Raw genomic sequence first — 119,938 nt, 5'->3', positions numbered from 1 at the left:
TAGCGGAATAGGGTGTGCATGGAGCATATGTATCCACTCCCTCATGAAGGACGAAGTGCTGCACGAGCACTTGTATAAGGGGGTTCTAGTTTACCTGGATGACATTCTCATTTTCACCGAGACAATGGAGGAGCACGTCAAGCTAGTCTGCCAAGTCCTTAAGCTTTTCTGGCAGAGAACCTATACGCTAAGCTGTCCAAATGCGAGTTTCGCTTTAAGTTTACTTTATTGATTAGCCCTTGGGCCATATCAAAGTGCAGAGTTCCAGACACAAATTATTACTAAAATCTGATAAAAACAATTTAAAATGGAATTGGATAAAATACAATTTAAAATGAAATTGGAATAAAATACAGTTTAAAATGAAATTGGGATAAAATACAATAATTTAATATATAGATAAATAAAATATGATAAAATTATATTTCGGTATCACCCCTACAATCTACCCCAATCAATCCCACATATGCTGATCTCAACCAAACCATTTTACTTAAGTACTGTGCTGTGTTAAACGTTATTTTCAGATTCTGGCCACACATAAGGTAAGTTGTTTTGATATGGGGATCCCAATGGGTCATTCGTTTGTATATAGACCAAGGTACAGTACCTGTCTCTTATACAGGCAACAATCAAATAGGATGTGAGCCAGGTCTTCTATCTCTGCTGCTCTGCAAATGCAGGGACATCCATTGTAGGGTATAGAATTGAATCTCCCATATTTGACCATTGTGTCAAGCTGTTTGAAGCTCACTTGCATAAATATCTCCCTAAGATGTTTCGCAGTTGTAACTTTAAATAGCTGTTTATTTGAAAATTATGTTTGTATTTGCTCAGCCATTTCAAGTTACCCACTTACTAAGGATAGCCATATCATTTTGTGCTTCTATATCCTTAATTCTTTGGGCAGCTCTTTAAAAAAAACCATTCTCCTGTTACACAAGAGACAGGAAGGCCACAGGTTCTTACAAAATTTGTTAGTTTGGTGATACAGGAGATCTGTGATTGTGATTTCATCTGCTTTAGTAGACACAACTTGAGTCTATCAGTCTCCATTTCCAGTTATATGCTCTAATTTTGGATAGTGCATGAAAAGAAAACAGCTATAAAATGTTTTATAGGTGGCATTTAGCACCAGCGAGACTGGCAAAAATGTACCCCAATTTATCACCCCAATGTTGGAGATGTAGTCACAAACTAGGGACATACTATCACATGTGGTGGATGTGCCCTAAGGTGAGGAAATTTTGGTATAAAATTAAAGGGTGGTTGGAAGAGATTACACTCCAAAAGATAGATTTTAAACCAGAGATGTTCCTCCTAGGAATGATTGATAGAAAAATGGAAAAAAGTCTCTATTATATTATATTGCATATTCTAACAGCAGCGAGAATTACTTTAGCGCAAATGTGGAAGTCAACCAATACACCATCGGAAGAAATAAGAAAATCCTCGAATGCGCCGAAATGGATAAATTAATGATGGAGATCAAAGAAAGAGAAGACTCGGATTATTATAAAATGTGGAATAGGTTTTATACATGGTTGGAAAACAGAAATCAAATTAAGAATAAGAATATAAAGTGAAATTAGATATTAACATACTGGATATAAATGTAAATAATGATCCTGCTAACAAAACAGTTACCGTATTTTTCGGTGTATAAGACGCACCTTTTTACCACCAAAAAAGGGGTGAAAATCTGGGTGCGTCTTATATGCCGAATGTAGCCCCGCCCACCCGCCGGCCCCCACCCATCGGCCATTTTCGGCCAGTTCCAGGCGGCAGCGATCTGAGTCGGGACACAGCCTGAGGAACAACCCTCCCTCTTCGGGAAGGTCGGGGGGGAGGAATCTGCCCAGCAGCTTTGGGGAACAAAGCGGGTGCCACGATTTGCGGCTGGTCACCCCTCTGGCCGCGCTGACTTCACTCCCCAGCAATGTGAGGAGCTGCCGCACTGCTGCCTAAGCCCTCTCTGCGCCCAAGAGCCAAGCCGAGCTGAATGGGAGCCCCTAAAGGGAAACGTTCCTCCTTTCCAGTCATCGCTGCCCAGATTCCCCAATGCAATTCTCAAGAGTCACGCTTCAGGTGGCGGATCACAGGTTCGGGCGGCAGACCCGCGATCCCCAATTCCAAGCATGGGGTGTGTGCAGAGACAAAAAAAAGTGTAACGTGTTTCAGGCGGTGGATCTGACCAGGAGGAAAGAGAAGTTGAGTCTGCTGAGAAGGAGGACGGGGGCGCGCAGCTCTGCAATGTGCAGAAAAACACTTTCAGGCGGCAACTCTACAATCTCCTCCCCGAATCCAAAGCACTTCCCAGTCCCCAGCTGCACATTGCAGGGGAACTGGCCGCCATTTGAATCGCGACTCTTGAGAATTGCATTGGGGAATCCGGGCAGCGATGGCTGAAAAGGAGGAACGTTTCCGTTTAGGGGCTCCCATTCAGCTCGGCTTAGCTCCTGGGCGCAGAGAGAGCTTAGGCAGCGGCGGCGGCAGCTCCTCACATTGCTGGGGAGTGAAGTCAGCGCAGCCAGAGGGGTGGCCAGCCGCAAATCGTGGCACCCGCCTTGTTCCCCGAAGCTGCAGGGCAGATTCCCCCCCCCAACCATCCCAAAGAGGTTTCTTCCTCAGGCTGTGCTCTGTCCCTCCCCCCAGAGCATGCGAGGGGTCTCTTTGGGGGAAAGCGAGTAGTCCCTGTACCTCTCGCGTGCAGGAGGAGGAGGAGGACGGCGCCACCTTAAATGCTGGTAGGCAGAGGTAAAATACTTTTTTCCTTGTTTTCCTCCCCCAAAATTAAGGTGCGTCTTATACACTGAAAAATACGGTAATTATGAATATTTAAAAATAAAGAAAAGGAGCGGGAGGATAAAAGCTAAGAGTAAAGACAAAAGTTAATACAGAAAGTTGTAAAATTGTATATATCTGTTGTTAGTATTGTAATTTTTTTATTGAAAAGTTTTACAGGAAAAAAAAAGAATTCCCCCCCCCATATTCCCCCCACCCTTTCCCTCCCCTCATCCCACCCTCCCCCCCAGACTTCCCAGAGCAAAATACAAGGTAGTTCAGTTAACAATCATAAGTTAAATTAACCTACCTATCCGCAGACTACTAACTCCCCCCCGAAACCTTAACTCCACTATAGATAACATAATACTTCTAATACTTAATGTTCATTCATAAGCTATTTGATATTTTCTTGTCTGATACTTATTTTGAATATACTCAATCCATCTTCTCCATTCCGATACGTATCTTTCTTGTGTATAGTCCTTCAAATACGCTGTGATTTTCGCCATTTCTGCTAAGTTTGTTACTTTCAGTATCCACTCTTTAATAGTAGGCAAAGAGTCCTTCTTCCAATATTGCGCTACCAACAGCCTAGCTGCTGATATTAAATTCAAAATCAATTTAGTCTCTAATACTGTACAATCCGTTGTTATACCCAGTACGAATAATTGAGGAGTAAATTTCAGCCTTCTTTTCAAAATGTTCTGCATCACCCACCAAATTTTTATCCAAAATGCCTTGATTTTCTTACAGGTCCACCATATATGATAATAGGTTGCATCATTACATTCACATCTCCAACATTTAGCTTGCAAATTCAAATACATATATGATAATTTTTTAGGATCTAAGTGCCATCTGTAAAACATTTTATAAAAATTCTCTCTCAAATTTTGTGCTTGCATAAATTTAACATTTCTGACCCAAATCTTTTCCCACGTTTCCATCATCACTGGTTCCTGAAAGTTTTGTGCCCATTTTATCATACAATCCTTAACCAATTCCGTTTCTGAATCTATTTCCAATAATGCATTATACAACCTTTTAATATGCATTTGACTTTGATCTCTAATCTGTTTCACCAGATTTTCCTCATTTTGCATAACACCAATTTTTTGATCTTCCCTCCATCTAGCTTGAAGCTGACTATACTGAAACCAAATATAAATTATCCCTTCTTCTTTTAATTCATCTAAAGGTTTCAGTTGCAACTTACCCCTTTCCAAAAGAAGAAGCTCTTTATACGTAATCACCTCTGTTTTTTGCTCTATACTTATATTTTCTATTGCATGTCTGGGATTTGCCCATATGGGTATCTTATAATTTAGTTTATATTGGTACTTTTTCCAAACCCTCAACAACGCATTTCTAAGTGTATGACCCTTAAACACTTTATCCACTTTTTTTTCATATAACAGATAAGCATGCCATCCATATAACAAATCATAACCTTCTATGTTTAACATTCTTTCTTCAGTTAAGTTAAACCAATCACTAATTTGAGATAAAGCAGCTGCTTCATAATACAATCTTAAGTTAGGCATTTTAAGACCTCCTCTCTCACGTATATCCTGTATAATTTTCAGTTTCACTCTTGGTTTCTTCCCACCCCAGATGAAAGTATTAACCCCTTTCTGCCGTTCCATCAAATTTCCATCTTTCTTAAGCACTGGTATCATTTGAAACAAGAATAAAAACCTAGGTAGTATATTCATTTTTATTGCTGCTATCCTATCCCAGTAATGATAGTTGTAGCTTTTTCCAATTTTCCATTTCTTTCTGTACTTTTTGCCAAAGAGCTTCATAATTATTTTTAAACAGTTTCGTGTTTGAGGCTACAATATATACTCCTAGATACTTAACGTTTTTAACTATTTCAAACCCCGTTATTCTCCCTAAATCTTCTCTTTGGGTTATGGACATATTTTTAGTTATCATCTTTGTCTTATGTAGATTTACTTTAAATCCAGATACTTTACCATATTGAGCTATTATATCCAACATATAGGGAGCCACTTCTATAGGTTGAGATAAAGTAACAACCAGGTCATCTGCAAACGCTCTTAATCTATAATCCTGCTGTCTAATTACAATTCCTTTTATTTTTGAGTCACGTAACTTATTCAACAAAACTTCTAAAATTAAAATAAACAACAATGACGACAAAGGACAACCCTGCCTAGTACCTTTCTCAATTTTAAACACATCTGTTAAACCTCCATTAACTATTATTTGTGCTGTTTGTTCCTGATATATTGCTCTAATTGAGTGTATAAAATACTCCCCAAAATGCATTTTTTCTATTATCTTAAACAGAAATTGCCAATTCAATCGATCAAATGCTTTCTCTGCATCCAAAAATATGAACGCTGCAGGGACCTGGTTGTTTTTTCCCAAATATTCCAATAAGTTTATTATTTGTCTAACATTATATTTCATTTGCCTCCCTTTTATAAAGCCTGATTGATCATTATGAATTGTTTGTTGCATAACTGGCATTAATCTATTCGCTAATATCTTAGCAAAAAATTTATAATCCGTGTTCAAAAGTGAAATTGGCCTAAAATTTTCAGGCTTAATACAATTTTGATCTTCCTTTGGGATCAGTGAAACAACAGCTGTTCTCCAAGAGGGTGGAACTCCTCGCCCTCATTGAATTTTACAAAATAGAACTCTAAGCGGTTCTACCATTTCAAGCTGTAAATCCTTATAATAAACAGCTGTTAATCCATCTGTTCCCGGAGCCTTCCCTATTTTTAATTGCTTAATTGCATCAATAATCTCCTCAGAAGTTATTGGTTGATTCAATCCTTCCCTCTGTTCCAACGTTAATTCAGGAATATTCCCTTCCTTTAAGTATCTATCTATATCTATACCTTGTATTGAGTCACTAGCGTATAACTTTGTATAAAATTCTAAAAAAGCCTTTTTGATCATATTCTGTTGGTAAAATTGCTTACCTCTAAATTCTATTTTACCAATGACTCGTGATTTCTGTTTTTTCCTCAACATGTAGGCCAACCACCTACCTGGTTTATTGGCATTACAAAATGTATTATGTTTAGCATATTGTAAGCTAGTTGCCACCTGATCAGCCATTAACATATTAAATTGCCCTCGTAGTATATTTATTGCTTCTTTTACTTTCTTGTCTCCTGGATTAAGTATAAGTAATTGTTCTTTCTTTTTTATTTCTTCCTCTATCTCTTTCTGCTTCTTTTGTTGTTTTAGTCTATATTTATTATTCATATGTATTAACATACCCCTCATATAAGCTTTACTAGCATCCCAGACCATTTCCATAGAAGTACCCTTATTCATATTAATAACAAAAAATTCTTTCATTTGTTTTTTAAGCTCTTTCACATTTTCTTCATATCTAAATAAATTTTCATTTAGCCTCCAAGACCTCCTTTCTCCCCTCTCCTGTTCAAATTCCACCCAAACCGGACTATGATCAGTTAAAATTCTTGGACATATCTTCGTCTTCTTCACCCTGGAAATAAAATCATTTGTGGTTAGTATAAAATCAATCCTGGAGAAGGATTGATGTCTATCAGAAAAAAAAGTAAAGTCTCTTTCCTCCACATTACGTTCTCTCCAAATATCTCTCAGTTCTATATCTTCCATCATGTCATAAAAAGATTTAGGTAGTTTTGCACGTGTTGAGATCTTTGATAAACTTTTTTTATCTTTCTGTGTGTCTATTACTCCATTCCAGTCACCCATTAATATAAAAGATTTATAATCCCATTGTATTATTTTAGTATGTAAAAATTTATAAAACTTGTCTTGTTGCTGATTAGGGGCATATATTCCAATTAAAAGCATTTTTCCAGTCTGTGTTAATAATTCAATTACAATATATCTTCCTTGATCATCTGCCTCAATTAAATTAGCTGATAATCCTTTCCTTACATATATGACTAGCCCATTTTTCTTCTCTGGCGCTGATGCCACAAAATGTGTACCTAATCTTGAATTTATCAAATATTTTTCGTCTAATAATCTAATATGTGTTTCTTGCAGACAAATAACATCATTGTTAAATTGTTTCAAGTAGTGAAATACTTTCTTTTTTGTGGTGAATTTAGGCCATTGACATTCCAAGATAGGAATTTAGTTGCCATCTTTAGCCTTTTGAAGCCATATGAGCATCAGCTGAAGCTCCTCCTCCACCTTACTCTTCGGCCTAGCCCCCGCCCCACTGCTTCTGTTTTTTGAACTTCTTGAGATAAATCTTGAGGTTGTTGCCTTTTTGATTGTTGTTCTTGAAGTTTATAAGTTGATTGGGTCAGTCGTTGTGCTTTCGGCTCTCCCTTCTTAGGTGGTTCCAAAGTTGGGGGTAAACCCCCAAGATCCAAATCTTCTTCCATGATAATTCCTCCAGCTGCAACCTCCGCATAAGTTTGTATCTGCTTTCCATCTTTTTCTTGTTGTATCATCTCCATATTCTTCCTCCCCCCCCCCCCCCCGATGAGGGTGGGTATCCAGCCTTTAAAACATTTACATAGAAATCTTTTGCTTTCCAGACTGTGTTTAACCGGTATCTTTCTCCATTATAAGTCACTATTAGACCAATTGGAATGTCCCATCTGTATGCCACTTGTTGATTTCTCAGCTCATTTACCAAAAAGCCAAAGTCTTTTCTACTTCTCAGCATCTTTGGAGGAATCTCTTTCAAAACCACCACCTCTTGCCCAGCCACCTGAACTTTATTCTTGTAGGAAACTTGTAAAATATCATTTCTGATCCTCCTGGTTGTAAAATAAATCACCACATCTCTTGGCAGCTGTCTTTGTCTTGCCAGCCAGGAGTTAACGCTGTAAATTTTATCAATTTGGCTTGCCACATCTTCTGGTCTTTCTTTAAAGACCAGAAGATGTCCACAACTTGGGTGTCCTCCTGGATTCTTGGCTGTCCTTAGATGACCATCTGACGGCCATAACCAGGGGGGCCTTCGCACAGGTCCGTCTTGTGCGCCAGTTGTGCCCGTTCCTAGACCGGGATGCCCTCGCCACGGTCACTCATGCCCTTGTTACCTCTAGGTTGGACTACTGTAACACCCTCTACATGGGGCTGCCCTTGGGATGTGTCCGGAGGCTTCAGCTAATCCAAAATGCAGCCGCGCGGGTAGTTACGGGGGCGTCTAGATACTCCCGTGTAACACCTCTCCTGCGTGAGCTGCACTTTGATTCAGTGGTACACAACAAATTACATTTAGTTGTGTTACATTTAATTACATTAAATTTAGTTCTAAAACTAAAATCCTATGGCATTTCTGGATTCCTACATAAATGGATAGCTGCCTTCCTGTCAAACAGACAAGTGGTCAAAATAGGAAGCGCTCTATCAAATCCTGTACATGTTAATAGTGGTGTTCCCCAAGGCAGTGTCTTAGGTCCAACACTCTTTATACTTAACATAAATGACCTTTGTGATCATATTAAAAGCAACTGTGTTCTCTTCGCTGATGATGTTAAACTATTCAATGCCACCAACAATGCAACTACCCTTCAAAAAGACCTTGACTATGTGTCAGATTGGTCTAACAAGTGGCAACTTCAAATCTCAACCAACAAATGCTCTGTCTTACACATTGGCAAAAAAAATCAAAACATAAAATACAAATTAGATGGACATGACCTTGTAGATGACCCTCACTCTGTCAAGGACCTTGGAGTACTTATTTCTAAAGATCTAAGTGCCCGAGCCCACTGTAACAACATTGCCAAAAAGGCTTTAAGAGTTGTTAACCTAATGTTTTGTAGAGCATACAAAACATTTGCTAGACCAATTCTTGAATACAGCTCATCTGTCTGAAACCCGCACTGCATATCGGACATAAATACAATCGAGAGAGTCCAGAGATATTTTATGAGAAGAGTCCTCCATTCCTCTAACCACAATAAAATACCTTATGCCACCAGAATCCAAATTTTGGGTTTAGAGAACTTAGAACTTCGTCGACTTCAGTCTGACCTAAGCATAGTACATAAAATTATCTGCCACAATGTCCTTCCTGTCAATGACTACTTCAGCTTCAACCACAATACACGAGCAAATAATAGATACAAACTCAAGGTAAACTGTTCCAAACTCGATTGCAGAAAATATGACTTCAGTAACAGAGTGGTCAATGCGTGGAATGCACTACCTGACTCTGTAGTTTCTTCCCCAAACTCCAAAAACTTTAACCTTAAACTGTCTACTGTTGACCTCACCAAATTCCTAAGAGGTCTGTAAGGGGCGTGAATAAGTGCACCAGCGTGCCTACCATCCCTGTCCTAATATTCCTTTTTACTTACTCTTTTCATGTATTCAAATTATGTTTATACTTTTACCTGTTATCTTATATATGCTTGTCAAATAAATAAACTAAACTAAACTAAAACTAAACAAATAGTGGGTCACACAATAACTCTAGCCTCTTGTTTGGAGTATATTTCCCTGAACACATTTATAAACTTTTCACCGAATTCCATATATCTTGTCTCAACATAAAATCCCAATTTACATTATCAAAAGCCTTTTGTGCATCTAAAAATAACAATGCCACTTGTGTCCCACTATGCACTTCATAATATCCAAGTTTATCTGGCAGGGAAAGAAGCCGCGGATTAGACTTAAACCCAAAGAACCCAAAAACAGAGGAGGACTTGGACTCCCAAATTGGGAGCTCTATCACCAAGCAGCGAACTTGATTTGGGTGAAAGAATGGATGATCCTACAAAAGAGACGTTTGACATTTGAGGGAGCCGGTCTTCAACATGGCTGGTACTATTTTCTATGGCCGGGACCGTCCAGCCGCCCCAGACACTTTGATGATCACTATTTATGTAGGACTCTTGGGTACACTTGGGAAAAGATTAGAAGAAGAGTATATTCAAAAGTTCCATGTTGGATTTTGGCGCAGGAAGCTCAGATCTACCTAACATTGTATAAAGCGGGGAAAACTTCGACGTATGAAGTCTTTTTGGATGTTCAGGGTAATCCGAAGTCACGAGAATTATTAACTCTTCAAGGATATAAGATAGACTGGTGGTCTTATTCCCAAGTGCACTCTAGGTATAAAAAAGATTTATATAAAGAAGGAATTTACCATAAAAGACAAGAATTGGATAAGATCTTATTAGAAGGAGGGAAAGGGGTACTATCTAAATGTTACGCATATTTACTGTCTCTGCAGATAGGACAGGATGTAGTGAAGGATTGTAGGATAGCGTGGGGGCGAAATTTTGGATATCCCCTTGACTTCCAGCAATGGGAACAGATTTGGTCGAAAAATATGAAATTAACCATGGCCTCTTCATACAAAGAAAACGTATATAAAATGGTCTACCGTTGGCATCTCCCCCCTGCGAGACTGTTTCTCGGGACATCTTCCTGTTGTTGGAAATGCGGTTACAGTAATGGAACTTATTTTCACCAATGGTGGACCTGCCCACAGGCGGTTAAATATTGGGAAAAATACGGCAATGGATTTTGGAAATTACACAGATCAATTTGGAATTAAGGCCCGAGATTTTCCTGTTGGGGGCAAAATCTTTGAATGTTAAATCAGGTATATGGTTCTTGTTGATTCACATTATTACTGCAGCAAGATTAGCGTATGCGCAGGAGTGGAAAAATCAATACTTACCAATGGATTTGAAAATAATATATATAATTAATGAGTGTGCGGAATCAGATAGATTAACTAGATTGATCAATGGTAAAAAAGATTCAGAATTTTATAACAGTTGGAAATTACGGTACGATTGGGTTCAGAAAAGGTGGGATAGAATAGATATATGATGATGTATATATATGATGGCAAGTATGTATGTATAAAGGAATGACTTTATATTTATGGACAATGTACTCACACCATGATGGCAGGATTGTATATTTTATTTGTGTATTGGTGCATAGAATATATTAATAAAAATTATTTTAAAAAAATAAACATAAGTGATACATAATCACTTATGGACATAGACATTTTGGCAATCATACAAGTAGTGATTTGTCATTGCTGCTTTTTGCACTTTTTAATTACTCAACATAGGTAAAAATAACAGTCTAGTAGTACCTTTTCCAACTAATAATTTTTCTTAAAATATATAAGCCTAAATTGCAGCAGAGTGTGAAAATGCTTTCTCCCTCCAATGTGAGATACAGGTAGTTCTTCACTTAACAACAGTCATTCATTTAGTGAATGTTTGACATTACAATAGCACTGAAAAAAGCAACTTACAATTGTTTAAGGAAAAGAAGGATGAGATTTTGTGTGCACTATGATGGGCTTAACACAGTGTGCATGGAAAATGTTTATAAACTCCCCCTCATGAAGGATATGCTAGCCCATTTGGCCAAGAAGAACGTCTTCACAAAGTTGGATGTGTGGGTGGCGTACTACCAAATGAGAATCAAAGCAGGGAATGAGTTGAAAACAGCTTTCACTTGCCCCTTAGGATGTTTCCATTTTTGGGTCCTCCTTTTTGGAGGATACAAAGAGGCCCCTGCTGTATTCATGCAGCTAATAAATGAAGTTGCATGAACATCTGTGTTAGTTTACTGGATGACATTTTTATCTATAACTGAGACAATGGCAGAACACGTAAAATTAGTCAGAGCTGTGCTTAAGCTTTGCAAATGCGAATTCCAACAGAGTAAATTTGACGATCTGGGCTACCGCATTTCCTACGAGGGGATCAAGATGAATCTTGAAAAGGTATGGGCAGTGCTAGAGTGGGTTCCTCCCCACATCCATAAGCAACTACAAAGCTTTCTGTGATTTGCAAACTTTTACCACCAATTCATTCCCTTGTTTGCACAATCTGTGGGGCGGTGGGGAAGTAGAAGGTTGCACTCCTTTTCACTGAACACCTCTGCCAAGCCTCAGTATTATTGCACTGCACTGCTGGCACCTGTTCAGAGCTGGTTTGCATTTCAAACATGCCAAAATGATGTACTCAATAAAGCAGTTATTTGAGAAAGCCAAAAGTCTCAGAGTTCCTGGATTGGTTGGATTCATTACTTGGAGTCTTTACATTAAACCAACTCTCTTTCTTGATCTTTAATTAGTTACAAAATCCTCTGAGGTCCTAAGCCCCGGCCACCTATCCAATCACCTTCAGGAGGATGTAGAAGACTCAGGGAAGATCGTAGAGATGGAGGTGGAGCTGAAGAGAAGCCAAGAACGGCGTCTGTTGGGATGGAGGTCCGCATATGCTCCGATGGCCGCTCTCCCAGTTGCCCCAGCCCATGGACCCATGCTATGCTACCAGCCTGCAGGGCCGTAGAGCAGCCAAATGCTTGGCACCTGATTCCCCACCCACTCCTGCTGAGCCAAAGAAGCTGCAGCGAGAAGGAAGGGACAAGTTGAGTTTGGCACACCAGGTCATACAGTTCTCCCCATGTAGTGAGGGAGAGGGAACCCTGACTGAGGGGAACCAGCAGCTGACCCCTTATGAGAGTGAAGACAAGGGAGAAGAGAACCTGATAGTAGGTAGAGCCCCTTCTCTATCCCGGTGAAGGTCATAGCATCCAAGTCAGGAGTCCAGGGAGAATTGAAGGCATGCATAGACACAGGCTGCACCCAAAGCTTGATGACCCTGCCAATGGTGCTGAAGCTTGAAATACGAGCGGGAAAACTGCCCCAATCCATGAGGTTCAAACAAGTAAACAATTCACTAATAGGAGGCTCCCTCATGATGCAACACAGAGCCTGTACGAGCATCGAGACCATCTGCTTCGTGATAGCACCGAAGATGATGGAGGCAATAATCCTGGGACTGTCCTTCTGCCCTTCCCTGAGGTTGCCTGTAATAATGCGGTCCACGGGGTTCACCATGTTCAAGATAGCCACAAGTGTAGAATTTGTCCCCATGCCTGAGTACCCTTGGGAACCCCCCCTCCTCAGTGAGTTTGACAGAGTGGGTGGACTCCCTGTAAAATGCATGGGGAAGTGTAAAGTGAGCGTTAGTTAAAGCTGCTGAAACACAGAAAGTGCAAGCAGATAAGAGGCGATCACCCCAGAAGCCATTTCATGTGGGGGAAAAGGTCTACCTCTCCACAATATACCTGAAGCTAAAACTGCCCTGCCGGAAACTGGAAACTGTGTTAGTCATTCCCCTAGAGTCAGGAATGACTAGCACATATGTGCAAGGGGAACCTTTATCTTATAGCATATCCAAAAAATTTTGTCCATACTAATTTCACTTGTTCATCTTCCATTTTAATAGCTACATATTTTCTTTATTAACTTTTCATCTGTTCCTAAGCTTCACAGTTTAGCTTCACAGTCAAAAATTGATATTGCTTCCATAGGTTTCTTACTCTTCTAGGGATCTGCTTCAGGACCACAATTTCTTTCTCTCTGTATTGCAATGGTTCATCTCTTGCTTTTAAATATTTCATATCTTATTGACTTTTTAACAAATCTCACATGCACCTCTCTTGGGAGTTTGTATATTCTCACATAACTCATGTTTATTCTCAATATTTCATCTATCCTGCATCCATCTCTTGTTTCCTTATCTTTAGGGCACCTGCCAATAATTCTATTATCACTTCTGGAAGATCTTCCCCTTTGTCCTCTTCTATGTTCTGAAATCTTAAGAAATGGACTGCCTTCTCCATTTCCAACATTATCACAGTCTCTTCGAGGTCCTTATTGGCTTTTGTTAATTTTTGATTTATTTCATCAACTTTCTTCTCAGCTTCTTCTGATTTCTCCTCTATTTTCTGGATTCTTTGTTCATTTTTTGTTATCATTTCCTGAAAATTCCCCAGTCTTTCATCCATGTGACCTTGAGTACAAGACTTTGCCAAGGATTTTCCATCTTCGCCCCTGGCATGACTCATTGACTGACTGATAGACTGATAAATCTTTCCTCAGACCATGGTCAGCCAAACTGATGCAACTGTTGAGGGGTCCTCTATTACATCATGACTCTTGTCTGTGGGAGAAGTTTTTCAATCTATGGCCCCTTGGGGGTTCCGCCGTGAGAGGGCGGGCCGGAGGTCACCCCCATTGGAGGAGATAATTAGGACCCTCCTACTGTTGTGGGAGGACAGTAGAGATACCAACAACACATTGCTGAACAAATGGCTGTGTTACATCTTTTGTGAAGTCCCCTGTCTGAGCTCTGGGCCTCCATCGCTGCATTTTGGAGATGTATACGACTGCAGATCTTCTTGCGCTGCGAGATTCCCCCTTCTCGCAGATGTGGCCCTCCTCACTATTGAGGGCTCACCTCAAGGATGGGTTTTGGGACCCAGAGAGGTGGCATGTGAAAACTAGGGGATTGAGGGGTTTTCTATCGAAATTTTTAGTCAAATTTTTAAGGGGTCCCAGGGAGGGTCACATTGGAATTCGGGTTGTGGGTATGGGGGATAACCCACAAGGGATGTCCGGATGGTTTTTTGAACATCAGTACTGTAGGTGGGAAGGGTAGATATGGCGGGAGCAGGGGGCCATATCGGGTTAGGGGAGTGCGCACTCGCTGTCTACAAGCGGTGGCGTGCTCCGGCCCCCAAGGCTCTACTCGCTCCTCAGGTTGCATAGACCCTCAGGACCCAGGCCTTCGGCTGATGCTGTGCAATGCCAGGTCCGTAGTAAATAAAGCCCCCCTCATCTGTGATTTTGTTCAGGAGGGGGGTGTGGACCTGGCAGGTATTACGGAGACCTGGTTGGTCCAGGAGGGGGGGGTTCCCCTCATTGAAATGTGCCCGCCAGGTTTCCAAGCATTCCATCAGCCGAGGTCACAGGGGAGGGGCGGGGCGGTAGCGGTTATCATTAAAGAAGGTCTGAGACCGAGGGAGGCCACTTCCTCAGACGGCCGGCTGTGAATCCCTTTTTGTGAAATGGGGTCATGGGGTTCAGATGGGTTTGATGATCACGTACCTGGCTCCCTGCCACGTGGCAACAGCCCTGCCTGAGCTACTCAACGTCATCGCCGCGGTGGTGGTTGATACCCCTAGGCTTATGGTCATGGGGCATTTCAACCTGCCGTCCGTGGGTGAGACGTCGGAGATGTCTCGGGAGTTCATGGCTTCCATGACAGCTATGGACCTGACCCAGTTAATTCATGGCCCTACCCACACGCTGGATCTGGACAAAGATCCTCTGAGGGATCTTGAGATAGGGGATATACTGAACCCTTGTCATGGTCAGATCACTCTCTCCTTCGTCTCGACTTTCGAACCGCTGCACCCCGCCGCAGGGAGGCGGAGCCGGTAAGATGGTTCCGCCCCAGGCGCCTGATGGAATCTGACAGATTCCAGACGGAGCTTGGGCCATTTCCTGAGGTTCTGGCACACGCCTCGACTGGAGACCTGGTGGCTGCCTGGGATAGGGCGGCTGCTGGAGCTCTGGATCGGGTCGTGCCTTTGCGGCCTCTGACCCGGCGCCGATCTCAATTGGCTCCTTGGTTTACCGAGGAGCTGAGGGAGTTGAAGCACCGGAAAAGACGCCTAGAGAGTAGTTGGAGGGCCAGTCTTTCTGAATCTGACCGGACACTAGTAAGATCCCACATTAGCCTAGTGGCGATAAAAGCAGCGAAATGTAGCTATTTTGCTGCTCTTATTGCGTCATCAGATAACCGCCCGGCCGCCCTCTTTAGGGTGACCCGCTCCCTGCTCTTATCAGGAAGCGCGGGAGGACCCCTTGGAGGGTAGAGCCGAGGATTTTGTTCAGTATCTGTATGACAAAATCACTCAGATTTGGGAAGATTTGGACTCCGACTGGGTAGTCTCAGGGGGAGAATGTTATCTGGGATGAGTTTGATCCTGTGACCCCTGAAGACGTGGACAGGATTCTGGGTAGACTGAACGCGACCACTTGTTTATTGGACCCGTGTCCTTCCTGGTTAGTACTGGCTTCCCAGGAAGTGACACGAGGCTGGCTCCAGGGGATTATAAACACTTTGCTGGGTGAGGGTGACTTTCCCGCCGCCTTGAAAGAGGTGATGGTGAGGCCTCTCCTCAAGAAGCCTTCCCTGGACCCGGCAATGTTGGTAAATTATCGTCCGGTCTCCAACCTTCGCTTCGTGGCGAAGGTTGTTGAGAATGTGGTCGCGCAACAGCTCCCCCAGCACCTGGATGAAACGACGTATCTAGATCCGTTCCAGTCAGGCTTCAGGCCCGGGTACAGCACGGAAACGGCATTGGTCGCGTTGGTAGATGATCTCTGGAGGGCTCGGGACAGGGGATGTTCCTCTGTCCTGGTTCTGTTAGATCTCTCAGCGGCTTTTGATACCATCGACCATGGTATCATGCTGCACCGGCTGGAAGAGTTAGGGGTGGGAGGCACTGTGTTGCGGTGGTTCTCCTCCTTTCTCTCTGACCGGTCGCAGTCTGTGTTGACAGGGGGGCAGAGGTAAACCCCGAGGCCCCTCATATGCGGGGTGCTGCAAGGGTCGGTCCTCTCGTCCCTCCTGTTCAACATTTATGTGAAGCCGCTGGGCGAGATCATCCGTTGTTTTGGGGTGAAGTACCACCAGTACGCTGACAACACCCAGCTGTACATCTCCACCCCATACCACCCCAACAATGCCCTTGAAGTTTGGAGGCCGTGCGGATCTGGATGGGGAGGAATAGACTCAGGCTCAACCCATCCAAGACCGAATGGCTGTGGTTTCCGACGTCCTGATACAGTCAGTTGGTGCCATCACTGACTATTGGGGGCGAATCATTGGCCCCCACGGAGAGGGCGCGCAACTTGGGCGTCCTCCTGGATTCACGGCTGTCTTTAGAAGAGCACTTGACGGCCGTGACCGGGAGGATTTTTCATCAGGTTCGCCTGATTCGCCAGTTGCGTCCCTTTCTGGATCGGGACTCGTTACGCACGGTCACTCATGCCCTTGTCACCTCCCGCCTGGACTATTGCAACGCTCTCTACATGGGGCTCCCCTTGAGGAGCACCTGGAGGCTCCAACTGGCACAGAGTGCGGCCGTGCGGGTGGTAATGGGAGCGACATGGCGTTCCCATGTGACACCTCTCCTGCGCGAGCTGCACTGGCTCCCGGTGGTCTTCCGGGTGCGCTTCAAGGTTTTGTTTACCACCTTTAAAGCGCTCCATGGCTTAGGACCGGAGTACTTGTGGGACCGCCTACTACCACCAATAGCCTCCCACCGGCCGGTACGCTCCCATAGAGAGGAGCTCCTCCGGGTGCCATCGGCCAAACAATGCCGACTGGCGGCCCCCAGGGGGAGAGCCTTCTCTGTGGGGGCACCTACTATCTGGAACGAGCTCCCCCCAGAGATACAGAGGATCCCGGATCTGGGCACCTTCCGCCGCGCTTTAAAGACCTTATTATTTCACCAGGCGGGCCTGGCCTAATTTTCTCCCTCTTTTATAAAAGATTTTTAATTTTTAAATATCTTTTAGTATTTTATACATTCAATTTTAAAATTGGTTTTAAAAAGTTTGGGGTTTTAAATTTGTCGGGGCCAAAATTATTTAATTTGATTTTATTCTACTTTTAAATTTGTATGTATGTGTTTTATTGTTTGGTTGTGCACCGTCTTGAGTCCTTCGGGAGTAGGGTGGTATAGAAATCAAATCAAATAAATAAATAAATAAAATAAATAAATGATATCCGGTTGGCGTCACTGCAATACAGGTGTGGGTCAGCAGGGCTCTGCGAAACGCAGCTGATTTCTGTCTGCCAGGAGGTTCTATGGGGCCAAAGTCAGCCTGGAGGGGTGACAAAGATAGGAGGGACCCTTTGTTGATCGTGAGAAGATGGCGGTCCCCTCGCTAGATCCAAAGAAATCCTTCTGACTGACGGAAGAGAAGATGGCCATTATGGCCTGACCAAAGCTGTGACAACTGGGACAGAGAAAGCATGAATCAACAGTCCAAGAGCAGTGTGATCTGGGTGACAACTCTCTAATTTCTACCATGATTATTCCCTTCCCCCCTCCCCCAAAAAAGAACATTTTGAAAATTGGGATTACTTTCTCTCCCCCCAAAAAAGTGGTGAATGAGATTTCAAGCCAATGACAGATCCAAAAAAAAGAAAAAGAAGGAAATTAACTGGGAAGCAAATACACTAAAAGAAAAGGGAAAGACCGGATTGGACATTATCATTGCATAAAAAGTGTATAACAAATGGGGAAAGACTTTCTTTTCTTTTCTTTTTTGTTATTTGGAACAGACAAACTTTTAAGGAATGAATCTTTAAACTTTTAAACCTCACTGTATAAATGGGAAGAGAAGGTGTTAGGGTGACACCTACTGGCTGGAAAAGACATTACACAAGTGAAATAAATGCTGGGAATAAAGAAGAAGGAGACATAACAAACTGACTGATACAGAGAAGAGAAGAGAGACAAAGGAACAGCTATAGAGTTGTTTTGCTGGTTGCTTGGAGACAGACGGTGAATTTATTTAAACTCTTTGAACCTTTGTGGATTACAAATACTCTTGATAGAATAGAACAGTGGAACAATTTGGAATTGTTTTGAGAGCAAGGGAAATTGCTTTCCACCCTTTTGGGGGCGGGCTTGCTGGACCTCTGGATTACTGAACTGGGGAATTTGGTGAGCCATTTGGATTACAGATACTAACTGATAGAAGATAAGGATATAACTTGCTGACTTTAAATTTGCCTCCTTACAGCAAACAGCCTGGTCAGCTTCAGCACAGCCTGATTTAGCACGATCAGCTGCTTGATGGTTGGATCTGCCTCCCAGATCAGCTGTTCCAGGCTGTGGGGATTGCTGCCACCCATCCCTGCCACCTATCACCGCTTCTGCGCACCCCATTTTCTTCCTCCACGCACCCCATTTTCAGCCCACTCCAGGTGGTGGGCATAAGCGGCAGTGGCGGCGATCCACGCCACCTGGAATGGGCCGAAAATGAGGTGTGTGGAGGCTGAAAATGGGGCACACAGAGGCCAAAAAATGGGGCACACAGAGGCTGAAGATGGGGTGCATGGAGGCGGCGATAGGTGGCAGTGGCGATGGGCAACAATGGCGGTGATGATCCCCACACCCTGGAACAGCTAATCGGCGGTATTCTGAGAGGCAGCTCCAACTGCCAATCAGCTGCTTGTTCTAAATCAGGTGTGCTGAAGCTGACCAGGCTTTTTGCTGCAGGGAGGCAAACTGCTGGGGGGCAGAGGCTGAAGGGTGGGGGCCAGCGGGTGGGCAGGGCTTCAGCAACACTTGCTCTTTAAGATGCACAGACATTTCTACCCACTTTTGGGGGGTGGGAGTGCGTCTTATACACCCAAAAATACGGGTGCTAACAAATTGTTTTGGAAACAGTTCCTGTCTTGCAGCTGGCATTCCTTTGATCTTGAAGCAGCCAGTGTTTCTCACAAGACAATGCAAGGCTTGGTTTCATTTCCTCATGGTATCCACTGGCAACCCTCCCTGTCAGCCTCTATGATGCTTGCTTGCTATCGGCTGCCATAGTAATGGGAGGGGGGAAGATTGGCATTTGGGTGGGGAAGTGAGCTGGAAAGAGATGGCCTTTGTGAACGAAAAGGGAGGATTGGTCTCATGATCTACTGCGCAGCTGAATTGACTTGTTTATACCCAGTCAAGGTCAACCGTCCTGGAATACCAGATGAGCAAAAATACCTGAAGATACATCCCACATGACACCATATGGGTTGGGGATTGGACATTCAGCCTGGGTCCTTGGGATGAGGGATTTGAGGATACTTTCAATATGTAACTTTCACACCTTTTGCGTCAGACTTGCTTTTCTTTCGTTGCTATCATTTCAAACTCAGTAAAAGTACCTCTTCTCTACAAAAATGGAGTCAGGGGTTTTCTTTCTTGGGTTTTGAACGAAGGCATGCCTGACACTCCCTCTCATTCCATCCTGCAGCTCCCCCTCCCATTTTTATGATAGGCTGCCAGCAGCAAGCAGGTTGCAGCATAGCTTAATGGCAGACCTGATGTGCTGCCTGTCCTGGAAAGATTAGCCCTGCAGCAAAGAGAAAAGAAAGGATTAGATTTTGGATAGCATGATTATTTAGGTTTTAGAAAACTTAGGCAAAGTTTTCACTCAGTCAGCCAATGAGACATGCTGGGGGTGGGGTATACGAGCAAAGTCCAGACACAGAAGGGTATACAGGTGAAACTCGAAAAATTAGAATATCGTGCAAAAGTTCATTTATTTCAGTAATGCAACTTAAAAGGTGAAACTAATATATGAGATAGACTCATTACATGCAAAGCAAGATAGTTCAAGCCTTGATTTGTCATAATTTTGATAATTATGCTTATAGTTAATGAAAACCCCAAATTCACAATCTCAGAAAATTAGAATATTGTAAAAAGGTTCAATATTCTAGGCTCAAAGTGTCCCACTCTAATCAGCTAATTAAGCCGTAACACCTGCAAAGGGTTCCTGAGCCTTTAAATGGCCTCTCAGTCTGGTTCAGTAGGAATCACAATCATGGTGCAAAAAACCATCATTGACACCCTCCATAAGGAGGGAAAGCCTCAAAAGGTAATTGCAAAAGAAGTTGGATGTTCCCAAAGTGCTGTATCAAAGCACATTAATAGAAAGTTATGTGGAAGGGAAAAGTGTGAAAGAAAAAGGTGCACAAGCAGCAGGGATAACTGCAGCCTGGAGAGGATTGTCAGGAAAAGGCCATTCAAAAGTGTTGGGGACTTTCACAAGGAGTGGACTGAGGCTGGAGTCAGTGCATCAAGAGCCATCACACACAGATGGATCCTGGACATGGGCTTCAAATGTCATATTCCTCTTGTCAAGCCTCTCCTGAACAACAAACGTCAGAAGCAAACCTGGGCTAAAGACAAAAAGAACTGGTTTGTTGCTCAGTGGTCCAAAGTCCTCTTTTCTGATGAGAGCAACTTTTGCATCTCATTTGGAAACCAAGGACCCAGGGTCTGGAGGAAGAATGGAGAGGCACACACTGCAAGATGCTTGAAGTCCAGTGTGAAGTTTCCACAGTCTGTGTTGATTTGGGGAGCCGTGTCATCTGCTGGTGTTGGTCCACTGTGCTTCATTAAGTCTAGGGTCAACGCAGCCGTCTACCAGGAGATTTTGGAGCACTTCATGCTTCTTTCCGCAGACGAGCTTTATGGGGATGCTGACTTCATTTTCCAGCCGGACTTGGCACCTGCCCACACTTCCAAAAGTACCAAAACCTGGTTCAATGACCATGGGATTACTGTGCTTGATTGGCCAGCAAACTCGCCTGACCTGAACCCCATACAGAATCTATGGGGCATTGCCAAGAGAAAGATGAGAGACATGAGACCGAACAATGCAGAAGAGCTGAAGGCCACTATTGAAGCATCCTGGTCTTCCATAACACCTCAGCAATGCCACAGGCTGAGAGCATCCATGCCACACCGCATTGAGGCAGTAATTGATGCAAAAAGGGGCCCAAACCAAGTAATGAGTACATATGCCTGCTTATACTTTTCAGAGGTCCTCAGCCACCCTGAGTCTCCGGAGAGGGGCGGCATATAAATTTAATAAATAAATATAAATTTAATAAATATTGTTCTATGTACAATCCTTGTTTTATTGATTTCATGTAATATTCTAATTTTCTGAGATTGTGAATTTGGAGTTTTCATGAACTGTAAGCCATAATCATCAAAATTATGACAAATCAAGGCTTGAACTATCTCGCTTTGCATGTAATGAGTCTATCTCATATATTAGTTTCACCTTTTAAGTTGCATTACTGAAATAAATGAACTTTTGCACGATATTCTAATTTTTTGAGTTTCACCTGTAAACCCCGTGCTGCTGTGGACAGAGTTATATGTGACTTCTGCAAATGGTAGGAGGTCCACCCGGTCATCTTGTTGATAATTTAAGTAGCAACAGAGGTATTGCTCAGGGGTGAAATCCAGCAGGTTCTGACAGGTTCTGGAGAACCGGTAGCAGAAATTTTGAATAGTTTGGAGAACCGGCAAATACCACGTCTGGCTGCCCCAGAGTGGGGTGGGAATGGAGATTTTGCAATATCCTTCCCCTGCCACGCCCACAAAACTGGTAGTAAAAAAATTTGAATTTCACCACTGGTACTGCTCCAACACACCATTCACATGTTCACAAACTCTGTTAGTTTGCGGGTGGTGCAAGAAACTGCATCCCTGGGAGGTCCCCAACAGTTTCAGGAACTCCTGCCAGAATTTATGATGTAAATAAGGAGGCTGTGAGGGCCTGGATGGGAGTCAACAGGCTCAGACTTAACCCAGACAAGACCGAATGGCTGTGGGTACTGCCTCCTAAAGACTATGTCGATTGTCCATCCTTGGTCCTGGGGGGGGGGAGAAATTGTCTCCCTCAGAACGGGCTCGCAATCTGGGTGTCCTCCTAGACTCACAGCTAAGATTGGAACATCTGACAGCTGTGGCTAGGGGGACCTTTGCACAGGTTCGCCTGATGCACCAATTGCGACCCTACTTGGATCAGGAGGCTCTCCTCAGTCACTCATGCCCTTGTCACCTCATGGTTGGACTATTGCAACGTGCTCTACATGGGGCTACCCTTGAAAAGTGTTCGGAGACTACAGTTGGTCCAGAATGCAGCCGCGCAAGCTGTCATGGGTGCACCTAGATACACCCACATTATACCAATTCTCCGCGAGCTGCACTGGCTCCCTATTGGTCTCTGGACACAATTCAAGGTGTTGGTTATTACCTTTAAAGCCCTACATGGCTCAGGGCCAGGCTATCTTCGAGACCGCCTTCTACCGCATAGCTCCCAGCGACTGGTAAGATCCCACAGAGCTGGTCTCCTCTGGGTCCCGTCAGCTAAACAATGTCGGTTGGCGGGCCCGCGAGAGAGGGCCTTCTCTGTGGCTGCCCCGGCTCTCTGGAACCAATTATCTCCTGAGGTCCGGACCGCCCCCATCCTATTGGCCTTCCGGAAAGCGGTGAAGACCTGGCTTTTCTGGCAGGCCTGGGGCCGTTGATCTCGCTACGGCGATCTTGCGAGACCCGGCCATGGAATGGAATGTGTGGGTTTTTAATGTTTTCTTAGGGCAAGGGGAGTCTCCTTGGAGAATAGGTCGGTTATGAGCAAAATCACTGTGTTCCCTGAACCTTCTGACAGTTCCATAATAAAATTCATAGAAATTTCTTTCCATGAGACAGTGGGGTTGGCTACGGGTTGCAGCAATCCCAGGGTTTTTCCTGTTATTTATTGTGCTCCATTTGGATGTAGTCTTCCTGCCTAGGTTGGCATTCCTCACTTTGTAGGTTGAGTTTCAGAGTAGCTAGAGTTGCCTCTGAATCCTTTTTTTCTCCTTCTAGTAATTCATTTAAATGCAATTAGGATCTTCTATGGGCATAAACTCAAGTTACAACAATGTCAATGTTTTTTCTTTGACTTTTTTTTACTAGTTCAGTAAAGTGTTTTAAAAATTGTAAAAAAAACCTTTTTAAAAAAACAATTTAATTTTTAAAAATAAATTAATAAATTAAAAGTTTACCCTCTTTAGCCCTCAATTCTCTACCTTGAAAATTGATCACTGTTTCCTGTTGTGAAGTACTTATCTCCTTCCTCCCTATTTTGCCTGGCCTTATTTTCCCTGCCTTCTTGCCCTGGGGTCCTCCCTGCCTTCTTGCCCTTTGCCTGCTTGGTCACTGCTAGAATTCTCAATTCAGATTCTTGCTTCTCAGCTGGTTCTCCAGCTTTGCTGCTTCTCATCTACTCTCAGGAACTTGGTTTGCCATGCATCTCTTGCCTTTCACTGCCCCTCATCTCTCACTTGATTCATTGCCTGTCACCTCTGCCAGGGTCCTTGGGCTCGATGCACTCAGCTCCTCACATTTGTCCTTCTGTATCTGCCATGCCCGTCTCCAACTTGGCTCACCTTCTCTCAGCCAGTTTGCTACCTCTCACTGCACATCACTTTGAGCCTGTCTATTGCAGGTTCTTGCAGACTTTTGCATGTTTTTGATACATCTTCTAGGTGTCAATTATGCCTAATATTCAAGTCATCTAGGCAAAGCAGGCATTAGAGGGATATTATCTCAACAGGTGTTGTATAATTTTCACTGAGTCATAAAATCATAGAGTTTAATCACATACTTTTGAGACTTTGGCAAAACAATTAGGAATAGCATGAAGATTACTGGAAGTGATAGTACCACTAAATCATATGATGAAGGGAGTTAGGTATGTTTAACCTAGCAAAGAGAAAGCTTAAGGGAGATGTGATAACAATCTTCCAATACTTGAGGGGCTGTCACGGGGAAGAGGGCATCAATTTATTCTCCATAACATCTGAATGCAGGATAACATGCAGGATAATGGGTGGAAGCTTCCAGGGAGATCCAACCTGGAAATAAGAAGGAATTTCCTGGCAGTGGGAATGACTTACCTCCCAGAGTTATAGGTCCTCCATCATTCAAAAAAGATTGGAGAACCATTTGTCTGGGATGGTATAAGGGCAGTGGATTGGACTAAAAGACATCAAAGTCTCTTCCAGTCCTATGATTCTAACGATATATAAATCAAGTACAATAGACACACCCTGGAAAATACAATGAATGCTGTGTTTGAGACAACTTTGAGTCAGGAAAATTTATTCTGGGATTCTTGCAACAAATCTCAGCATATATATATATATATATATATAGCAAGATACAAAGAGAAATGCTTTTGAAATTGGCAGTTGCAAAGACAATTTCTGTATAAAAACCATCCAAATGTATGAAGGAAAAATTCCAACCATTTGGGAAACAACTTTTCTTGAGAATGATAATGTTTTGGGATGACACCCCTCGTTTCCAGATACTATACTGCTGACCTAATTATACACCTGATCTTTCTAGAGAAATGCTAGTTATTCTTTTACATGAAACTCACTGCAGAAATTGTTATGATAGTTCGTTTAGGACAGTTAGAAGCATAGCTTTTTTCCTTAATGTAAACCAAGGGTGAAATTTGACCAGATTGGACCGGCTTTGGTGAATCGGTAGGGACAATTTGAATCAGTTCGCTGAACCGATAAAAATTACCCCTGGTTGGCTGCACCCATGCCCACCTGTTCACCGCTCACCTCTTCCAGCCGCTCACTCGGCCCTTCCGGCCACTCGATATTCCACAGAATTCAACGTTAAATGCAGCAGAGAAAATCTGAAGTTTTCTCCCTCCATTCACAGCAGAGCTGCTGCTTTAAGATTCTTCAACCCCGGGGAGGTAGGGGGCCGGGGGGGCACCATAAAGGGAGCAGCAGCTCTGCTGTGAATGGAAGGAGAAAAGTTTGGCTTGTCTCTGCCACAGCATTCACTATGAGCCCTTCTTGTGCTCATACACACATTTTTTCCTACCGGGTTCTATGGGTGTGGCTTGGTGGTAGGGTGTCATGTGACCGAGTGGGCGTGAGTGACATTGAGTTGGCCATGCCTACTCAGTCACAGGACACCCCCCAAGCCGTGCTCCACAGAACCGGTAGAGAAAAAATTTGAATGTCACCACTGATGTAAACTACATGTAAACTAAATGCCACCACTAAATTCTAGGCATCCAAAAAATCCTGTTTCTTAGGTTTGAAAACCATATGGTATAGGTGAGATTAGCCCCATAGTTACATTTTTATGGATGTAACACTTTCATGGTTTGATTATAATGAGAATGTTCAGTTCAAACACTGAGTACAAATTTTCTCCAAAACATTTAATGAAGGCTTGGTGACTATTTTTCAAGTTTGTAGAAAAGTTGTCATATAGCATATTAATATTTATACTTTCCTGAGGTTAGTGAGAACAGAAATTTGTAGGATGAAATAGTACATTCAAGCTGGGTTTGGTTATAATATTCAATGATAACAACTTCTTACCTCAGTACCAGGTAAGAAGTTATACATTTATGAGACAATTAAATATAACTTCAAAATGTCTATCTGATTCTAATCTTATAAAAAGTAAGCTAGGATCATAACTATATTTTTTCAAGTTTCTGAAAAGGAAGTTTTCTCATGATCCATGTTAATCAACTACTATTTCTGAACAGCAGGGTAAAGGCTGTAATTTGATGGAGACTTCATCAGATAACCCCAAATAGGATTGCAGTTCACAACTATCTGCCATATCTTCCAGATGTCCTATACTCCATGAGCGAAGCAAGCCAACAGCTGGCTGTCCCAAGTGAGCACTCAGTGGCTGACCAAGGCTCTGAAGGCAAGGGCTGGACAGACAGGTTCTTTCTTTCAGTGGTAATTCATTCTGGTTCTGCATAGCTGAGATAAAGAACACAGACCACAGATATTAAAATTGTGCTTCATATAAATTCAAACTTTGTAAACATGTTGCTGAACAAGCTTAAATGGCAGGGTTTACACCAGAAGCCCAGACAGCATGGTGGTATATCAGAATGTGGGATCCCAGCCTCAATCTTTCACTACCTAATGAGCCTATAGTTGCAAAACAAAACAAAAGCTTTTTATTCTTTTTACTGGTATCTGATCCATCAACTGCTGCCCTGGATTGCTTGACAGTGAGATTTATTTAATAAATAAATAAAGCTGAGTATCTGTTGTTTTCTCCTTTATAGTTTCATTCTACTAATGGAAGAGAATGTTTATTCTCTCTTCAGATTTATAACTTGCTTGCTGGTAATTCATTCTTTCATCTGGTTTAGACGATTCCAAAACCTTACAGTCAATAAGGGCAACCTCTCCAAAATATAAGGTTTCCAAATGAACTGGTTCAGTGTTTTTTTGTGCTAACAATATCTAAAAATGCTTTGTAACTAGCTAACCATAAAGACAGATAAAAAAGTTCTGCTTAATAACCTAAACATGGCATGCATTAATTACTCCAAATTACTTTCAAGAGTGAACACAATGCCCAAATTTTCCTAATAATTCACCAGGGTTCCCCCTAAAATGGTTGCCAGATGAGATGTTTACTTTGCTGTTGTTACCTGCTTTGTACCAGCAACAGAAAAGCCATTTAACATAGCGGTATTGGGCCAAGAAGTGTCCCTGATGAGCTGCCCGCTGATAATAGAGGATTGCCTATAAAGAAATAGCAGTTTTTGAAAAAAAAAACATTACTACTTACTGAGAAAACTGCCATATGCACTGCCATTCAGACCCCCTTCACTTTTCTCACATTTGTTATGCTGCAGCCTGATTCTACAGTTGTTGAAATTCATTTTTCCCCATTAATCTAACTCTCAGTACCTCATAATGACAAAGTGAAAACAGGAATTTTAGAAATGTCTATAAATTTATTAAAAAGAAAAACTGAAACATTGGCATAAGTATTCAGACCCTTTGCAACAACACGGAATTTAGCTCAGGAGCCTCCCATTTCTCTTGGTGACATGTTTCTACATCTTGACTGGAGTTGACCTGTGGTAAATTAAATTGATTGGACATGATTTGGAAAGGCACACACCGGTCTATAGAGAAGGCGTCACAGCTGACAATGCATACTGTAGCAGAGCAAAAGGCATGAGGTCAAAGGAACTACCTGCAGAGCTCAGAGACAGGATTATTGTAAGGCACAGATCCAGGGAAGACTAAAATAAAATAAAATAAATAAATCCTGCTGATTCCTAAAGACACAGTGGCCTCCATAATTCTCAAGTGGGTTTGGCACAACCAGGTCTCTTCCAAGAGCTGGTTGCCTGGTCAAACTGAACAATCGGGCGAGAAGAGCCCGAGTAAGAGAGGTGACCAAGAACCCGATGGTTACTCTGACTGAGCTCCAGTGATCCTGTGTGGAGATGGGACAGAGACAACTGACAGCTTTATGGAAGAGTGGCTAGATGGAAGCCTCTCCTCAATGCAAAACTCATGAAATCCCACTTGGAGTTTGCAAAAAAGCATCTGAAGGACTCTCAGACTGTGAGGAACAAGATTCTCTTGTCTGGTGTGACGAAACCAAGATTGAACTATGGCCCACAGGTTGGGGACCCCTGCCTTATAATATATAAAATCACACTTGGAATACTGCATCCAGTTTTGGTCGCCACAATATAAAAAAGATGCTGAGATTCTAGAAAGAGTGCAAAGAAGAGCAACCAAGATGATTAGGGAACTGGAGGCTAAAACATATAAAGAACAGTTGCTGGAATTGGGTATGTCGAGTTTAATGAAAAGAAGACTAGGGTTGACATGACAGCAGTGTTCCAATATCTAAGGCATTGCCACAAAGAAGATGGAGTCAAGCTATTCTCCAAAGCACCTGAAGGCAGAACAAGAAGCAATGAATGGAAACTAATCAGAGAAGCAACTTAGAACTAAGGAGAAATTTCCTGACAGTTAGAACAATTAATCAGTGGAACAATTTGCCTCCAGAAGTTGTGAATGCTTCAACATTAGAAGTTTTAAGAAGAGGCTGGACAACCATTTGTCTGTTTCCTGCCTGAGCAGGGGTTGGACTAGAAGACCTCCAAGTTCCCTTCCAACTCTGTTATTTTGTTATAGATTTGATAGACAAATGATAGATAAGACATTGAAAAATATTTTGTAGGGCTGCTTTATTGTACAGCTTTATGTTAATGAGAAATTTTAAAAGAAATTTATGATGAAGATTTTGTAAGGTAAAGTTAATTAATCTATAGCAGGAGTATCCAACTCGCGGCATCATGTTGTTGTCACATGACATATTGTAACTTTTTCCATTCACTAAAATGGGGGTGGGCGTGGCCAGCACTTGATGCATCTGGCCCGCGAGTTTGACAGCTCTTATCTTTAACCTTCAAAATACTTTTGCAGTTCTTAAGACTCAATCTGAATACTGAAAAGTATACTATTCATGCACTATTGAATGCATGAAAAGTGCAAGTAAAAACATTGAATTGATATTTCCCGGTCCAATCCACTTTGCGTGTCATTTTAACTTTCCAATGTCATAAAAGCCTAAATCACTGCATTAGGAATGACCCCCCCTTGTTCTGTCTCTCCAGTTCATACTTATTTATTAGATTCATAATCTTACTTTTTGTGCTCTCAGACGTAAAAATAGCGTTTCCCTCTCTTATTTTTCCTCATAACAAAAACTTGTGAAGTAGGTTGGATTGAGAGAGAATGATGGGCCCAAACTCAACCAAGATTATATAACACGTTCCAAAATATTTTCCCTCCTATACATGTTCTTGGGGGAAAAAACTGCTTTCCATTGCCGCCAGTGGAAGCTTTTATAAATATAATTGCAACACAGAATATGTTTTCCTTATCCAGATGTAATTCCACACAATAAAGGTAATTACTGTGTAGCAACTTGTCAAGAGAAGGTGTCTTTTTTAAAAAAAATCCCTACTGGTATTTGAAGGGCAAGGCAAGGTGGACAACACGTGGTAACTCATGCACCCAGAGATTCCCTCCCCTCCTTTAAGCACAAATGAAAACACAGAGGGCCAAGCTTCTACACCAAAAGCAAGGCATCTAAGGAAAAAAAAGGCAAAAAAACGTAGCAGTTGGAAACAGCTTTGGAAGCAGCTATGTGGGTCTTGCAAAACATGTGGCGACTTTAACATATCAAAAGAAAGGTGCTCATTTACTCAAATGCACATTATTAAACACCTCTCTTGAATGCTTTGCACAATCTCAGTTACAAATACTAAGAAACAAAATATTAATAGCTTGTATCTATATTAAAAGGAGAGTCAGTTTGGTAAAGTCGTAAGTAAAAACCCTTGCCAAGAAAATTTCAAGTAGTCCCAGCAGTTGCTAAAAATCAAGACTGATTTGACACATAGCCTACTACTGTCTTCTGACAAGGATAACCCAAAGAAGGAATTTCTTTGATTTCCAACAGGCTTTGAGCTGCTGGCCTCCAAAATTAATATCACAGCATATCCTTTCCTATTATTTATGCTAGGCAGGCTGTCTTCTTCCTAGACTGAAGTCAATAACTCATCAGAAACAAATGCATATGAACTCACACTAATATTTGAGAAGTGGTACCTTTGGCCCTCTTTCCCTTCTTAATATGCAATGTTGTGTACCTCTTTTGCACACTTTCATAACACTTTCCACCAAATATATTTTTTCTGCAGTGAAGAAGCAACAAGATAGGAAAAAGGAAAGGGCAACTATTGAACTTGTCTTTATGTTCCAGGACATACTTAGGCATTTAATAGCTAATAAATGATTTCCTCTCCCTCAATTTTCTACATAGATAACACAGGCTGAATAAAACAAATGGGACTTGAAAACCTTAGTCATGTCCTTTGTGGTGCCTCTTCCACGTTCATAGCATAATCCTAGATTGTATTGGGCTTTGCTATAGTTGTGATCTGCAGCCATTTTGAAACAGGAAAAAGCCATTTTGTACTGTTCAGCTTGCATGTTTTCAAGTCCTGAGAAAATAATATATAACAATAAAAAATTCAGGCAATATTAGTATTCATAGGTTCTTTAAATAAACATACAATCATTCTGTCTCATTTATAAGTAACTTCTGCTCTAATTTGGAAGCTTTTCTGTACTTGTTAATTGTAATTGCACCAAATTCAGCTACACTATCAAATTCAGTCTTATACAGGTAGCCCTCAATTCACTACTACAACCGAGCCCAGAATTTCTATTGTTAAGTAAGACATTTCTTAAGTGACTTTTATGACCTTGCTTGCCACAGTTAAGTGAATCACTGTAGTTGAATAATTAATAAACCAGTTGTTAAGTGAATCTGGTTTCCCCATTGACTTTGCTTGTCAGGTCACAAAAGATACATGATCTTGGGCTGGGTCTACGACTTTTCAGCTCGAGCCCTTGGCCCTGTTTCTCCTCCAGATTTTCTCCTCCACGTTATTATCCAAAAACTTTTCTCCTTGGCTGGCCCTCCCCCATTCTTTCACCCCGGCACATGGGCCACTGCCCCTCCGTCCTAGTCCCTTTGCCGCGGCCCATTCGTCAGTTCATGTCGGGCTTTTGAGCACCCAGGACAGTTCGCAGCCAATCAGTGCAGGGACTTGGGGGCTTTGGGAGTGGACAAGCAGGGGCTGTGGGGGAGTGGACGAGCGGGGGCTGCAGTTCAGAGGGAGGCTCAGGAAGGCCAACAACACCCCCTCCTTTGTCCTGAGTGCCTGACAAGGGCTGGTTCGCATCTCTTTGCCACAAAAGATGGGGGGAGGGAGGCTGCAGAGAGCAAGAGATTCATCAGGTGGGGTTCCCAGGGCCTCTCCCTGTGGAAGAGGGGGCTGGGAGGGGGCAAAGGTATTTCGTCCCCGACCGGGGCTGCCCTAGTTAGTAGCTCTCTGGGTGTGCCAAGCCTCACCCCCTCAGCATTGAAGGATGGGGTGGCATTGCTGAGTACCACCACTCCCTCTGGCAATCTTTGTTTGGCATTCTGGGCTTCAATCCTGCCCGGGTACTGAGCAAGCAGCAAGAAAGGCTGTGGTTGTTCCTTGTTTCTCGTTTGGGAAGTGCTTGGACCTGCCCTCTCCCCATGGCTCTCTGTCTGGACGGAGCAATACCAGGAGAATGGGGGTGCATACCGCAGTCTTCTGCTTCTGGGGGGCACTGCTCCTGATCAGCACTGCAAGTAAGGATTTGGGGAAGAGGGGAGGACGCATTTGCTGGTTCTCTGGAGGAGCCCAGGGGGGGCTGCTGCCCCCTGCCCTGAAGGACAGCCACCCATTAATTCAATCGTTCTGGGGTCTGGCTGTGGGGCTTGTCAGGGCATTTATTAATCCCATGTTTGGCTCTGGGACTAATTACCCTGGTTTAATTAGAGGAGATGAATCGTGGCTCCTCCTTGTTTGAAATATTCCGAAAAAGAAACGCGAAGGAAGGTTTCTAATAAAACTCATTTATTTGGGACTTCCGGTTTGCTCTTCGTAGCCACCAGACGGTCTCTCGGGACCGCCAGCCCCTTCGCCTGTAAAGAGCCGCCTGTACAGCGCAAAGGCGGCTCGAAAAACCCCATTTCCAGGAGGAAATGTGGGATAGAGCAGGTGAGTGTAGGTAGAGCTCTCCGTAGCCCCCAGGGTCTTTTTTTTTACTCTTGGGGGCGGGCGGAGGAAGCTCCCTATAGCACTCGCTGCCTGCTCCGGGCGTTGGGAGACTTCTGCCTTTTTGCAGAACAAGGCTACGAAGACAAGCTTTTTAAGATATTTAACAGATTAACTAAAGATGATGAGATTTGGATCTGGACCTGTGACCCTAAATTGCAAGTATTAATACTTATTTCGCAAAGGATATTCAACAAAGTAAAAAAGACCTTTTAAAATGACGATTGCCGAAACTGGAGCAGGGAAGCTGAAAAGAGAAAGTCCTTCCGTTTCTTATTAAGTTACAAAGTAGCAGAATAAATGCTCCTGGCTACATTTGAAGGGATATGAGCTGGACCTGTGACCCTGAATTGCAAGTATCTCACTTATTTTATAACAATTATTGAAGAAGGAAAAGGAAAAGGAAAAAGAGCCTTGGTACTACAGTGGTTTAAAGCACCCTGTTATTAACACAGCTGCCTGCAATTTACTGCTGGTTCGAATCTCTCCAAGGCTCAAGGTTGACTCAGCCTTCCATCCTTTCTAAGGTAGGTTAAATGAGGACCCAGTTTGTGGGGGCAATAAGCTGACTTTGTATAAATATACAAAAGTATGAAGGCTATTGCTAAATGCACTGTAAGCCACCCTGAGTCTCCGGAGAAGGGCGGCATATAAATCAAATTAAAAAAAAAAAATCTTTAAAAAGGGCGATTGCCGAGGCTTGGGAAGGGGCTGAAAGGGAGAGTCCTTCCGTTTCCTATTGAGATACAAAGTAGCTGAATAAATATTTTTGGCTACACTTGAAAATAAAGCTCTACTTTTGTGTTTTTTCTCTTCCTGGAGATTTGATATTGATCTTGGTTGGAAAGAAGTTTTTTTTTCTCTGCTGCCTCTCTTTTCTTTTTTTAAAAAAAAATAGTTTGTCTGTGTTGAAATATGGCATTAAAGCCGGACAAACAAGCAATGGGGGGGGGGGTTCCCCCATTAACAAATTACGTGACCAAGTTTTAAAGCTCCAGTCTCAGAAAACTGATTTTAATATAATTGAATTTCTTTTGGAGGAGATTGTAAGAAGGGATGAGATTGTGAATCAGAACTTTGAAAAATTTAAGCAGGAAATTAAAGAATTAGTGCAATTAAAGTTTGATATTCTGGATCGAAAGATTATAAAAATGGCTAATGGCTTTGCAGAATTTATGATTAAGTTGGATGAAAATACTAACTTATTAGAGTCTAAAGTGGAAGAAATTGAGGACAATTTGGATAATAAAATACAAAAAATTGAAAATGATTTGACAAATATTCAAGACAATAGCTCAGAAGAAAAACCTAAAATGGAGGTTGAACAAAAGTCTTGTAATGCAGAAAATTTACAACAACGGATTGAAAGAGAGGTCCTAATGGTGCATTACAATTTTACAGAATATGCGATCAGACTCAGAGGTTTGCAGGAAAATAATAGAGATGATTTAAGGAAAATATCTTCTGAAATTCTGGCTGGGATTTTAAAGGTTCAACCTGAGGAAGTGTTTTGTAGGATTGACAGAGTTTACAGAATAAACTCCTGGCTTGCAAAGCAAAGGCAATTGCCTAGAGATGTGGTGATTTATTTTACAGATAAAGAAATTAGGAATAATATTGTGCAAAATTCCTTCAATTCTACTTTGCAATTGTATGGAAGAAAGATATGGATCTACAAAGAGCTCCCCCCCAAGATGTTAACGGAAAGGAAGAAATTTGGTTTTCTGGTGACTGAGCTAAAATACAGAAATATTCCATTTAGGTGGGATGCCCCAGTTGGCATAATATTGAGATATCAAGGAGAAAGATACCAATTAGATACTGTTGAAAAAGCGGAAGAATTTTATCAAAAATTTTTGAAAATGAACTTAACATCTATAGGCACAATACAGGATAAGCAGAAGGAGTTGGAAATAAAGGGAAAACATCGAATTACAGAGGTTGCGGTAGACAAATTGCCTTTGGATTCTCTCGATACCCCAGCTGGATTATCTACAAATATGAGAGAAGCGGCATCTGATTTCAATGTGATGATTCACCAAGTTAAAGACAAGTATGGAAATCAATTAGCTGATATACAATTGGCAAAAAAGAAATATGAGATACAAAAACAAAACCAACAAGATCAACTTATAAAGCAGAATGAAAACCAATCAGTTGATATACAACTTGTAGAAAGGAAAACAGGATGGAAATTAAACCCACAAAAAGAAAAGAAAAAAAGAAATAGGTCTCATAAAAACAGAAATTTCTAAATTAAGCAACGGTGAAGCCAGTGATTTTAAAAAAATGAATGAATATGTGAAAAGATAGTGGAGGCGAAGTATTGGTTAATATCATCCTGAGGACAGTGACAGACCTCTGCAATGCCGTAATTTTGGGATGTGAAAAGAGCCTTAAACTGTTGGATTTGAATTATCTATTTTGGATTTCTTTCTTGTATTGATAAATATATTATAACTATTCTGAGCTACAAGGCAAGAGAGCTACGTTGGGGCATGCAGAAGATCTGGTTGTTACCCATTAGGATGATGGGAATTAATAATCCTGATGAAAGCCACAATTACATCTATATGGAATATAATCATAATGTCACTCGGGTGGTTGTTTTTACTTTTATATATACATGAGGATATTCATTACTGATGGGGGCAGATGATGACTGAAGACTTTGAACAAACTGTTGCACCAGGATGCTACGTTACCCAATTATGGATGAGGGACTCAACAATCCAGTGGAAAGACATCAAAGAAGATATTATATGGATTATAAATTTAAAGTTATTGTCTTTTTTTTTTTTAAATAACGGAATATATACATATATATATATATATATATATATATATATATATATATATTTTAGCAGAGTGGGCAGTGGATTAAAGATATTAAGAATTGTTGTGCATGGTAATTTTGTAGGAAAGTGGGTGGAAATATGTTAGTCTACTGATTGATTAGCTTAAGAAAAGGGATGTTTAAGTGATATATTTAGGGCAGTGGAGGAAATGGATAGAGTTGAATAAATGTTAAATTAGGATTTATGGGGAAGGCTGCTTTGAAATGTTATATTAATATACACAAAGAATAAATGTTAAAGTAGGATTTATTATATAGTCTTAAAGTGGAAGGTTGCTTTGAAATGTTGTAATAATATATAGATATAAGTTTTGGGGAGGACAAAAAGGGCAGTTTATTGCTAAATTGGGAGTTATAATAATATTATGCTAAACTAGAAGTTATACAATGTTATAGCAGACTGCTTTTTTTTTGAAATGTATGGTAAAAGGGGAAAGTAACAATATTAATAATATTTTTAGTAAGTAAGGGTCAGTATATAGAGGAGGGGGTAAGGCGATGGTAAAATATTATGTAATCTGTTATGAATTAGGTTTTTGGTGTGAAGAAGTCACGGGGGGATGGGTGGTGAGGGGGGGTTAGGGAGGAGGGGGGGAAGGAAAAAAGGGGGAAAAATTTGTATTTGAAAACTTTTTCAATAAAAAAAAACTCATTTATTTGTTATAAAGAAAAATAAAACACCTCACTAACTAAGAAAAGTTAATTGTTACATTTTGGAAGTAATTTGGGCCAGCTGCCTTTCAGCAACCGGCACCCGTGGCAAGAGAACAAAAGAAAGAGTGTGAGAAGCAAGTGAAGGAATGTGGGTGGATGGACATGTGTAGTAGCTTACTGATAAGGATTCTTGGCAAGGTACGGAAAGTCTGATAGTCCAGAAATAATGAGCTCAGCTGGTAAATAAAATAACGCAGTGACATTCCCCTTCTTTGCCAGTTGAGCGAATATCAGTACATCATCAAATAAGGCACATCTTCTTACGCAGATACTCGTGTTGAGCTGCTGGAAGTGGTTTGTTGAGCATATCAGCAATTTGATCATGTGTAGATACATATTGCATTTTGACAAAACCTTTTTTCACTAAATGTTTTATGTTTTGGTAACGAATGTCAATGTGTCTGGACCTAGAACCTGTGAAATGTGATTCAGAAATATAAACCACCGATTCATTGTCTTCCATCACGATGATCGGTCGGATCGGGTGTGTCCAGATATCTGTGACTAAAGCATCAAACCAAGTTAGGGAATTACATGCATCTGAAACACAAGCATATTCAGCTTCAGTAGATGAACAAGAAACAAAATTCTGTTTACGTACTTGCCAATAAACAGGACATCCATTTAAGAACATCATATAACCTGAAGTACTTTTACGTGATTTCTTATCACTTGCCCAATCAGAATCTGCATAACAACATAATTCTGCATAATCAGTGTGTGTTGGTTCTAACAATAACTTCATGTGTTTGGTGTATTTTAGGTATCTCAATAATTTCTTAATACATGTCCAATGAAACTGTTTTGCCTTACCTACGTGTCGAGATAAGAGATTAACACTAAGTGCAATGTCGGGTCTGGTCCAACTACTAATGTATAATAGTGACCCAATGACTGAACGATAAAGTGTTTGATCCTCGAACTCAGGACTTGCTTCTTGTGTCAAGTTGTGAAAATCTGTTTGCATGGGTGTCTTTGTTGTGTTAGCATCTTTCATGTTGCAATGATGCAAAACTTGTTCAATTTTATCCTCTTGTGAAAGACTAAACCTCTTCTGTGTTTTTTCAATCTGAACACCTAAATAAGTGCAAATAATACAGTGCGTGCCTTCTCTAAGAAGCAATAGTGTAATCTCACTGACCCAGGCTTTGTAATTGTGTCCTGACATTTTTAGTTTTGACTCACCAGTTAGTGGAGAGACAGAAAATGCCTGGTAAGGAGCCTGCACTTGGTATGCTGGCTGTGCTGGCAGAAATCCCTGTGGTATTTGCTGTGCCTGTTGTGGACCTAAAAATGGTCTTGGTTGTGCCATTGGAGGTAGGCCAGGAGGTGGCCCTATTTGCACTTGTGGCTGGGGCACATATGCAGGCATTTGTAGCTGCTGTGGCTGATGCACTGGAATCTGCTGTATTCCAGTTGCCATTTGTGCTTGATCTGCAATATTGGCATGACCTGCTGGAGATGCAATCATTTGCCTTTGCTGCATAAAGTGTGCCTGTGTTCCATCTAAAAAGGCACCATCACCACCAGGGGGTGTTGGAGTTTGAGCCCGTGGAGACACTTGTGGCATTTCAGCTTGAATCTCTGAGTGAGTTAGAGACAGGTTTGCCAGGGTCTGCTGTAGTAATTTAAAATGTTCATCTAAGCTCCTTTCTCTTTCAGCTTCCTGTAGTAAATTACTTTCGCCAGCAGATGGTGCTGCACCTTTAGCTTCGGGCAGCCCAGTTACAAGAAATGATTGCATGGCAGGTTTATATGTAACTTGATCAGGGAGACTTTCATGTGACGTATGCAGTGCCCTCTGTCTTAATTGGCCTGACACAGAATCCACCAGGGGGAGTGTCTTTGGCTCTGGAGAAGAAGGCAATATGGCGCTTTTTGAAAAATTTAAGTTATCTCCCTTATCTTGCTCAAGCATAGATATAGCCATTTTTGCGTGGGATAGCTCCTGTTCATAGAATTTTATACGGTCACGAAAGGCTTTCATAGCCAGCTCATCCAGGGTGAGCTTAGAGCTTCGAGGAGAATAATGAATTGTTTCTCTCTCTGCGTGGGAGGAATTTTGCTCGGCAGTGTGCTTTAGCCTTGCATCGAGCGTTACAAATTCAGAAGGTTCTGGGAAGACTTTTTCAGAGCTTGGAAGATCAGAAGAAAATGTTACTGACCTCAGTCGTAAATCATCATCTTCAAAAACAGCTTCTGTCTTATCTGTCTCCATTTCTGTTCCCACAGCTTTTTCTTGTTCCAGGCGTGTGGCTGTAGTAAGGGGCTGGAAATCTGAAAATCTCCTGTCTGCCACCTCTTCGTTGGAAAGATCAATCAAATCATTTACGAAGAGTGGTCTTGGTTTCACTTTGCCTTTTTTCTTCTGTTTCGGCATCTTAGCAATATAATTAGCGTACCTCAGTAGCTAAAAACTAATTGCCTATGCGCTCTTATCAGAAGTAACAAAAACAAGGAAAAAAGCCATAAATCAAACCGTCCGATCTGCTACCAGATGTCAGGGCATTTATTAATCCCATGTTTGGCTCTGGGACTAATTACCCTGGTTTAGAGGAGATGTATCGTGGCTTATTCCAAGTTGCAATAATCTGAAAAGAAACGCGAGGAAGGTTTCTAATAAAACTCATTTATTTGTTATAAAGAAAATAAAACACCTCACTATCTAAGAAAAGTTAATTGTTACATTTTGGCAAGCGAGGTCTCCTGCCGGTCCAGCCGGACCTCTGGCAAGAGAACAAAGGAAAAAGTGTGAGAGCAAGTGAAGGAATGTGGGTAGATACGGAAACACGTAGCTTACTGAGAAGAAGTTGGCAAGCTACGGAGAGTCTGACAGTCCAGAAATGATGAGTTCAGCTGGCAAATAAAATAACGCAGTGACAGGGCTTGTGTTCCCCTTTTATTCAGAGGCTACATTAGGGAAGTCAGCCAATTCTGCTGGCCATTGAAGAGGACAGGTTCAAAGTCAGGCTGCTTTCAAGAATGGAAATGGAGTGAGGAGCAACACTAATTCCAACTGCTTATCCTTTTCTCTTTCTCTGCTCACATTCCTTTCTCCAAACATCTCTGGGAGGGCTAGACCCCTGGTCAGGGTAGACAGTCTTTCCCTGGAATTCAACTGGGAGCCCAGTTGGCATGCTTGGTGGCCTTCTGGACCTCCCTCCAGGATGCCAGCCGGGCTTTCCACTGAAGTCCAGGTGCTCCATGCCCTTGCAGGGAAGGGATCGTTGGCAAAGGAGCAGAAGGACCCTAACTCCCCCACACCACTCTTATATAGCTTATCAAATACACAGAGCTACCCATTACAAGCAGACTTTTTCCTTAGGAAATTAGGAAGGAATCTGGCTCTTTAAGTTCTCCTGTTTGTTTATTCAGGAAAGAGGTTGTTAAGTGTAAAGGGGGGGGCGTATATGGAGGTGCTGTGCTTGGTGGAAGAGCGGAGATGGGCATAAATAACCAGGCTTCATTGAAAGGACTATGTTTAAAGTCAAAGAGGAAAAAAAATTTTTACCACCCTTTTTTTTTTTGCCTGAGGCGTTTACATTGCTCTGGCTTTGATTTGCCTGCCCTTTACACTTAACAACCTCTTTCCTGAATAAACAAACAGGAGAACTTAAAGAGCCAGATTCCCACCTAATTTCCTAAGGAAAAAGTTTGTGTCTTATAAGGACACACCATTGAGTGAATGAATGAATTTTTTATTGGCCAATGAATGAATTTTTTATTATCCATTATATGGATAATATCATCACATGTGATATGTGCCTGGTAATTGCTTGCATTTCCAACACTTTGGTGATAAATTTCTATACATTTTTGCCTGGGAGAAGCAGAGAGGGAATGAAGAGGTGGGGATGGGGGTTAGAGGAGAACAGGGCTCTTGGGGTCTTCAGAAACTAGGAGAAGGAAAAGCAAAAGATAAGGCATCCATTCCCATCAACTGGTTGCAAAAGCTCCATCTGATGAATAACTCGTCCTCTACAGCCCCCTTCCCCCCTGCGCTGCTCTTGGCAGCCTTGGGAGGCTCCGAACTGACAGGCGAGGGGCTCGTGGCCAGGGTGGGGGCAGAGCCCCAAGCGCTACTAACTAGGGCAGCCCTGGTTGGGGACGAAATACCTTTGCCCCCTCCCAGTCCCCTCTTCCACAGGGAGAGGCCCTGGGAGCCCCACCTGATGAATCCCTCGCCCTCTACAGCCTCCCTCCCCTCATCTTTTGTGAACCAACCCTTGTCTCAGGCACTCAGGACAAAGGGGGGTGTTGTTGGCCCTCCTGAGCCTCCCTCTGAACTGTAGCCCCCGCTCGTCCACTCCCAAAGCTCCCGAGTCCCTGCACCGATTGGCTGGCTGCAAACTGTCTTGGACGCCCAAAAGCCCGACTCGAACTGTACTTCAATGAATGGGCCGTGGTGAGGGGACTAGGATGGAGGGGCTGTGGCCCATGTGCCAGGGTGAAAGAATGGGGGAGGGCCAGCCAAGGAGAAAAGTTTGTGGATAATAACGCGGAGGCGAAACCCTGGAGGAGAAACAGGCAGGGCCAAGGGTTCGAGCCAGAAAGTCCCATTCTGTCTTGGGCCACAGCAATGGTCATAAATATGAGCCAGTTGCCAAGTATCTGAATTTTGATCACATGATCATAGGGATGCTGCAATGGTCATAATTATGAAAAACAGTCATAGGTCACTTTTTCCAGTGCCATTGTAATTTTGAACAGTCACTGTTGTAAGTTGAGGACTACTTCTACTGGATCCTTCCAAGTACACAGCAACAAAGATTTGCTATTCCAGTTTTACAAATTAATGTCCAGAGAGCTAATATGGGTTTTTTTTTAACATGGTAGAGATTATTGGAATAATATTACTGGAATAATATTAACAAGACTCTTGCCTTGGGCAGAGGGTTGGACTAGAAGATCTCCAAGTTACCTACTAGCCCTATGATATCTTCCACGGGAGTTCAGCATAGTTTTGATTACTGCAGTCTATATCCCACCTGATGACAATATTACCATAGCTTTGGAATTCTTGTACAACATTGTTAGTAATCAGCAGAATAAATATCCTGATGCTGTGCATATTATAGCGGGAGACTTTAATCTGGCTGATTTAAAAGCAGTGCTCCCTAAATTCTATCAGCATGTTAAGTGTGCTACTAGAGGTGCAAACATATTGGACAAAGTATATACCAACGTTAAACATGGCTATAAGGTTATACAATTACATTTGGGACAATCAGACCATATGTCACTGCTTTTAGCACCAGCATACATCCCTCTCAGGAGATGGGCTCTGCCTATAATAAAGACAGTGAAATCTTGGCCAGAAGATGCTTCCCAAAAACTTCAGGATTGTTTTGAGAACACAAATTGGGTCATCTTTTACCACCCTGACCTAGAGGAGAACCTAGAGGACTGCAACTGTTCTGTGCTATATCACACACTGCACAGATACTATCCCTCAGGGATAAACATATTATCCAGTTGGCTGGAGTCTTTACCAGAATCTTCAATCAGTCATTATCCCAGTCCACTATTCCATCTTATTTGAAGGCTTCCACCATTGTTCCACTGCCAAAGAAGTTCCCTATCAATAACCTCAACGATTACAGACCAGTGGCACTCACTCCTATCATCATGAAGTGCTTTGACAAATTGGTCTGCCAGCACATCATTTCTGGTCTTCTGCATACATTTGATAAACACCAGTTTGCATACAGAAGAAATAGATCTACAGAGGATGCTATAGCCATCACTCTACACACTGCACTGATTCATTTGGAACAGTGGGGGTGGGGGGTGCTATGTGTAGATGTATTTTGTAGATTTTAGCTCTGAATTTATTTATTTATTTATTAGATTTATATTGCTGCCTATTCGCCCATTGTCAGGTGTGCCTCCTTTCAATACTCCTTTCAATACTCAAGAAAGAAAACCCCCAACTCCATTTTCATTGAAGAAAGGTACTTTTACTGAGTATGAACTGAATGCAACCATAGAAAAGCAGGATCTGAAGCATAGGCGTAAAAATCACATATAGAAAGCATCCCCTCCCCACTGTCCAGCGTAAATCATCCAATCCACAGGTCCTCCAGGGGTCATGTGGGAGCACACATATGGCAGTGTCATCCTCCTGGTATGTCATGACCATTGACCTTGAAACATATCAACTTCAAAGGAAAAACTACAGCAAAGATTCACTTTCGTTTCCTCCAGCACGCTTCCCCAAGCATCCCCCTAGCTCCCCCTCCCCCTGTTTTCATGGCAGCCAAGCAAGTAAGCATCGAAAGAGCGGAGGCTGACACCCATGGCGACTTAAGGCGGCTTACAGAAAATAAAAAACCACATTAAAATTCATTAAAAAGTCAAATAAATTAATGTAATAAAACTACCCTTGACCCCCACCTCCCATCCCAGCGACAGCCAATCACACAAGCCATTTAAGCCATCCCACTCTGGGTTCCCCAGGCCCGCTGGCAGAACCAGGTCTTCAGCGTCTTCTGGAAGAGAATTAGAGTGGGGGCTGTTCTAATCTCTGGGGGAATGATGTTCCAGAAAGAGGGAGCCACCACGGAGAAGGCCCTTCTTCTGGGTCCCACAAGGTATATCTCCCTCAGGGAGGGACCCGCAGCATTCCCTGCCTCCCCGCTCTAATGGGTCGGGTAGATGTGACCGGCAATAGACGGTCCCTCAGATAATCTGGTCCCAAGCTTTAAAGGTGACAACCAGCACCTTGAATTGCACCTGGAAGCAAATCGGCAGCTAATGCAGCTCACGCAGAAGAGGTGCACACAAAACGGTGTGGGCCGCTGCATTTTGCATCAACTGGAGCTTCCGGATGCTCTTCAAGGGGAGCCCCATGTAGAGCACGTTGCAATAGTCAAGACGGGAAGTGACGGAGACTTCCAGTTGGCGCTGCGGCGAGCGGATGGGAAAATAGCTTTGGAGCCCCGCAAAAACCCCGTCTTTTAAGCCACGGCCGGCAGGTCTGCAGACCTACCCTGTCCTGGAGAGGGACCCCTTGGACAGCCGAGAGGAATGTGCAGGTTCCTCGGGGCCGGAGGATTGCCCTTTGCGCCGGCGGTGGTGGGAGAGGCAAAACTTCGGCAGCCGGGACAAGCAAAGTGCAGGAGGAGACACAGGAGCAAGATGTTTGAATGCCGGGTGAGTAGGATTAGCCCAGGCGAGAACAGTCTTCAAACATTTAAATACTAATAATGCCCTGGCCCTAACAGTGGCTAAGAACTATTTGGGCAAAGAATTTAAACAATTAACAAGGAGAAGACCCATTAAAGGACAATAGCACTAACTGACTGCTTTTGGAATTTAACGTCCCTTTGGATGGATTTAAAATTTGATATTTTCTTGGTCTTTAATGAGAATGGATTAGCTTGGAAGGGGAAGAAGGAGAAGAGGAAACAAGCAGAACATTTTTTTTTTAAGCTAAGAGAATAACAAGCGGAGGAAGTTAAAATGGCTGAGAGAATGAAAGTGCAAATTGCAACTGTGGAAAGTTTGCTGTTTAAAGAAGAAACTTTGTCTCTTGCTTCCAGAATTGGATTATTTTGAGGAAAAATTAAGGAGGCTTGATTTTAGATGTACTTAAACTGTCTTTGGACTACTTATGACAGTTGGAAAGAAGAAATTAATTGGAACAATTAAAAATGATGATTAATGGTGTTCTAATATAAGGGAAGGGCGGAGCCCCACAAGAAGACATGATGATACCATATATGGAATACAAAAGAACTAAATCTTTTAGTCTTTATAACTTTATTGATATTGGAACTGAAAAAAAAAAAAAAAAGAAAGTTTGGACAGACTGGAGAAAGAAAACCAGAATATACTAGGTAGCAAGATGAGAAAAGTACCAGTTTGATTAAAATGGATGTAAATACTTTCTATGTAATTGATGTCTAAATAATGTAAGGATGTAAGTTCCTCCTGCTTCTTTCTCTCTTTTCTACTTTTCTACTTTTTCTTTCCTTTTTTAAATATCTTCTTATTATATTATTATTATATTCCTCTCTTTTTGTTTTCCTTTTTTTTTCCTTTCTCTTTTTGGATCTTTCTTTTTGATTTTTTCTGCTATACTTTTATTCCTTTTTTCTTCTCCCTTTCTCTTTCCTACTTTTATCTTTCATTACTATTATCAAGAAAAGTGATTTTCAAGGTGGGGAAAATGTGATTATAGAAAAACTACAAGAAATATGAAGATTATGAATGATTTTTTGACTATTAATAAGAATTGTTGATAGATTCAACTACTACAGAAAATTGTTTCTTTAAAATGGTTAAAAATATTGTTCTTTATAGAAAATAAGAAAACGTGAATGAAGCTTTGAATATTACCAAGAATTGTTTATAGACTTTATGACTATTTTAAAGTGAGAAATGTCATTATAGAAAAACTACAAAAAATGTGGATATTTTGAAAGAATTTCGTAAAAAAAAATATTAATAAGTGTTCCAATGGTTAGGGTTAGGGTTAGGGTTAGGGTTAGGGTTCCAATGGTTACAGAAAATGGATTTGAAAGTGGTTTAAAATGTTTTTCTATAGTAAATAAGAAAATGGAAATGAATTTTTGAATATTAATAAGACTTGTTTATAGATTTTATAACTATGGTAAATGGGTTTTTAAAATGGTTTAAAATGTTGTTTTACATAGAAAAACAAGAAACAAATAAGAAATGGGAGAAATTTAAAGAAAATTAATAGTTCAGAAGAGAGTAGGAGAGAAGATATATACTAAAACGCATTATTAGTTTAAATTGGCAAAGAAGTATGATTTTGGGGATCAGATGATTAAAGCTAAATTGTGAATTAGTCAAATATAAGGTTAGGAGTGGAGGAAAGCATTTCTGGAGAACAGCTGATTAGGCTGTGAACCAGCCAAAAATAAACCTAGGAGGAGCGGAGGAGGCAATGCTGGAGAGCAGTGAGAGCCAAACTGCGAACCAGTCAAATATAGGGTAAGGAGAGGAGGAAAGCATTCCGGGAAGACACCTAATTAAGCTGTGAACCAGCCAAAAATAAACTTAGGAGGAGAGGAGGAGATAATACTGGGGAGCAGTTAAAGCTAAACTGTGAACCAGCGAAATATAGGTTAGGAGTGGAGGGAAGCATCCCTAGAAAACAGCTGAAAAGCTGTTATCCAGCCAAAAATAAACCTAGGAGGAGTGAAGGAGAAAATGTTGGAAAGCAGTTAAAACTAAACTGTGATCCAGCCAACAAATAAGGTTAGGAGTGGAGGAAAGCACCCCTGGAAACCAGCTAATTAAGCTGCAATCCAGCTAAAAATAAACCTAGGAGGAGTGAAGGAGATATTTTTGAAGAACGGTTACTGACTTTGAAATGTTCTTAAGAGAGGAATAAAATACTTTATGTTGATTATTAGATGCGAGTTAAAAGAAACATTGACTTGATTTGGGTCTGAAGTAAGGAAAATATATGAAATACTGATTGTTAAAATGATAAATGAATATTATAAAGAGCTGTTTAGATTTGAAGTTTAAGATTTAGGGTGATTACATAATAAAATATTAAATGTTAGAATAAGATGTTAGATTGAATGATAAAAATTGGGTTTAGATTCGTTCTTTTTTTCTTTTTTTTCCCTTTAAGATGTTAACTGATGAAATTTGGAATTTATACTTATTTTATACCAGATCAAACCCTTGCTCTAAAAATGTTGTTTTATGTTTTATGTTGAAAAATAAATTTAAAAAATTTCAAAAAAAAAGACGGGAAGTGACTAAGGCATGAGTGACTGTAAGTAGGGATTGCTGGTCCAGGAAAGGGCGTAACTGGTGCACAACTCGCAGTTGCACGAAGGCTCTCCTGGCCGTGACCGTCACCTGCTCTTCAAGCAGGAGTCGTGAGTCCAGGAGAATCTCTAGATTATGCACAGGGTCTGTGTGGGGTAGTGCCACCCCATCCAAGACCAAAGATGGCAATTCTCCCTGCGCCAATGAACCCCAAACCCAGAGCCACTCGGTCTTGCCAGGGTTTAGTTTCAACCCATTGCTCCTCATCCAACTCCTAACAGCCTCCAGGCACTGTGAGAGGCATCACTTAACTCACCATGGGCTGAGACATACAGCTGAGTATCATCAGCATATTGGTGATACCTCAGTCCATGGTAACGGATGAGCTCACCCAGGCTTCATATAAATCTTGAACAGGAGTGGAGAGAGTACCGAGCCCTGCAGCACCCTGATAGCAGTGGGCGAGGGCTGGATCTTTCCCCTCCTATCAGCACTGACTGAGAGTGGTCGCAGAGGAAGGAAGTGAACCAGGATAGCCCAAGGCCTCCCACTCCCATTCCCCGAAGCCGCTCCAGGAGAATACCATGGACGATGGTATCAAAAGCCGCTGAGAGGTTAAGTAGAGCAAGGATGGATGTACTACCCCGCTCCCGCTCCCGTCAGAGATCATCCAAAAGTGCAACCAATGCCATTTCTGTTCCAAATCCAGGCCTGAATCCTGACTGGTAGGAGTCGAGATAATCCATTTCATCCAGAAACCTCTGGAGCTACCACGTAACCACCTTCTCGACAACCTTCCCCAAAAAGGAAAAATTGGAGACAGGTTGGAAATTATCCAACTGGATGGAATCCAGCAATGAGTTTTTAAGAAGAGGGCGGACCACAGCCTCCTTAAAGTGCTGGGGCACTGCCCCCTCCTGTAGAGAAGCACTAATCACCACCAGAGTCACCCGCCTGTCACCTCCTGGGAAGCTTTTACAAGCCAGGAGGGACACGGGTCTAATACACAGGTGCATACTCCCTAGGATCCTGTCCAAGGTGCGTAAGGCCTCTGGGACATAAAGTTTCGTCCCTCTCCATGCTAGGCCATCTCTCTTTGTCAAGAGATGTTGATTGTCTCGGAACCACGGGTCCGCCAACGTTTCTGCCTTGAGCCTTGTCGTTAGGTCACTCGCGGGTTGCCCCTGCTGGTCTCGATGCTGCCGTCTGGTGGTTACTTGGCCCACTCCTTGGGCAGAAGGGATGATGGGATTCCCTATCTGCTCACGTTCACTGTTGTATTGAGGCATTCGGGAGAGGGCATCGGCCAGGAAGTTCTTCCCCCCTGGGATGTGCTTCAGCTCAAAGTTGAAACGATTGAAGTATTGGGCCCACCGGACTTGCCTGGGCGATAACTTCTGTGGGGCCTTGAGGGCCTCCAGGTTTTTGTGGTCAGTGCAAACCTCGAACGGTGTCTGGCCTCCTTCTAGCAGGTGCCGCCAGGTTAACAGCGCCCATCTCACCGCGAACGCTTCTTTTTCCCACGCCGCCCATCGTCTGTGTCGGTGAGTTTGCGGGATGTGTAGGCACAAGGTTGCAGGTCCCCCTAGCTGTTCTTTTGGAGTAGGACTGCCCCTACTGCCACATTGCTGGCATCTGCTTGGATGACGAAGGGTTGTTCGGGGTCAGGCTGCTTCAAGACCAGTTCTTTTGCAAACATTTGTTTTAGTGTCTCGAATGCCTGTTGGCAGGCCGGGTCCCACTGTAGAGGCTGTCCCGGGCGGGGTTTCGTTGTCGGACTCCCTGTCTTTAGGAGGTCCATCAGAGGTTTGGCAATTCTTGCAAAGGAGGGGATGAATTGCCTGTAGAAATTCGCGAACCCCAGGAAGCTTTGTAGTTGCCTGCGGATGCGAGGGGGTTGCCAGTCTAGGACTGATTGTACTTTAGCCGGGTCCATCTCTATCCCCTCGTTTGACACTCGGTAACCTAAATAGTCTAGACGCAATCGGTGGAACTCGCATTTTGACAGTTTGACATAGAGGTTCGCTTTCAGCAGTTTTTCCAGCACTTTGCGTATGAGGGGTATGTGTTCGTCTATGGTCTCCGTGTAAATGAGAATGTCATCTAGGTAGACGAGGACCCCTTTGTACAAGTGGTCATGTAGAACTTCGTTTATCAATTGCATGAACACAGCTGGGGCTTCCTGTAGCCCAAATGGCATCACCTTGAATTGGTAACTTTCCAGGGGGCAGTTTATTTATTTATTTTATTATATTTCTATACCGCCCTTCTCCTGCGGGACTCAGGGCGGTGTACAGCCAGGATAAAACATAGCATATAAAATTTAAAAAATTTAAAAAAACAATTAAATAATTTTGGCCCGAATTTAAAACAACCCAATTAAAACCAAAATTTGATTAAAAACTAAGAGGATGGGATCAAGCCAGCCCAGCTAGATGGAACAAGTGTGTCTTCAGGGTCCGACGAAAAGTCCAGAGGTCAGATATCGTGCGTATCTCAGGGGGCAGGTCATTCCAGAGGGCAGGCGCTGCCACAGAGAAGGCTCTCCCCCTGGGAGTCGCCAGCCGGCACTGCCTGGCCGACGGCACCCTGAGGAGGCCCTCTCTGTGTGAACGAACCGGTCGGTGGGAGGCTATCGGCGGCAGAAGGCGGTCTCGCAAATACCCCGGCCCTAAGCCATGGAGCGCTTTAAAGGTGGTCACCAACACCTTGAAGCGCACCCGGAAGACCACAGGAAGCCAGTGCAGCTCGCGCAGGAGAGGTGTTATATGTGAGCGCCCCATCGCTCCCATAATACCCCGCGCGGCCGCGTTCTGGACCAACTGCAGCCTCCGGGTGCACCCCAAGGGGAGCCCCATGTAGAGAGCATTGCAGTAGTCCAGGCGGGAAGTGACGAGTGCTTGAGTGACCGTGCGTAGGGAGTCCCGATCCAGAAAGGGACGCAACTGGCGTATCAGGTAAACCTGATAAAAAGCCCCCCTGGCCACGGCCGTCATATGCTCTTCTAAAGACAGCCGTGCGTCCAGGAGGACGCCTAAGTTGCGAGCCCTCTCCGTGGGGGCCAGTGATTCGCCCCCAATAGCCAGCGATGGCACCAGCTGGCTATATCGGGACGCCGGAAGCCACAGCCACTCGGTCTTGGAAGGGTTGAGTCGGAGCCTGTTTCTCCCCATCCAGGCCCGCACGGCCTCCAGGCACTGGGACATCACTTCAAGGGCATCGTTGGGGTGGCCTGGGGTGGAGATGTACAGCTGAGTGTCGTCAGTGTACTGATGGAACTCCACCCCAAAGCCACGGATGATCTCGCCCAGCGGCTTTACATAAATGTTGAACAGAAGGGGCGAGAGGACCGACCCTTGTGGCACCCCACAAACAAGGCGCCTCGGGGTCGACCGCTGCCCCGTCAACACGGATTGCGACCGGTCAGAGAGGTAGGAGGAGAACCACCGCAGGATGGTGCCCCCCACCCCCAGCCCCTTCAACCGGTGCAACATGATACCATGGTCGATGGTATCAAAAGCCGCTGAGAGGTCTAACAGGACCAGGATAGAGGAACAACCCCTATCCCGAGCCCTCCAGAGATCATCCACCAATGCGACCAATGCCGTTTCCGTGCTGTACCCAGGCCGGAAACCGGACTGGAGCGGGTCCAGATAGACAGCTTTATCCAGGTACTGGGGAAGCTGCCGCGCTACCACACTCTCAACAACTTCGCAACGAAGCGAAGGTTGGAGACTGGACGATAGTTAGCCAAAATAGCCGGATCCAGGGAGGGCTTCTTGATGAGGGGCCTCACCACCGCTTGAACGCTGTCTTCCACTCGTCTCCTTCCCTGATGCGTACTCGGTAGTAGGCTTCGCGGAGGTCTAGTTTGGTGAAAATCTTCCCCTTGGCCAGGTGGGCTAGCATGTCTTTCATGAGGGGGAGGGGGTATAAGTTGTGTACGCAGATTGCATTGATCCCCGAAAGTCAACTACCAGACGCATAGAGGCGTCTTTCTTCTCTTTGAAAAGGACCGGTGCCGCGACCCGCGGTTTGACTGGCTCAATGAAACCCCTTCGTAGGTTCTTGTCTATGTAGTTTCGCATTTCTTGCATTTCACGGGGCGTCATGGCATACAATTTAGGTTTAGGTAGTTTCGCCCCAGGGATGATTTCGATGGCGCAGTTGGCATCGCGGTGGGGAGGTAGGACATCACACTCGGTCTCGCTAAATACCTCTGCTAGGTCTTGGTAGTCTTTTGGAATCTGCTGTTTCATGGGTGCTGTTGGATGTGGGCCCCAGCTGCTTCGCGGTGCCCACATCCAACAGCACCCATCTCTAAAGACAAGACAAAGAAATAAAAGGGATGAGAATTAAGAGAAGAATATAAGCTACAAGCATTTGCGGATGATTTAGTATTCATTATGGAAGAACCAATAGAAACGGGCCCAAAGCTAATTGAGCAAATAGAGGAATATGGAGAAGTAGCTGGATTGAAAATAAATAAAGACAAACATTATAGTTAAAAATATGAGAGAAAAACAAAAGAAGTAACTAACAGAGAAGTTAAATATTCAAATAGTGAAGAAAGTGAAATATTTGGGCATTCAATTAACTTCAAGATGTATTACAGTGAAGGAAGATAATTATTATAAACTGAGAAATCAAATTGAAACAGACTTGGAAAAATGGAAAAAATTTACAATTATCATTAATGGGAAGAATAACGTTAATCAAAATGAATGTATTACCAAGACTGTTGTTTTTTCAAACAATTCCGATAAAGTTGGAGAAAAAATACTTTGAGAGTCTGAATAAAATGATGTGGAAATATATATGGCAAGGGAAAAAAGCAAGAATTAATCTTAAATTGCTTCAAGATTCTAGAACTAGAGGAGGATTTGGTCTCCATTGTATCACCAAGCAGCAAAATTAACTTGGATTAAAGAATGGATTTTATTGAGAAATACAAGACTATTGACTTTGGAAGGACATGATTTACAACTAGGTTGGCATGCTTTCTTATGGTATGAAAAAAATAGGCTACATGGATACTTCCAGAGACATTGTGTAAGAAATGGCTTGTTAGTAGTATGGGAGAGAGTAAAAGAAAAACATTATATGGAAATACCAATGTGGCTTTCAACAATAGAAGCGTCAACACATCCAAATATGATTAATATGGACAAGATTGTAAAATACAAGGACATTTTAACAGAGAAGGGAGAACTAAAACAGAAACAAGATTTAGAAAAACAAGGGATTGAGACTGATTGGTATACATGGCTGCAGATACAATCAAGATATGATAAAAGATTTGAAACAATATGGTTTTAATTTGGGGGAATCAGAATTGGATCAGATAATGACTGGAAAGGATGAAAAATGATTAAAAGATTATATAATTACTTGTTGCAAATTAGGTTAGAAGATGAAGAAGTAAAAGAGACAATGATAACATGGGCGAAAAACTGGTTATGCAATAGAATTAGAGAAATGGCAACAACTATGGGAAAGGAATTATAAATTGACACTGGCAACTGCATATAAAGAACATTTATATAAAAGGTTTTATAGATGGCATATGCCACCAGAAAGATTAGCAAAACTGTTTAAGGATAAATCAGCCAAGTGTTGGAAATATTCGCATTTGCCGGGATCATATTATCATATGTGGTGGTCATGTACAGAAGCAAAAAATTATTGGTCCAGAACACAGATATGGTTGGAGGAAATGTTACATAAATCTATAGAATGAAAACCAGAAGTTTTTTTATTGGGTATTCTGCCAGAGAGATACAGCAAAGATGTGTATTTAATTATACATATAATAACAGCAGCAAGAATTGTATTTGCGCAAAATTGGAAGACAGAAAAAATCTCGTCAAAAAATGAAGTAATAAAAAAGTTTTTAGACTGTGTGGAAATGAATAGATTAACTCTAAGAATAAAAGATAAAGAGGAATCTGTGTATTTCAAGACATGGGGAATATTTTATGTTTGGTTAGAAAAGAAATATGAATAAAATATGATATGATTTAGATAATAGAAAGTTAAATGAGGGAGAGGACAAAAAAGAAATAGAAACCCAGATGACACCAGAGTAAATGGAAAAGGGGGGTGGGAGGAGGGAAAAGAAAGAAGATTATAAGTATAAATATATGATGATAAAAGTGACAGATTGGGTAAAATTGAAAAGAAATAAAAAAGAAAGTATATATTATTAGAATATTGGAGTTGCTCTGATACCAAACAGGGAATATATTCCACAACAAAGGAGAAAGAAAGGAGAGAGGAGTAGAGAGTAAGAAGAGGAGAGGGAGAGAGAAGAATGGAAGAAAGGATAAAGGAAAGGAAGAAAGGACAGGGGACAGGAGTAGGAGATAAGGTGAGAAAGGGGGAAAAGAGGGGAGGAGTGGGGGAAAGGAAGGGGAAGTAGGAAAGAGGAAGGAAAGGAAGGAGGGAGAAAGTAGGAGAGGAGAGGAGGGAGGGAAGGGAAAGAAAGAAGGTTTGTTGTGAAATGGAGGAAAAGGGTAGAAGAGCAACCCCAAATGTAATTAAAATACCTTATTTTTATGTTTTCTTTAAGAAAAATATGTATATGTATGACCAATTATGCATAAGAGAATGTACATTTACATTATGTGTATAAGAAATAAAAATAAAAAAATTTCTAAAAAAAAAGGAATCTAAATAATCAATTTTTTCTAGGAGCTTATGTAGCTGGGCTACATTACCTTCTCAATGACCTTCTTTAAAAAGAGAAGGTTGGAGACGAAAACAAAAATTGTCAAAAACATAGTCAAAGTGGAGTGGTGAAGTTGTTCAAGAGATGACATACAACTTTCTGTTTTAAAACAGAATGGGCTACAGGACACTTTTTCTCAAAGTAAGTGCTTACAGTTTCCCTAATCTAGCCATACTGACAACCCACCTAACTATCTGAAGAAGCCAGGAAGATCAATTCCACAGGTTATAGAGTTCTTACTACAAGAGATCTATGGAGATTCTCAGTCATACAATGGTTGTCCCAAAGGTGCTTTTTCAAGAGGCAACTAGACTTTCTGGTTTTTCTCTGAAGATGTTTCGCTTCTCATCCAAGAAGCTTCTTCACCTTGGAAGAAGACCTGAAGAAGCTTCTTGGATGAGAAGCGAAACATCTTCAAAGAAAACCCAGAAAGTCTAGTTGCCTCTTGAAAAAGCACCTTTGGGATTACTACAAGATCCTACCCATGTTGTTGTTGTTAGTTGCAAAATCGTGTCCGACCCATCGTGATCCCATGGACAACGTTCCTCCAGGCATTCCTGTCATCTACCATCCTCTGGAGTCCATTTAAGCTCACGTGTACTGCTTCAGTGACTCCATCCAGCCACCTTGTTCTCTGTCGTCCCCCCTTCTTCTTTTGCCCTCAATCTTTCCCAGCATTAGGCACTTCTCCAGTGAGTCCTTCCTTCTCATTAGGTGGCCATGTAAACACAAACAAATCATAGGATCATACAAGACACTTGTGAGCCGGATCTCCAGCATGGGTTTCTGCAGAGTGCTTGCTATTGGTTGCCATAGAAACGGGGGAGGGGGCATGGGCATTTGGGATGGGGAAGCGAGCTGGTGTGTAGTAGTCCCATGAGAACTGGAAGGGAGGTTTGGACTCATGAATTATGGTGCTGCTGAGTGGAGTTGCTTATACCCCGTCAAAGCCAACTGTCCAGAGACTCCAGATGTGAGAAATACCTGAAGAGAAACTTTCCCATATCATCATACTGGACGTTGATTGGACTCTCAGTGCTGGACCCTGGGGGGGAGGGACTTTCCATGTGTAACTTTCGTGCATTTTGAATCAGATCTTGCCTTGCTTTCGCTGCTATCATTTCAAACTTAGTAAAAGTACCTCTTCTCTAATTCAATGAGGTTGGGGGTTTTGTTTCTTGAGTTTTGAACGGAGGCTGGCCTGACACTGTTTTCCTCATCATAGTGGCTTCTGTTCTAATGAGATCCAACCTGAGCAATTACAAGAAACTTGCAAGTCTGGAATCATCTTATCCCTACAGGAATCTGGGCAGAGGTGGGATTCTACCAGTTCACACCTATCCGGACCTCGCAGGATCCCTGCCCCGGAGATTGTTGGGTGTGAGTCTCTCCTCTTGAGGTTGGACTCAGGAGTTCAGTTGAGCTTGTTGTTGACGTACCTGCCTCCCAGCTGCGTTATGACAGCCCTGCCTGTGCTGCTAGAGGCAGTAGCCGGGTTGGCGGTGGAGTTCCCCAGGCTTATGGTACTGGGGGACTTCAACTTGCCATCACTTGGTGAATCCTCAGATGCGGCTCAGGAGTCCATGGCTTCCATGACAACCATGGACCTGACCCAAGTAGTTCAGGGTCCGACTCATGGGGGGGACACACACTTGACCTGGTGTTCCTCTCGGGGCAGTGGAAATATGATCTGGAATTAAGGGGTATAGATGCTTCTCCCTTGTCGTGGTCAGATCATTTGCTGCTGAGGTTAGACTTCAGGGCGCTACTCCCCCATTGCAGGGAGGTGGAGCCGATTAAGTGGTTCCGCCCTAGACGCCTAATGGACCCTAAAGGGTTCCAGAAGGAGCTTGGGGAGATACCTGACTCCCTTGTCCACAGTCCAGCTGAGTCCCTGGTGGCTGCCTGGAATAGGGCAGCATTTGGGGCACTGGACCGGATTGCACCTTTGCAACCTCTCCATGGCAGTGGATCCAGGAAAGCGCCCTGGTTTACTGAGGAGCTCCGGGAGATGAAGCGCCAGAAGAGACGTCTAGAGCGACACTGGAGGACCAGTAACTCCGAATCTGATCGAACACTCTTAAGAACCTTTATTAGGACTTATTTAGTGGCGATTCAGGCAGTAAAATGTTCGCATTTTTCTGCACTTATTGCATCCGCTGATTCACATCCAGCTGCCCTATTTAGGGTGACTCGCTCCCTCCTTAATGTAGTGGGAGTGGAGGAGCCCTTGCAAGGTAGAGCTGAGGAGTTTGTGCAGTTTCTGTCGGATAAAGTCGCTCAGATTCGGATGGACCTGGACTCTGATTGGGCAATTACGACCGAGATGACGGGGGCAGGTCTTAGTCCTATTGTGTGGGATGAATTTGAGCCTGTGACTCCTGAGGAAGTGGACAAGGCTGTAGGAGCGATGAGTTCCTCCACTTGATTGTTGGACCCGTGCCCCTCCTGGCTGGTTTCGGCCAGGAGGGAGGTGACACAAGGCTGGCTCCAGGCTTTAGTTAACGCGTCCCTGAGGGAAGGGTCCTTCCCACAACCATTAAAGGCAGCGGTTGTAAGGCCCCTCCTCAAGAAGCCTTCCCTGGATCCAGCAGAATTAAAGAACTTTCAACCAGTCTCAAACCTACCATTTGTGGGAAAGGTTGTAGAGAAAGTGGTGGCACTTCAGCTCCTACGGTCATTGGATGAAACGGATTATCTAGACCCTTTTCAGTCTGGCTTGAGGCCTGGCTACAGCACGGAAACTGCTTTGGTCACGCTGATGGATGATCTCTGGCGAGCCCGAGATGGGGGTCACTCCTCTATCTTGGTGCTACTTGACCTCTCAGCGGCTTTTGATACCATTGACCATGGTATCCTTCTAGGATGACTAAGGGAATTGGGAGTGGGAGGCACCGTGTTACGGTGGTTCTCCTCCTATCTCTCTGGTCGGTCACAGTCGGTGTTGGCAGGAGGACAGAGGTCGACCCCTAGACCCCTCGTTTGCGGGATGCCTCAGGGCTCGGTCCTCTCTCCCCTCCTATTTAACATCTACATGAAACTGCTGGGTGAGATCATCCGACGATACGGGGTGGGGTATCAGCAATACGCTGATGATACCCAGTTGTATATCTCCACCCCACGTCAGTTCAGTGAAGCGGTGGATGTGATGTGCCAATGCCTGGAGGCTGTGAGGGTCTGGATGGGAGTCAACAGGCTCAGACTTAACCCAGACAAGACCGAGTGGCTGTGGGTATTGCCTCCTAAAGACTATATCGACTGTCCATCCTTGGTTCTGGGGGGTGGGGGGAGAAATTGTCCCCCTCAGAATGGGCTCGCAATTTGGGTGTCCTCCTACTCACAGCTAAGATTAGAGCAACATCTGGCAGCTGTAGCTAGGGGGACCTTTGCACAGGTTCGCCTGGTGCACCAATTGCGACCCTACTTGGATCAGGAGGCTCTCCTCAGTCACTCATGCCCTTGTCACCTCACGGTTAGATTATTGCAACACGCTCTACATGGGGCTACCCTTGAAGAGTGTTCGGAGACTACAGTTGGTCCAGAATGCAGCTGCGCGAGCTGTCGTGGGTGCACCTAGAAACACACACATTACACCAATTCTCTGCGATCTGCACTGGCTCCCTATTGGTCTCCGGTTACAATTCAAGATGTTGGTTATTACCTTTAAAGCCCTACATGGCTCAGGGCCAGGCTATCTTCGAGACCGCCTTCTACCGCATAGCTCCCAGCGACCGGTAAGATCCCAGAGTTGGTCTCCTCCGGGTCCCGTCAGCTAAACAATGCCGGCTGGCGGGCCCGCAGGGGAGGGCCTTCTCTGTGGCTGCCCCAGCTCTCTGGAACCAGTTACCTCCTGAAATCTGGACTACCCCCACCCTATTGGCCTTCCGGAAAGCGGTGAAGACCTGGCTTTTCCGGCAGGCCTGGGGCTGTTGATCTCGCTGTTGCAATCTTGCGAGATCCGGCCATGAATGGTGTGCATGGGCTTTTAATGTCTTTAAAATGTTTTTATAATATTTTAAAATAATTTTTCTATGTTCATTGTTCGCATTATTTTTGCTGTAAACCGCCCAGAGTCCCTTGGGAGTTGAGCAGCATAGAAATGTGATAAATTAAATTAAATTAAATTATTCGCTAGAACCGGTAGTTATTTTTTTAAGCAGTTTGGAGAACGCTGTTAGAAGAAATTTCCTTTTGTTTTTTTTTCCACTTTACAGAGTTAATTCTGTAATTCTGTTGTAATTCTGTAATTACAACATTCTGGTGTTGTTTCTAGCCTAATCTTTATTGTCCTACTTACAGAAACTGCCTCTCCGTTAACCCTTATTACATTCTTGGCAGTACACCTAGACTTACTGTTGCCTGTGCTTCTCTGGAGTTTTTTCTTCTTCTTTGCTGGTACTTTGCTGGGACTTGACTTTCTTAAAGGGGAAGGGTTGTTTTAAGCTTTTTACACTGCTGTTGGGAGGAAATACTCCCCTGTTGGTGTTCTTCCGGCTGGGATGCAACGATCAGCACTTTGAAGAAATAATTGAATAACGAAGCAGAGCTTGGCTAGCTAGAAAGATTGATATTCAAACGTGAGTTTACATACCCTTTCTGACTTTTGGTCTAAAATTGATTTTTGGTGAAGTTTAATTCTGTGCTTGGTGATGCTTAATCCTGTGTTTATTGATGGGGTAATTTTCCCTATTCAGCTTTGTTTGGAAGGAAAACTGTTAATCTGTGTTCCTGAAAAGAAGCAGCTTCAGAAATCTGGCTAGTTCCTGTATCTATTTGTTCTGGTAATTGGTTTAATAAGCAACAGCTACTGTGTTTGCTCCTTTGCTTCATTCTAGTGTTAATTGCTTTCTTTGTAGTTAGGCTTATCTCAAGTGTTTTTTCTGTCTGGGGAGGGGGTCTTCCTTCACTGCTTTAGTGGTTCTTGGCACTGTCCTTTTGGGGTGTACTACCAAGAGGCAGGATGCAAGCTTGGCACTGATTTTTTTTTTACTGCCTTTCTGGGGGGCATGTGATCTTTCCTTAAATCTGGATGGATTTCCTTAGGATATCTTAAGAGGTGAGTGAGACCAGCTGGTATCTTTAAGTGGTGCAAATGGATCTAAGGATTGCTTCTCCTGGGTGTGCGCTTTCTGGAGAGCTTAAATTACCTCTCTGCTAAAGGGTTTCACTTTATGAGCAAGAGTTGGCTTTTGATAGTTATAACTGCATTTTAACTATTTTAATTCCTGCCTGATTTGTAACTCTGGCTTGCAGGTATTTCTAATCTAATGATTGGTGATTAGGACGGCTTTTTGCAAGCAAAGAAGCTTTTTGTATTTTTCTACAGGTAATCCTTGACTTACAACAGTTCATTTAGTGACCATTCAAAGTTACAATGGCACTGAAAAAAATCACTTATGAGTGTTTTTTTCACACGACCATTGTAGCATCCCATGGTCATGAGAGGCGAGGTGAAGCTCCCCTTGACATGAATGACATCAAGTTGGCCATGCCCACCCAGTCACATGACCACCAAACCATGCACACAGAACCGGTAGTAAAAAAAATTGAATCCCACCACTGAATCTGGGTAACCCAAGACTGCTGGAAAGAATCTGTGGATCAACAAATTCAGATGAGAATTCACAGTCTTATGAGCTTTTATCAAAATTTTTATCAACATTCACTGGGTCCTCTCCAGATTTTCCATTGCAATCACTCTAGACATCTTTTCAATCATTTCCCTCACTTCCTCAGTAAACCAAGAAGTTGTATAAGATTGGCAATTGAGCCCAAAATTTCTGTTCTTAAGTGAAACATTTGTTAAGTGAGTTTTGCCACATTTTACGACTTTTCTTGCCACAGTTATTAAGTGAGTCACTGCAGTTGATAAGTTAGTAACCTAGTTGTTAAGTGAATCTGGCTTCCCCATTGACTGTCAGCCCTGGAGGCCATCTTTTACTTTGGATATTCAGGACTGCCACACTTAGTGGATGGGCATACTATGGGAAATGGGAGAAGGGTTGGATGGAGTTGAAGAGAGATATATAGCCATAAAAATATTCTTTTCTCTGGGTGTCAAGGACGTTCAGCCTGCACATGGAGAGCCGTGACTGGGAATCATCTCCTGTTGGGACTGTGGTTTGATTGGATCATGTGATGGACATATGGGTGCAGGGGCTGGGGCTTTGGGTGGGGAAAACCCGGGAAACTTTCAGATTCGGGTTTTCCCAGACATGCCAGTATGACATCTCTAATTAAATGGAACTTTGAGGAAAATGCCTGCCTTGGAGTTTTACTTCCGTTGGGAGTGTTATTTGGAACCCTGACATTAACCCGAATATCTTTTTAAACTTAACCCAGCTCCCCATGCCCTGGGGTGCTATCCGGGGTCCTGAGCCCTGAGCACCAGCCCAATTGCCGGGTGGCACAAAGACTCAGGGAAGATGGAGGAGAAGATGGCAACCATGGAAGGAGCCACAGGGAATAGCTCAGAGGCTGTCCTTGAGAACATCTATTCCCCATCGGAGAGTGTGGTGGCAATAGCGGAGGCTGTGCAGGCTGAGCACCAGCGAGGCACCCAGCCCAGTACCCTTCCCTCTGGGGTGAAGCTATGGGAGAAGCACTGCCTCAGGAACTGGCGGTCGGGGCAATGCTTCAGGAGCCTCGGATTCCAGTGGGCAGGGTAGAGTGCTCACAGGGCACCAAGTGGCGAGCAACGAGACCTCCTGAACCTAGCGATTCCATGCCGGTCACTGGCGGGTCTTCCGGAATGGTTTTACCAGCTCAGCATAGGCCCCATTGCCCAGCCTCCCCCCATTGGCCAACACGCTGGGTCCTGGCTCGACCCACGTTCACCTTCCCAGGACCAGGAGAAGCGACGCTCCAGAGTGGAGGGTCTGCCTTGTTTCACTCGGCACAAAGCAAATCACATCTGTTCTGACCTAGGCGTTCCCAAACCACGAAGCAGACTCTTTATCCCAACAGAAATCCCTTTTTATTAAGTTACTGTGAATTTCTCTCCTTCACAATCAGCAAAGACTTTCAAGGGAGAATTTACAGTCACAGTCCTGGAGAGCTGCCAGGCCGATATCTTCAAAACTTGGTAAGGAGTCTCGGAAAGTCACAAACCAATTAGGTGAACTAACTGTCTCCTGCAAACTCCACTCCCCTTTCACTCCTCTTTTATTCCCCCTGGGAGGGGCCATTCATCATCCACCTGTGGCCTTACTCCCAAGTCGACCCTTGTTCTTTAGCTGTTCCCTTCATCTGGCAACTTTGCACATGCGCACACTGGGAACAGGCTCCATCTGTTCGTCTGCCTCTGAAGGCAGCTGATAATTGGCATTCGGCCCTGGCCCCCTCTCTGCCTCCAATGCAGAGCCCTCATCAGAGCCTTCCCCAGATTCCAGGACTGACCCATGTTCCTCCCCAACCTCCTCACTGTCCGAACCTTCTGTCAGTTCTGCTGGCGGGCCATAACAGCTGCTGAGCCTCCCTCACTAGGCCAGTCTACCAGGGTGACAGCTAATGCAGGCATCGGTGCCGGGCAGCAGCAAGGACCGCTAGACCAATCCAGCCCAGGATGGGGGGGGGGAACCATTGGGGCTACTAAGACCCAACTCCCCCCCTCATCAAGAGACCGTCAGACTGCCTCCCGCCGATCAAATCCCCTCTGGCTGGGCCTTTTACCCTGGCCAGGGGTGGGTGCAGTACCAGTGGATGCCAGCCCCGATCCCACAACCGGCCGTGGCTCCCCAGGCAGCAGTGCCACCCGCGCCCCCTCCACGGTTTAGGGTGACGTTCAACAGAGCCGCGGGGAAACTGCCCTATTTCCTGAATTGTATTTGGTCCCACCTGGACCAGTACCAAACTGATCAGGACATAGTGTCGGTGATTGCTGACAACATGATGGTGGGAGAAGCAGTGGACTGGATAGCCAAGCAAAAGAGCCTTGGTGGCGCAGAGGACTAAACTGCTGTTAAGTAGCACTTAGCTGCCAGCTGCCTGCAATTACTGCGAGTTCAAATCTCACCAGGCTCAAGGTTGACTCAGCCTTCCATCCTTCCGAGGTAGGTAAAATGAGGACCCGGATTGTGGGGGCAATAAGCTGACTTTGTATAAAAAAGAACACCGCTTAGGGGGGGCCGAAAGCCCTACTAAGCAGGTATATACAAAAGTATGCTATTGCTTAACGCATTGTAAGCCGCCCTGAGTCTCCGGAGAAGGGCGGCATATAAATCGAACCAATAAATACAATAAATAAATAAATTACATGATGCAGCAGCCCCAGAACTAGAAGACACAGACAAGTTTGTACAACTGCTCCCGGTCCGATTCGAGGACATGGCCCACAGAGAGGAAGCCAAAGCTCAAATCAAAGCCCTGAAGCAAGTGGGCCAACCCCCAAAAGAATTTGTCTGGGAATTCAGAAGGCTGGCCAGAAAGCTGAGGGACTGGCCTGAATGCCTTCTCATCTACCACTTCAAAGAGGCCCTAGACCAGGACCTCAGGCAAGCTTGCGGCATTAGGGGGATTCTGGACCACTTACAAGACTGGTACAGGACAGCCATAGCTATGGACTTAAGAGTTCCACCCATTTCAGAAGCCTACCCCAGAGAAACCAGCGAAGAGAACCCTGGGTTGCTGAGTCCCTGCAAAGCCAGCTGAAGCGCTACAACCGGCACCGCCAGGGACAATCAAGTGCTTCCGATGCCGCCAGCATAGGTACCGGGCATCCAAGTGCCTGGCTCGTCCCAGTCCCACAACTCAGGATCAGCATCTCAGGGAAGGAAACCCCAAGGAAGCCACCAGACAAGGGAAGGATCACCCAACAAGCTGCTGAGGTCCCTCCCGTCACCAGGAAAAACTCCTGGAGTCCTCCAACATGGCATGGGCCCGGGGTACTTACAAGACCACCTCCTACCGGCCTCCCACCGCCCAGTGCGCTCACATAGGACTGCCCTCCTCCGGGTGCTGTTGGCCAGACAATGTTGGCTGGCGGCCCCCAGGATGAGGGCGTTCTCTGTGGTCGCACCGACCCTCTAGACGGCCCCCGACCTCCGCACTTTCTGCACTGACCTGAAGACATGGCTTTTTCAGCAAATTCCCTGATCTGCTGCGAGGTTTTAATTGTCTGGGGATTTTAAATTGGCTTGTTTTAGCACTATTTTATTGTTATGTTGTTTCTATTCTGTGAGCCCCCCGAGTCCTACGGGAGAAGGGTGGCATATAAATTTGATAAAATAAATAAATAAATAAAATAAACAAGTGGCTAACCCCAGCTGGCCCTGGGACAGGATAGCTATGGACTTTATAGTCGAGCTTCCAGAGAGTGGGGAAAATACAGTCATCTGGACTATGATTGCCTTATTTTCTAAGCAAGTCCACTTTACTGCCTGCTCTGGATTAGCCAGGAAACTGGCTGAAATGTTCATCAAGTTATCTGTCGGCTGCACGGAGTGCCCTGCAGGGTGATCTCAGACAGAGGCGTCCAGTTCATCACTAAGTTCTGGAGAGTTCCTAAAGTTTGTCGGATCGACCTAGAGACTTAGCTTAGCTTTTCATACGAGCATGAACTGGGCCACGGAATGTGCAAACGCCATGATAGAGTAGAATATAAGATGCTATTTACCAGCAAGACAACTGGGCAGTTCTGCTGCCTTTCGCAGAAGTGGCTTACAACAACACAGTGCATAGCAGCACCGAATTAACCCCCTTTCAGATCACAAGCGGCATGGAATTCATTCCCATGCCTGAGCTGCTGAGAGAGCCGCCCTCCTCCATGACTCTAGCCAATTGATGGAGTCACTGAAGAAGGGTTGGGAAGATACCAAAAAAGTGCTAGCAGAAATAGCAGAAGCATACAAAAAAACAAGCCGACAAACACTGATCTCTCCAACCCCCCTTTCGTGTGGGAGATCGGGTTTACCTGTCCACCAAGTACTGTACATGTCAGCCTCCGCCTCTATATTGCTTGCTTGCTTCGGCTGCCATTGTAACAGAGAGAGGGGGGAGCTGTCTGGGTATTTGGGAGGGGGGAAGCGAGCTGCTGGTGATGTTTCGTAACTGGGAGTGAATTGGAGAAAGTTTTTCTCAGTGCTTTCTCTGCAGCTGGAAGGCGTGCTGATAACAAGTCAAGGTCAACCGTCCTGGCATACCAGAAGGATGGAGCCATCTGAAGCTGCACCTCACATGACACCTTGGGGGGATGTGGATTGGATAATCCTGACTAGACCCTTGGGGGGAGGGTTTTGGGGATGCTTTCTATATGTGATTTTCGCGCCTATTGCCTCAGACCTTGCTTTTCTTTGGTTGCATTCAGTTCATACTCAGTAAAAGTACCTTTCTCTATGAAAATGGAGTCGGGGTTTTTCTTTCTTGAGTTGTGAAAGGAGGCATACCTGACATTAAGTAAGGTCTCCCTTAACAGCCATCCCAGATAAAACTACAGTGAGCAAAGAATGTCTGACCAAGGCAGCGACCAGGAGGACATGGGAGCTGCTGGATCCACTACCTCCCAGCTTGAGGAAAAACCGGTGAGAGCCAAATAGTCGCTGGGCATAGGGATGATGCCAGAGCTGGAGGAGATTCCCCCTGGAATAACAACTACCGGATGCCGACACAGAGAAGCTGCCTGGCAGGAAGAGCAGAAAGAAGACCTCCTGCTGACCCAGGCTTTACAACTACTGAGAGAGGCTTGTGAGAGTTGAAAAGCCCGCAAAAGGTATGGATTGCCTGCCCATGAATTGCCTGTCCCGGGGGGGAGGGGCTGATCGCCCCGGGGGTGAAATTGAGGCTTTTGCTCACTTAGAAGAGAGACCCAAAGCCCGGGAAGAGGCAGCTCAGGCATCTGGAACTCAAGCGGCGGCTGCGATCCAGGGCCCCCCTGCTGGGCAGGCATTGCCACGGAGGTGTAAAAAGCCCCCAATTCCCCTCCTATCAGTAGAATACGGGGGAGATCCCAAGGGATTGGGATTCTTTCTAATTCAAGTGTGGAATCACATGCAAGAATGAGGGGACGATTTCACCTCAGATGCCGCACGCGTGAGGTGCGTTACCATGGCCCTGGAGGGGGTGGCGGCTGAGTGGATGGTGGGACTCCATAATGAAGATTCCCCTTTGATGAGAAATTATGACCAGTTTATGGCAGCCGTCAGAGTGCACTTTGAGGACCCATTAGTTGAACGAAAGGAGAGAATCAGGATGAAGTCCATAAATCAGGGGCGGAGATCGGTGGCTGAATACACCCAGGAGTTCCGCGAGCTGGTGCACCACATGAGAGGGTGGTCAGAAGTTGCCCTGCTGGAATGCTATAAGGATGGCTTCAATGAGGATGTCTACAAGGATTGCTGCTCCCGAAGGGCCCCTCGGGATCTGCAAAGTTGGTATGTGTTGGCTGCTGATGTGGAGATCGATTTGGCCAGAGATCGCTACTCTGGTGGTCGCACCTGGAACAAGCCACCCTCCTCACCCCAAAAGGAGGCCCCAAAGGTCACCGGGAGACCCTCTGGCTTGAAGCTGAAGTCCATCGCGTGCTTCAGATGTGGAAAGGAAGGGCACCGAGCGGCTGATTGTTTCTCCAAGCCTGGAGCCAAAGCAACCCCTGGTGGAGGGAAAAGAGCTGACAAACCGCCCGCAAAACCCCACAAGACCGCCCTAAAAGGGGTGGAAGTTGTTGAGTTCGCTCCCTCAAACCAGGGAGAGTTGGGAACTCCAACCACCGCCGATGACAGCGAAACTGAAACTGATTCCGATGAGGATCTCATGGTAACGGAGAGAGGGGGGAGCTGTCTGGGTATTTGGGAGGGGGGAAGCGAGCTGGTGGAGATGTTTCGCAACTGGGAGTGAATTGGAGAAAGTTCTTCTCAGTGCTTTCTCTGCAGTTGGAAGGCGTGCCGATAACAAGTCAAGATCAACCGTCCTGGCATACCAGAAGCATACCAGCCATCTGAAGCTGCATCTCACAAGACACCTTGGGGGGATGTGGATTGGATAATCCTGACTGGACCCTTGGGGGGAGGGTTTTGGGGATGCTTTCTATATGTGATTTTCGCGCCTATTGCCTCAGACATTGCTTTTCTTTGGTTGCATTCCGTTCATACTCAGTAAAAGTACCTTTCTCTATGAAAATGGAGTCGGGGTTTTTCTTTCCTGTGAAAGGAGGCATACCTGACAGTACATTAAATTGAAATTACCGAGCAAAAAGCTGGGACCTAAGTTCTTAGGACCATTCCCGATAATGAAAGTAATTAACCCAGTAACGGTTCAGCTTAACCTCCCACGCCTATTAGGGAAAATGCATGCAGTCTTCCACAGCAGCTTGCTGGAGCCTGCTGTTAGCTCAAGACTGAGACCACAGGAGCACCCAGCATCTAAACCAATGGTAGTACAAGGGGAAACCCATTATGAAGTTAAGACCATTTTGGATTCTAGATTACATAGGGGTCGACTGCAGTATTTGATCCATTGGAAAGGATACCCTGTCTGAAGCTACCTGGGTTAAGAGCTGGGATGTGAAGGCAGATAGACTAGTGAAGCAATTCCATGATAAATTTCCTGATAAGCCAAAGGGTCTTCCTGTGGGGGAGAGGTGGTTAGGAACTGACTTAAATAACCTCCTATATTCATCTCATTTCAGGATATGCTCATCGGATGGGGGGGGCAGCCTGTCAGCCCTGGAGGCCATCTTTTACTTTGGATATTCAGGGCTGCCACACTTAGTGAATGGGCATGCTATGGGAAACGGGAGGGGAGTTGGATGGAGTTGGAGTCAAGATTCAGCCTGCACCTGGAGATGCGTGACTGGGAATCATCTCCAGTTGGGACGGTGGTTTGATGGGACCATGTGATGGACATGTGAGTGCAGGGGACAGGGCTTTGACTTTCCTTTGGGTGAGGAAAACCCGGGGGACTTTCAGATTCGGGTTTTCCCAGACATGCCAATATGACATCTCTAATAAAATGGAACTTTGAGGAAAATGCCTGCCTCAGAGTTTTACTTCTGTTGGGGGGTGTTACTTGGAACCCTGACACTGACTTTGCCTGACACTGACTTTGTCAGCGATCACTGAAGGTGATCACATGACCCTGGGACAGTGTAACGGTCATAAATATGAACCAGTTGCCACGGATCTGAATTTTGATCACATGATCATGATCATGTTGCAATGGTCATAACTGTGAAAAACAGTCATAAGTCACATTTTTCAGTGCTGTTGTAACTTTGAATCACTTTGAGTCACTAAACAAAGTGTTCGAATTCGAGGACTATCTGTATTCCAGAAGCAAATGAAATACAAAATGGAATTGTTCTGCCAATAAGGTAACATCATTCCATGCACTCTAGAATTCATCAGATTCTATTAGGTGCCTAAAGTATATCAACCAAATGAGCCCATCATCCACATAAAGATCAGGCATTTTGAAAAGGAAGTGTGCTGACATAACAAAGTATAGACATTAATGACTTCCACCTTCAGAGTAAAAGCCAGATCTCATGTCTTCTTATCTGTATTGTAGTCAGCATTATTTGGGACATACCATGATCACTACAAAAGCTATAAAGCCACAAACTACACTAGATCCCTCTCCTGGGATAGGAGGATTAAATTAAAAACCACCCTACATTTTTGGGTATGTGCTCAAAGGGGGTGGGGGGGTGACTATAAATAAACATATTTTATAAATGATAGGGACAACTGAATTTTGGAAAAAAGATTGAAACTTGAGCTTAAATATATTTAAATTTCCATGACTATAAGACTGGTGGGAAAGATTATTGGGACCCCCAATAGCAGTCTCAAGTTGATACCCAGGACTGCAGCTGGGCAACTAGGTGGGTAACACATTAACAATAGCCCTATAGTTCAATTCCACATAGAACTAATCATATACCATTATCTCTGAGGTAGTGTTGTCTGCCACCATAAGGCACTCCTATACTATCACAACTATCAATTTACCATTGTTTCTGTTTTTAGTTTTCAAATTGGTGTGAGAACAGGCTTTATAATACTGTAAACCTTTCTTTTAGGTGGAAAATCAAGTGTGCTCCCAGTATTATCTGAAAAATACTAGATTAGGGCAGGCTGCTATCAACGCAACCAAGAATCTATGGATAAACAAATTATACCTAGCATTTTATTACCAAGGATATTGGATGCTACTGAAATGCTGGCTTGAAATGTTTCTTGCACTTGAGAAGCAGCTTCTTTAACTAATTCTTCCTCTTCTAAGTTGGTCTGCACAGAAAAAAAGACAAGTGTTAATTACATGTATTTCTTGATAATTTTTTGTATTTTTCACACTGAAGTGGCAATCTATCATTGAAATAACTGCACTGTTATTTCAAGGAATATTTTAGGATTACTGAGGAATAGTTTTTAAACAGAGGAATTACAAGCTTGATATAATCATCTCTTGAAAAAATTACAAAATGAATAATCCAGTATTTTATAGATGGTTTCTTTCCAGTGATTTACACAGCAAGTCAAGGTATCTTATAATAGATAAACTGGTTAATTCAATAGTGTGATTATTTTTGTATCTTGGAATCTGTTATAGTGTAACTGATTTTTCTTAAATATGTTTATACTAACATTTGATGTTTTGTTTTACAACTGTTTTTTTTCTTTCATACTACATTTCCACCCTTCATATGTTATTTAATTGTTCCAAATTAAAGAGAAAGACAAGTGTAAATACAAACCAGACTTTAAATACTGATAAAAGCAAGATTAATAAAGAAACACAATGAAGTAACTTTTTGAACTGGCTTGTCTTTCATCTGTTTCTGGCTTACTTTTTTAATATGGCACTGAACATAACAAATCTCTACATGTTTTTAATTCCTTAGCCTTTTGCCAAACCTTAATTATGAACCTTTGGAAACTGATTCCAAAGACGCAACCAATTGATGCAATAACCTTGTAATTATGCTGTGGGTACATAAATTGATAGAAGTCACCAACTGATAACCCCAACTTTAAACCATTTGGTGTGAAAAAAGTGTGGGACAAGTGAAATATGTAGATATAATTGATTGGTGTGTGAAATTCACAAGCAGAAAAAAGCAGCGAAGTCCCTTTTGATTATTTGATATGATTTGCAGCAATTTTCAAGAAGAGATTGGACAAATCATTTGTCTGCAATGGTCTCCTGTTTGAGCAGGGATAGAACTAGAAGATCTCCAATGTATCTTCCAACTCTGTTATTTTATGTTTTATTATACATTACTCTTAACTGAACTGTTGGCTGAAATCATAATACACAAAGCAACATACACTGAGAAGGATCATTATTCATTAGAGAAAGTATGTTTTGGTTATAGAGATCCCACACTCAATCCGTGGCATTTTCCTGGCAGGACTAAAAAATTCCTAACCTAAAATAATTGCTGTCCCTCATTTTAAAAATATTTGGCTTGATTGATCAATAAAGTAGTCCAAAATACACAGCTCTCCAATGGCCCCAAGCTGTGCTAATGGAAATGCCTATTAGCATACTGTAGATTTGGCTCTCCCAATGGAAAGGATTTGGGTTAACATTATTTTAAATAATCAATGAGCTGTGAATGCATTTGAAGAATGGAATAAAAGAAAATAATGAGATTTGTTGTTTTTTAATGATATAAATCAACAAAATTTACCAAATGTACAAATGTACCTGTGGCAAATGTACAGGAACTGACTAGGTGAAACTTGGCTCAACAGGAGTAACTGCGAGAGGGATCTTGGAGTCCTAGTAGACAATCACTTAATCAGCCTCCATCATTCCATGCAACTCAAAGCCTTCAGCAGAAACCTCAATTTGCATAACTTGACATCAAGATAGAGGAAATGGGAACGTAGAGGGTGGGGAGTGCGAAGAGCCCCTCCCCACTTATACATGAGATAAATTATCAATGATCAAATAGCATAATGAAAGCAGTTTTGGGAATGTTCTTGTTTCTTTTTTTTTCCACCTATTCTTTGATGATGTGTGCTCAAGGGAGGGCGAATATCTGCCACCGCAGAATCCCAGCAGAGGGGAAATCCAGTGTGCTTCTATGGGAATGGCCACATCTGCTTCAAGTGCCCTCTGAGCCTGCCCCTTGCAAGCGCCCCTGGGCAAGATATACAGAGGAAATAGGTGAGTGGGGAGTGCAAAGAACCCTCCCTTTATAGAAGAGGGCTCCCTTTCTGTGTTCATCTGGGCAAGAAGTGAAGGGAAGCAACACGGACACAAGGAAACATTCCCATGCCTATTACTGCTGCAAAAGGGCCAGATATAAAATTTTCTAGGCAGTTTACCAATCTTACATTTCTCTATGGCAACGGCCCCACCCACTGCAAGTGCCCTCTGTAAATTGCCCCTTGCAATTGCAAAAGCCTGGTGAGCCCTGCCTCTGGTCATACTCATAATACTCCCAGGCTTTGGACAAAGCGGGAAAAGAGTGCCTCTGGGCATGTGCAGAGCGCTCTTGGGCTTTGGGCAAAGCATGAAGAGCGCCTCTGGCATACGCAGAATGCTCCCTGGCTTCGAACAAAGTGGCAAGAACATAGTGCCTCTGGGCATGTGCAGAGAGCTCTCAGACTTTGGGTAAAACAGGAAGAGTCCCTCTGGGTATACAGTGTGCACTCTTAGGCTTCAGGCAAACTGGGGAGAGAAGACTGCTTTTGGACTGCTCTCAGACTTTGGGCAAAGTGGGAAGACAAATGCAGACTGCTCCTAAGCTTTGGGTATAGTGAGAAGATTGCCTCTGAGCATGTGAAAAGTGCTAACAGGCTTTGGGCAAAGCGTTAAGAGAAGATTGACTCTCTGTGGACGTCCACTGCCCAAAATACCCTGCTGGCATGGTAGTTCTGTACAATTGAAGGTCCACAAACCCCATACCTTTGGCCTCTTTTGTGGGTGTTAGGTGGTGGTAGGATTTTTAAAAATGTATTTATTAAGATGGGCTCTATCCTGTCCCTTCCTACAACAATACTGTGAAGTAGGCCAGGATGTGATAATGCCTGTGTCCCCATATTGCCTTTAAAGGACACTGTAAACCAGTATCCACAAACAGAGTACCTGGATGGGAGACCACCAAGTGATTCCAGAATTGAGGAAGTGAGATAGGCTGGGCTGTGAGTCGCCATGTCCCAAATCTTAATCCAACATGTTAACAGTGTCCCTTCACTGGATATTTTTCATAAGCACCCTCTAACAGTACTTGGATAAGAGACCACCAGGCAATCTCAGAATTATATGTTTGACAGGGAAGTAAGGTAGACTGAGCTGTGAGAGTGCCAACATCCCCAGTCTTAATCCACCATATTTCCTTCAAAAGACACTTTTAACAAGCATTCCCAAACAGAGTACTTGGATGGGAGACCACAAGGCAATCCCAAAATTGTAGATTTGACACGGAAGTCTTGAGACTTTGGCAAGGCAACAACCTGTGATTTTCTTTTTCCTAGCACTGTTTGTATTTTCCAACAGCAGGCAGGGCCTCAACCCTGTAAAATGGCCAGTGCTTTTCCTTTGCAGGAAAGTGAGAATTCTACCAGAATTCTCTTTGTCACAGGAAGGGAATGCTGCTTGCCCACCTCTGCCCCTTTCCCAGGCTTGGCATGGTGTGAGAACACCACCTGGGCATTCATCAAGGATGTAATTTGTATATAATTGCTCCATACAAATGATATGTTGTTATTTAAAGGAGAATGCACTCCTTTAAATAACAATAAAGAAAACAGTTTTATCTGTCCTGCAAAGAAGACTGTTTCTAATTGCATTAAATTTGGTTTTAGTTTTTCTCCCTCCAATGCTCCATAAATGACTTTTAATCAATTTAGCATAAGATGTATGTATTAAATCTAAATGAGGTAAAACAGTCAGTGAACACTAAAATATATTATCACTGTATAGCATGATAAAAATAAGTATACCCATGTAAAGTTTGTTTCTTTTTGACATATATATAAAGGCAATATCATGAAACAAAACTATAAAAAAAGACTTCAGTCATTTATTCAACAAAAAAACCCAATAGATATGCCATTTTCTGCATGGAGAAAGTAAGTACACCCAGGCATGAATATCTGGTATTAGGTCCTTTGGCTGTACGCCCCCAGTACCCCCACAATCTTGCCAGCTGCACCAGTGGTGAAATCCTCCACGGGTTGCCACTGGTTTGCTGCCTGTGCATATAGACTGCGTGCCAAACACATGCTGCGCGTGCATGTGCAGTGCGTGCCAAATGCACACTGCGCATGCACATGCAGTGCACACCAAATACGTGCTTTGGGGGGGAGAACAGCTGTGCCGCGCGATTTAGATTCGCTAGAAAGCAAGATTTCCTGCTTTCTAGCGAATCTAAATCGCGCGGCACAGCTGATCGTTGGAAATACCGGTTCAAATGAACCGGTAGTTTTTTTAAAATACCGGTTCGCCTGAACTGGTAGCTTTTATTACTACCACTTTGCCCGAACCGGTGCGAACCAGTAGCATTTTACCCGAGCTGCACGCATGCAATCCTTGCTGCCCCCCAGCGCCTCCGAGATGCCTGACAATCCCACCCAGCCCCCCTGCAATCTCTGCCATCCCGATTCCCAGGAGGCATGGCTATTTGTTCCCTGTATCAAATTGCCAGAGTAGAAATGGGCCGAAACGATGGGCTGGGGGTGGAGTGCTGGATGATTGGTAGTGGAGAATCACCAGGAGAGGATCAGCAAAAGAGGAAAGGCTGTTTCCACTGCAGCATGTGGCTGGGAATGAAATGGGGTAGTACATAAATGTCCTAGACTCAATCTAACCTAACCATCTGGTTGGCTATGCAACCAATAATACTACTGTATAATAAAATTTATATGTTACCCAACTCCCGGCAACTCATATCATACCAGTATCATACTCATATTTTATGAGCCATGCCCAGTGGCTTACACTGGATATGGGGGAGTTTGAGAAGCCTACCTAATAAGTGAAGTCTATGGCTAATAAAACCTGACTATAGAGGGCTAAATGTGGTGTGCGTAGAAAACGTCTACCCACTGCCCCTAAATGAAAGACATGTTGGTGCATTTAGCCAAAGGAAAAAACTTCACTAAGTTAGACTTGCAGGAATCTTAGTACCGAGTTCAAATCAAGTAGGGAGACAAATGGAAAACTGTGTTTAATTGCCCTCTGAGATGTTTCCAATTCCAGGTGCTCCCTTTCAGCCTACAGGATCACCTGTATTCATGCAACTGATCAATGAGCATGACTTTTTGTACAGGGGAGTGTTGATATATTTGGATTAGCCGTGGGGGCAGTGTTATTGCAGAGGAATGCCCGGGGGTTGCTACAACCATGTGCATACACTTCTAAGAAACTCACTGAGACTGAACAGAGATGGGCAATATGGGAGGAGGCGTATGCAATACAGTGAGCCCTACTTACTTGGCGGCATTTCCTGGAAGGGGCAAAGGCCCCGTTTGAGGTATGGCCTGACCATAAAAAGCTAGAAGCCCTGAAAACTCGGTGCAGGCTATCTGCTAAACAAATCTGTTGGGCTCAATATTTTAATCATTTCAATTTTACTCTGCATTATGTCCCAGGGGGGAAGAATCTTATGATGGATTCTTTGTCTAGGTTGCCCCAATACAATAGGTCTAAAGCCGAAGTGGTCCGACCTGTTATTCCCTCAAAGCAACTAGCAGCCCCGGTAACCACTAGAGTTCAGGGGAAGAAGGAGCCTAAGGTTCCAAATGAACTGTGTGAGAAGTTTAAAGAAGCACTAAAGGTTGATGAATGGCTTACTACTCATAAGAATGACTGCACCATGTGTGATAGACTGGCCTGGGTTGGGGCCAAATTATACATGCCCTCAAGCTTGAGGGGCACCATATTTTTTTTATTTACTTTTTTATTGTACAATTTTTTTGGATTATACAGGTGAAACTCGAAAAATTAGAATATCGTGCAAAAGTTAATTTATTTCAGTAATGCAACTTAAAAGGTGAAACTAATATATGAGATTACATTACATGCAAAGTGAGATAGTTCAAGCCTTGATTTGTCATAATTTTGATGATTATGGCTTACAACTCATGAAAACCCCAAATTCATAATCTCAGAAAATTAGAATATTGTGAAAAGGTTCAATATTCTAGGTTCGAAGTGTCCCACTCTAATCAGCTAATTAAGCCATAACACCTGCAAAGGGTTCCTGAGCCTTTAAATGGTCTCTCAGTCTGGTTCAGTAGGAATCACAATCATGGTGCAGAAAACCATCATTGACACCCTCCATAAGGAAGGAAAGCCTCAAAAGGTAATTGCAAAAGAAGTTGGATGTTCCCAAAGTGCTATATTAAAGCACATTAATAGAAAGTTTTGTGGAAGGGAAAAGTGTGGAAGAAAAAGGTGCACAAGCAGCAGGGATGACCACAGCCTGGAGAGGATTGTCAGGAAAAGGCCATTCAAAAGTGTTGGGAACTTTCACAAGGAGTGGACTGAGACTGGAGTCAGTGCATCAAGAGCCACCACACACAGACGGATCCTGGACATGGGCTTCAAATGTCGTATTCCTCTTGTCAAGCCACTCCTGAACAACAAACATCAGAAGCGTCTTACCTGGGCTAAAGACAAAAAGAACTGGTTTGTTGCTCAGTGGTCCAAAGTCCTCTTTTCTGATGAGAGCAACTTTTGCATCTCATTTGGAAACCAAGGACCCAGAGTCTGGAGGAAGAATGGAGAGGCACACACTGCAAGATGCTTGAAGTCCAGTGTGAAGTTTCCACAGTCTGTGTTGATTTGGGGAGCCATGTCATCTGCTGGTGTTGGTCCACTGTGCTTCATTAAGTCCAGGGTCAACGCAGCCGTCTACCAGGAGATTTTGGAGCACTTCATGCTTCCTTCCACAGACGAGCTTTATGGGGATGCTGACTTCATTTTCCAGCCGGACTTGGCACCTGCCCACACTGCCAAAAGTACCAAAACCTGGTTCAATGACCATGGGATTACTGTGCTTGATTGGCCAGCAAACTGGTTTTAGTCTGTTTTAGTATGTTTTAATGTGTATTTATTGGGATTGTTTCGCTGATGTGAGCCGCCCTGAGTCCTTTGGAGAGAGGGTGGCATGTCCAATAAATAATAATAATAAAAAACTCGTCTGACCTGAACCCCATAGAGCCGTGTTGGCAAACCTATGGCACGCGTGCCGGAAGTGGCACGCAGAGCCATTTCTCCAGGCATGCGGAGCCATCGCCCGTTGTTCTTCCGGGTTCTGGTACACCGGTCATCTGGTTTTCATGTGCATGGGCATGCCGGAAATTGGAAGAGCAGCCGCCCATTGCACATGCGCACTTCAGGAAAATGATCTTCCTGTTTCCAGAGTGCGCATGCACACAGGCCAGCTGGTCTGGTTTATGGCGCGCATGCGCACACAAAGACCAGCAATTGGTGCACGTGCCAAAAGACGCAGAGAGGGAATCCCAGTGGTCACTTCCTAAGGGAGCAGAGCAAGGTAAGCCAGGGATTCCTTCCCTCCCTGCCCGCCCGAGCTACTTGCGCGGTCCAGACCACCAGTGGACCACAAGCCTTTTGCCCATGCTGCTACCCCAGTCAGAAGGGGGTGCGGAGAAACACGCGAGGAGGCCACGGTTGCTGCCAGCCAGGCCCGCCTGCCTTCTCCGGTTGGCGGGCGGCTGAGGCTTGCAATGAATGGCGCAAGCAGGACTGCAGCTCCGCCCCCAGGCTGTAAATGTGCCTTGCGGGAGCGGAGGCTTGGGAGAGTCGAACCCTCCTGCCTGCCTTATGATGGGCCTTTCCAAGGCAGGGCTGGGCTCTCCAACCTTGGCAACTTTGAGAACTCTGGGAGTTCTCAAATTCCACAAATCTTAAAGTTGCCAAGGTTGGAGAACCCTGTTCCAAAGGGCGCCTGCAACCCACGACGGAAGGAGCTGGAGTTCTGGCTGTGCTGGCCAGCCCGTCCCCCCCGCACACCCCATTCGGCTCCCTTCCCCCCAGCCGCCCCTTCCTGCCATCAGGCTCGGCGCCTGCAATCGCCACATGTGGGAATCGTCCGCGCTGCCGGCGGATCCTGGCATCCCTTGCTGGGATCCCAGCGGATCCCAGCAAGGGAGCACCAGGACCCCGGCCGTGCTGCGCTCTCCCCCGGGGCGACCCCGGCTGGACCACTGCCCGGCCCGGTGAGCAGAGAGCGAAGGGGCAGCATCTCCAGCCAGCCCGGCACCTGCTCTCTGCTTGGAGGACCCGCTGCTGTCTTCAGCAACGGTGCTGAGCTGGGCTGCCACGGGAGGAGCGGCCGCGAACCGGCGCTGCCCTCTTGGCCTCCAACTGAGGAGTCAGCCCTCTCCGTGGGGAAACCCACAGCAACACGTGGGGAGAGGCAACCCGGTGAGAAGCAGCGGCCCCGAGGCTGGACTCAAAGCTTGCCAGCCCTATGGGGAAAGTGGAGCTCTGGTTCTCAGCTGCGCCTGCTGGTTGGGAAGCTCAGGCCCCGAGCAACGGCGGCTCCTGACCTCGCTGGTGTGGGGCAGAGGGAGCGTGGGGGAGTTTGCGAGGGCTGCTCGGAGGGACCTTTGGGGAGGTTTCAGCAGCCGGAGATTGAATGAAAAAATCTGGAGAAGCTAATAAACTAAACAATTGATCTGATACAGAATTTTCAGGTGGCGGCGCGGGCTGGGACCCGCCGCCGCCTGAAACGCAATGCACTTATCCTGCAGCTTGGATAAACCGCTCCCGCCCCTTTCAAAATAGCCACCCGGTGCTTCCCTTGGGCGCTCAGGGCCGGCAAGAAGAAGGGGTGGGGAGAGGCAGGTGCGCCGGCGGAGACGGGCTTTGGCTGCTTATTCTGCTGCAACCCTAAACCCTTGCTTGGGCTCCTCCCCGCTGCCGCCCGAAAATGCTTTCCTCCCTGGAAATGCACATTCCAGAGCCGCGCACCCTTCTCCTCCTTCTCCGCAGACTCACTTTGTCTTTCCTCTTGGCTAGATCTGCAGATTTTCAGGCGGCAGCACGGGCTGGGACCAGCCGAAACCTGAAATGCAATGCACTTATCCTGCGGCTTGCATAAACCGCTCCCGCCCCTTTCAAAATAGCCCCCCCGGCGCTTCCCTCGGGCGCTCAGGGCCGGCAAGCGGCTCTTCTTTTGAGAAGGGGGAGGGAGAGGCAGGGCGTCGGCGGAGATGGGCTTTGGCTGCTCGTTCTGCTGCAACCCCGAACCCTTGCTTTGCCTCCTCCCTGCTGGGTGCTGGGCTTCCCGGGAAGCCCCCTGCGCCTTTGCCGCCTCTGTCAGCCTGATTACAGAAGCGGCCCGGGGAAGTGTGGAGATCGGGATTCGGTTGGCAAAGCGGGCGCTGCGCAGGGGGTGTAAGGCAAGGTGCTGCCACCCAAAAATACTGTTGCCGTGATCTTGGCAAGCGTTTTTGGGTGGCAGATCTAGCCAAGAGGAAAGACAAAGTGAGTCTGCGGAGAAGGAGGAGAAGGGTGCGCGGCTCTGGAATGTGCATTTCCAGGGAGGAAAGCATTTTCGGGCGGCAGCAGGGAGGAGCCCAAGCAAGGATTCAGGGTCGCAGCAGAACAAGTAGCCAAAGCCCATCTCTGCTGGCGCACCTGCCTCCCCCCCCCTTCTTCTTGCCGGCCCTGAGCGCCCAAAGGAAGCACCGGGTGGCTATTTTGAAAGGGGCGGGAGCGATTTATCCAAGCCACGGGATAAGTGCATTGCATTTCAGGCGGTGGCTGGTCCCAGCCCGCGCTGCCACCTGAAAATTCTGTATCAGATCAATTGTTTAGTTTATTAGCTTCTCCAGATTTTTTCATTCAATCTCCGGCTGCTGAAACCTCCCCAAAGGTCCCTCCGAGCAGCCCTCACAAACTCCCCCGCGCTCCCTCTGCCCCACGCCAGCGTGGCCAGGAGCCGCCGTTGCTCGGGCCCGAGCTTCCCAACCAGCAGGCGCAGCCGGGAACCGGCGCTCCACTTTCCCCAAAAGGCTGACAAGCTTTGAGTCCAACATCGGGGCCGCCGCTTCGCACCGGGTTGCCTCTCCCCGCGTGTTGCTGTGGGTTTCCCCACGGAGAGGGCTGACTCCCTCAGTCGGAGGCCAAGAGCGCAGCGCCGGTTCGCAGCCGCTCTTCCCGGGGCAGCTCGGCTCAGCACCGTTCCTAAAGACAGCAGCAGGTCCTCCAAGCAGAGAGCAGGTGCCGGGCTGGCTGGAGACTCTGCCCCTTCGCTCTCTGCTCGCCGGACTGGACAACGGTCCAGCTGGGGCCGCCTCGGGGGAGAGCGCAGCGCGGCCGGGGTCCTGGCACTCCCTTGCTGGGTCCCTTGGAGCACAGCGAGGAGGAAACCTGGGATCCGCCGGCAGTACGGATGATTCCCACATGTGGTGATTGCAGGCGCCGAGCCCAATGGCGGGAAGGGGCGGCTGGGGGGAAGGGAGCCCCATGGGAGAGGGACGGGACGGGCCGGTTGGCCGGCACAGCCACAACTCCAGCTCCTTCAGTCGCGGGTTGCAGGTGCCCTTTGGAACAGGGCTCTCCAACCTTGGCAACTTTAAGATTTGTGGAATTTGAGAACGCCCATCGTAAGGCAGGCAGAAGGATTCGCCTCTCCCAAGCCTCCGCTCCCGCAAGGCACATTTACAGCCCGGGGGTGGAGCTGCAGTCCTGCTTGCGCCATTCATTGCCTCAGCCGCCCGCCAACCGGGGAAGGCAGGCGGGCCTGGCTGGCAGCAACCGCGGCCTCCTCGTGTTTCCCAGCACCCGCTTCTGACTGGGGGAGCAGCATGGGCAAAAGGCCTCTGCTGGGATGGGTGAATGGGGCACTGGCGAGTTGGCAGGCAGGGCCGAGAGTGCTGCCGCCAGCTTGCGAACAGCTGTCTCGCCAGGGTAACTGGTTGTCCTCTGGTAACAGGTGCGCCGGCCCTCTTGGAAAAAGTGGGGACGCATGCTGGTGGGCGCACACATGCGCAGTGGGGGTTGCATGTGCGCATGTGCAGTGTGAGGCGCATGTGCATTAGGAGCATGGTGGGGGTCATGTGCGCATGCGCAAATGGAGGCGCCCATTATGGGTGCTGGCACGCGAGAGCGCGCAACGGTTTGCGCGCTCGGACTTTTGGCACGCAACGCCAAAAAGGTTCGCCATCACTGCCATAGAGAATCAATGGGGCATTGCCAAGAGAAAGATGAGAGACATGAGACTGAACAATGCAGAAGAGCTGAAGGCCGCTATTGAAGCATCCTGGTCTTCCGTAACACCTCAGCAGTGCCACAGGCTGATAGCATCCATGCCATGCCGCATTGAGGCAGTAATTGATGCAAAAGGGGCCCAAACCAAGTACTGAGTACATATTCATGCTTATACTTTTTCAGAGGTCCGATATTGTTCTATGTACAATCCTTGTTTTATTGATTTCATGTAATATTCTAATTTTCTGAGATTGTGAATTTGGGGTTTTCATGAGCTGTAAGCCATAATCATCAAAATTATGACAAATCAAGGTTTGAACTATCTCACTTTGCATGTAATGAGTCTAGCTCATATATTAGTTTCACCTTTTAAGTTGCATTACTGAAATAAATGAACTTTTGCACGATATTCTAATTTTTCGAGTTTCACCTGTATATAAAATTTCTATATTCGTAATAACAGTGCAGTCTGGGTGCAATCTCTTTTAAGTACAGATAGTAAATCTTATACACGCAATAATTGTTCTCTATTGTCTCAGACATCTTCACTTATCCTTATTAAAAAAAAAATGCGCTATTTACCTCTGTTCAGTTTTTTGCGTTATTTACCTCTGTTCAGTTTTCTCTATAATCAGTTGATAATATCAAACATTATAGACATCATATAGAGCAGTGTTTCCCAAACTTTTGACATATGTGTGTACCCCTTCTATAATTTTCGTAATGCTGAGTACCCCTCATAAAAAACATATGCTTTAATATGCAGTGGATATTCCCACGTGATCCCCACCAAACTCCAGTGCAACGGGTACCCCCACCAAACTCTTCCCGTACCCCTGGGGGTACGCGTACCACACTTTGGGAAACACTGATATAGAGATCACACTTATAACCATTATCCAAATAATCATAAGGTTTACTTGTCTTGATTATTCAATATTCATTATTCAATTATACAGATTACTTCATCTTTGTTTACATATCCACATTTCTAACTTCTCCATTTTCTAATCATTAATAATTTCCAAATTAAACAAATAATATTTTCCCCATTTCTAATTTCTATCTTTATACTAGTTCTTAATAGAACAACTCCTGTATTAAACAGTATTCTATATTTATCCCTCATCTCTTGCCCGCTTTCGTATCTCCACTCTTATTGACTTCTTGCCACATCTCCCATACTCCTCCCTTGGGGTCTTGTATCTTCTTGTCTTGTTCGTGTTTGATCTAAGTATTTCTTCTATTTCTGCTGCTTGTAGACTCTTTTGAGCCTTCAGTACACCTTTCAATAATCTTTTCCTCACTTCAGGGATGTCTTTCTGTATATCCCCTTTTATTTTTTGATCTCTTGAAATGTAATTTACCTTTTCTATTTCATCATTTACTAACTCTTCTTTTTTATCTTTTGGTATCTTTCCTCCCCTGTCTTTTTCTCTATTCTTTCTATTTCCTCCTCTACTTCCTGTGTTTTCTGATCATTGTTCAGTGTCATTTGCTCATAAATTTCTGATCTCACAACTACGTCATGTATCAATTCTTTTATCTCTCTATGGTTCCTTGTCATCATTTCCTGCCTACCTTGGAACATCAATAGTAATTCTTTTAATAATACACTTATTTCCTCCTGCCCCATTTTGCCTTATTTTAATAAATGTAACGATTTACTCAATACTCTATCAAAGCTCAGGCTCAGACTCAACCCCTCCAAGACTGAGTGGCTGTGGCTCCCGACGGCCCGATAAAGGCAGCTGACACCATCGCTGGCTATTGGGGATGAGATCTTACCCCCCTCAGAGAGGGCTCGCAACTTGGGCATCCTCCTGGATTCACGGTTGTCCTTGGAGGATCATATGACGGCCGTGGGCTTTTTATCAGGTTCGCCTGATCTCCCAGTTGCGTCCCTTTCTGGATCGGGACGCCCTGCGCACAGTCACTCACGCCCTCATCACTTCCCGGCTGGACTACTGTAATGCTCTCTATATGGGGCTCCCCTTGAGGAGCACCTGGAGGCTCCAGCTGGTCCAGAATGCAGCCGCGCAAGTAATAATGGGGGCGACTCGTCGCTCCCATGTAACACCCATCTTGCGCGAGCTGCACTGGCTCCCGGTGGTCTTCCAGGTGCGCTTCAAGGTGTTGGTTACCACCTTTAAAGCGCTCCATGGCTTAGGACCTGGTTACCTACAGGACCGCATTCTGCCACCGATTGCCTCCCACCGACCAATACAGAGAGGGCCTCCTCAGGGTGCCGTCAGCCAAACAGTGTAGGCTGGTGACCCCAGGGGGAGAGCCTTCTCTGTGGGGGCCCCGGCCCTATGGAATGAACTGCCCCTGGACATACGAAGGATCCCTGACCTCCGTGCCTTCCGTGGCGCTCTGAAGACCCTATTATTCCAGCAAGCTGGTCTGACAGGATAAAGGTTTTTTAAATTGGGTTTTGATAGGGGTTTTAAAATGATTTTAGTTGGATATTTTAAATTTGGCCAAATGATTGAATTATTTTAATAAGCTTTTAATTTTGTTGTATATTGTTTTTACCATGGCTGTTCACCGCCCTGAGTCCCTCGGGAGAAGGGCGGTATTTAAATATAATAAACTAACTAACTAACTAAAGTCCAACTATCCCAATTATTCATCACACCAAGATAGCCAATATTAGAGCAGTTCACACAATCACTCCATTAAATAGTCTAACAATTTCCACTTTATTTCAAAACTCCAAGCTGTTTCACACTTTCATGCTGTCCAGCATGTTTATAATCCTCAAGTTTCTGAAAGTTGGATGTTTTCAGTCTGTCTCCAAGGGCCAAATATAATCAGTTTGTAAGTGTTATTTTGTGTATTCCAGCTATTCTGCCCAAGATATAACACCTTTCACTTCTTTGACTTTCTACAGCTCTAAGTTGCCTTCCTGGACAATAGGTGTAATGGTTATTTTTTTCCTCTGCTTTTTCTGTAAATAAAATGTCTCCAAAAATATTTTCCAATAATTTTCCAAAGTCCTTCAAATCAAGATGGTAATAAAAATATAATCCAGAATTTTGAAACAATTTACCGTATTTTTCAGAGTATAAGACGCACCGGAGTATAAGACACGCTTTAGTTTTTGGGGAGGAAAATAAGAAAAAAGGCTGATTGGCAGTTGGATCGGCCTCCTGGAATACCCCCAATCAACTGTTCCCCGAGGTGAATTTTAGCAACAGGTTCCTTGGTTGTGAGTTCTGTGCCTTGCTTTTTTTTTCTTTTTTCTTCTGCCTCTGAAACACCGTTTCAGAAAAAACTTTTTTTCCTGCCTCTGAAAGCCTCCAAAACAGAGCTTCAGAGAAAAAGCCTCTGAAGCTCTGTTTGGGGGCTTCTTTTCTGAAGCTCTGTTTGAGACTTCTTTTCTGAAGCTTCATTTCTGATGCTTTCTTCAGCCTCTGAAACCTCCGTTTGAGAAGCTGGGCGGGGCTACATTCAGAGTATAAGACGCATCCAGATTTTCACCCTCTTTTTTGGGGGAAAAAGGTGTGTCTTATACTCCGAAAAATACAGTAGGTTGCTAAAACTAGCCAAACCAGTCTATCCTTTATCTTTAAGATTACCAAAACTGACAGTAGTTCCAGATCTTATTTGCTGCTATTTACCTCCGTTGAGTCCCACTTTCAAAAGGAGGGTGTTTTAGGGAAAATTCCACAGCAAAAGTTAGAAAAGTTCTTACCCAGACTAAAGTACACTGTTACAAGATCTTTTCAGCCGTCACGGCTTTGGTTCAGCCATAATGGCCATCTTCTCTTCCACCAGTTCAAGGGGCTTTCTTTAGGTCAAATGAGGAGACTGTGCTCACCTCGTGACCACCGAAGCATCCCCTCTATCTTTGTCACCCCTACAGGGTGACTTTCAGAGCCTCCAGACTTGAAGAAATTGGCGGGACTTCGCGGAGCTACCGCTCGTCTGCACTGCTTTGCCACAACGTCAGCTGCCTTCCTCTTGAGGGGCACCATATTAAAGGGCACTCGTGACTCTAAGTCAGCAGGACATTTTAGATTTGTAAAAACCCTGCACTTCTTTAAGAGGCAGTTTTGGTGACCATCTTTGAAGAAAGACATTGAAAGCTATGTGGTCAGCTGTCCAGTTTGTGCTGTGGCAAAGAGACCTCCAGGGAAGCTCACAAGGCTTTTACAGATTGTGGCCAGCCCCCAGGCACTGTGGGAAAAAAATCTATGGACTTTATTACGGAATTGCCTGAAAGTGGGAACACGGTTATTTGGGTTACTGATCTTTTTTCAAAACAGATGCATGGAGGTGGCACATCAGGCACATAAGAAACAAGCTGATAAAAAACATGTGACGCCAAAAGATTTTAAAGTAGGTGATAGAGTTTACCTCTCCACAAAGTACTTACAGTCCACCCAACCATCTAAGAAACTGGGCCCTAAATACGTATGCCCATTCCCAATTGTTAAAGTAATTAACCCAGTCACTGTACAACTGGTGTTGCCCAAGAACCTTAAACGTATTCACTCTGTGTTTCACTGCTGTTTGTTGAAACCTGAAACTATGTCACTGCAGTTTGTTGAAGCCTGAAACTATGTCACCCATTCGTCCTGCACCTGACACTCCTACTGTACCCACTGTAATTGAAGGAGACCAGCATTTTGAAATTAAAGAAATTCTAGATTCCAGGAAAGGTCCAATATCTCATTGCCTCGAAACATTTTCTCCCTGCACAGTCTGAATGGATGAATGCTAAACATGTCCACCCATTCAGACTGTGAATGGCACCCAAACTCCTCCAGATTTTTCATAGAAAATACCCCAACAAACAAACCCTGAAGGAATCGCTGTTCTTGATATAATGTATTGTGTGTTTTACCTGTATACATTTTCCTTTGTTACGAGGAGCCAAATGTCAGCTAGCCTGCTGCTTGCTGCCATAGAAAAGGGGGGAGGGATCAATGGAGAATTTTTCATTGCAGTTTGCAACTACAGCCTTGTCAGGGTGCTAATTAATCCCATTCTGCTTTTGGGTAATCGCACCTTGATTTAGAGAGATGGATCGAGACTTTTCCCTTGAAGCATACTTAAGAAAATAAACCCGAAGATAAGTTTTCTAAAAAAACCTCATTTATTTGTTATAAAGAAAAAAAACATCTCACTAATCCAATTGGTTACATTTTGGCAACGTTCCTGCCGGCCACCTTTTCAGGCCGGACCTCTCCTGGCAGGAGAACAAAGAAAATTAGAAGAAGAAAGTGAAGAAATGTAGACATGCGCAATTATCTTAAAGATAAGAAACTTGGCAAGCTACGGTAAGTCTGAAAGTCCAAAAATATGAGCTCATCTGGTAAATACAAAAACGCAGTGACAAGCCTGAACTTTGCTTATCTCTCCAAGAACAGTTCTTACAGCATTGAAGCTGTCTCTTCAAGGACAGTTCTTACAGCATAGAAGCCCTCTGGTTGCCTAGCTCAGGGATCTGCAAACTTAAACACTCAAAGAGCCATTTGGACCCGTTTCCCATAGAAAAGAAATCACCGGGAGCCACAAAACCTGGGTGGGCATAGCTACGTTACTCACTCCCATCCAGTCACCTAACACCCCCACAGCCACGCTTACCCAAGTTTTGTGGCTCCTTGTGTTTTCTTTTCTGTGGGAAACAGGTATCTCTGTGTGTGTGTGTGTCTTTCTCTCTCTTTCTCTGTCTCTATCTCTTTCTCCCTCTCTCTCTGTGTCTCGTTTGTGTGTGTGTGTGTGTGTGTGTGTGTGTGTGTTCCCTCTTGAACCATTTCCAAAAACAGGCAAAGGCTGGTGGATGTTTTTTTTTTTTTGGCTGATGTTCTTCTTTGGGTGCTTTTTACCATATTTAAATCAAGAGTCATTTCAGGTTCCCAGATAAATGAAGCTCTTTTGTCCCCCTGCTGTAGCTCCCTGTTGGCTGAACCCACCACTGGCTGCCCTGCCCCCCGCCATCCCCTCCCAATTACTCCTCGACATATCTACAGGTGCTTCTTCCAGCCTTTGTTGGTTCTGTGCCAAGTACTGTCACTCAAGGAGACGCGCAACTTGCTCTCCACCCTGAGACACTGGTTTGGCCTGGCTGCAGCTGACACCGCTGCTGTTGCCACCTCCATAGCCTGCCCGCTGCTTTCACAGTGCCTTGCGCAATACAGTTAAATTTAGCATGCTTCACAATGGGGGAGACAATGTCCCCTCCTCCTCCTGGAGCCCATTACAATGCAGACCATCAGCCACAGCTGGGCGAGGCAGAGAGCAAGTTGCGCGTCTCCCTGAGTGACTGAGGTGTGCACAGCACCAACAAGGGCTGGAAGAAGCGCCTGCGAGATTTGGCAAGTACTTCACTACCACTCTGGTATATGGAATGAGTCTCCATCCCCTGCTGTCGCCCTTACCTTCTCAGGCCAAGCGAGGAGTGACTGGGAGGGGAGAACCAGGGGCAGAGCTAGCCAGTGGTGGGTTCGGCGGACAGGGAGCCACAGCAGGGGGGACGAAGAGCCGCATGCGGCTCTGTAGCCACAGGTTGCAGACACCCAGTCTAACCTACACCACCTCTGTAGTGGTGTACTCCGGCTCCCAGTTCAGCCCCTTTTGGAAATAGTCCATGAAGATTGATGAGGGCCAGTCCCCCAGTCAACTAGCTGGGCTCCGGAACTCTTGGATGTAAGCCGCTACAGGTCATCTCCCTTGTGTCAGGCTTTTTATTCAGATAGCAACTCGCTGGTCTACCAATGGGTCTTAGAACTATCTTCAGAGGGTTCTTATAAAAGTTAAAGGGGTACAATTCATTGTCATTGTGCAGGGCCACCAGCCAGTTGGACGTGTCTTGAAGGTGTTGCATTCTATTAGGTGACCTTGGAACAGGCTGCAGCTTCCATGGGATGGTATGAAGGCTTTTGCTTTCCTTTCCTTGTCTGCTACCTCCCCCTCATCTGCCCACCCCACAGCTCTCCCTCCTCTAGTCACTAAAGACAGCCTGGCATCTAGCTAAGTAGGTCTGACAAGTAGTTTGACAATGGAACAACTTACCTAGAGAGGTGATCTTTTTTCACCCCATTCAACTTGGGTGTTATGATTTGATTGTGCTAAACAGAGGATTGAATTTGATTAAATAACTCCTTGAAACTCTATGATTCTATGAATATCAAATTTTTTGAGAAAGATTTGATGCTGAATTTATTAGGCAGGCTTCTATGCTATAAAGGCATAGACCCCAAGTCACATGTGGTTCTTTGACCCGTCCTGTGGCTCCCTGCCGACTTGGTTGTGCAACCTCCTCTCTGCCCCAAGACACTGGCCCAATCTGACCATAGCCACCAACCTCGCTAACACGAGGGCTGGCGGGGTGGGAATGGGATCCAGGAGGAGGGTACGATGAAAGGAGGACAGGTCTGCAGCTGAGGAGTGAGCACAAGCCGCGGCTTCATTGAAGATGACCCTCCTCCTCCTCATGCGACCCCCTGGCTGGCTGTTGCGGGGCCAGGAGGGGACGCATGAACAGGGATACCTTCCTCAAGGGAGCCATCGGGCTAGGTCAAAGCACAGCGAAAGCGCGCAGAGCTGGCAGGTTAACTGGCTGACGGGCGAGCGTCTTTGGTGAGGGCACTCCAGTTTTCTCCAAGTCTGAGCAGCGGGGTGGGCGTACAAGGTTCAGAGGGGCCAGCCCCCTTTTCCCGCTGCCCTGAGCTTCTTTACTCCTCCAGCGGAGTTGATTGAAAAGCGACCTCTGGGCGGTGAAAGTTCCCTGTGCAAGATTTAAAGCCGCCTGGAGGACACTTTTCAATCAACTCTGCTGGCGGTACCGCTCCACTCGCTTAAGGGTATCCCCAAACATGCGTGCCCTCCAGATCCCACAACAGCCAGCCAGGGGGTTGTGTGAGGAGAAGGAGGACAGTTGTCTTCGGCGAAGCCGCCGCCGCAGCTTGTGCTCACTCCTCAGCCAGCCTGGATTTCCAAAAAGTTGCCAAGAGGAAAGAAAAGGAGTAGAGTAGAAAAGAGCCCTAAGGAGAGATTGCGGGGTCAGCCCAGCCTCGGCTTTCTGAGAAAGAGAGAGAAGAGACACAGAGACAGATAGACAGAGGGGGAGGCAGAGAGAGAGAGAGAAGTGGAGAAAAACAGAAAGAGAGAGAGAAGTGAGAAAATGATGAAGGGAGAGAAAGAGAGGAAAAAGAAACAAGAGAGGGGGAGAGAGAGAGGGAGATGAGAGAGCACTGGAGAGAATGAGAGAGAGGGAAAAGTGAGGGAAACAAATGAGAGAGAAGAGGAGAAAGAAAGAGAGAGAGAGAGGAAAAACAGAAATGAGAGGGAGAGGGAGAAAGAAATGAGAGAGAGAAAGGAGGAGAGAATAAGAAAAAGGAGGGAGAGAATGAGAGGGAAAAGAGAGGGAAAGCAATGAGAAGGGGGAGAGAAAGAAAGAAAAAGAGAGAGAGAAAAAGAAAGAGAAAGGAAAAAGGGGGAGGAAAAACAGAAATGAGAGGGAGAGGGAGAAAGAAATGAGAGAGAAAAGAGGAGAGAAAAAGAGAAAAAGGAGGGAGAGAATGAGAGGGAAAAGAGAGGGAAACAAATGAGACAGAGAAGTGGGGGAGAAAGAAAGAGAGAGAGAGAGGTAAAAGAGAAAAATAGAAATGAGAGGGAGGGAGGGAGGGAGAGAAAAAGAGAGAAACCCATTTCCTGCAAAAAACACCATGAGCCACAAAACGTGGCTAGGTGTGGCGTGACTGGGTGGGAGTGATGTTCAGTTGTCCACACCCACTCAGATTTTGTGGCTCCCAGTGTTTTCTTTCCTGTGGGAAATGGGTCCAAATGGCTCTTTGAGTGTTTAAGGTTGCAGACCCTTGGCACAGACCAAGAGTCCCATCTTTGTTCTCCCAGAACAAAACCGGGGCTGCCACTCGTGGCCTTGCTGGTTGGATAAATCCATGTTTTAAGTTCTTGTCTATGAAGGTGTGAAGCTCTCCTATCTTGTTTGGAGTCATCGAATAAAGTTTAGACTTTGGAATATAGCCTCGGGAAGGATTTCAATACTGCAGTCTGTGGGGCGATGGGGCGGGAACGCATCAGAGCCTTTCTCATAAATACATCTTGCAAATCCCAATACTCCTTCAGGATTCTGGATTCGCTTGAGTGACCCCGAACTGCTGCCCCTAGCTCCCTTGGCCCTTTGTTTCTATTACTCCCTCAGTTTTCGGATCTTTTCATCTTCCTTGGCCACTTTCTGCCGAATCTTTAAAAGCCCTCTCCTCCAATTCACATCAAGGTTCCATTTCTGCAGCCAAGATAGTCCAGGTAGAAGGGGTCTCTCCATCCCTGGTGCCACTATAAAACTCAAGAGTCTCTTTATGCTTTCCCATTCTCATCTCTACTGATTCAGTTATAAAGTGAACTAGACCCCCTCCAGCTACAGTCCCATCTAGCTGGCAAAACGCTATGGGCACCCTCAGCTGTTTGAGTCTCAGTCCCAGCTTTTCAACAACTTCAGGGCTAACTACGCACCTAGTGCAACCCAAGTCCAATAAAGCCAGCACCCTCCACTGGGTCCCTGAAGAGGGCACCACTAGTTCCACAGGAAGGGTTACAGAGGTCACCCGCCGACTTACCAGGGGATCATCGTCATTGTCGCTTTCAGTCTCACCCAAACTGGTTGGAGTTCCCAACCCCTGAGAACCAGGAAGGGCAAACACTACGACCTCCAGACCTTTCAGTGGTGTCTCTCGGGTCCTTGGAGCTGGTTTTGTTGCCTCCTCCCTCGGGATTGCCATGGTGCTGAGGTTGGGTTTGTTGGGTCGGCATGCCGTATCTTCTTTCCCACATCTGAAGCACGTTGAATTCCTGGGGTGTTTTACGTGTTAGAGGAATGGATTCACCCCGTCCGCCAGCCCTCCAGCATCAGTCCCAGGCCACATCAATCTCCATTTCCTCTGCCAACACATACCAGTGTTGTAGGGTTGGTGGGGTGCCACATGAGACGCAGGTGTGGTAGACATCATCGAGGCTATCTTTGAAGCAGTTGATGAGGATGTCTTTGGGCGATGTGGCTAACCAGCCTACCAACTCTCGGAACTCCTGTGTGTACATGGTCACCGACCATCACCCATGGGTGATGGTCTTTATCCAAATTCGAGCCTTGTACTCAGCCAGTGGATCCTTGAACCATTGGCAAAGGGCTGCCATAAAGTGGTCATAGTTCCGCAGTTGGGGGGCATTGTTACTGTGGAAGGAGACCATCCACTCAGCCACTGCACCCTCCAGAGCCATGATTGCCCATCTTATTCAGGCTTCTCCCGTCTCCAGTTCAGCTCCATACTCCTGCATATAGTTCCAGACTTGCACCAGGAAGAACCCCAATTGCTCAGGGTCCCCCCCATACTTAACCCCCAAGGCTGGGACCTTTGAGGAGTGGTCTGCACTTGGGCTCTTCGACTCCTCCTCACCTGTTGTATCAGGAACAGGGCCTGGTTCAGCATGGCTTCCTCTTGGCTTCCCTCCGGGCTTCCCTCTGAGCCTGATGGGCTTCTTGTTGAAGTTCCTTTCAACATTCTGCCTCACCTCGAGCACAATCTGGTCTAGTGGGGGAGCCGGCCATAGCTCCAGTTTCCTCCAGCTCACTCCCATGGGTGGACATTGGATGCTGGTTCCCCACAGTAGATTGCTGTTTACAGGCTGACCATTAAACCACAGCTTGCCTAATGAAAATCCTCAGCTCCATAGATTTAGAGAAAAGTACTTTTACTAGGACAAACCTAGGCAAGTGTCAGGTCCTGTATATTTCTATTGGGATGCTGGCATTCTGGTGGGAGGGGGGAGGATTGGAGAGACCTCTATCTGAAGTTTCTGTTTCTGTTTCCTGCATTGCTGTACTGAGGGGTTTTGTCTGCACTGCTTTAATTTGCTGTTTTTTAAGTGGGACAATTTAGTTCATGTCTAGACCTCTTGCTATCACAATCCTTTTAATAAAAGTTCCTTTTGGAACAAGTTCAGTTTCAAGAGTTCTGCTTTCTTGGGAAGATTGGAGAGGCAAGACCTTACAGCAAGAAATTCCAGGCAAGCGCTGAGGCAAAGCGCACAAAAACAACAACTTGAAACAAACTGTACAGCCCAACCCCCTTGTAGTTAGGCAACAAGAGGGCTTCTAGATACCAATACTGTAAGAACTATCTTTGGAGAGATAAGCAAAGTTCAGTCCGTAGTTGCAAAGCTACAATGAAAAATTATCCACTGATCCCTCCACCCTTTTCTATGGCAACAAGCAGCAGGCTAACTGACAGTACTCTTCCTCAGACTCAAGTTCCGACGGGGCCATGACAATAGGAGAAGGAAGTTTTTGCTGTGAGTGGACACTTCTCACTTGGAGATAATTTTTAGAGGGTAGTAAGATATCCTTTTAGGTCTGGACATACAATAAGAATCTGGAAGCCTTGAACACACTACCATCTATACTTTGATTATGTGGGTTTGCCCCAATATAGCCAGATCTGATTTTGCCCTCATCTGTGCTGAAATGATATACTCAATAAAGTTTTGCTTTAAGACATTGGATCGTCTCGGCTGTGCTTGCTTTGGTTGGGCTCGTCAGTCGGAACGTTGACAGGCAAGACACTTTGGCTTCATAAAAAAGCTGCATTTAACCAAACGTCAATTTTGGTGGCCAGGCATGAAAAAAGACATAGGAAGTTACATAGCCAGCTGCCCAATATGTGCCATGGCGAAAAAAATGACCTGGAAAGATTCCTGGCCATTGCAACCTGTCACTGACCCCTCAACCCCATGGAAGGAAATATCCATGGACTTCATTGAAGAATTATCAAAGAGCTCCAGAAATACGGTGACTGATCTTTTCTCCAAGCAGGCTCATTTGATAGCCTGCCCAAAGATTCTCTCAGCCTGCATGTTAGCCAAACTATCTATACAGCATGGTTACAAACTGCATGGGGTCCCAGAACAGATTATGGAGAGTTCAATTCACTTCCAAGTTCTGGCAGGAATTTTTAAGACTTTTGAGGATATCCCAGGGACTTAACTCCTCCCATCATCTCTAGATGAATGGGTGTGTGTGAGAGAACTAATGGGGTTTTGGAACAATACGTCCGCTGCTACATAAACTACCAATAAAACAATTGGGCAAACTCCTTCCATTTGCTGAGGTCGCCTATTACAATAGTCCACAGCAGCATGGGATTGACCCCCTTTCAAGTTGCTACAGGCCGGGAGTTGAATCCGATTCCTAAGCTCCCCCAACAAGCCCCTTGCCACACTTCCCTGCAGAATACCTGGCCAGTAGTACGCAAAGCACTTGCCCATGCCAGGAAGGAATGCAAAAAATATGCTGACAAAAAGAGAGCTCCGCAAAAGGAATTTAAATAGGAGACAAGGTCTTCCTATCTACAAAGATTCTGCAATCCAAGCAAAAACAAAAATAAAAACCCTGGACCCCAAATCTTCATCATTCACCTCATCAACCCAGTGACCGTCGAAGTAAAACTAGCAAAAGGTCTGTAGAGTCCACCCAGTGTTCCACTGTAGTTTGCTAAAAGCAGCAGTCCAATCCCCTTTGCGCCTGAATGAGAAAACTTCCCCTATGGCCCTTTTGATTAAGGAAAAGCAACACTTTGAGGTTAGGGAAATTTTGGATTCCCAAGTTCACAGGGAAAACTCCAGTACTTGATCCTATGGAAGGACTTCCCTCCCTCAGAACTGAATGGGTGGCTGCTAAACAAATTTGTTCCCCCAACTTGTCAAACAGTTCCATGAGCAATTCCCTGATTGACCTGTGTCTAAACCTGTGCCTTCCCCCTCCCTTTCTCCGAGGAAACTGCCCCCTAAGCAAGTGTGCTGGCCCAATACTTTCAGAGTTTCAACTTCACTCTCTGCTACCTTCCAGGAGGGAAAAACTTCCTGGCCAATGCTTTGTTGAGACTGCCGCAATGCAACAGCAGCAAGCCAGATATAGTTAAACCCCTACTTCCAGCTTCATAATTAGCGGCACAAGTGATCACTAGGGGGAAGGCGAAAGGAGACCCCTCTCCGGACAATGCCACCACCCTAGCTTTTAAGCAGGCTTTAGTCGATGAGGAGTGGTTCCTGAACCACAAAGACTCCTGATCAATAAAGGATGGACTGCCCTGGGTGGGAGGGAAACTGTATGTCCCATCTAGTCAAAGAAGCTCATGCAAACCTACCATGACTCCAAAGTGGCAGGGCACTTTAGGTTTGTTAAGACACTCCACTTATTAAAAGGCAATTTTGGTGGCTGTCCCTAATTGTGCTTCTGCTAAAAGATGACAAGGGGAAACACCTGGCCTCTTGCAACCAGTAGCCGAACCTTCAGCACCCTGGAGAGAGATCTCCATGGACTTCATCGTAGAGCTGCCTGAAAGTGCATGAAACGGTGTCATTTGGGTAGTGACTTCATTCCATGCCAGAAAATCCCTACAGCTAAAGCACTAGCCCAGGGGTCTGCAACCTTAAACACTCAGAGCCATTTGGCCCAGTTTCCCACAGAAAACAGCGGGAGCCACAAAACCTGGGTGGGCATGGCCAACTCGACAACACTCACTCCCACCCACTAATACGCAAAGCCCTAGATGAAGTGAGAGCATCTTACAAAGCGCAAGCAGATAAAAAACTAATAGAGCCAAAACCATTCCGAGTTGGTTATAGAGTGCACCTTTCCACTCAATTTCTACAGTCCCTGCAACCCTCAAAAAATCTAGGACCAAAATTCATAAGACTCTTCCCTATTACACACATTATAAACCCAGTAACAGTAGAACTCCAGTTGCCAAGAACACTGAGACAAGTACATCTGGTATTCCACTGCAGCCTCCTAAAGCCTGAAATAACCTCCCCCATGAAATCTAAGGCTGCCACACCACAACAATCCATTATGGTTGAGCAGCGTTTTGAAATCAAGGAAATACTGGATTCAAAGAAGCACGATGAAGAATGGCGTAATCCAGTACCTGGTGGCTTGGAAAAATCTCCCTTCGTCTGAAAACAAATGGGTACATAAGAAACATATTAGAGCCCCTAGGCCTGTGATGATGAACCAATGGCATGTGTGCTGGAAGTGGCACACAGAGCCATCTCTCGGGGCAGGCCAGTCATCGCCTGTTGCTCTTCTGGGTTCCGGCGCGCACATGCATGCCAGCCATCTGATCTACTCTAATTTTATCTCCCCCGCCCTTATTTACGAATAGCAAATGCCTCTAATCCTAGCTCCTACGTACAATTCTCAGGCTTCAGCCTAGCTCAGTGTTGGTGAACCTTGTTGGCACCAAGTGCCGAAACGGGAGCATGCACGCAGTGGGGGAGCGCCAGAAACCAGAAGAGCAGTTCCTCAGCCCGTGCGTGAGCGCCGGAGACCAGAAGAGGACCAGCGCACGCTAGGGAGATACTCTTCCGGTTTCTGATGCTCCCCTGCGCACGTGCTCCCGTTTCAGCACTTGGTGCCAAAAAGGTTCACCAACACTGAGTGCCCTAGGCTACTTAAGTGGTTTCATGCCCGATACCAGATAAGCCTAACTAACCACTTGTGTTTTCTTTATTCCCCCTCGTTTCTTTTCTTCCAAGTGGATCTCTCCTTCTCCTAGGGGGGTAGCATGTCAGATCCCCATAGATCCCTATTGGGACGCTGCAATTCTGGTGGGAGGGGGCATGGATGACATTTTATGATCTTTCCTGTTTCTGGTCTTTCCTTCTGGCCTCGGGCTGGACGGGGAGGGGTTTATACAACTTTTAACCTAAGTGTTTTGAGCTGGAATTTCAGATCCTGCCTACTCTTCTTGCTATCACTATCTCCCAATAAAAGTTCCTTTTGAAATGCTTGTTTCGAGAGTTCTGCTTTCTTGAGGAGATAGGAGACACACATCCTTACATTGTCACTGCCACGTTTCACTGTGGTTATGGTGTACTTTTGGTGATGCAGTATGTTGTTTTTCCACTAAACATACTTTTTGGAATTATGGCCAAAAAAATTCAACTTTGGTCTCCTCAGACTATAACACATTTTCCTACATGCTTTTGTCAGATTTGATGTAAGTTTTTGCAAAATGTAGCCAGGTTTAGATGATTTTCTTTGTAAAAAAGGCTTCTGTCTTGCCACCCTATCCCACAGACCAACATATGAAGAATACAGGACACTATTGTCACACAGTGTACACAGTGTACAATCAGTACTTGCTAGAAATTCCTGCAGCTCCTTTAATATTGCTATAGTCCTCTTGGCAGCCTCTCAAACCAGCTTTCTTGTTTCTTCATCAATTTTGGAGGGACATTCAGTTCTTGGTAATACTTCTGCTGCACCATATTTTCTCCACTTGTCGATGACTGTCTTCACTGTGTTCTATGATATATCAAATGCCTTGGAATTTTTTTTCCTATTCTTCTCCTGACTGATACCTCCCAAGCACCCTTTTGATGCTTTGTAAACTCTTTGCAGATCATGGCTATTACTGTAAGAGGCAACGTTCACCGCCCTGAGTCCTCTTTGGAGAAGGGCGGTATAGAAATTGAATTAAATTAAATTAAATTAAATTAAATTAAATTAAATTAACTGAGTAAATGTCAGAAAAAAAATTACCAGACCAGTTACCTTTATATGGGCTTGATTAGAGTCACTTTAATTGGTGGCAAATGACTACTATTTACTATCATTTTGAATGTGATTGGCTAATTCTGAATACAGCCACATCCCACTTATGTGGCTGCATAATTATGCATACCTTCTTACACCTTCTTCTGCACACTTATGCAACTACATTATTCTAGTTTTTTATTATTTCCCCTGTAAAAGATTTGTTTTTCCATTGAATTGTGCGTCTTGTATGTTATATTAAAGATATATTTAAAATGATGTGATCTGAACTTTTTACATCTTGAAAACCTGGCATTTTAAGTGTTGTTTAAACTTTTATATCCACTATATCCACTTCTGCTTGTATTTCACCACAAAGTCTTCAAAATGGCAACGACAGTAAGCAATTTTATTTTAACATGCCTCTCAAATCAACCACAGCAAGTTTCTGAGAGCGCTAGCATAGAGTATCTGAACAAAATAACAATAATTCCTTGACCACATTAAAGAGTGCTGCTAGATATTATAATTCTTCTTTGTCACAGTCAACAAAAATGTTATGCTCTGCTGCATTTCTAATACAATTTGTCTAATTTATTTATTTATTTATTTATTTATTTAATATAATTTATATGCCGCCCTATCTCCATAGGACTCAGGGCGGCTCACAACAATTAAAACAAACCAATAAAAACATAAAATACATTCATAAACAAATATTAAAACCCATTAAAATAATCGAAAACCCCCTCAGTCCAGGCTAGGTGCCGCAAACAGCCATGTTTTTAATTCGCGGCGGAAAGTGCGGAAGTTAGGAGCCAGCCGGAGCCCCAGGGGGAGTTGATTCCAAAGGGTGGGCGTGCCCACAGAGAAAGCTCTACCCCTGGGGGCCGCCTGCCGACATTGTCTAGCTGACGGTACCCGGAGCAGGCTCTCCCTGTGGGAACGCACCGGGCGATGGGAAGCTGTTGCTGGTTGCAGTATCCACTAAGTATCCTGGGCCTAAGCCATGTAGAGCTTTATAGGTCATTACCAGCACCTTGAATTTCACCGGGAGGGCAACTGGCAACCAATTTTAGTTTCCCCCAAAAAAGGAGAAGTACGGGTTTCATAGCCACAGAGAGGGCAGGAGTGAAGCCATGACAAGGATTATTTTGTTTTCTCACTCCAAAAGTCTACAAGGGCCTTCATACATCTCCAGCCCTGGCTTCTAGAAATGCAAGCATCCATGAGATTCCAAAGTCTTTTCACCATAATGAAGAGGAGTAATGCTGTGAGATGACACTTCATTAAGTAATAATCTGACTATGATAATTTCTTACACTTAGGAGCAAATTATTGAGCATATATATTGCCTTTTGATTATAGAGCCCACGATGTTGGGTCTATAAAGCTCTATGTGGTTTGGGTTCAAGGTACTGAATCTCTGATTTTTAAACATATTCTATCAACTTCCTCTATCCAGTGTACTTGGTATCTACTCAAAAGTAATCTCATTGAATTAAACAGCATTAAGGATCATTTTCTATAACCAATGTTATTCCAATTTATTGTTTCAATTTCTTTTTTGAGATATGATTCTAACTGCATCCCCTTTTCAAAGGTTAAGTGATTCATACGGTAACTAGGAGGCATATCTGTATTTTTCAGCAATAACACATGTCCTTTGATTATATATTGAACTGTACCATATACCCCCAGAATCAAATTTTATTTTCCTGGCCACAGTTATAGGGAAACCAAATTACTATCAATATATATTATTATTTGGTATTAAAATCAATTTAAAGTTTGGAGAGTTAAACAACAGACTAGCTACATTAAATCATGATGCTTAAAATATGCATTTTTTTATTTTGATGCAAGTTTTTCTCATTCTAAAGCCAATGATTTCTGCATTGATTTGGTGCCATCAAGAGATGCAAATATGTGATACATTTCATATTCAAAGGCCAATATTTGGACGTTTTAACGTGTCTAAATAAAAAGTAATTGGTCTTAGTTATTCTTTTCTTGATATTCTACTTTATCTTAAAACTTTTTTAAAAAATCTATGTAATATTACTTGAGAGCAATAGGGTAAGTTGCTCTGTAGTACCTTCATCACTTTGGACCTGTATTTCTTCAACCGTCATATGCTTATTCTTTGTGTTGTAGTTTATTTATATATTTTTTAAAAACAGGTAAAACCTTAGAAAATGATAGCTGTGGCATCATTTGTAAGCTACTGTTTCTTTCATTAATCCAATTATTTTGGATTAAACCTTTATTCTGTGTTGTTAGCTTTACCTAATGCTTTTTATTCTAATAAAAGCTTTTCCTAAATGTCATTCCATGTTAGTTTTTCCTACAATGTCTCTTTTTATTTAATACACCTTTCCAGAACTTTTATCCATGTCCTTCTTTTCTTTAAGAGTGGTATCTTCTATCTTTCCCCTAAACTGCTGTTTCAGTCTATTTACTATTCTGACTTAGTCTCAGCCATGCCATTTTTGAGGTTTCAGCCTCTTCCTTTCTATCTTGTGAATCTCTTCCTAGTGAACTTCCCACCAGTTTGCCTCTTACTTTAATCTTAGATTACATAAAAATAAAAGACAGAAAACACTAGGGTACTAATCATTTATGTAAGCTCATACTGTAAAAAAAGTATACTTGCAATATTACCTATAGCAAAAAAAAAAAAGGAACAAAGATGTAAAAGTCTATTCCACAAAACAAAAATAGGAAAGAGTACCTTCAAATCCAATAGGGAAGAATCTGATTCAAAGCTGGTACTAGATGGAAAGACAAAATTCCCTGGAATAAAAGAATAAAGAATAAATAAAATAAATTGTAGCTACTCTCCTATTCTTCTCTGATACTCTTCAAAATAAGCAACATAATTGTTTCACATTTTTCATTAACCAATTTGTGCTGATTTCAGTTTAGTAAAAACCTTAGAGATTTTCTGTTAGGAAGACTACTAAGATATATAAACAAATAATCAATATAAAGTACTTTCGTGGTAGAGACTATCAAGGTCTAGAGATAAACTTAGATAGATTTAAAAGGACAAAGTTGTTTTCTATTTTTAGTAGTCTTAATAAAAATTAAGTCCATTGGGAATTGGGCAGTCTAGAAATATTGCAAAAATAATATTTTATTTGCACTGAGTAAGAGCCAGGCTTGTAGATTAAATTATTTTTTTCTTATTAAATTGTCATTGTTTCCCTAATATATATTTTTGCAATGGGATAGGGTTTTATAAAGTGATACTAGTACTTCACATGATCTTGATTCTATGCCTGTTTATACAACCCAGGATTCTATTAGCTTTTTTGGCAGCTGCTGCATACTGCTGGCTTAAATTCAAGTGATAATCCACTAGGTCTCTCACAGTTACTGTTTTTGAACCAAGACTCGCCTAATCTGTACTTATACCTTTGATTTTTCTTGCCTAAATATAAAACTTTGCTTTTCTCTACATTGAAATTCATTTTGTTGGATAGGGCCCATTGTTCAAGTTTGTCAAGATCTTTTTGCATCCTGAGCACATTTTATTCTGAAATATAAATACCTTGATCTTTCTCTGTATTATTTGTTTAGAATTTTTTTAAACATGCAAATGCAAAATAAAAATAAGAAAAACAAAAACAAACTGCAAAACAAAACATGTAGAAAAAAACAATAAAAATGGGTACAAGTAACAAATATATTATTAATATTACTTATAGACTTATTATGCAAGGGGGAGAAACACATCAGATATTTGTTATTTTTTTCAACATTCTACCAGGGTGGACATTTTATGTTTAATGCTAATGTCAAAAATATATTTATCATTTGTTATTTTTCAGAATTTTTAAAAGACCCAATAACTTTTGGCTTTTGATTCTGCTCATTCTGGATTTTCTCTGCATACTTCCAAAATACTTTCAAAAAATAAAGGTTTGTACCCGTTTTCAAACTGAGTTGATTTTTTGGCCAAGAACAACGGCTAGAAGATAGATTTTTCAGTGCATTGTTAGAGTCCACTCCCAAAAATTGTTGGTCCTCTTCTCTGGCATAAGGAGATAGAGCTGTGGCTAATACAGATAGATGCACATTAAACTTAATATAAAACATATTAAGTATATTTTTTTTAACCTTTTAAAAAAGGCTTCTTTTTTGTGCAATTCACAGAAATCTTGCTACACTTATTCAGTTCTGCAATTTTATAGAGGAAATTATATCCCCCGTTATTCTAGTTTATAACTTGGGTGTCCTCCTGGACACACGGCTGTCTTTAGAAGAGCATATGACGGCCATGGCCAGGGGGGCTTTTTATTAGGTCCGCCTGATACGCCAGTTGCGTCCCTTTCTGGATCGGGACTCCTTATGCACAGTCACTCATGTCCTCGTCACGTCACGCCTGGACTACTGCAATGCTCTCTACATGGGGTCCCCTTGAGGAGCACCCGGAGGCTCCAGCTGGTGCAGAATGCGGCTGCGCGGGTGATTATGGGAGCGACGTGGCGCTCCCATGTAACACCTCTCCTGCGCGAGCTGCATTGGCTCCTGGTGGTCTTCCGGGTGCGCTTTAAGGTATTGGTTCTCATCTTTAAAGCGCTCCATGGCTTAGGGCCAGTATATTTGCGAGACCGCCTGCTGCTACCAATAACCTCCCACCGGCCAATACGCTCTCACAGAGAGGGCCTCCTCAGGGTGCCGTCGGTCAGGCAATGTCGGCTGGCAGCCTCCAGGGGGAGAGCCTTCTCTGTGGGGGCACCCGCCCTGTGGAACGAGCTGCCTCCTGGAATACGACTGATCCCGGACCTCCGGACCTTCCGTAAGTTCCTGAAGACTTATTTATTCCACCAAGCCGGCCTAGCCTAAGTGGTTCTTAATTGGGATTTTAAATTTTATAGACTTGGGGGTTTTAAATTGGGAATCCAATGATTTAATTCTTTTTAATTATCTTAACTTTTGTATTGTATGTATTTTTAATTTTGGCTGTTCACCGCCTTGAGTCCCTTCTGGAAGAAGGGCGGTATATAAATTAAATTAATAAAATAATAAAATAAATAAATAAGAAGCTTACCTGATTGATGACGTTGGGACAAATCAGCACTCCGTGGCTCTGACTGACAAACTTTAGTGTTTCTTCCATCTGGTTGAACAGCATGCAGCCAGTGGGCCTGTTTGGTTAATTCCAAAGCAAGAACAGCCAGTGTACTCTAATAAAGGACAAAATGCATTGAGACCATTATAGTAATGTCAATAGTTTACATATGCCTTCAATCTCATTTGGATGAATAACCAAGGAAAGTTGCAGTCATATGAGTCTGCTTACCCAAGTAAAGGCTTCTAATGGAGTATAGCAGTAGACATTCCTGTCTCCAAAGGTTTTGTGCTGCTGATGCTTGCCATGCCAGCTTCAAAAAGAGAAAAAATTACATAACTGCAGAATATATAAATTTAAATAAAAGAAAAAAATAAACATGCACTCTACGAGGTGCATGTCTATATACAAAATGTGCATATAGACCTCTTGATTATAGCTGGCCCTCAATAGAACTGTATAAATATTGTATCCATATTTTACTATACAAAAATAGGATTAGAAATATTAATCTTAAATATTAAAAATATTATTATTTTTTTGTGCACAACTCACACCAAATGTTTTTGGCTAAACTTTTAGCTTCAAGAAGTTTTCAAACTATAGGTTGAAAATTTTAGGCAAATAATTATTACACGAGCAACAATTTTGACTCTGAAGATTATTTTCTCATGATTGATTACACTGCACAAATTTCAGAGGACTGGGGCTATTATCATGCCCATATATACAAAGGACACCCGAGACCTGCCTATACATTATTAGCCTGTTAAGCATAATAAGCAAACTCTATGCCAGACACCTATATAATAAAGTAAATGACTGGATTGATTCAGAGCACATATTGACTGATGAGCAAGTAGGCTTCAGTTCTGCTATCTATGGACGTGCCCTTATACTTCAACATTTGGCCGAAAAATATATATCTAATATATATCTCCACATTTCTCCAAATTAGAAATCAAGAAAGAATAGGATTAATAAAGATCAATCAAATAAATAAGGCAAATCTTAAATAATAAGAGGGGGGAACTAGAATTCATAAACTTTTAAAAATATAGGGAAGAAAAGGATAAATAAAACTAACATTTACCAGCAAGTTACTGGTAGAAAAACAAGCACAAAAAGGCAGGAAAGAGGATAGAAAAAAAAAGAAAGATACAAAACTTTTTACTCTTAAAAGAACCAGCAAAAAGTAACAAACTCATATATTGCATGTGGTATGCAATATATGTTCCATGTAGGTGCTTTGTAGGTGTCAAAAAATACCAAAATTATACATGTGTTAAAAGGAAGGGATCTAGAGGCAACTCTAACCAAACTCCAACCTACGCAAGAAAGCTATGCCCAAATTGAATCAAATAATGAACAAATAACTCCCAGAGGATTTGACCCTGCTGATAAACCCTTGGAAGAAGACAAATGGAGGTATGTCACACATGAAAGGAAACACAATAATCAAAGAAAGAAGCAGCACACATCTAACAAGCCCCTGCTGCCCAATCTAACCCTATCTGAAGCAGCCCCATTAAAACTGAGCAATGATTTCTCCCTCTACCCACAAACTCCCCCTCAAAGAAAACAGACATCATCAAATATCCCTAAAAAAGTCACATCAACAAACTCACCTGAGATAAACAGAAAAGCACCCAAGACTGCACTCCCTAAAAAAGGAAGATGAGTGTTGGTGATAGGAGAGTCTATTCTCAAAGGAACAGAATCTGTAGACCAGACATACAAACTAGGGAGGTATTTTTTGCTCCCTGGAGCAAAAATCAAAGATGTGGCTGAGAAATTGACCAAAATAATAAAACCCACAGATTACTAGCCTTTTATACTACTACATGTAGGGATGAATGACACAAAAAAGGACTTGAAAACAATATTGAGTGATTTCGAGCAGCTAGGCGAGAAAGTTAAGGAGTTAGGTGCACAAGTAATTTTTTCATCTGCACTGCCAACGAAAGGTCAACACCTGGAAAGAGAACAAAGGATTCTAGAAGTGAACCACTGGCTAAAGGGTTGGTGTTGCCAAAAAAACTTTGAATTCCTGGACCATGGTCTGTATTACCTCCATGATGGGCTTGTAGCAAGGGATGGGCTGTATCTCACAAAGAATGTTTTTGGGAAACGACTGGCTCAACTTATTAGGAGGGCTTTAAACTAAAATTGAAGGGGAGAGTGGCCAATCTCCAGGACCTAATTCCAAGCAAAAACCCCTGGAAAACAAGTCAAATACTGAGATAAGGAGAGATGTGAAGGAAGACAAACTCAAATACTCATACTCCGAGTCAGACATAAAGACCTCAAGTGCTTGTATACAAATGCACAAAGTTTGGGGAACAAACAGGGTGAACTTGAACTATTAATACATGAAGGTAGATATGAGATAGTTTTATATCTTTACTCCTCTAGCTGAGCAGTGCTCCTGGCGGCGTTGAAATGAGAAGGGCCCACAGTGCTTCCTTGCTCAATTGAAGGTTTCATTCCGCCTTCAAACAGTAAGGCTGGCCGTGGAATTGGAATTGCCCGGGTGCAGGAACCAACACCATCCGTGGTCCTGGTGCGCTGTTCTCTTGCATGTGCCAGACTTACTGTTTGAAGGCTAAATGAAGCCTTCAACTGAGCGAAGAAGCACTGCAGGGCCAGGCCCTTCACATTCACATCCAGCCTGCCAGAGTTCGCTGTGCTGGGGCAGGAATGAGACTCTGTCCCAGGGAGCCCACTGCCGCTTGGGGGGGGGGGGGAGGACAACAACAAAGACAAGAAGAATGGCAAGGCTTTGCACCAGCCGGCAGGGAACAGGTCAGGCAGGACTGGCTGGCTGGTTGGGAAGGGGCCTTGTGGAGTTTAGGTGGCTGCTGCCGCTAGCAGCTTACATGCCCTGACTGAAGCTGAAATTCGCCGCACCGGGAGAGAAATGAGAGGCTCTACTGTCCCGCAGGGCCTGCTGCTGCTTGAGTGGGGGGTACGAGGAGAAAAACGGCTGCTCAGTTGGCTCTTTCCTCCCCACCCCCGGCCGCTGACAGCAAAGTTGCTGACAACTTTGTTGTCCAAAAGGTAGAGGAGGGAACTAGAGGGACAGCCATACTGGATTTAATTCTTACAGAGAAGTGATAGAGGGAATTGAAACCGCAGGAACCTTGGGTGAGAGTGACCATGTCGCACTAGAATTTAACATAATGCAAACACAAGCAATGTTACCAGAGTCCTAGATTTTAAAAGAGCTGAATTTAACAAACTCAGAGGGAACTTGGGAAAGATTCCTTGGATGAAAATCCTAAAGGGGAAAACAACTCAAGAAGCTTGGGAAACTCTGAAAAATATTACCGTGTTTCCCCGAAAATAAGATAAAAAATAAGAAAATATTTTTTTGAACCCTGAAATAAGTGCTTGGCCTTACTGCCATGCACTCAAAAACCTGACTGGGCTTATTATCAGGGGAAGTCTTATTTTGGAGGAAACAGGGTATCATAAAAGCCCAGTCCACTACAATACCGCGGAAAAAGAAAAACAAGAAATCCAAAAAGAAACCAGTCTGGCTGCATAAAGATCTCTGACAAATTGAAAGACAAAAAATGGAAAGAGGGACACATAACTAAGGCAGAATATGAGCAGATAGACAGAATCTGCAAAGACGAAGTCAGGAAAGCAAAGGCTCAGAATGAACAAAGACCTGCAACAAAAGTCAAATATAATAATAAAAAGTTTCTTCCAACATATAAATAACAAGAAAAAAATCAAGGAAACGGTCCACTAAAGAGAGAAGATGGCAAGGAAGCAACAGGCAGCAGAGAGAAAGCAGAACTGCTTAACTCATTCTTTGTATCGGTCTTCATGCAAAAAGAAACTATAGTCCAACCTATCAAAATCATAACTAAAAAACAGACTCAAAATAAAAGTTAAAATAAGGGGGGGGGAATGGTAAGAGAACACCTGTCTGATCTTGATGAATACAAATCACCAGGACCTGATGGATTATATTCCAGAGTTCTAAAGGAGCAGTTTTAATAGCAGTAACTGTGAGAGAGATCTTGGAGTCTTGGAATGGACAACCAGTTAAATATGAGCTAGCAGTGTGCGACAGCAGCCAAAAAAGTCAATGCAATCCTAAATTGCATTAACAGAGGGATACAATCAAGATCAAGTGAGGTACTAATACCACTCTATAAAGCCTTAGTAAGACCACACCTAGAATACTCCATCCAGTTTTGGTTACCACACTATAAAAAGTTGTTGAGACTCTAGAAAGAGTACAGAGAAGAGCAACCAAGATGATTAGGGGACTGGAGACTAAAATATATGATGAACAGTTGCAGGAACTGGTCATGGCTAGTCTAGTGAAGAGAAGGACCAGGGGAGACATGATAGCAGTGTTCTAATATTTGAGGGGCTGCCACAGAGAGGATGGGGTCAATCTATTTTCCAAAGCACCTAAGGCCAATAATGGATGAAAACTGAACAAGAAGAGATTCAACCTGGAAATAAGGGAAAAAATTCTGACAGTAAGAGCAATCAACCAGTGGAACAGCTTGCCTTCATAAGTTGTGGGAGCTCCATCACTGGAAGCTTTCAAGAAGAGACTGGATTGCCACTGGTCAGAAATGTTGTAGGGTCTGCTTGGGCAGGGGGTTGGACTAGATGACTTACAAGGTGCCTTCCAACTCTGTTAAATTATACTTATATCGATGTCAGAATTGCATTTGATTCCCAGAGTAAGGCTTTAGGCCAGGGGTGTCAAATTCACATCATCACAGCAGCGTCACGTGATGTATTGGGACTTTTCCCCCCTTCGTTAAACCAGACATGGGCATGGCCAGCACATGACACATCCAGCCCGTTGGCCGGGAGTTTGACAGCCTTGCTTTAGGCAAAATTTCTATATACCAGCATTAATAGATGGTTACTATTGCTCATGCATTATCTTTGTAAGAAATCTAGATTCAAAGTTCACTGCACTATGCAAAGGCCACTATACCAATGAGATTCCATCTTACAGAGGAGTACGGCAGGGATGTATTTTAGCTGTTTTGGTGTTTAGTCTATATATAAACCCATTTGTGGCCAAAATGAACTAATTAGACCACCTTCCTCCAAAATTAGCAAACAGGCAAAGGTCCTCCAAAATTGGCTTTATTTACTTTATTTATCTTTCTTCCAATAGGAAGAAAGAAAAAGATTGCTTACAGCTCACATCCCCCACACCTCGAAAATATTGCTTTTGTAAGACCTAGTAATTATAACAATGCATTCAACTTGCTTGTGAGAGAGAATGACTGGTATTATGAGGTGAGAATGGGCTTTTTTAAAAAATAAACATTTATTTTATAATTCATGTTAATTATAAAGTATGAATATGATTTATATAAATATTAAAATATATATTCAGACTACATGTACACATAATGGAATCTTTCAATTTGGTTTCAAATCAATTTGGCAAGTCTACATTGAAAAGTTAGGCATTAATTTTTGTCTATCTCTCTTTTATTTTCTTTCTATTCCTTTACAGGTAGCACCGTATATCATCTTACATTCCACTGGGAACTAGACATTACCTTAATGAATTTTTTCTTAAATGTTTTGCTGTCTTTCAACTTTTAAAAATTATTATCTCAAAAGAGCTTTTGTTTGCATGGATTATATTTACCTCTATATATACTGTTTTAAAAATTAAAAATGTTGCATTTGTAAATATTTATTGAATCATATAAAAATAAAATGACAGTGTTAAAAAAACAATCCTTTAAGAATAGGGTCACATTTTAAGAAATACTGCTTTAATATCTCTTGGTTATGACAATTCAGATTATTATAAACATAAACAGCATTCAGTTAATATGAACCAAATATTTAGAGCAGCATAGTTCCTTCATGAAACGCAGAAATTAGCAGCTTTTATCTTAAATTCATATTAAAAACCTTTACCAGAATTTTATGAATGATGGAAATAATTTATGACTTTGATAATCTGGAGATAATCCTTTGATAATCCTACTCAGGTCAACTAGAAGATTAGTTCGAATCCTCAAACCATCCCAAATGATGATCCAATCTTTGCTCCATTGATGGACAGACCTCCAAAAGTGGCACCCTGAGCAGATGGGAGTTTTTTCCAATGGCAGCTGATTTCACAGCCAATGCCAGTTCTTTGGCAGCATTTGCTCCCTAAGATTTGAATGAGAGCAACTAGGAATGACCCCAAATCACTCTCATTACTTACCTGCAAAGAGGAACTTTGATGGTTGCAATTCAGGTAAACACTGGGAATTGGAGTCCTGTTATAATGCAGTATTGTAGACTAACTCTGCTCACAGCCAGGAATTTGAGCCTGACCGGTTCAAGATTAACTCAGTCTTTGTCCTTCCGAGGTCGATAAAATGAGGATCCAGATTGGTGGAAGCAATATGCTGACATGCATAAACCACTCAAAAAGTGCTGTAAAACCCTATGAAGCTAAATATCAGTCAAAGTGCTATATTGCTAGTTGCCTTCCACACATCTTAAAGTTGTTGAAGTTGAAAAGCATTGCTTTAGCTAACCCATTACACCATCCAATTAATTTCAATCACTAGCCTCTCCGAGCGCTCAAGGAAGCGACGAGCCACGTTGCTCAGACTGCTCAAAAACCTATCCCCCCATTCCTCTAAATACGGAGGTTGGGAGAAAAGGCCCTCTCGTGCCTTCTTTCACTTCTATTTGTATTCTTCCGCTCTCTGGATGGGTATATAGTTAAGTTCTACCTCTCACGGGACGGGCACCGGCGTCCGGCCCTTACCTGTTATCCGTCTGGATAGACTCCTGGACGAGAAGCAAGGATTCCCTCTCCTGAAGACGGGAACGGAAAAGGCCGGCAACCGCTCCAGGTGATCTCACTGAACAAGGCAAAAAAAGATATATATCAGGCCTAGGTGAGAAAAAACCCGCATGCAAACCCCTGCTAAAAGATAAGCGAACCTCCGCGGCTGAAACTCCACAGCCAACGCCATAACATCTTTCTGCGTTGGATCGGCTTAGCCTTACAGCAAGAGAGCATGCGCTTACGTCACCGGCGGCATAAACTTAAAAATATGGAATGTACTTAAGCAATAGCCTGCGAGTTCCTTTAGAATCTTTTTCCACCCTCACAAACCAATTTATTTCGATCTCTTTTAGGATCTTTTCTACCCGCAAGTGTTTTTTTTTCTCCGCGTTTCTTAACATTTTGGCCTGAAAGAAAATATTGAGGAAACAATCGAGGATTGTACCTTAGTGACTTTGGAAAAGGTAATCGTATTGAATTTTCATAATGTCTAGAGCTTGGCTGATCCTTGCTGGGGTATGATGTAATGAGGGGGCTTTAGGCAATTCCTATTATGGCTCTGCTAGAAGGAGCTAGATCTTTGTTATGTAGAATAGACTGGCCCAGGCCTTAATGGCCTATTGACAAAGGTGGGAGGCTGAGTTTCTGCCTCCCTTTTAGGGGAAATATTCTGCCCGTTTAATATTTCCTAAAATATCTCATTTTCCTAGGAGAGGGGTATGTGCTAACTTCCTATAACCTTATTATTTTGGATTTTCATGACACACTGAACTATAAATGTATTTGAGTGGGTTCATGCCACATGTTTGGCTAAAATGTAGTCCAGTAGTTTGTGTTTTGACTCTGACTTTAGGGGATGGTGCTCATCTCCGTTTCAAAGCCGAAGAGCCAGCACTGTCAGAAGATGTCTCCATGATCATGTGGCCAGCATGATCATGTGGCCAGCAACGCCAAAGGCGCACGGAATGCTATTACCTTCCCACCAAAGGTGGTCCCTATTTTTTTACTTGCATTTTTTACGTGCTTTCGGTCTGCTAGGTTGGCAGAAGCTAGGACAAGTAACAGGAGCTCACCCCGTTACATGACACTTGGGATACGAACCACTGAATCACTGAACTGCCAATCTTTCAATCGACAAGCTCAGCGTCTTAGCCACTGAGCCACTGCATCCCTGATTTTCTGCTACAGCTAGATATAATACAGTAGCATGACTGTATTTTCCCTGTCAGCCATGATGTTCATTTCGCTGCTCCCAGCCTAATAAAGTCGCCTCGTAAACCAGAGTGGAGGATGGGGACAGTTATGGGATCTGGAGACTCCCAGGACTGGGACCTGTTGTGCCCAATGCGAAGCCAATCTTTAACTGGGCTCCCGGAACATTTCGAACGGATGGAAGTGGGAAGTTTCACACACCCCTCCCAACTTCTTGAGGTGAGATGGAGATTAGCACAACCTACATTCACCTTCCCCGATCAGGGACCTGGCGGGGGAATTAGTAGGGCGCAGACACTTCTCTACCCAGCCAGAAGTGAAACGAGTAGATCAGTGCAGCATGGCCATCCTGCAGCTGGGAGACATCAAACGCAGCCAGCATACGGAATGCAAAACCCCCCTTTTGGGGCCCCCTCACCAGCCTGCCTTTGTGCTACCTCCCGCTGAGAGTATACTGCCAGGCTGGGGATTTTATCCCAGCCAGGGGTGGGTTCAGTGCCAGTGGTATCCAGCGCCATCTGCTCCAAGTTCCCAGGGATCCCCCTGGCCTCAATATGGCCCAACGATCCCAGCACCACAGGGGGGACTAATCCAGCAGCCGGCTGGAGTACCCCCCCTTCTCTCCAGCCCAGCAAGTAGCTCAGCAGCTGACCCCCTTCCCCCAGCAGCCAGCTGGAGTACAGCAACCAGGAGCAGCTCTGCCACAGGTTCCAGCTCAGCCACCCATTGCTGGGGCCCATCCATCCACGAGGCCAACTCCATGCCACTTCAGGCATACCACTTGATGGTACGCCTGCCAAACTGGCTTACTTCCTCAGCAGGGTCTGGGCTCATGTGGATCAGTACGGAGACTAATACAAGTCCGACCGGGACTTGGTGTCGGCAATTTCTTTTTTTTTTTTTGAATTTCTTTTTATTTTTTAAACAAAACATAAAAACAACCATCATCCATTACAATTACAGAAAGTGTGTCAATCAGTTACAATTCTTTTGTGCTTAATCCCATATCCAAAATTTACAAGTTATTTGTCAATTTATTATATCTCATTGTATTATTATTCTCATTTAACATTTATTTAACAATGGCATTTATCCCCTAAAAACCATATCATATATTTTATTATTACATTTATTTCATATTTTATACTTCATTTCCATGCTTTCTTATCTAGCCATTGATAAAATAAATTCCATACTATATAATATTGCTTGTCTTCCTGTTCTCTAATTTCAAATGTCAATTTACTCATTTCAGCACATTCCATAATTTTCTTAATAACTTCATCTTTCGTAGGTATTTTCTCCTCTTTCCAATTCCTGTTCTCTAATTTCAAATGTCAATTTACTCATTTCAGCACATTCCATAATTTTCTTAATAACTTCATCTTTCGTAGGTATTTTCTCCTCTTTCCAATTTTTAGCAAATACAATTTTAGCCGCTGTTAAAACATTCACAATTAAATCTCTCAATTCTCTATTATATATTTCTGGTAAAATCCCTAATAAAAATATCTCTGGTTTAAAGTCAATGTGTTTCTTTGTCATTTTTTCCAACCATGTGTGGATTTTAGTCCAATATCTTTTAGCTTCTACACATGTCCACCACATATGGTAATATGAGCCCGGTGTCTGATGATATTTCCAACACTGTTCCAATTTGTTCTTGAACATTCTAGCAGTTCTCGTCGGGGGTAAATGCCACCTGTAAAACATCTTATACAAATTCTCCTTATATGCTGTTGACATTATCATTTTATAATTTTGCGACCACAATTTTTGTCAGTTCTCTAAATCAATTCCATAACCAAAATTTTTCCCCCATGCAAAACCCCGCCCAGGACAACCTCTACAGTGGGACCTGGCCTGCCAACAGGCATCCGAAACACTAAGAGAAATGTTTGCAAAAGAACCGGTCTTAAAGCATCCTGACCCCGAACAACCCTTCGTCATCCAAGCAGATGCCAGCGATGTGGCAGTGGGGGCTGTGCTACTCCAAAAGAACAGCCAAGGGAATCTACAACCTTGTGCCTACACATCCCGCAAACTCATCGACACAGAAGGGTCGTTTTGAGACGACCTCGAAACTTGACACATTGTTTCTTTAACTTGTTCTTCTTCCAATTTTACCTCTAATAAATAACCATACAATTTTTTAATTACATAGTCATCAGAACCTGTTAAAAATTTATGTAGATTAGTCAAATTACTATAAAAACCCTCTGTCTTAAAATCTTTATCATATCTATATCTAGAATGTATTTGCATATATGAAAACCAATCCATCTTTATCTCTTGTTCTTCTAATTCTTGCTTCAATTTAAGTTCACCCTTTTCATTCAATAATTCACTATATCTAACAATTTGTTCCTTTCTAAATGTTATTGAGTATGAGAATGCTTCAATGGTAGATAATCAGACTATAATTTTTAAATAATGATGTATTTTAATATTCTCCCAATTGAATAACAAAGACTCTCGTATAACATGTCTTCTAAAATACCCGTGTTTTTGTACTCTTGTACCATAAGAAAGTATGCCAGCCCAACACCAAATCATGTCCTTCTAAAGTCAACAATCTAATATTTCTTAACATTATCCATTCTTTAATCCACATCAAGTTAGTTGCTTGATAATATAATTCCCAATCCAGCAAGCCAAAACCTCCTCTTGATCTAACATCTTGCAACAATTTTAATTTTATCCTCGCCTTTTTACTCTGCCAAATATATTTTAACACAATTTTATACAAATCTTCAAAATAATCTTTTCCCAACCTAATTGGAATTGTCTGGGACAAATACAAAATTCTAGGCAATATATTCATCTTAATAGTTGATATCCTCCCTACCAATGATAATTGCAAATTCTCCCATTTAGCCAAATCTGTCACTATCTGTTGTTTAAGTTTATTGTAATTATTCTCCTTAAGTCTACTGCATCTTGCTGATAAATGTATCCCTAAATACTTAACTTGGTTTGTGACCTGCATCTTTGATACTGTCACCAATTCTTCTTTCTGTTTTTTTAGCATATTTTTTGTCAAAATCTTCGTTTTATCTTTATTTATTTTCAAACCAGCAACCTTTCCAAAGTCTCCTATTTTATCTATTAATTTATTTATTGATTCAAATGGATCTTCCAAAATAAACACCAGGTCATCAGCAAATGCTTGCAGTTTATATTCTTGATTTTGAATTTTCATTCCTTTTATTTATTTTTCTTCTCTAATGTTTCTGTTTAATACTTCTAGTGTTAACACAAATAACAGTGGTGATAGTGGACAACCTTTTTGTATTTCAATAGATTCAGTCAATTCTCCATTTATCATTACTTTTGCTGTTTGTTTATGATATATAAAGTCTATGGCTTGAATAAATTTCCTCCCAAAGCTCATCTGTTGGAGCTGTAATAACATAAATCGCCAGTTCACATTATCAAAGGCTTTCTATGCATCCAAAAACATCAGAGCCATTTGCTTTTCAGGATGTGCCTCATATTACTCCAAAGTGTCCAGAATTATCCTCAAATTATCTCTGATCTGCCTTTTTGGCAGAAATCCATTTTGATCCAGAAGTATAAAATTATTTAAATATCTTTTAAGTCTTTCTGCCAATATTGTAGCGAAGATTTTATAATCTGACCCACAATGAGTCAATAGTTCTTGACTTGTTGTGGGTCGGCATCTTCCTTTGGGACAAGTGTAATATATTCTTCCAACCATGAATTGGGTATTTCCATCTTCAACATTACTTCATTCATAACTTCTAACAGTGGGAGACTCAGTGAATCTTGTAAAGTCTTACAATATTCTGCTGGCAAACCATCTGGGCCTGGCGCTTTTCCAATCCTTTGTTTTTTAAGTGCTTCTGTCAGTTCCATCATCGTTATGTTTCCATCTAACATCATCTCGGTGTCTTTAGGAATCTGAGGTAAATTTGCCTCAAGTAGATATTGTTTAACACTTTCTTCCTCTATGTTTTCTTTTTCATATAATTTTTTATAATAATCTTGTACAATATTTTTCTTCTCTTCATTCTCAAATCTAATTTGTCCTTGATCATCTACTAATTTCATTATTTTCCTTGATTCTCTCTCTCTTTTTCAATTTATATGCTAGCCATCTATCTGGTTTATTGGCTTCCTCAAAGTAGTTTTGTTTAGCATTTCTAATTTTTTATGCTAGATCTTCTTTTTCCAATAGTCTCATTTTATGTTTAGTTATGTCCATTTTCAGTTTAATATCCTTTTTTTGTGGGAACTTCTGTAATTCTTTTTCAAGTTCCTTATAATTATCCTCTAATGTTTTATAACTTTGCCTCTTCTTAATATTTCTTTTCTTTGTATAGTGCTTCTGTCAGTTCCATCATGAACTGCTAGCATAAGTCATCATGAGCCATCATGAGCTAGCATAAACTTTCATAGTGTCCCACAAATTTTGCATATCCTCTTTTCTATTTTCTTTAAAAAAAATCTAGTTCTTTCTCCATTTTCTGTACAAAGTCCTTTTCTTTTAATACTTTAGTGTTTAAAGTCCATCTGAACCTTCTCCTTTGTCCTTTCCATCTCACTATCATTGGATTATGGTGGATTATGGTCTGCCCAGGTATTGGCTTCTATATCAATTTCTTCTATATTAGAGGTCAATTCCATTGTCATCCATATCATAGCTATTCTAGACCATGATAAGTGTCTATTAGAATAAAAAGTATATTGTCTCTTTTTTGTATTTCTTTCCCTCCAAATTCATTTCATCTGTCATCTTAAAGAAGGATTTCGGCAGAGTTTTCCTACTTTGTTTTGTTACCTTCTGTGTATTATAGTCCATTTTCCCATCTATTACACCATTAAAATCTCCCATCATACAAATATTTTCATAGTCCAATTCAATTAATCTCATATGTAGTTTTCTGTAAAAATCTTCTTGATTGTCATTTGGAGCATATATTGCTATTAAGAGTATTTTCTTATTATTATCTATCATTTCCACCATCAAAATTCTTCCCTCTTCATCTGCATAAATTTTTTCCGCTGGTATTGTATCTCTGATATATAAAACCATTCCTCTTTTCTTACATTGCGGTAATGAAGTAAATAGTTTCCCTAGTTTTGGCTGTATCAACATTTGTTCATGTTGCTTTTTAATATGGGCTGGGAGGGGGGGTTCCCCTCATTGAAATGTGCCCACCAGGCTTCCGCGCATTCCATCAGCTGAGGGCTCAGGGTAGGGGCGGGGTGGGTGGGTGGCGGCTATTATAAAGGAAAGTCTTTGTCCGAGGAAGGCCACTGTACCTCAGATAGCCGGAGGTGAGTCCCTCCTTGTGAAGTGGGGTCGTGGGGTGCAGATGGGCTTGCTGATTGCGTACCTGGCTCCCTGCCACGTAGCAACGGCCCTGCCCGAGCTGCTCAACGTAATAGCCGGGGTGGCGGTGGATATTCCCAGACTTATGGTCATGGGGATTTCAACCTGCCATCTGTCGGTGAAACGTCAGAGGCAGCCCGGGAGTTCATGGCTTCCATGACGGCCATGGACCTGACCCAGTTAGTTCAAGGCCCTACTCACACGGGGGGACAAACTCTGGACCTGATTTTTGTCTCTGGTCAGTGGTTCAATGATCTAGAAACAGGGGATATAACCCTTGTCTTACCTTAGTCTGAAGAAATTTAAAACACTGTTGATTTAGCACCTCTACAAATTCAGATTCGAAGTCTTGGTCACTATACCAAGCTCCTCCTGTCACAGAACGATCCGGCTGGAGATTGTACAACATGTACACTTTCTTCTTGGATGCCTATTGAGTTAATGACATATTTTATTCAACTCCTCTGCAATATGAAAAACCTTCTAATATTTAAGAAAATTTATCCTGTACGATACAGGTATTCCTCAACTTACAATGATTTGTTTAGTGATTATTTGAAATTACAATGGCACTGAAAAAAGTGACTTATGACCATTTTTCAAATTTATGACTGTTGCAGCATCCCCATGGTCACTTGATCAAAATTTGGAGATTGGAAGTTGGCAATTTGGCATGTTTGCACTGTCCTGGGGTCATGTGATCACCTTTTGTGACTTTCTGACAATCAAAGTCAATGAAAAAACTAGATTCACTTAACGTCCATGTTACTAACAACTGCAGTGATTCACTTAACAACTCTGCAAGAAAAATTGTAAAATGGGGCAAAACACACTTAATAACTGTCTTGCTAACTACAGAAATTTTTGATTTAATTGTAGTTATAAACTGAGAACTACCTGTATGTGCTCCAGGGTCTTTGGAAGATATGGTTCAATGTAGTGGTGGGATTCAATTTTTTTAACAACCGGTTCTGTGGGCGTGGCTTAGTTGGGGGTGCGGCTTGGTGGTCATGTGACTGGGTGGGTGTGGCTAGCTGGTCATGTGACCGGTGGGCGTGGCTATCTGCATAGGGACTACAGAGGGCTGAAAAAAGTCATTTCTGACTGGTCCTCGCACTTTTGACTGGTCCTCGCACTTATGACCATCCTCACATTTATGCCCGTTGCGGCATTCTTAACAACCGTGTCACTCATTTCACAACTGCTTCTCTTCATCATGGTGACAAGATAGGGCAAAAACGTAAAACGTGAGGACAGTCGTAAGTTCGAGGACTGGTCAAAAGTGCGAGGACCAGTCAAAAATAACTTTTTCAGCCCTCTGAGTAGTCCATATGCACAAAAGGACTACCCAGAGGGCTGAAAAAAGTGATTTCTGACAGGTCCTCGCACTTTTGACCGGTCTTCGCACTTATGACTGGTCATCATTTATGCCCATTGTAGCATTCTTAACAACCATGTCACTCATTTCACAACTGCTTCTCTTCACCATAGTGACAAGATAGGGCAAAAACGTAAAATGTGAGGACAGTCGTAAGTTCGAGGAGTGGTCAAAAGTGTGAGGACCAGTCAGAAATAACTTTTTCAGCCCTCTGAGTAGTCCATATGCATAAAAGGATACAGCAATAGAGAGGGATGAAGGAAGGGAAGGGAAATTAGAGTAGGAGTGAGGGTAAGAGAGGGAGGAAGAGAGGAGGAGAAGGAGAAAGGAAGAGGAAGTAGGGAGGAGAAGAAGAGGGGGAGGAAGAGAAAGTAAGAAGGAAAGAAAAGAGAGAGGTGGTAGGTTTGAGGAGAAAGATTGCTGTACAATAAAAAAGATGAAAGGGAAGAAAGCCAACCCCAAACAAATATAAAGATATTAAGATAAAGAATGAATTGTTAAACTTTAAAGAATAAAATAGAACAAATATGAATAAATAACAATAATTAGAAACGCACATACAAACATACAATGTATTTTCTTTGAACAGAGTATTTGGCCGGTTCACAAATTTAAACAGTGTTTAGTCATTTCAATTAAATTTACAATTTCTATATTTCCTTTTTGCCATATTTATTCCTCATCTATTTTTGTAAAAAACCAATATTACCCTTCATCCTCATCTCTAATCTTAATCAAATTCAATTTTTCCCTTCTATTCTATATTATACCCCTTCCCATTGTCATATAATTTTATATCCATCCTCACATTGGTTAATTATGTAATATTAGTTGTTTAATATAAATTCAACATTTTAATATAAATCAATTAGTTATATAACTACCTTTTTTGTACATTAATCAATATGAACGTGAATATTCCAATTATTTCCATGCAATCCAATTTCTTACAAATCAATTAATTATATTTACCAATAATAATAAACCAAATAATTTCCCCCATATATTCCTCCAAACCACAACTTAACCATTTCTGCTTTCAACACAATATACAATTAATAGTATCTCAATTATTACAATTCCCTAGTTAAATAGAGCTTTTTTTCTTTTGTGTTTTAAAATCTTGAACTCTCCTCTTTTTCCCTAAATTTCCCATTGTTTGCACCTACCTTTTTTGGTGAGGAAAAAGAAAAGAAATCTGCCTGCCTAATTTTCCAATGTTGCAGCAACAGCAAAGCCAACAGCCTGCTTTACTTTCAGTTTCGTTTTTCAGCATAGCTAGGGGAAAAAAATCTGCTCCAACAAGCAGCAGAGCCCTGAGCAAAACAGCTGAGAGCAAATCAGCTGAGAGTCGGGAGCCGATCTAATCAAGGGCTGAAGCTCCGCTGGCCAATAAAATTACAAAAAAACACCGAACCATTTGTTAAATTGCTGGCTCGCCCGCCCCTCGTCCACCACTATTTATTGGCAATAAATAGTGGTGCGGAGGGGCGGGGCAAGGGGTGAGGTGAGCCAGCAATTTAACAAACGGTTCGGGCGAACCCCCTAGAACGAGCAGAATCCCACCACTGCCCTACTGCACCTTCCTCCTGTTCAATCATTGCCAAACTTTCCTCTTGCAATTCAACCAATGGCTCTTCTCTTCTTAACTCTACTTCCTTCTCTCTAAGATATTCAGCATAGAATGCTTTGGCTTTATCAATTGAATCTATTTTGAATCTTTGCATTTGCCATGTAAACACCAAGCCTTCTAGTATCAACCATCTGTAATTCACACCTTTCTGGAGCAATATTTTCGTCAAGAATTGATATTCTCTTCTCATCTCTCTCACTTTTCTCGGTATTTGCTTCAGGACCATAATTTCCTTGCCCCTATACTTCAGTGTTTTCTCTTTTGTAATCTGCAGTATTTGCATTTTAATTGATTTCTTGGTGAATCTTATATGAACTTCTCTTGGTAATTTATTTCTCATTGTGTATCTTATGTATTGAGATGTATACTCGATACATCTCGTCAATGCCATCAAACATTTTTTCTTTGGTGATTTCTAATGCTTCTGCCAGGATTTCTATCATTTTTCTGCCAAGTTTTCTCCTTTTTCTTCTTAAACATTTTGAAATCTTAGATAAAATCCTGATTTGTCCATCTCCCATCCTATTCCACTCTTGTCATGTTCAACCTCTTCTAATCTATTGTCCATATCTCTAATTTTTTGTCTCTTTGTTCTCCTTTTTCTTCAATTTTTTCAAGTCTGTCCCAGATGATGATCTGTTGTATGTTTTCCACTTTTCCATCTGTTTCCCCTGTTCTTTGTTCAATCTTTTCTATTTTTAATTTTATATCTTGTATTCCTTACAAAATCATCTGCATTGTCGCATCCTTCTCTTTCTCATGTTCCTTCTCTTTTTCCTGCTGCAAAATCGCCTGTATTGATCGTTGTCCTCCCAATGGTGAAGAAGAAGGAGTCGATCCAGAAGAACTGATAACTGCTGCCTTTCATATCTCATATCTATAATATAGTTACAAACTATTCAAATCAAAGAATATCTTCACCCTAATCCGTTTTTTCAAGTTCTTCTTAAATCTAATCCTGAGTGGTAGATTTCTCTTTTAGCAACACTCTTCACCCATATTAATACCTCTGGCAGGATCCCTACCTTCTGGAGTCTAGCAATTATTGTTCTTGTTTTTAAACGAGGAAATAGGAACAATCCAGCCGATTATCGTCCTATAAGTCTGCTCTCCACCATTGGAAAATTGTATGCTAAATATCTCCAACGCAGACTCCTCACCTGGGTTGAGGAATCCAAATCATTGGTGTTGAACAGATTGGGTTTAAAGTGGGCTGTGCCACCTTGGACCACTGCTTTGTCCTAGCACACCTGGTTGATAAATACGCCACCATACCAGGTGGTAAACTTTTTACTGTTTTTATTGATCTAAAGGCAGTGTTTGATTCAATCCCAAAGGAATTGTTGTGGTCAAAATTGCTCAAAAGTTCCATTGATAGACGTCTCCTGTTCTTAATTAGATCCCTACATAACCAGACTTTTAGTCAGGTCAGGTGCGGTTTGCAGGGAGAACTCTCAAATCCTATCCCGATAAAGAGCGGAGTAAGGCAGGGCTGTGTCCTGGCTCCTCTTCTGTTTAACTTATTCTTATCTGACTTGGCCTCTTACATTGGACATACTGAGTCCCACGCCCCAAAGTTGTCAACTACGAAGATCTTGCTTCTCCTTTATGCTGACGATGCGGTCCTCCTATCACTGTCAAGGCTTGGTTTGAAAAGGCTACTTTCTGCTTTTGGGACCTACTAATGGACCCACTTGTCCATTAATTATGACAAATCAAAAGTATTGGTGTTCTCTAGAGCCCAGAAGCTATACAACTGGGCTATTAAGGGTAACGCTGTTAAGCCGGTTTTCCATTTTAAGTATTTAGGTATCCATTTTCAGAACACCGGTGCTTGGACTAGACATCGAACTCAGGTGCTGAATTCGGCCTCCTGTAGCCATCAGCAGATTCTAAGATTTTTCTTAGAGGAGGCCAGTTTATTCCTTCTGTTCTGCATATTTACAAAGCCAAAACCCTGGCCCAAACTCTTTACAGAATTCCTATATAGATACGGGGTTTCAAGGAGTGTATTGAAAGAACTCAGGCTGGTCTTTTTAGGAAATTTTTGGGTCTCCCTCCCTGTGTTGGCTTTGCTTCGATGTATCTGGAATTGGGCATTCGATCAGTTGAATGCATGGCATGGATTAACACCTTTAAATGGTGGTTTCAGGTGCTCTTTTTGGCAGTCCCTGGTAGCTACCTCTCCCTGGTGTTAGCTGACTCCTATACTTCTCAATGGGAGAGGGAGCTGACGAAGAAACTCCACCTGCTAGGTTTTTCGGGGGATGCCTTGGGAGACTATGGCCTTAAGGACGCCCAATCTAGGGTAGTCCAATGGCTTGTGGACATAGACTTGCAATATCTAAGAGCTAGAGCTAATAAAACCTGCTCCCCTCTGATCTTCAGCCAATTTAACAATTATGGACTGAGGATGGCCTCATATCTTTACACTTTAACCATCCCTAAGTATAGAAGAGTCTTCTCCCTTGCTCGTTTCAACATCTTGCCCTCAGCATTGCTGGACGGACGATTTAAGAGGCTCCCGATAAGTGAGCGGCTATGCCCCTATGATAGAGCTGAGGTTGGAGCATGCTCTTTTATACTGCCCTATGTATAACGCAGGCAGGACTAAATTACTGTCTCTCCTAGAAACAGATCTCTCTGGATCCAATGCTAGTAATTTGACCTTATATTGTTTAGAGGATGGCTCCTCACACATTACTTTTCAGCTTTCTAAATTTTTTTTAACAACTGTAACTATTAGAGGAGAACACTGTAATTCCTCTCAGCCAAGGCTTCTGGTAGCCAACTGTTTATGATGTTACTTTCCCCACGTTCTTTTGCAATTATATTTTTATTTTGATCTGTGACCGCAAATAAAAGTTATTATTATTATTCAAATCAAAGGATATCTTCAGGTTCTTCTCAACCCTAATCCATTTTTATGGAAGACAGCTATTATCCCAAATAACCATGGGCAAAGGAAAAAAAACCAAAGAAAACAATTTTCTTGTGTGCCCTAATCCAATTGAATAAAGAGGTAAAAGCCAGATTAACAAAAAATAATTTCTTCAGGCTCTTGTGTGCCTTAATCCAATTGAACGATAAAGTTTTATGAGTAGGGGACTTTCGGTGGCACCGCCGACGTTGCTGGATGCTCTCTCTCAGAGCGCCAGCCCTGCGATCTTGTAAAGCCGCCCTGACAGCGCAAATCAGCTGTCCGGTGGCTGGAAAACCTTTCCCCCAGGAGAAGAGGGAAAGGAGAATAATCGGATGGGGGTAGAGCTCCCTGAAAGCCCCTGAAATAGTTTTGGGGGCTTGGAGGGTGAGAGCTCCCCAGGAAGTCCGGTGAAACTCCGAGATCCAGGGCGCTTCTGCTTTAAGCAGAAAAAAACGTCGCAACCACTTCTGCAATCTTTACTGAGATTTAAGTTGATTATCTATGCAGACGGAGTGAAGACAGGAGAGCAGACAACCGCAAGTAACAAACCCTTAATTCCACGCTTAAATTGCTACTTTTTGAAGTTGCTTAAAGGAGTGAAGAAAATGGCGCTTGTGCTTAATAGGGTGTGAAAGTGAAAGTTAACTCTCAATAAAGCTGTTAACACCCAGCATTGTCCAAGGTGGTTGGATTAAAAAAAAAATGGCTGGCTTTTTTGAAAGTGATGAAGGCTCACTATTACAAACATCAGTAAATACACAAATACTGATTGCGGATCTCTTTAAAGAAATTTTAGAATCATCTACCTCCGTGTTAGTGGAAAGAATGGAAGGGTTTTTCAAGAAGGATTTTATTCAAGTTCGAAACAAAGATACAAGTGAAGGGCCTTGGTAGTACAGTGGTCTAAAGCACCCTGTTATTAACACAGCTGCCTGCAATTACTGCAGGTTCGAATCTTACCAGGCTCAAGGTTGACTCAGCCTTCCATCCTTTCTAAGGTAGGTTAAATGAGGTCCCAGTTTGTGGGGGCAATAAGCTGACTTTGTATGAATATACAAAAGTATGAAGGCTATTGCTTAACACATTGTAAGCCGCCCTGAGTCTCCGGAGAAGGGCGGCATATAAATCAAATTTTAAAAAAATAAATAAAAGATACTGTATCGGTATTTCAGTTGCCAAATAATAGTGAGTTGCTGAATGAAGAGGTGGAAGAAACAATCCAGTTTAATGTGCCTTTGGAAAATGGAATGGATGTTTTTCAAATTAAGAAGGAAAGGCTGAGAGGTTTGAAGGAGTATAATCAGGAAATATTGAGAGAGATTTCTCCAGAGGCTTTGATACAGTCAACTGGAAAATTGTCAAGAGGCATTGGGATTTCTAATATAAGAAGGAGGATTCGAAGTGGAATTTTACAACTTTTTTACAAAAATGGACTCTCAATCGCAGTTAAAGAGGTGTGTTTACTGAAAGGAACTACTTTGCGAACAGAACATGCTGCACTTCACAGCCATACCCGGCCCTCCTCTTAGTGGGTTATCCCCCATACCCACAGCCCTACTTCTAATCCAACCCTCCCCCCCCGGAACTCCTTAAAAAATTGGTTAAAAATTTATATAAAAAAACCCTCAATCCCCTCTTCACGGCATGCCACCTCTCTGGGTTCCAAAACCCGTCATCAAGGTAGGCCTTCGATAACATAGAAGGCCAGGCCTGCGAGAGGGGGGAGTCTCGCAAGGCAAAAAGCTCAGCCGATGAGTACATCCCTAAGAAGTCCACCTGGGGAAGATGGAATGAGGCCAGGGATTCAATGATGGTGAATTTAAAAAGGTCCGGGAGAGACAATCTGCCATTTCAGCGCAGGTCGAAACTGGGATTCCACTGTCCTCTCATGGCAGTGGAGCATAAGCATTCCTTATTAAGTAAGGAATGTTTCCAGGAAGAATCAATATAAGTTTATGAGGTAAAAAGTAAAAATAAGGTTTTTACAATATAATTTATTTGTTAAAATATTTTGTTAATGTGTTAATATATGTAAGGGTTGGAGATGTGATGGTTAATTGTAATTGGGCTCTGATTGTGTAATGCTGGAAGAAAGAAGACTTGCTTATTATTGAAGAACGGACAAGAATGAAGTTGGATTGATTACTTTCAAGCAATAATTGGTTTAAATAGTTATATTCAGATATTATAGATAGTTAGCTTATGTTTTTTTTTATATGTTTGTTAAATGCTATATCCTGTATTTGCTCTGGGAAGTCCGGGGGGGGGGAGGGTTGGGGGAGGAGGGGGGAGGAGGGAAGGGAAAATATGTGTAAAATTTTTTAAAACTTTTCAATAAAAAAAAAAGTTTTATGAGTAGGGAAAAAGGAAAAGAAAAAAAGAAAAAAAGGAGAAAAGAGGAAAAAAAGAGGAGAAAGTATATTTCAAAAACTTAAAAATACTAAAAATCTTCTATAAGCAAACATAGTCCATTTAAAAATAGTTGAAAGGGGAAGAAGTGGAATAATAAAAAATAGTGCCCACACAGAAAAATTAAAAAAGAAAGAAATTTTTCTATCTAGTGTAGAGATCCACAACTGTGTAGTATCCAAAAGTTCTTTTATATGTCTCACTCAGTTTTAACCGCCTGCCAATAATAGTTTCTCCGAATAGCACCTGAATAAACAATCCTGTGCACACTCTTTGATGCTCTTCTAAGTCTTATCTATAGACAGGCTCAAAGACCTTGAAGTAAAACAGTTGCTACTTTCTTTCACCAGTGAGAAGGGGGGGGGGGAGATACAATGTTTCAATCCACTAGATGGCAGTGTTTCTTGCTCTGTCCACTCTCCCGCTATATCCAATATCCAATAAAGCTAAATTAAAGCTAAAGCTAAAGCTAAATTAAAATTTAGCCCAAAAAGGAGGTAACAAAACTAATCCAAAATCCTATAAACTAAAAATATTTAATAATTAAACAAGTCAAAAAGAAAAGTCTCCCTTCCAATCCAGTCCAGTCAAATTTAAAAAAATAAAACTCTCCACAAGCATCCACAAAAAAGAAATAAATTGTATTTCAGGAAAATTAACTTAAATTCAGGCTTGATT

At 43.2% G+C, this 119,938-nt stretch overlaps 1 protein-coding gene and 1 pseudogene across 2 annotated transcripts; one reads left to right on the top strand and one right to left on the bottom strand.

Moving 5' to 3' along the window:
- Positions 1-25,396: 25,396 nt before the first annotated feature.
- Positions 25,397-106,208, bottom strand: DELE1 (DAP3 binding cell death enhancer 1). Of its 2 annotated transcripts, none has more exons than XM_060686728.2 (9): positions 104,502-106,208; positions 104,323-104,419; positions 97,776-97,857; positions 97,524-97,659; positions 95,199-95,260; positions 65,876-65,984; positions 29,907-30,049; positions 26,660-26,753; positions 25,397-25,973 (listed from the first exon to the last, which is right to left on the bottom strand). In XM_060686728.2, exons 1-9 carry the CDS (start codon positions 104,578-104,580, stop codon positions 25,723-25,725), a joined length of 1,053 nt encoding a protein of 350 aa, XP_060542711.1. In that variant the 5' UTR covers positions 104,581-106,208; the 3' UTR covers positions 25,397-25,722. The 2 variants fall into 2 exon arrangements, with proteins under 2 accessions (XP_060542711.1, XP_060542713.1); XM_060686730.2 differs by having other exon boundaries at positions 65,891-65,984.
- On the top strand, positions 62,059-63,708 carry LOC148114782 (uncharacterized; annotated as a pseudogene).
- Positions 106,209-119,938: the final 13,730 nt, after the last annotated feature.

This window comes from Pantherophis guttatus, chromosome 3 (genome assembly GCF_059756535.1).
Source record: "Pantherophis guttatus breed Tessera chromosome 3, ASM5975653v1, whole genome shotgun sequence".
NCBI classification, from domain to species: Eukaryota; Metazoa; Chordata; class Lepidosauria; order Squamata; family Colubridae; genus Pantherophis; species Pantherophis guttatus.
The sequence above is the reverse complement of the archived record's forward strand: the minus strand, read 5'-3'. Positions and strand labels throughout refer to the sequence as shown.

What these genes read in the sequence shown, in the direction of transcription:
- DELE1 (XM_060686728.2), bottom strand. Translation starts at nt 104,580, where the DNA reads ATGCTCTCTTGCTGTAAGGCTAAGCCGATCCAACGCAGAAAGATGTTA. An exon ending in CCTTGGTAATAAAATGCTAG is followed by an intron (nt 30,050 to 65,875) that starts GTATAATTTGTT and finishes TTATTTTCTCAG; the next exon opens with GACTTGAAAACATGCAAGCT. An exon ending in CCACAAAGGACATGACTAAG is followed by an intron (nt 26,754 to 29,906) that starts GTTTTCAAGTCC and finishes ATTTCTTTATAG; the next exon opens with GCAATCCTCTATTATCAGCG.